The sequence below is a fragment of the Aotus nancymaae genome, unplaced genomic scaffold (assembly GCF_030222135.1).
Source record: "Aotus nancymaae isolate 86718 unplaced genomic scaffold, 86718_ANA_hifiasm-v0.15.2.pri h1tg000041l, whole genome shotgun sequence".
NCBI classification, from domain to species: Eukaryota; Metazoa; Chordata; class Mammalia; order Primates; family Aotidae; genus Aotus; species Aotus nancymaae.
This window is the reverse complement of record NW_026988455.1, coordinates 32,917,757-33,061,935: the sequence shown is the minus strand read 5'-3', so window position 1 is coordinate 33,061,935 and position 144,179 is coordinate 32,917,757.

The window sequence follows — 144,179 nt, the reverse complement described above, 5'->3', positions numbered from 1 at the left end:
ATCATTTAGTGAGTTGGCAACCAACAGAATGGGAATAAATTTTTGCAAGCTACCCATCTGACAAAGGGCTAATATCCAGAATCTACAAAGAACTTAAATTTACAAAAAAAAAAAAAAATCCATCAAAAACTGGGCAAGGATATGAACAGACACTTTTCAAAAAAAAGGCATTTTATGTAGCCAACAAACATGAAAAAAACCACATCATCACTGGTCATTAAAGAAATGCAAATCAAAAGCACATTGAGATACCATCTCATGCCAGTTAGAGTGGCATTCATTAAAAAATCAGGAGACAACAGATGCTGGAGAGGATGTGGAGAAAGGAATGCTTTTACACTGTTGGTAGGAGTGTGAATTAGTTCAACCATTGTAGAAGACAGTATGGCAATTCCTCAACAATCTAGAAATAGAAATACCATTTGACCCAGCAATCCCATTACTGGGTATATACCCAAAGGATTATAAATCATTCTATTATAAAGACACATGCACACATATGTTTATTGTGGTACTATTTACAGTAGCAAAGATTTGGAACCAACCCAAATGCCCATCAATGATAGCCTGGATAAAGAAAATGTTGCACATATACAACATGGAATACTATGCAGCCATAAAAAAAGATGAATTCATGTCCTTTGCAGGGACATGGATGAAGCTGGAAACCATCCATTCTCAGTAAACTGACACAATAACAGAAAACCAAACACTGCATGTTCTCACTAATAAGTGAGTGTTGAACAATGAGAACATGTGGACACAGGGAAGGGAACATCACACACCTGGGTCTGTCGGGGGTTGGGGGGCTAAGGGAGGGATAGCAGGGGGTGGTGAGATTTGGAGGGATAGCATTAGGAGAAATACCTAATGTAGATGATGGAATGATGGATGCAGCAAACCATCATGACATGTGTATACCTATGTAACATGTACCCCAGAACTTAAAGTATAATAAATAAATTACAAAAAAAAAAAAGCCTTTGGTCTACAATAAGGAATTGGTTAAATAAATTATGCAATGTAAATAGAGTGAATACCATTTAGTAAAATTTATTTTAAAAATCATACAATTTTATTACATGAAGAAATGACACAAGATGAACATATAATCTTTTGTATGTGCATATATGCTTTTTATTCTTGTGTGTGTATAGATGAATCTACATGTTGATATGAATATCTGGGAGAAAATGTACCAACATATTAAATATTATTTGATTATGATTTATTTCCATTTTCTTCTTTGCATCTTTACCACATATCTATCAAGAACATACATCACTATTGTATTAACTTCCTTTGCTGATATGATAAATTACTACAAACTTGGTGACTTAGAACAACACACATTTTTTTCTCTTACAGTTCTGGAGATCTAAAACCGACATGTTGGCAGGGCTGGTTTCTTCTGAAGGCTCGTAGGGAAGAATCTGTTTTCTTCCTGTTTAACTTTTAGTAACTGCCTGTATTCCTTGTCTGGCATCTCCTTTGTCCATCTTCAAAGAGTATCCATCCAATCTCTGCTTCTGTCACCAGATCGCCTTCTCTCCTGGATCTTACCCACCTATGCCCCTCACATAAGAATTGTTATAATTACCTCACCCCAGATTATTTAACCCATGAGGTTATCTAGGCTAATCTGCCTATAGCAAGATTCTTAATCACCAGAAAATCCCTTTTGCCATATAAGTTAATATCACAGGTCCAGGAATTTGGATATGGATATATTTGGGAGCCACTATTCAGCCTACTTCAACTATTACTAGAATTAAAGTGTTTATTATTTTAGAAATAAAACCTTCACTGTAGTAATCCTTAAGATAGATTTGATTTTCTTAAAATGTATGCAGATATGGAAGAGGGAAAGCTATAATTTGAAGAGCTCAATGTATATTCTGGAGTTCATGGGGGCATTTACAGGAATAAGGATAGGAATTTATGGTAAGGATTGAGGAGAAAGATTTAGAAAATTTCAACCAGTAACCTCTGAAATATCTGCTATCTCTAGGAAGAAATCTATGGGGACTGTGGCTAGCATCTCATTTACTCATTGGTGTCTAGAACGTTGATACCTGTGAAACACGTGATGATACTTTTTATTTATAGACATATATTTGTTTCCAAGAGAATGATTCTTAGGACAGCTACTGATAATTTATCATATGGAAGTATGTGCACTAACTATATAAAGACAAGCTCTATTTTAAAATATCAAAATACATTGTTTTCTGGCAAAGATTTCTATATAGTGATATCCAGAGCAATACTATATGTAGCCACAAATAACTGGAAATAATCTCATTGCACAACATTGGAATAATTAGCAAGATTTATGGCATCATCATATATAGTAGCCTGTTGTATTGCCCTATAATCATAAAGTATGTTATTTATTATGTGGGATAATTCTTATTTTAATAAAAAAAAGCAAACTAGCTAGTTACAAAAAAACTCATGTTTAGAAAAAGCTAAAGGGAGTAGAAATTATATTAAAATAGCAATAGTGGATGCTGCAGTTAGTGGTTTTGGGTGTGACTATAGTTTTTTCAAATTTTTCATTGAAATACTATGTTTTCATATTTATAAGAAAGAAAACCAACAAAAATTATAGAAACAGCTTCCCATTAATATTGATTCAGTTATTGGGCTAAGAGAGGTTTCTCTGCCCAGGAAGCTTTAATTTTCCCATTCTGGGTGACTCCACAGGAGAGATAATTGTGTCAGCCCTATATCTTAATGGGCACTAGGCAGAAGGGTGTGCTATTAAATCTACTAAGTGGACAGAATGACAGTTATCTGCTAGGTGACCTGGAAAGCAGAAAGATCCAGCAACTCTGGATATATTCTGTTATCCAAATGTTAAAACAAATCCATCTTCATATCCTCAGTGAAAAGTGTGACCCTGAAAAGAGGGTTATAACTAAAGAGAGAGAAATAAATATGCAGTGTATATAAACAAATAACAACAAATAAGTGAAAGGCCTATATGTCAAAAGTTTATTAACCTAAAGAGATACAATACAATATGTTCCCCTCATCTGTGCTATGAAATTGATGGGGTCATTAATACTTGCCATAAACAGTACAAGCAAAACAGTCTTAGTATTTTTCTTCCAGCTTTAATGTAATATAATTCTTCATAAAGATTTCGTTAAAATTGGTAGAATAATTCATTATGCATTTATCTGATTTTATTCCTCTTTGTATTTGATCAAAACAGTATTTATTGCTTAAAAATTCACAATGAAAATTGTGAAACCTCAAGATATGTTGCTTATTTACAATGAAATAAATTAGCTTTTTAATCCTTTAATGTACTCTAGAAGCTAAATAATTGAGCTAGAACTAGGATTGTTCTATCTGATTCAAAATATTTAAGGGTCAGAGTCTCAGAAGAGAGATTTTTCACAACATGTTTCTTTACTCTAATTCACATAATTGGTACATTAAAATGAATAAATTAGAAACAAGCAACAAGAGTGTGCTGGATTAGCAAGAGTCTTAAAAGCTTTGCAGCTTCTTCATATAATTATTGAGGCATGTTTAATTAGGATAACACATATTAGTAACAATTAAACATATTCAAGGTCAGGAAATGAACCCTTTTACAAGTTAAAGTTAGCATTCTAGTTTCATAATACTCTCAGTACAGCAGAAATGTTGATTTATTTCAGTGTGATATTCTGATGCTATTATCACTTTAAAAATCATTCTTTTTGATATCACTATAATACACTAATTTACAGGTAGAAAATTGAGATTTTAGATTGTCTAAGCTGCCTATATAAGACTCTCATAAATGTGACAGTTCAGTACTCAAAAGAATGAAGATGCACATACAATTTCAAGTGACTGTGCTTTGCTAGCTGGACTCTTTGAGCAGAGTGAAAAATAGAATGAAGAGACTTAAATAGTTGCTCCATTTCCTAATCCCACATCTTGTACCTCAATTGAAAGGGGTTAAGAGCCCATTAAATTCTCTTCTTGGTCCATAAGCTTCTTTTCAGTACCTTTCCCAGGTTGCAGAGAAAATTTCCTGAAGGTTAGCTATTGAAGATTACCGTACTCCTGAAAATCCTTGACTTACGTCTTGAAACATGGGGTCACTTTAATTATCTATGGATGAAAGACAGTGGTTTGACTTCAACCGACTTTAGGTGTCTTTTATGATGTATAACATCTTAAGGTTCTAAAATACTCATTACAGTGTGAGGAACTGCTGCATTTTCTCAGCTTTTAGTTTTTATTTCTATCTTGTGCACCTGATTACTACTAATGCCTCAACTCCAACTTCTATGGAAGATGGAATGAGAATTAAAAATACCCCAAAACTACAGATCTGTAAAACAGGAGGCATAGATAATTATCTTTATAGTTTTCATAATAAAGGTACCCTTTCTTTGGTGAAATCTGTCAAAATTATGATCAATAATTTTTACAAGTACCAGGTGATACAGGAGGTGATGGTAATAAAGGGCTTTGTAATCACTATGTGTATAAAAATTTTTCAGATTGAATAGTTGTGTCTTTTATTTTTTCAAAATGTTCTTTAGTTTTCAGAAAGAAGAGAAATTGCAGCCCTGTTGAGTATACTTTTCTATTAATTATATATGTATCATTTAAATTACATGAAATACGTTTATTACAGATTTGCCCTATGTTAATTGTGACATATCATATATATCAACTCTACAATCAACATATCTCATATATACATATGTATATATGTTGATTGTAGAGTTGCCCCATGTTCATTGTGATTAATATTTGGCCCTTGCTAGAAGTTCAAAATCAAAAATCAAAGCAGGATGAATCATGCAGGGGCACATGGACAGAAGGAGGCTGATGGCCCTTCTTACATCGGAGGCTGCTGTCTGTCCCTGGATGAATTTACCAAAGCCCAGAGTCTTTCCCTCAGTCTGCGACCTGGAAATATGAAATGTTTAGGATGCTGAATACAATTTCTCAGGAGGAATCTCACAGTAAACTAGCAAACAAACAATGTCTAAAAAGCAGCATGTTGTTATGAATGTAATGGCAAATAAGGCAGAAATTACTCTGTATCTTTTAAAATTGACTTCCTCTCTCTGTAGGCTAGGCTAACTTGGATATCAAAAGTATTCGTGAACTTTTCTGTATACATGTTGTATCTAAATAAAATTTATGCAAACAAAGGGAAAAGATGAATATGGAATCAGAAAAAAGCAAGTCCGATTTCTACTGAGTACAGACTAATTACACTGTAGCATCATTCATTCATTCAACAAACACTTTTGGGTGTGTGGGTATTAGCTGGGTGCCAGGTTCTGTCCTAGTCTCTGGAGTAACCTGCAGTGAGCCAGAGAGACATCTTCTCTGAGGAAAGCAAAATAAAAGTGAAATCAACTATTGAGAAACATTAAATTTACCCTGCCCCCCATGGCTCCTCTGTGGAGTATATCTTTAGTTTGTAATTAATGGTAGGCATGTAACAGCTGCCTACTTGGTATATTCTTGCGTTATGAGTGAATATAGAACACCAGTGTATTAATAATAATCACCTGTCTAAGAGCAAATAAATACGTGGATGAGAATCTGCTTGGGGCCTTCAGCCTGGAAAGCTGTCAGCCTCTCAGCTCTCAGGCTGTTGGTCTCCCAGATAGATCCACTCTGTTGTTCTATCTGGGTGTCTGCCTCTCAATACTAGCACCGCCTGGGTGGGGGTCTCCTGACTGAGCTGGTACTCGGTAATCAACAACAAAAGTACAAAAGAAAATGCACACTTTGAAAACAAAAAATCCAAAGTTTGAAGGTTAAAAAAAAACACTGGATGATAAGATGAAAAATAATGTGGACTTGGGCACCTGTTTATGAATTCAGGGAAATGTTCAATAAGGAGGTAGCATCCAGCTGAAGCAGGAAGGATACAAAGCAGCCAGACATGTGGAACCGAGGTAGAATCATCACAGACCTGGAAGAAGTGTTAATGTGAGTGGAGTTTGCACTGGTTGAGCAGAACCTGGACCGTGGTTCAGAGTGAATTCCACTTCTTCTTTTAATAAATCGTACGAACCTGTTTCCTACTCTCAATCACAGAAAGGAGCCTGTTTCAAAGGGCCACATATTTCCAATACCATCTCAAGGTCTCTTGTAATGTGGGCTCAGGAAAATCCTGTTGACTTTTTTTCAACCAATCTCCTCGCACTGCCACCACCACCCTTGGTGCTGTGAGTTCTCTCCACTGGGGTAGGCTATCTCTCACCAGCCAATGTCACTGTAACCTCAGATCCTGGCCTTAAGGAAGGGATGCTTTTATTCCCTGCCTTTCTTGGCTCTAAGCAAGGGGAGAGGCTTTTTTATTGTTCCTCTCAATGCAGCTGACACCCGACTAGAAAATGTCAGTGTGGCTTTACTGAAGACCGGGAACAATGGAAGAGATTTCAAACTGTCACATGATATCACCCTGACATCTCTTACCAGGTCAGTTAATGGCCTGGCTCTCAGCTTGTCATCATTTGTCCTGGGACAGATACTCCTCACTAACAGATCTTCTGTAGAAACTCCGAAGTCTTGAAGTTCAAGCCAAATTTTCTCCTACTTCTAGCAAGAACAAATGGTGTGCCCATCATAGCCTAAGGCCTAATTCCTCAAGTCTTAATTCCCTACCCTAGGGTTAATCTCATCAGGATGGTTAATAGTAGAAATATCCATTTCTTAGACATGTGGTCTACTCTGATAGCATTTATGAAACCACACAATCACAGAATAGACTTACACTTAAAAAATTAATATTGATATATAATAGCTGTACATATTTTCATGGTACATGTGATAATGTGATACATAATCAAATCAGGATACTTGAGATATCCGTCACCTAATTATTTATATCTTCTTTACACTAGGAGTATTCAAATTATTCTCTTCTAGCTATTTTTTAACTTATACTTTTATTCAGTTATCAAAGTTTTTATTTTTCAGTATTGTCAATAGTCACATTTTATACTGTGATAGCCAAAATAGTTTGGCCAAAGAAAGAAAACAATTTGAATCCACAGGCAAACTTAACTTTCACCTGGCCAGTGCTTAAATGTATACTGCCAAATTCTGCCTCTGGTACATTACTTTAGCTACATTTTTATAGATTGCTAACTCTATTTTTGACACACACTGTATTTCTTTATATATGATAATAAAATAATTTAAATAATCAGATTATAATCAAAATGTATAGCCCTGAGAGTTCTTCTGTCTCATTCAGGTGACTTTGTCTTTCTATGCTCAATTGAAAAAAAGTGTTGATCTCAAAGTTTAACTCTTAAAGGTGAGTTTAATTTCTTTCTTTTTCAAGTTCTTACAAGATAGCTATTTGTCTCTGCCATGCCCCAACACCATCTTTCCTTCACAGACAAAGGCCAATATCCTACAGAAAGTTTCCTGATTGAACAGTAATCTAAATCTGCTGGCATATTAAAGAAAGAGGCTCAGGAATCAAGAGAATTGGGCAACTAACTAGCTCCAACTGTTTTGCATCTCAGTTTTTAAAAAATTTCTAAAATAAGAACATGGTCCAAATGGATTTAATTAACCATATATCCTGCTCGACAAATCTAAAAAACTGTAGGACAATATTTTAAGTCTCCAAGTATCCAGTGATAATAATTTGGGAAAAATTTAAATGGCAGAACAATCATGTTGTTCATCAGTTTTAATTTAGTAGCCTTAGGTTTTGTGGTTCAGTGTTATAGAAAAGATTAAATTATGCTTATTTTCCTCACTATATATGATGTCATCTATGGAAGATCTATGAAATTGCTAAAACTCAGGGGGCCAGGAATTCACATATTACACAAAACTTTTACTTGGAATTTTTGGTGATAATTCCTAAGGGCAAAAGACAGTAACCACATCAGTTGCTCTTTTCCGTCATGATTTGTAACTTTAATTCCAGAATCATAGTTGCATGTGTTTGGAAGCAACTTTATGAATTTGGATGGATGGTTGGCCAGAGATGATCTTTTGTTTTTGTGTAATAAGGATGACCCTCTAGTGATTTATGCTTTCTCTGGTAGTTGCCTGAGATAACTTTTCTTATTTCAATTGGAAAAACATTTGCTAATTTTTCTTCTAAACCAGAGGTCAAGGTCTAATTCCCATAAAACTTCTCAAATTATTTCAATTTATTCTAAAGCTTGGCCTTATCAACCTCTATTACTTGGAAAACTTCAAAATAATTATAGTTTAAACTTGGAGTTGTAGCTCTCTGAAAATGATTCATGTGTTATTTTACTGGACTTTAAGCTCCTGGAAACACCAAAGTGTTGGTAATTGGTTATTATGTGGTTCTAGGTGTTAAGAGCTGCTCTTTCATTTGTCAGCTCTGAGATCTTGGGCAAATTATGAGAGTCTAGGCTTTAGCTTCCTTATGTGTTAAGTCAGGAAGTTAGCACTCATGTGAGTTGTATTATGATAAGAATTAGGTGAGATAGGTGTATGTGCAGTGACTGTACTAAGTGTTTACTAACATGAACAACAACTTGATCTCTGTCCTTTAGTCTTAATAAGTGCATAATTGATTGGACTGACACCTCTGTGGGATGAAGAAATCCTCAGATTAACAAATAATCAAGTCTCAGCCGGTCAACTGTTATTCCTTTCATAATTCTGGTATGAGACGAGAGGAAAGAATTTTAGAATGAAGCAGGACTAAGCTACAGTAAAATTGTCCTCCAGAATCTTTCCACATTTGACAGGTTTGTCCCATGTCCAAAGAAATGTGGATGAAGAGTCTTGCAACTTTGGTCTAACTATAGTGTTAATATGTTATTTCCAGCTAGCATTCTTTGGAGGACCTATTTTTATTTATGTTCCTGCTGTCCTTTTTACATTTCTCTTCTATTTAATATCTCCTTTTGATGAATAGTCAACCTTTTTCTTTTCTGTCTTGTTTTTTTCCTCTGGATCTTAGTGAATAAAGTATGATTTAAGCATCAGAATAGCTTGATTCAAATTTCAGCCCTGCCACTGACCAGCAGTTATTTCACGTTTCTGCAGATCCATTTATTAATTTCAAAAATGGGATATCAATTATATCCAACTCACTTGGATTTTTCCTTTTCTGTTGTTATTTTTATTTTATTTTATTTATTTATTTATTTTGAGACAAAGTCTCACTCTTTGCCCACACTGTGGTGCAGTGGTGCTATCTCGGCTCACTACAACCTCCACCTTCCAGATTCAAGTGATTCTCTTGCCTCAGCCTCCCGAGTAGCTGGGACTACAGGTGTGTGCTACCATGCCCAGCTAATTTTTGTATTTTTAGTAGAGACGGGGTTTCACTATGTTGGCTAGGGTGGTCTCAAACTCCTGACCTCGTAATCTGCCTGTCTCGGCCTCTCAAAGTGCTGGGATTATAGATGTGAGCCATCTCGCCTAGCTGTTATTTTTATTTTCAAGACAATGTCTGAATCTGTCACTCAGGCTGGAGTGCAGTGGCGTGATCTCGGCTCACTGTGACCTCTGCCTCTGAGGCTGAAGCCATCCTCCCACCTCAGCCTCCCAAATAGCTGGGACTGCTGGTGCAAGCCACTACACCTGGCTAATTTTTGTTTTCTTGGTAGAGACAGGTTTCACTGTGTTGCCCAGGCTGGTCTTGAATTCCTGGCCTCAGGTGATCCATCTGCTTTTGCCTCACAAAGTGCTGGGAATATAGGCATGAGCCACCATGCCTGGCCCTCACTGGGCTTTTCTGAGAATTAGAAATAAGATAATAGATGTGAAGTATTGGTATAATAAAAATAGTTATTGTCTTCACAAATTTTGCAATGCTCAAAATATGAACACTCTATAATCATTCAGTGAATCTAGACCAACCTTGTAAAATTTTCTTTGTGCATCCCGTTTTTCTTCTTCAAACTCCTTTTTTTCTTTTTTATCTTTATTTCTCTCTCTCCCTATGTTTTTTTGTATCATTTTTCTTTTTTCTTTGTTTCCTAAGAATCATCTGCTTTGTAAAAAGTATTCTCTATGAAGAATTTCCTAATCCCAGGGTTTCTCTCTCCTTTTCCTCTCCGAAGTTGTCACATTTTCTACTTTTCCAATTTTTGACTTCTCTTTCAATAACTCCTTACCACCCCATTTTTTAATCCACTGCAAAAAAGAGGATGAATAAGAAACACATTGTCTCAATATCAGTGGGGAAAATGTTCTGGTATTCTACAACAGGTCAGAATGTTTCATCTGAAATACAGATCTGGCAATATCTTATTTATTTACCTTTTATCAATATAAACTATTCAATCTATAGAGGTCTCAATTTTCTTATATGGGATATGAGGTGAATAAATTACCTAATATCTAGAGGCCATTCCAACACTAATATTCCCTATGTATAAGGGCTAAGCCAAACACAATGACTTTTTGAATAATTAACCTGGTTCATCAAAGTATAACCAGCAAGATCTACATGTTGGAGATCAGACATGTGTATCCATATATATTGTAGTGCACTGCCTTTTACAGCATTCCAAGTAACAAAATATGTTCATACTTACAGAATTAAGGTCACTGTGGCATGGTTTTAAAATTTTCTTTTTAGGCAAGGAATGTAGATGAATGGTAATAAAATGTAATAATATAATGCTTTTAGTAATGTAATCCTTTCCTATCCTCTCCTTGTAGAAAGATGGAACAGGTTTTGGCATATGAAGGCTAGAAGAAGCATTACAGATGTCAGAGACGATGTGAGAAAAGGCAGAAGAAGGATGAATCAAATCTGAGAATGGCGTGTAATTTTACAGGCTGAGAACAGCATTTCGCAATCTCTGTCCAGCAGAACACTGGTTTTAGGAGATAGTAATGTAGTTATGAGGCAAAAGCATTTAGGAACAGCCATATGCCATATCTCCTTATTAGAGATTCAACTGACATATTGCTGTACTATAGACTGAGAAGTTTTGGAGAAAAGAATTGATTTGACTTTGTTTAATTCAGTCTTACTCAAATTTACTTGACATCCAAGCCCTTTTCTCAGAACAAATCTTTAATCAGTTGATAGAACTACATTTTGTGGAAGGCCTATTTGAGAGCTGCTGAGATGGAACTAGGATATCTCTGTGCTGGGATATGCATGCAACTATTTTTCTTATAAATCCATTATTTCATGTCCTACCATTTGTCATTTTGAAGGACTCAGTTCTTAGTCCTCTGTTTTTATTTGCTTCCTTCATGGCCTTAAGGAGCTTAACAGCTATAGTGACTTTATCTCTCGTGGTTTCTAGAGCTCCCAAACATGCTTTGTGGCTCCTGGCACTTACTGTGTACTCCCTCTTCATCCCCTTCCTTTCATTTCAAATGTCTTAGACAGATGAGCTCATTGTTTTCCCAACCTTTAGCATCAAAACCAGCTACCCCCCTCATCTTCATGGTCCAAGATAATAGATACAACATTAAATAATTGTATATATGTGAAAAAGAGCTCAGTGATTAACACAAAATATATGCTCAGTGAAACTGCACTTTCTTTCTCTCATTGTTCAGTGGTATCCAAACAATCCCAAAGTTCTTAAACTGAATTTACAGTCATCTAATTTGTTCAGCTTAGCCAACCATCAAAACTAATCTTTTTTCTTACGCACATTGCCACTTATTTCTAATAGGGACATCTGAGTCCACAATGAGGATGTCAGAACTTATTACTGCATTAGTACTTTGGCTATTCCTTGACTAAAACTTTCTTCATGCAACTATCAGCATAATTATCCTAATGGATTTTTTAAAGGTATGCATACAAAAAATAACCATTGCACTGGCCATAAACAAATTTTTACATTTGTATATACCCATGTATTCAACACCAGGTCAAGATATCACGAAACATTTCCAGCATGCTAAAGTGTTTTCTGCTACTTCCTTCCATGCTGTACTCCTTAGAGGTAACTCCTTTGATGACCTCTATCATCATAAATCTTATACACAGTAACACATGGAATGTATTCTCTTGTGTCTGGCAAATTGATATGTATCTAGTTTATTAGAGTTTGTTCTTTTATCGTGTCTCCCTTTTTTCTTAAACTAGACATTTATATAGTGTCCGAGTACTACTGAGCTCCTAATGTTATTATGCTGATCTATATCTTCAGGGGCTTTCCACAGTCTTCTGCCTGTCTTTCCACCCACATTATCTGATCAATCTAATTCTATTTTATTTAACCAACCTTAGCCAGCATTACTCCCACTGTTCCTCAGCACTCACGACTCCTCTTTGCAGACAGGTTCGCTTTCTATTCCATAAGCCTCCTGTGTTCATTCCTGATGCTGTGCCTTCTCTCTGCCTTAAAGGTTCTTTGTTCTCCTTCCTACATAGCTGTTCAAGGCCCAACCCAAATCCTATTTCTTCAAAGAAGTTTTCTTTGAAGAAGACAATGATTTTTGGAATCTCTCCTTAATGAACTCCTAGAGCAAGTATAATCTGTGCTCCCTGACCTGGTAATTAGTTTAATGTTTTTTTCTTTATGTTTTATTATTGTTTACCCATGCAAAGGATAATGACTTGAAGAGGAACTATGTGACTTGAAGCAGGAAATATGCATTTTCTTTCTCATTTCAGCACAGGGATCTGTGATACTAAAGTAGATTGAACTGATTCTTCCCAGTTCCTCATTCATCCTCCTCGTTTTTAAAACACAAAGCACAGTGAAACTTGTTGGTTAAGAGCTTTTCTAGTACTTGGTTTTCATTCTTAGGTCTAAGCTCCATTGCTATAGTGCTAATTTGACTGCTTTCTTATGGTCACATAACTCAGAATTTAGCTAAGTCATTATAAGTTTAGAAAAATAGAAGATATAAGAAAACCAAATGAATATCACACACTTAGGCTTAGGAGGAAGGTATTGTGTGAGTCATAGGTTAATGGGGTTCACAATTATTTGACCTTTCAGTTTCCCACTGTGAGAAATAAATTTCTAAATAGTAATATTTAACAATGTTGCTTAAGAAAGGAAGAGGGAGAAGGTACTTTTACTTTGAGAGCTTACTAGAAATTATGAACAAATAGAATTATACAGGGAAGGAGGAAAAACAAGGGCCATCAGCCCACAAATGAGATCAGGATACAGAAAAATTATGTGGGATACCCAATAGAGAGGTATAATAGAATCCCAGAAAACTTCAACAATCTGAGCAGCGTTCATAGGAGACAAAAGGCTTTGCAAACTGCTGTAAAACTCTCACACAAAAAACGAAGCATGGTATTATTCATCATCTAGCTATTCCTGACCTGCAGACCTTCATTGCAGTTCAATCTTTGCCATCATGGGTTTCCTTCTGGGACAGTTGGACAAGATCAATGAGGGGGCCAGTGCCCTGGCTAACTTATGCTTCTAGAGTAAGGGGAGGAAAAATAAAAAGAGCAAGAGACATCACTCATCAGTGATTCCTCCAACCACCAATATACTTAGGATCCCTCATAACATTTTACCCACTTCCCACTGGTAACATAGGAACTAGATTGAACAATCAAGTAAAATGGTCCTTACAGAATGTGAGTTCATATAGTAAAATTTTAAAACTTAACAATTCTAAATATTTCTCCTGGGGAAAATTGTGATGATATTTCAATAATAAATAAAATTAAGTGATGTCTATTAGATCTGCTCGGTCCAGATCTGAGGTCAAGTTCTGGATATCTTTGTTAATTTTCTGTCTTGTTGATCTAATATTGACAGTGGAGTGTTAGAGTCTCCCACTATTATTGTGTGGGAGTCTAAGTCTCTTTGTAGGTCATTAAGAACTTGCCTTATGTATCTGAGTGCTCCTGTATTGGGTGTGTATATATTTAGGATTGTTAGCTCTTCTTGTTGCATTGATCCTTTTACCATTATGTAATTCCCTTTGTTGTCTCTTTTGATCTATGTTGGTTTAAAGTCCATTTTATCAGAGACGAGAATTGCAACTCCTGCTTTTTTTTGCTCTCCATTTGCTTGGTAAATCTTCCTCCATCCCTTTATTTTGAGCCTATGTGTATCCTTGCATGTGAGATGGGTTTCCTGAATACAGCACACTGATGAACCTTGACTTTTTATCCAATTTGCCAGTCTATGTCTTTTGATTTGGGCATTTAGCCCATTTACATTTAAGGTTAATACTGTTATGTGTGAATTTGATTATTTTGATGCTAGCTGATGGTTTTGCTCATTAGTTGGTGCAGTTTCTTCATTGTGTCGATGGTCTTTACCATTTGATACGTTATTGGAGTGGCTGGTACTGTTTTTTTTTCCTTTTCATGTTTAGTGCTTCTTTCAGGAGCTCTTGTAAGGCAGGCCTGGTGGTGATGAAATCTCTCAGCAATTGCTTGTCCATAAAGGATTTTATTTCTCCTTCGCTTATGAAGCTTAGCAGCACTGTTTACAATAGCAAAGACCTGGAACCAATCCAGTGCCCATCGATGATAGACTTGACAAGGAAAATGTGGCACATATACACCATGGAATACTATGCAGCCATAAAAAATGATGAGTTCATGTCCTTTGTAGGGACATGGATGAATCTGGAAACCATCATTCTCAGCAAACTGACACAAGAACAGAAAATCAAACACTGCATGTTGTCACTCATAAGTGGGTGTTGAATAATGAGAACACATGGTCACAGGGAGGGGAGCATCACACACTGGAGTCTGTTGGTGGGGGACTAGGGGAGGGCGGGGCGGGTGGGGAGGTTGGGGAGGGATAACATGGGGAGAAATGCCAGAGACAGCAAACCACCTTGCCATGTAGGTACCTATGCAACAATCCTGCATGATCTGCACATGTACCCCAGAACCTAAAATACAATAATAATAATAAAAGATTAAGTGAGGGCTGGGAAATATTAGAAATGCTGGATAAGGTAAGAAAAACATCTGCTTAAAGCCATCAGAATGTTAAAAAAAAAAAAAAAAAAAAAGGCAATGCCATGTGGGCCAAGCTTCTGGAGAGGATGGAAACAGGAAGCTTGACATTTGGAACTGCTTTTCTCCTTGCGGCATTTGCTGATTCAAAACATACAGTCTAGGAGCTGAAAAGCCAAGGAATGGAAAAGCCAGGGAGCAGAGAAGCCAATTGGCAAGTGATCAAGCCAAAAGCAGCAACTAAAAGGCCCACAAGCCAAGTACATCCTTAGGTAGTCTCATAGGGCTGAGAGAACAAGTAAGCTTAGAGTTCAATGAGGAACCTGAGGGCACAGGTAAATCCAGCCTTTCACATGGCAATTCCAAGTGGCAACATCCTTAGAAGAAGGGCAAACCAAAATTAGACCATCCTTTACGAATGCTGAAGACCAATTTTAAATTATCTCCAACTTAGAATGGGCTAAGATTATCTATCCCTGCAATAACTATCTGCCATAAGAAAAAGCAAATCTTCAGAGAAAAATAAGAACATCTATGAGGTACAATTCCCTCTCTGTTTTAAATATGCCCAGTATTCAAAACATCACTTGATATACCTAGAAATAAGATGAAATAATCAAAAACTAAGAAAAAGACAGACAGGACGAGATATTATAGTTAGCAGTCATTGGTGTTTTAGAAAAACTATGATTTGACAACCATGAAAATAAACTGATAGAGCATATGAGAGATGCTCAACCTTACATCATCAGGGAATTGAAAATTATGACAGTGAGATATTACTATATACCTATTAGAATGGCTAAAATCCCAAAACTGAAATACCAAAGCTGATAAGAATATAGAGCAATAGGAACTTTATTCAGGGCTTGTGGTAATGCAAAATGGTACAACCACTTTGGAAGATACTTTGGCATTTTTTTTTTTTAACAAAACTAAACCCACTCTTATGATCTAGGAATTTTACTTCTTGATATTTACCCAAATGAGTTAAAAACTTACAGAATTCCAGTCTTTTCCAGTCATCCTGTCCCACCTAAGGTGGGGGAAATCCTGAGATGCACTTGTGAAGCTCACAGCTGAAGGGCACAGGCTTTTAAAAGACTAAGAACTATCACCAAAGTATAGAACTCTTCCCTTCCCCCATACTTTACCACCCAACACATTACTAAAGGCCTATTTATTGCCAGTACATTATGTCCATATTTTAAAAAATGAAAAGTCATACTAAAAGGCAAAAAAAAAAAAAAGAAAGAAAAAAGCAGAAAAGACAGAGCAAGCATCAGAACCAGATTCACACATAGCAGAAATGTTGGAATTATCAGAGTTAAAATTTTAAAACAATGATTAATATTCCAAGACCTCTAATGGAAAAGATAAAGAACAGGCAAAAACAGATGTATAATATAAGTAGAGAGGGAGAAATTCTAAGCAGTAATCAATGAGAAATGCTAGAGATCAAAAACACTGCAATGAAAATGAAGACTGTCTTTGATAGACTTGTTAGTAAAGTAGATATGGCTGAGGAAAAAAAAATCTTTGAGCTTGAGGATATGTCAGTAGCAATGTTGAAGATATGTCCATAGCAACACCCTAAACTGAAAAGTAAAGAGAAAAATAACTGAAGAAACTCAACAAAAAATCTAAGAATTGTTAGACACCTACAAAATGTATCACATGTATAGAACGAGAAGTACATAAGGAGAACAAAAGGATAAAATAGAAGTAATATTTGAAGCAGTAATGACTGAGAGTTTTTTGAAGTGAATGTTAGATGCTGAACCACATATCTGTGGAACCTGAGAACATCACGTAAGATAAATGCCAGAACACAGGAGAATTGCCTGAACCCAGGAGGCAGAGGTTGCAGTGAGCCGAGGTCGCGCCATTGCACTCCAGCCTGGGTAACAAGAGCGAAACTCCGTCTCAAAAAAAAAAAAAAAAAAAAAAAAACAACAACAAACAAAAATTAAAATAACAAAAAGCTGCAGATTAAAAAGGACACACATACACGCTTTGAAATAAGCCAGAAGAAATAAACATCTTGCCTACAGAGGAAAAATGCTAAGGATTACATCTTTCTTCTTAGAAATAATGTAAGCACCACATGTTCTCACTCATAGGCAGGTGTTAAACAATGAGAACACATGGACACAGGGAGGGGAGCACTATACACTGGGGTCTGTTGGGGGGAAATAGGGGAGGGACAGTGGGGGGTCGGGAGTTCGGGAGAGATAGCATGGGGAGAAATGCCACATATAGGTGAAGGGGAGGAAGGCAGCAAATCACACTGCCACATATGCACCTATGCAACAATCTTGCATGTTCTTCACATGTACCCCAAAACCTAAAACGCAATAAAAATAAATTAAAAAAAGAAAAAAAGAAAGAAATAATGTAAGCAAAAAGTTAAGTGAAGTGAAATATTTAAAGTCTTAAGACAAAAATAATCAACCCAGAATTGCATGTTCTATAAAATTATGCTTTAAAAGTGAAAGATAAAGACTTTCTGAAACACTGAAAGAATTTTTGCCAGTAGTCTGCCTTGCCCGAAATGTTTAAAAAAGATGTTCAGAGATAAAGGAAATTCATATATGTCTGAAATTTGGATCTACATAAAGAAAGGAAGAGGATTAGAGAAGGAATAAGTGAAGCTAAATGGAAACATTTATTTTTAAATCCTCCAAGAATCTAATAGATAATAGTTTATTCAAAATAATAGAAGCCATATATATGTGCATATATATATATTTATATATAAATTATATGAATGTCAAATGAAACAGAAGACAAAATGAGAAATTAAAATATTGTAATATAAGGTACTTGCACTATCTATGAAACAGTAGAGTGTTATTTAAGTATGGACTTAGATTAGTTGTAAATATGTATTACAAACTCCAAATAACTAAAAAAGTTATTTTAATTTATAAAAATTAAAAATTGTTATTCAAATTATTAAAATAATTATTTAATTTTAGTTATTGAAATAACTAAAAATGTTATTTTAAAGAGCCCCAAAACAAAAAACCAAAAGGAAAAAAATTAATATATTAAGAAATAAAAGAATATAGAATCATATAACATGCTCAAATGAAACCACAAATGCCAGGAAAAAATGACAAAAATATGAACAAAGGTCAAAAGCAATAAATAGAAAGCAGTAACAAATATCATAGATATTAATATGACTATACAAATAATAACTCTGAATTCTGTGGTATAAATACACAAAAGAGAGCATTGTAGCAAACCAAAAACAAAGCTGATTTATTTCTGACCTGTAAGAAATCAACCTTAAATATAAAGGTACATGTAAATTAAATGTACAGATGCAGAAACATATACACAATCTGCCAAAACTCACACAAGAAAAATACACAATCTAAATAGGACTGTATCTACTAAGGAAATTGGATAATTACCTTCCCAAACAGAAAACATCAGGCCTAGATGTGTTCACTAGTAAGTTCTACCATATGTTTAAGAAGGAAATTATAAAATCTTTTTCAAAATAAGAATTAGTAGAAATATTTTCTAACTTATTCTATGAGGCCAGCATTACCTTAGTAATAAAACCAGACCAAGAGGCTGTGTGCGGTGGCTCACACCTGTAATCCCTGCACTTTGGGAGGCTGAGGCGGTGGATCACCTAAGGTCAGGAGTTCAAGACTAGCCTGGCCAACATGATGAAACCCCGTCTCTACTAAAAGTACAAAAAATTAGCTGGACGTGGTGGTGTGCGCCTGTAATTCCAGCTACTCAGGAGGCTGTGGCAGGAGAATTGCTGGAACCGGGGAAGAACAGGTTGCACTGAGCCAAGATCTGCCACTGCACTCCAGCCTGGGCAGCAAGAGCAAAGCTCTGTCAAAAAAGAAAAACAGACAAAGATATCACAAGAATAAAAAACTACAGACAAATACCTTTCAAGAACATAGATTCAACATTTCTCCACAAAATATTAACAAATAGAAAGCCAACAATATGTAAAAAGAATTATGTAACATGGCCAAGTGGAATTTATCCCAGGTATGCAAGGCTGGTTCAACACTGGAAAATCAATTAATGTAATTTATTACATCCTCAGGCTAAAGAAAAGTATTATTTGTTATATTTATAGAGGCACAACAAACATTTGATAAAATCCAACATTTATTGATTATGAAAGACTCCCAGCAAACTAGGATACAGGAGAACATTCTCAACTGGATAGCAAACATTCAAGTAAAAGCTAAACCTAGCACCATAATTAATGGTGAGGAACTGGAAGCTTTCCCCCTACGATCAGGAACAAAGTAAAAATATCCCCTCTCAACAATCCTTTTTAATATGTACTGGAAATTCTAGAAAATACATAAGATCAGAAAGAAAACAAAAGGTACACAGATTGTAAAAGATAAAATTGTCTTTGTTTACAGATGACATGATTGTCTATGTAGAAAACCTAAAAGAATGGACAAAAATATTTTTGAAACTATAAACAATTTTATTAAGTTTGCAGAATACATGATAAATATACAAAAGTCAGTTGCTTTTCCATATACCAGCAAAGAATACGTGGAATTTGAAATTTAAAATATAATACCACTTAAATTAGCATCCCCCAAAAATGAAATACATAGGTATAAATCTAGCAACATATGTGCAAGGTCTATATGATAAAAATCAGAAAAGTTAGGTGATAGAAATTTTAAAAGAATTAAATAAATGGAGAACTATTCCATGTTCATGAATGAGAAGACAATATTTTTAAGATGTCGGTGCTTTTCAACTTGATCTACAGATTCAGTGCAAGCTCAATCAAAATCCCAGCAAGTTATTTTGTGGATATTGACAAACTAATTACAAAGCTTACATAAAGAGGCCAAAGACCAAGAACAGAAAACACAATATTAAAAGAGAAGAAAAAAAATAGGACTGACACTACTCAACTTGAAGAATTAGTATAAAACTACAGTAATCAAGACAGTATAATATTGGCAAAGAATAGACAAGTAGATCAGTGGAGCAGAATACAGAGCCCAAAAATAGACACACAATAATATAGTCAACTATCTTTCTCAAAGGAGAGAGACAATACAACATGAAAAAGACAATCTTTCAATGAATATTACTAGAACAACTGAATTTCTATATGCGAAAGGATAAATCTAGACACAGGCCTTACATCTTTCACAAATATTACCTTGAAATTGATCATAGACTTAAAAGCAGTACACAAACATAAAACTCAAAATAGATAATGTAGAATATCTAGATGACTTCACAAATGGTGATGACTTTTAAGATACACCATTAAAAGCACAAGCCATGAAAATGAAAGCTGATAATCTTTATTAAAGTTAAAAAAAAAAAAAACCCACTTCTGTTCTATGAAAGAGACTGTCAAAAAATAAGAATACAAACTGCAAATTGGCAGAAAATACTTGCAAAAGCCCTATCTGATAAATGACTATTATCCAAAACATATAAAGAACTCAAAAACTCAATAATGACAAAAAGCAGCCCAATTAAAAAGTGAGCAAAAGACTTGAACAGAAATCTCACTCAAGGACATATAATAAGCATATCAGAAGATGTTTCACACCATATGTTATTCAAGAAATGCAAATTAAAGCAACAATGAGGTATCATTGCCATGCCTGTTAGAACGGCCAATGTTCAGAACACTGATAACACTAACTGTTGGCAAAGATGTGAAGCAACAAGTGGTGAGAATGCCAAATGGTATAACCACTTTGTAAGTCAGTTTGTCAGTTTATAGTAAAACTAATCATACTCTTAGCATACATTTCAGTGATCACAGTTCTTGGTATTTGCTCAAATGTGTTGAAAACTTATTTACACAAAAACTTCCACAAGGTGGTTTATAGCAGCTTTATTCATAGTTGCGAAAACTTGGAAGCAACTAAGATATCCTTCAGTAGGTAAATAGATAAACAGTGGTACATTTAGATAATAGATTATTAAATAGTGTTAAAAATAAATGACCTATCAAGCCATGAAAAGACATGGAAAAACCTTAAATGTGTATTTCTAAGTTAAAGAAACTAGTCTGAAAACGCTGTGTAAAGCGTGATTCCAACTATATGACTTTCAGGAAAAAGCAAAACTATGAGGAAAGCAAAAATATCAGTGGTTGTCAGGGGTTAGGGATAAGGGAGAAATGAATAGGCAAATTACAGAAAATTTTCAGGGCAGTGAAACTATTCTGTGTGATATTGTAATGGTGGATGCATGTTGTTGTACATTAGTCAAAATCCATGGAATATACAACAAAAGTAAACCCTAATGTAAACTATTGACTTTAGGTAACAATCACATGTCACCTAAAGTCAATATATGAATGTATGTTCAGTTGTAAAAAATGTACAACTCTAGTGGAGAATATTGATAAGGGGGGAAGCAGTGCATATATGGGGACATGTGGTATATGCAAAATCTCTGTATCTTCCACTTAATGTTTTTAAGTGAATCTAGAACCTCTCAAAAAAAAAAGTATTTTAAAAGGAGAAATTAAAAAAATCTTATCCATAGTAGTTTACACTGCTTGTCCTACTATTCTCATATACCTTACAAGGAGTAGGACACTTTTCTATGCCCTGGCAAATTGTCTCTCTCCATTCTAACACTTACTCCTGAATTTTCAACATTTCACACTTCAGTTATCAAAATTTCATCCTTTGTTTTCCATGGTATAAAATATATCTGAGGATTCTTTAATGTGAAGTTTTTTTTGTTGATGTCACTTACTGTAGGACATCATCATTCTTTCATCACAACTGCTTCCCTCATTTACGTTGATTTTGCCTTTATTGGATTTCCTCGGCTGCAAATTTACTCTCAACATCTATAGAGTCAACATTCCCATGGTCAGCTATTTCTTCTACAACCCATTTAACATTCCAGTAGAATTGTACTTCCAGTGTAGTCACTATTTGTTTCTTTGCTTTATTTTTGCCTTAGTTGCCTTGCTTTCTCTCCTTCAATTATCCAGTTTTATAAAATGCCATGTAGATGTATGACTAGGAAACAAGGAGGCAGCACAATGACACACTTTGATGTGCATTAGTTGAATAACATGCACTGTGACCAATCACCAGCAGACTAAGAAGTGACTTGATTGGCCACTGATTGGGATTCCTATCTGTTATGTATATAGTGATTTGTGGACTGTACAGCTAGCTGTGAAATTTGTATGTTATGCTGTTTCTCACAGTATATGTTAGTAACTAAAATTTGTCGATGGAGGATGATTATTTAACTAAAAGATGGTGACTAAAATTCATGTACATGTGAACTTTAATAGCAAGGACTGCCTATATAGCATACATTTGGTAATGTTCTATTGTAAGAAAAAATTACCTAGAAAAAAATACTTGGTATACTGTAGAATAAGATGAGATACCATATTCTTTGTATGAAGAAATCTTTCTCTAAACAGAACATGAAACTGAGATACTATAAAAGAAAAGATAGTGGATATGTTGTCCTAAAAATTGACAAATTCTATATGGCAAAAGGCAGTCTAAACAGAGTTAAAGACAAATGAAAAACTAGGAAACATATTAACATATGACCAAGTATTTAAACAACACTATCTTTTCTCCACAACAGTTATCAAGATGGGAAAATACCAGAAAGTAAACTTTATAAATCAATAGATGAGATACTAAATCAAATTTATCATTAACTATGGACTTCATTTTATGGAATGCAAAGTGACTTCAACAGGTGGAGAACTGGCTGTCTAACCCAAATACTCTGCAATGCGTTTAAAGAAACCTTGAGTAGCTGTTTGCTAGATTAACCTCTTTTGAGTTCTATAAGAAAGGGAAAACAATTAACAGAATGTCAATGTCTTCAGGGCAGAATTCCAATATTATATCTGCACCACTGAAATTTGCAAAAAATCAAAACACATAGTATCCAGCAAATCACTCTTAGACAATCAAGTGGGAAAGAAACTAAAAAGCTGACAAACTTACTAGTTGCATTTGTAGCTTTGATTCCTGATTATAGTGATGATGGGAAATATCTGTGCTGTATGTGAATTTTAAAGGACACAGAGTTTCAAGTAAAGTGGAGTGGGAACATATGCACCTGATAGCCCACCTATGTGGAATTATTTATAGACTGAACTGACAAATGTTGTTTAAGAAATGAGAGGAGGAGACATGCAGATCAAGATGGCTGAATAGAAGCCTCCAGGAATTGTCTCCTCTGCAGGAACACCATATTGAAAAACTATCCACACAAAAAATCACCTTCATAAGAATAAAACAGCAGGGAGTAATCCCAGTACCTAGTTTTAACATCATATTAAGGAAAGAAATACTGAAGAGGGAAAGAAAGACAGTCTTGAATTGCCTACCCCATCCCTCCCCAATTCCTTGGCAGGAGCTGCATGGCATGGGGAGATAATCTGTGTGCATGGGGAAGGGAGAGCACAATGATGTGGGACTTTGCATTGGAACTCAGTGATGCCCTGTCATATTGGAGAGCATCACAGGGCAGAACTCAATTGGCATCTACAGAGGGAGCATTTAGACCAGCCTTAAAGGTGCATCATCCTTTGCAGTGGTTAGAATCTGAGTTCCAGCAAGCCTTACCATTGAGTGATAAAGTGCTCTGGGGGTCAAAATAAACTTGAAAGGCAGTCTAGGCCACAAGGATTGCAATTCCTGGGTAAGTCCTGGTTCTGTACTGGGCTTGAAGTCAGTGGACTAAGGGTGCATGTGACTTAGTAAGATACCAGCTGGGGCAGCCAAGGGAGTGCTTGCATTACCCGTCTCCCAGCCCCAGGCAGCATAGCTCACAGCTCTGGAAGAGACTTCTTCCCTCTGAGAAGAGAAGAAAGGAAAAAGGACTATGTCTTGCAACTTGGACACTGGCTCAGCCACAGTAAAAGAACATCAGGCAGAGTCCTAAGGCACCTATTTCAGGCACTAGCTTCCAGACATTTATAGACACATCCTGTGCCAGGAGGGAACCTGCTGCCTTGAAGGGAAGGAGCCAGTCCTGGCAGAATTCACCACCTGCTGAGTAAAGAGCCTTTAGGCCCTGAATAATCAGAAGTGGTAATCAGACAGTACTTACTATAAGCCTTAGGTGAGAGTTAAAGCCATGCTTGCTTCAGAAGTCACCAAACACATTCTCAGTAGTGGTGGCTATGGGGGGAGGGGGTGAGAAGAGACTCACTCTTCGTCTTGCAGCTTGAGTATCAGCTTAACCACAGTGGAGTAAAGCACCAAGTGGGCTCCTGAGGTTCCTAATTGTAGGCATTGGCTCCTGAGTGACATTTCTGGACCTTTCCTAAACCAGAGGGATGTTCACCACCCTCAAGGGTGAGATTCAGTTCTGGAAGTATTCATTACCAGCTGACAGAAGAGACCTTGGGCCTTGAGTTGACACTGGTCTAGCCAGGTGGTATTCACTGTGGGCCAGGGCTAGTGGGTGGCCATGGGTAGAAACTCCTCTGCTTGAGGAAAGGGGAAGAAATGGTGAGAAGATCTTTGTCTTGCAGCATGGGTGCCAGTTCGTTGCAGTAGAAAAGAGCACCAGGTAGATTCCTAAGTTTCCTGACTCTAGGCCCTGGCTCACAGATGGTATCTCTGGACTCACCCAGGCCCAGAGGAACCTTACCACCCTCAACCAGTACGCAAGCCTGGTTGAATTTGCTGCTTGCTGATTGCAAAGCTCTTGGGTCTTGAGTGAACATAAGTGGTAGGCAGGCAGTGGATAACTTGGATGAGACCCAGTGCTGTGCTGGCTTTGGGTCTGACCCAGTGTAGTCCCAGTTATAGTAACTACAGGGCTACTTGTGTCACCCCTCCCCCGGTTCCAGGCAGCTCAGCACAGAAAAAGACTAATTTGTTGAGGGAAAGTAAGAAAAGTGAACAAGAGTCTCCACCTGGTAATCCAGAGAGCTTACCCAAGATGACAAAAGCAGTACTTCTATGAGTCTGCAAGAGTCAGAGCATTACTGAGCTTGGGGAGCTTTCTAATGTATATATGGCTACAGTGACCAAATACTTAGATCACAGCCCCCAAGTCCCTTCAAATACTTGGAAAGACTTCTTAAGAAGGATAGGTACAAACATGCCCAGACTACAAAGGCTACAATAAATACCCAACTCTTCAATGGCCATACAGCAATGCACGCCGACAAACATTAAGACCATCCAGGAAAACATGACATTACTGAATGAACTAATTTAGGCACCAGTGACCAATCCCAGAGAAAGAGAAATAGGTGACTTTTCAGACAGAGAATTCAAAGTAGGTATTTTGAGGAAGCTCAACAAAATTCAAGATAACAGAAAAATTCAGAATCCTGTCAGATAAATTTAACAGAGACTGAAATACTAAAAAATAGTCAAACAAATTCTGGACCTGAAAAATGCAATTGACATATTGAAGAATACATCAGAGTCTCTTGTCAGAATTGATCAAACAGAAGAAAAAACTAGTTAGCTTGTCTATTTAATCAGTGTTGTCATCAGTTTAAAATCATTGCTTATAAGATATTATTTGAAAGCCTCATAGTAACCTCAAATAAAAAATACAACAGATATAAAAAAATAAAAAGCAAGAAATACAAATGTATTACCAGAGACAATCACCTTCACTAAAAGGAAGACAAGAAGGAAGAAAAGAATGAATAGAAGATGACAAAACAACCAGAAAACAAATACAAAATGACAAGAATAAATCTTTACTTAATAATAATAACATTAAATGTAAATAGATTAAACTCTCCAATTAAAAGACATAGAGTGGCTCAATGGATTTTGTATTAAGAAAGACTTAATAATCTGTTGTTTATAAGAAACACCCTTCACCTATAATGATACACACAGACTAAAAATAAATGCATCAGAAAAGATATTCTATGCAAATGGAAACCAGAAAAGAGCAGAAGCAGCTATACTTATATCAGACAAAATAGATTTTAAGACAGAAACTATATAAAAAGACAAAGAAGGTTATTATGTGGTGATAAATGGGCCAGTTCAGCAAGAGGATATAACAATTGTAAATATATATGCACCTATCATTGGAGCAACTAGATATTTAAAGCAAATATTATTACAGCTAAAGAGAGAGATAGACCACAGTAAAGTAATAGCTAGAGACCTACTCTCAGCATTGGTCAGATCTTCCAGACAGAAAATTAACAAAGAAACATCATACTTAGTTTCCTGTTTAAAACAAATGGATCTAATAAATATTTACAAAACATTTCATTCAACAGCCGCAGACTACCCATTCTTCTCCTCGGCACATGATTAATTCTCAAGGACAGATCATATGTAAGGACATAAAATAAGAGTTTAAAATTTAAAAATGAATTTATAGAAATATCTTCTCTAACCACAATAAAATAAAACTAGAGATGAATAACAGGAGAAATTGTGAAAACTGTATGAACATGTAAAAACTAAACAATATGCTCCTGAAAGACCAGTGGATCAATGGAGAAATTAAGAAGGAAATTAAATAATTTCTTATAGCAAATGAAAAGAAAATAAGACATATGAAAAGCTATATGATACAGTAAAAACAGTACTAAGAGGAAAGTTTATTGTAATAAGTGTGTATGTCAAAAAATAGAAAACTTATAATAACCTAATAATGTATCTTAAAGAATTTGGAAAGCAAAAGTAAACCAAACTAAAAATTAATAGGAGCAAATAAATAATAAACATTAGGGAAAGAATGAAATTGGAGCAAAAATATATATAAAAAGATCAACAAAACAAAAAGCGTTTTTTGTAAAGATAAACAAAATCAACAAATCTTTAGTCACACTAAGGAAAGAGAGAAGCTCCAAAAAGATAAAATCAGAGATAAAAAAATACGTTAAAACTGATACTAGAGAAATTCAAAGAATCATTAGAGGCTACTATAAATGACTATATGCTAATAAATAAGAAAATCTAGAAGAAATGGATAAATTTCTAGAAGAAATTTATCTTCTAAGATAAATTTATCTTAAATTCTAAGATAAATTCCTACTAAGATTGAACCATGATGAAATCCAAAACCTGAACAGACCAATAACAAGTAATGAGATAGAAACTGTAATAAAGTGTTTCATCAACGAAAAGTCTAGGACCTGAGTGTTTCACTGCTGAATTTTACCACACATTTAAAGAAGAAATAATACCAATCCTACTAAAATTGTTCCAAAAAATAGAGGAGGAGGCAATACATCTAAATTTATTCAAGGCCGGTATTACCCTGATACCAAAGCCAGACAAAGACATCAGAAAAAAGTAAACTACAGGCCAGTATCCCTAATGAACACGGGTGCAAAAATCATCAATAAAATACAAGCAAACTGAATTCAACAACACATTAAAAAGATAAATGTTATGACCAAGTAGAATTTAGCCCAGGGATACACCATATTATAGGATGGAGGACAAAAACTATATAATTATTTCAATTGATACTGAAAAATGTGATAAAATTCAACATCCTTTCATAATAACAACTCTCAGAAAACTGGGTAAAGAAGGAATAACTCAACATACTAAAACCCATATATGAGAGAACCACAGCTAATATCACACTGAATGGCAAAAAACTTAAAGCCTTTCATCTGAGATCTGAAAGCCTTTCCTCTAAGATCTGAAACACAACAAAGATGCCCACTTTCACCACTGTCATTCAATATAATACTAGACATCCTAGAGACAGCAATTAGAGAAGATAAAGAAATAAAAGGCATTGAAACTGGAAAGGAAGATGTAAAATTATCCTTGTTTGGAGATAGTATGGTTTTATATTTGGAAAAACAATGACTCCCTCATAACACCATAAAACTGGTAACTGCAGTAAAGTTTTAGGATACAAAATCACCATATAAAAATCAGTAGTATTTCTATATACCAACAGCAAACAATGTGAAAAAAATAAATAGTCCTATTTACAATGCTATAAATGAAATAGAATACCTAAGAATTTACCAAAGAAGTGAAAGATCACTGCAAGGAAAACTATAAAACATTGATGTAAGAAAATTAATATAAGAAATTGAAGAGGATGCAAAAACTGGAAAGGTATTCCATGTTCATGGATTGGAAGAATCAATATTGTTGAAATGTCCACATTACCCAAAGCAATCTACAGATTCCATGCAATCCCTATCAAAATATCAATGACATTCTTCATAGAAATTATTTTTAAAAACTATCTTAAAATTTATATTAAGATAGTAAAGGCCCAGAATAGCCAAAGCTATCTTGTGCAAAAAGAACAAAACTCTTTTTGAGAAAGGAATCACATTATCTGACTTCAAATGATACTACAGAGCTATAGTAATCAAAACAGTATAGTACTGGCATAAAAACAGACATGTAAACCAGTGAAACAGAATAGAGAACCCAGAAATAGATCCACACATTTTCAGCAAACTCATTTTTGACAAAGTGGCCAATAACATACATTGGAGAAAGCACAGTCTCCTCAATAAACTGTGCTGAGAAAACGGGATATTCATAAGCAGAGAATGAAACTAGACCCCAGTCTCTCACCATATAAACAAATCAAATCAAAATGGATTAAAAACTTGAATCTAAGACTTCAATCTGTAAAACTACTCAAAACATTGGGGACACTCTTCCAGATATTGGAGTGGGCAAAGATCTCTTGAATAATACCACAAAAGCACAGGCAACCAAAACAAATATGGACAAATGAGATTATACCAATTTTAAAAGCTTCTGCACATCAAGGAAGGCAATCAACAAAGTGAAGAGACAGCTCATATAAATGAAGAAAATATTTACAAACTATGCATTTGACAAAGTATTCATAACCAGAATATATAAGGAGCTCAAATAACTCTATAGGAAAAAATTGAATAATCTAATTTAAAAATGAGAAAAAGATTTGAATAGACATTTCTCAAAAGAATATAAATGGCAAGTAGGCATATGAAAATATAGTTAACATCATTGATCATCAAAGCAATGCAAAGAAAACTACAATGAGGTATCATTCCACCTCAGTTAAAATGACTTTTATCCAAAAGACATGCAATAATAAACGTTGGTGAGGATCTGAAGAAAAGGGAATCTTTGTGTACTGTTACTGCAGATGTAAATAATACAACCACTATGAAGAACAGTTTGGACTTTCTTCAAAACATAAAAACAGAACTAAAATATGATCCAAGCGCTATTCACAATAGCCAAGATGTGAAAGAAACCTGTGTGTCTATCAACAGACTAATGTATAAAGAAAATATGATACATATACACAGTGGAGCACTACTTAGTCATAAAAAAGACAATATGTTGAGTGAAACAACCCAGGCACAGAAAGACACACTTTGCATGTTCTTACTTATTTTTGGGAGCTAAATGAAAACAATTGACTTTATGCATAAAAAGAGTAGAACTATGGTTACCAGAGGTTAGGAAGGGTAGTGGTAGTGGTGGGGGAATAGGATTGGTTAATAGGTACAAATACATAGCTAGATAAAATGAATAAGATCGAGTATTTGAAAGCACAACACTGTTACTATAGTCAACAATAATTTACATTTAAAAATAATTAAGAGTGCAATTGAACTGTTTGTAACAAAAAAGATGATAAATGCTTGAGGTGCTGGATATCCCATTTACCCTGATGTAATTATTATGCATTGTATGCCTGTATCAAAATATGTCATGTACCCCATAAATATATACACCTACTGTGTACCAAAATTTTTTTTAAAAGGAAATGAGAGGATGCAGGGAGGAAGCTTCTGAAATAGTGTCTAAATACTTCATATATTCCAAAGGAATTCCAAAGACTACCGTGTCAGAAAGGAACTGACAAATGTTGTATAATAAGTGCAGAGATCGTGCCCTTGTCAGCCAGCATGTGGAAAGTATTACTGATCCTCAGCAAATCATTACTGATCCTCAGCAAAATGTACTGTGACTGGGCCTAAAACCTGACTGGAATTTTCCATTGATGTGTGATATTGGAGATAAGTTTGCAGCTTCACTTGGCAAATCACCTTTGAAAAGTGCAGTAGGTCACAGGTAGTGGGGCATAGGCTGCTTTGCTCTTTCTGAAGCAGAAAATAATTTTAGAAGTCCCAAGTTGTCACTCACAAAGGATGGGAATAGCAGATTATAGATTAATGATTAATACAAATATATGTGACCCCTCAGCTAGTTTCCATCTTTAATCCAAGGTATAAGGTCTCAGGTACTGGCTGATCAGCCACAATCCCTCTAAACAGATACTTAATCAGGACTGGATAGGATTAATCCAGGCCTGGGTATCTGGCATCTGGCATCTGGGACCAGCTTTTTCTCTGCTCTCCAGGATGGCTTTAGACAAGTACTTGACACCTTTACATCTATAGTTTTTGATAGTGTGTTTAAATATATGAAGTGATGATAACACTACTTGCCAGCATATTCTATTAGAAAACTCTATTACCAAGAGTAAACCAAACAGTAAATGCTTTCTCTTAGCAACCCTGCATAACAGTTTTCTGAACTCTTGTACTCCGACAAGATTGATAAACACCACAGGCAAAGTGAAAGGAGTCAGGGCACAGCATTTTACCCAATGAAGTCTTGGTACTTTTTTTTTTTCTTCTTCTTCTTCTTCTTTTTTTGAAATGGAGTTTCGGTTCTGTCACCCAGGCTGGAGTGCAGTGGTGCATTCTTGGCTCACTGCCATCTTCATCTCCTGGGTTCAAGTGATTCTCCTGCCTCAGCCTCCTGAATAGCTGGGATTACAGGTTGTGCCGCCACACCCAGCTAATTTTTGTATTTTTAGTAGAGACGGGGTTTCACTATGTTGTCCAGGATGGTCTCTAACTTCTGACCTCAAGTGATCCACCCACATTGGCCTCCCAAAGGGCTGGGATTACAGGTGTGAGACACCAGCACTTTGGGAGGCTGAGATAGGTGGATCATGAGGTCAGGAGATTGAGACCATCCTGGCTAAAATGGTGAAACCCTGTCTATATTAAAAGTGCAGAAAAATTAGTCAGGCGGTGGCACGCACCTGTAGTCTGAGCTACTCGGGAGGCTGAGGCAGGAGAATCACTTGAACCTGGGAGGCAGAGGTTGCAGTGATTTGAGATCACGCCACTGCACTCCAGCCTGAGTGACAGAGCAAGCCTCCATCTCAAAAAAAAAAAAAAAAAGGAATACTGGTTAACAGTGGTTCAGAGTGTGTCCTAAAGTCAGACTGCCAGAATTTAAATCTCTGCTCTGAAGCATTGTATTACCTGAGACAAATTACTTCCACAAGCTTCATTTTCTGCACCTGTGAAAAATAATATTTACCTGTGGCAGACTGAATAATGCCACTGTCCAAGATGTCCACATCCTAATTCCCAGGACCTGTGAATGTTATTTTACATGTCAAATGGGATCTTGCAGGGGAATTAATTAATGGAGCTTGAGATGGAGAGATTATCCTGGATTATTTAGGTGGGTCCTAAATGTACTCACAAGTGCCCTTATAAGAGCAAGTCAGAAGGAGATTTTACTATAGATAAAAAGAATGTAATAAAGCTGGAATTGGGTTGATGAAGCCAAAAGCCAAGGAATGCTGGAAAGGCAATGGATTCTGTTCTTGAGTCTCCAGAGGGAGCACAGTCCTGCCAACTCTGGAGTTCAGCCCAGTGAAAGTGGTTTCAGATTTCAGACCTCCAGAACTGTAAAAGAATACCTGTATTTTGTTTCACACCACTAAGTTTGTAGTAATTTAGGAGTTTGTAGTAATTTATTCATAGAAGACTTAATGCATACCTATCAGGAACTGTTACTCCAATGAAAACATGTGACTGCATACACAGTGGTGAGCCTGCCATACAGTTGTTAATGCTGTTTGGGAAAGTGAAGCTTTGGTTTTAAGGGATTTCTGAAACCAATACATGGACTGCCAATTTCCCAATGATCATCCAGGGAATAAAAATACCTAGACACCTGGCAACAAGAGGTCTTTCCTTCCCCAGAGACCCTCTCTTCTATTATTTAAAGGAAAAATGTTAACTGCTCATCACTGAAGTCACATTATTCTTTTCCTTTCTACCTTGTTTTTCATTATGTTTCATTCAACCTGTCTTTCTGAACGTTAAGGAGAACAGAGTCCTGTCTCAGGTGATTTAGGTGCCACCCCAAGTTAATATTCCAACCACATCTCATGCTCCTTCCCAGGTCTCATCACTGAGAACTTCTGAACTTAAATACTCCTCCAGGATTCAGCATCACTCACTTTCTCACTTCTTCCTTCTGCTTTTAGTTCAGATTCTTGTCAATTTAGTCCTTTCCCTACACATGGCTTATAATGAGGTGGTACAGCCAAGTTCAGATAGTCTGGTTTTAACTCCTGGGTTTTTACCACCTATTAATTGTGTGAAATTGAACAAGGTATTTAACTGCTTTGGGTCTCAGTTTCCAAAAAAAAAAAAAGTGAAATTATGAACAATACCTACCAATAGTGTTTTTATTTCAAAGATTAAATGAGCTTGTATTTATTAATTTTTTAGAATAGTGCTTGTCATAAGGTAAACAAATGTGCTTGTAAATAATATATGCAAATTCCAGGCTTACAACTTACTCAACTTTCTTTCATAAGTTTTTATGTTCATCAAGATTAGGCTTACAGATATTTTAACATTTTCAAGGCTTACATTTTCAGTGCATATATGAGATATGTATTTGGCGAAATCAATAAAACCGTAAGGGAAACAGAAAAATACTTTCTAGTGATAATGAATGTGGCTAACTTTAATATTTTATCAGTCAGTACTTCTCAATTTCTATACAGTAGCCTCTGCTAGTTCAATGGCAAATTATAAACTGACTTAGGTTGTATTTTGAACCCTTAACTTCAATGCACTCTCCCCAGAAACCTCAATCTATTTGCCCATAAACTTTCATTTGCATTGCATTCTATAAAACCTATTTCTAAGAAAGTCTCTGATACCAGCCATTAACAAAATAGTATGAATTTAAAGAAAATGTGCTATTTACCTAAAACAGACTGTTTCTTATCAGAGGTTCTCAGGAACTAGAAAGTGGCTTGTGGGAAATTTGAGAATTTCTTATTAGAGGTTCTGTTTGATTTTGTCTTTCTGGTCCCTTTCACATCCTGCTTTCTGCCTTAGACAAATCCAGGATCTAGATCATTGCTCTAACACTTAGCAACTGTTTGATTCTGGGAGACTCGGTTTTCCTGTCCAGAAGGCACAACTGAATGACACTTCTGTCTTGAGACTTCTGACAGAGTCACCCCCAGCTCTATTGTGTGGAAAGAATGAGCTGTTGTTAAAAAAAGGTCCTCACTGCATCACATCGCTCTGGTCACAGCAGTGACTGGTTCAGGGAAGGCCTGAGCAGGCTTCTTACAGCCAGGGACAGTTTCTAAATCTCTAAAATGAAAATATTTAGAACCAGAAAGACGTGCATCTACATCTCTAAAATTCTCAAATTTCCCACAAGCCGCTTTCTAGTTCCTGGGAAACAGATTTAGCGAGAATACTCTGTTTATTACTAACTAGGGTTTTAACCCCAATTCCTATATATAATTATTTATCTGATGAGATGAATGGGCCTTTGGTGAGTCTTCACCTAAGGCTTAAAGCAGCATTTGGAGGAATATGAAATGTGGACTGTCTGCGTCATACGTAGGAGGAGTGCTGGTCAAATTCTAGATTCCTTTTTCTACCACAGATCTGAGAATTTAGGATGATGAATTCAGAATTAGACTATTTAAAAAAACAGTTTGTTGATAGTGAACATTTTTGACCTCACCTAAAAGCAATTTTAGTAGGCCTTTGACCCTCTTCTAAGACCATGTTCTTACTTTAGTCTTAAAGTTTCCAATGGAGTTGGAGAGGCACAAGCTTTCAGGAAAAGAAAGTGTTCTAGTCACATAAACAATGTTGAGTTTGAAAATACAAAATATGTTTTATGGGCAAAGAATACAAGGAGAAAAAAGAAAAAGGCAATTCAAGTAGAAAGAAAAGCAATGAAATCTGTATAACAAAATAGTAGTTGAAGTAAAAAGCAAACTAAAATATAGCACAATTTTAAACAATTGATGGAAAAGACACAAGATGGGGTCTTCTACCTACAGAGAAGAAAATATAGTCCTATCCCACTCTTTACCCCAGAACTGAGCAATACATAGTCAATACAATTTATTCATTTTCAACTCTTTGGGGGCAACCTTTGGATTAAACGTCGTATACTTCGTTTGCTGCCAGTGCATGACAAAATGAAAGTGTTCACAGCACAAACAAAAGCAAAGGTCATTCACAGAGGTGAGTTGGGCAAGGGGAAAGGAAAAGACAGGAGCTGTGCAAAAACAGTTTTGTGCATACAGAACATCATGAGATTAAAGTGAACACTGATAAAACAAGAAATTGTTAATAGTAGAAAATACTTCCTGAGAGCATCTGTGTGTTGGACACTAAAGATTGGAAATTCGTTGTTCCACTTAAGTAAGATGAGCAACCCCATATGGTGGGAACTAGCCTTTTCCCTGATTTATAGATAAGGAAACAACGGCATAGGAAGGCTCTATAAATTACTCAGGGTTGCAGAGCTGAAGAGCAAGCATTCCAAATCAAGTGGTCTATTTCTAGAACCAATATTTTTAACCATTTTCCCTCATCAATAAACTAGTAAAATTATATGAAACTATAAAACAAGCAGCAAAAATAATGAACATGACATATTGGAAAGGAAGAGATAGAGAATATGAGTGGGAGTGGAAGTTTATCCTCCTCTTATGTTAGGGTCGTAGAAATATTTTCTAAAACAGATATGTCACAATACAGCAGAATAAGCATAAAGTTTAGAACTATGGGAGTAATAGCAAAGTAGCTAAAAACTGTCTTTGGAGAGGGAAACTGGAGTAAGAAGGGTTGAATTTCTGTATGATTCAAATTGGTATCATGCTCATATATTATTTTAATAAGTATATTTGTTTGTTTATAAATAGTTTCAGCTGGGTAAGTAAAACGAAACATAAAAATTAAATTTGTCTTTATATCTCTCACATATTTTTTTAAAAGTTTGTCTTATCAGAATCATAATTGAAAGCCTTTTTAAAAAATGTCATAAATATAAACTTTTTAATTTTTTTTCTGGTAATATTGCCAGTCATAGTAATGATGGTGTAGGACTATTAAAAGCAAATGGATTTTAACCCTGCTTCTGAGAGGCAGTTCTGACCTTAAAAGGCAGATGATTCTTTGCAGCCAGTGTGCAGGAACTCTGACCCTCTGGAACTGTTCTGAGCAACTGAGAGTAAAGGAATCAGGCAGCAGTGTGCCAGGAGGAGTCCACCAGTCTCTTTGTGATGGTTTTGCTTTTACAGAGCTAATCTCATAAATATTGCACTAGGCACAATGCTGTGCATTTTCAGTCCCAGTTTTCATACTTTTACAGGTGTGTACTTCATAAAAGTAAGCATTTTTATGCTCTTTTAAAAATAGGATTTCTTCTATTTGAATTGCCTAGTAAAGGCAATCAGAAGACCACTGCCTACATGTATAAGTATACGCTTTATATCTATCTATCATTATCTATCTGTCTGTCTGTGTGTCTATCTTTAAGATGGCTTAAGGATGGCCACCTTCTTGCTATGTCCTCACATAGCAGTGAGAAGAAATTCTGGCATTTCTTGCTTTTCTTATATAGGCACAAATCCCATCACAGGGTTTCCATCCTCATGACATCATCAAAACCTAGACACCTCCCAGAGGCCTCACCTCCTAATAACAGCACATTGAGGGTTAGGGTTCCAAAATATGAATTTTTGAGGGGACACCAAATTTCAGTCTATAACTCTATCTCTTTATCTAATCTATCATCTATCTATCTATTCATTTGTATAGAACAGTAACAACAATGGCTTATAAGTCACTTCATTATTTTATTTTATCTTTTTAGATATTTTGTCAGGTAAACAGTCCATAGTAGAAGAATTGACTTCATTGAGATTCTTGAAGAACTGAATAGTAGAAGAACTGACTTCACTGAGATTCTTCACTGTTTGTCATTATACAACCAATAAATGGTGGTACATATCTTTTCTGTCCTCCTCTCCTCCCTCCCTCCTTCCCTCCCACATGCTGACTCCATTCTAGCCACATTAGCTCACTAGCTGCTCCCTGAGGACCCCAGGCATCTTTCCCCTGAGCATCTGCAGAAACGAATCCTGTTATTTGGGAGGCTCTTTGCTCAGATATCTGGCCCAATTGCCTATGATGTTCACATTTCACTTTCCCAGTGAGGCTTTCTTCTCCACAGTTTAAATAAAAACCCCTGCCCCTCTCTATCCACAATCTTAATCCTCCACATACTTCTTTATTCTCCACAGCATTTGTTATTGGCTACCCTACCAGGTAATTTGCATGTTCATTGATAGATATTCTTTCTCCCCTTCAACAAGAATGTAGGGTCCACAAAGTGAAGAATTTTTTCTGTCTTGCAATTGACACTACTACCTACAATAGTCCACAGCACAGCCCAGATGCTCAACAGATATGTTATAATTGATAGAGTGAATGAACTACTTTCCAAATAGAATCTGGATTTTCCATCATTATCTCACACTATGAAAAGTAGAACTTATATTTTTTCCAAAATCACTCATGTTCGTTTACTCAAGCCAGCAGATGAGGATGGGCCTGGGGTCATTGCTGTCGCCAATTTCACTTCCCTCTTCTCTGACCTCCTCACCATCCCTGCTCTCAGCTCCTTTACACCAGGAGCTCATTGCTTCATCTTTGCTTGGCTCACTGCAGTGTCACTAAACCTCCTTGCCTCTGCCCTGGCATCATTTACTTCTTCTTTTTCACATAGTCACAGGGAAGTTTCTGCAATCTACGTATAGTCTTGTCATTTTTTTTACTTAGAATCTTTTCATGATTTCTCATACTTTCAGAAAAAATGACAGGTGCCCCATTGTGGTGTTTAAGTTTGTGTTCATTCCACCCTTGTTGAACCCTGCAGGTGCACCTCCCAGCTTTGGTTTCACTCCTCAGCCACAGCTGACCACCTGTCTGATGTTCTACTGACCAGTCATCTCTATCCCTTTCCTAACTTTTCAGTGCTATTGCTTTGACCTGGAAGTAGTCCTTCTCCACTTAACTGTTTTCTTCTCTTCCTTGAAGGTGCAATTCATGTTTCATTCACCCCATAAGTAGTTAATGTTCTTCTTACCTGCTCCCATTTATCTCAGCACCTACCTATCCAGTTAAATGTTTGGTCTGGTCATTGTCTCCCTGACTACATTGTAGATTTTCTGGGGTGAGAGATGTCTTGAACTCTAAATCTCCAGGGCCTAGCACAAAGTTTAGTATAGAGCTGAGGGGAAATGCTTATACTTTTCTCTTTTCCCCATCTTGAGATGATTCTCCTGGGTTGTGAAATACCTTAGAAGATATTAGATTTTCAGCAATTCAGTCTAGTGGAGACCTAGCAGAATGCTGGGGTCAGCCAGATCTTGGTGATTTAGACTATAGCCAGAGCAGTTATTAAAGATAATCTTTTCTGATCATTTTAAGCAGCATGATAAATTCTAAGTAAACATAAATTTTCAATAATTACAGAGTAGGCATGAGTGCTTCCTTTCTTTGTTCCTCTACACACAAGAAACTGGATGCCAAGCCCAATCTCACTGAATAAATGTTTAATGTGCTAGAAGTTGAGGGGGGAGTGCTTGTACTTTTCTCTTTTCTCCCTCTTGGGATGGTTCTTCTGGGATGTGAAATACCTTAGAAAAGATTGTATTTTCAGCAATTCAGTCTAGTGGAGACCTAGCAGAATGCTAGGGTCAGCCAGATCTGGGTGTAATTGTAACTCTTGTGATTTGATGTCTTGGTGGTTTAGCCTAGAGCCAGAGCAGTTATTAAAGAGAAGATTTTCTGATCATTTTAAGCAGCATGATAAATTCTAAGTAAGTATAAAGTTTAAATAATTATAGAGTGGGCATGAGTTCTTCCTTTCTTTGTTTCTCTACATGCAAGAAGCTGGAAGCAAAGCCCAACCTCTCTGAGTGAAGTGGGAATCCATAAGGATGATGTACCTAAGTCTAAATTAAACAAAAAGACACACACAAAAGACATTTAAATATTTTTAAAAACTAAAATTAAAAAATGCAGTTTCCTAACACACATCAGAAGCTATATTGCCTCCAATGAGGTAGGAGTGATTGAGAACATCAGATGGAAGAGGCAAGGATGGGCCACCTGGTCTCTCCCTGGTCCGAACCTCATGTCTCACTAGGTTGTCATCCTTGATGCTCAGACTTTACACAGAGGCTTCAGGACTCAGCATGTGAAGTCAGAAAAAGTGGCTGCTTCCACATCCTATTCCCTGAAACATAGAAAGTTTTGCACATAAAGTCTGCCTCAACACATCACCCCTCATGCATTTCAAGTCTTCCTCCACAGTTGAATCAAAGAGCAAAGACACATGAGCAGAGGCACATTAGCAAGAACAGGGTTTTCATACACACAATCAGGAAAGATAAAGGCCCATTGAGGAAAATAGGCAAGGGGAAAGTAGTACCTGTAAATAGCAGTGGGTATCCATCCTGTCAGTTCAAAGATTGGAGAACTGGCTGAGGACTTGGGGCAGCCAGGTTGACAGTCAAGCCAGGGAGAGCACAGCTGGACACATGCTGGTTTCTTCTACCCTCTACAGGGGAGTGTGTCAAATATACTCTGGTTCCACCTGGGCTTATCAGCCTACTCATGCCCTCCAAAACACATGGACACACACGTGTCCTCCAGCTTCTAATGGGAGAGAGCAGCTTAAGTTTAACTTAAAGGGACTGAGCCCCTTCCTCCAGGGGCAAAGTTTATTCATGGAGATCACATGTGGAAAGAGACTTGCTCTTATTTGTCCCATATTGCACCACTGTGTGTACCAGGTGGACCTCAGATGCTCTTTTTAAATGAGGAATCATAGATGTGTCCACTCACAGCATTTGTGGGGCTGTCCCCCATTGCACAGTCTGTTCTTTGTCCAGGTGGCCTTGGGTGCTTGGTTGCTGTGCCAGCACATGAAGGCCTCTCATTATAGCTATGGCGGCATTTACTGTAGATGCACTATCTGTGTTTTGTCCAAGTGGGCCAACCAAGGACTGATGGAAAAAGGAAGCACAAGGGCGTCTGACAATGGGAATGTGGTTACCTCCTCTTGGTGCAACACCTGGGTTCTGGAGCAGTGCATGTCAGGTACTTGGCATGAAAATGGAACAAGTAGGGATATTGCTGGCGTTTGTGGTCACAACCAATGTGGTGTGAGCAGGTGAGCCCCAGGATACCTGACCAAATGGGGGAACAGACTGGCGCTGGCTGTTCCCCTCCATCCTGGTACAGCTTTCATTTTTCTTCATGTGGAACTGGAGCCTGAAGCAGACATGCTAACCCCAGTGTTCTCACAATCTGTAGGAGCTCCAGGTCTCATGCCCCATGGGTCTAGAGTAGAATTGCCAACGAATGCAGTGCTAACCCCAGTGGCAGGCATCCTGGTGGCAACTCTAAATATAGAAGACTTGGCTGTAGCAATGAGGAAAACACTTGGGTTTTAACCATATGTGGCAGCACATTGAGAGACAGGCCAAATGTGGAATATGGTGATGTCACATCAGTAAGATCTACTGCCATGATGCTGCCACTGGGTAGCTGGGCTGCAGGAGACCTTAGGCCTATAACTAGTGTTGGGTTGCTATGTTTCCCAGAATAAAAGAATGGTCTGACTTATCCTGCCCATGAGAAGCCCCAAATGTAGGCTGGGAGGTGGCTTCTGGACTTACAGCATGGGGGGAAGTTGCCATTGGTCCCATGACTGACCAAAGGCAAACTGGTAGAGACATGGGCTGAGGCAATGTTGCCACTCGGTTGTTTGTGAGTTCCCAGAACCAAGGAGCCCTAGGTAAGACAGGTTACACTTCTTCCATGAGATAGTGGCAGACTGGAAGATGACAGCTTTTGAATAAGGGGTGGTATCCACACCACTGCTGTCAACAGTAGGAATGGATGATGATGTTGCAGTGGTGGGGCTCCCTAAACTGGAGATGTCTGGAGGAGTCATAATGGGATGGCTTAGGATAACGGGTATTAGGGATTCAGGCTTTTCCTGCTGCCCACTGGGGTCCCTGAATGTGAGCGGAGCAGTGGTTCCTGGATTTACAGTGTGGTTAGAGGTTGCCATTGTTCTCATGACTGACTATGCAGGCAAAGTGGTGGAGACTTGGGCTGAAGCAATTCCCAAGTCAGGGGTGGGAAGGGGAGTTGGGACCTGGGAAGTGTAGGTGGCCAGGCACAGGGAGTATGAAGTCTCTGCAGGTGAGGAGGCAGCAGGGGCAGGCTAGGGGGTGCTGTAGTTTGCTTTGGCCAAATCAGGGGCCCCAAATTTGGGCTGAGGGGTGGAGCTGGGGAATATAAATATAGCTGGGTGGATGTAGGTTGAGTCTTACGAGGGGCCCCTACTGTGCACTTCCATCAACTTGGAAAAATGGGAGAGCTCTCATCCTGAAGCTTGAGGAAGTTTTGAAAATAACAGCCTTAGGAGGGAAAGTGGTGACCCTGTTGATGGCCTGATGGTCTGAAAGAGGCTGCAAGGTCTGGTGGGCAGATGTGTTTGCTGTGATGGTGGAGATGACTGCTGTGGAATTCATCTCTTTGGTGATAACAGAGATCCTGTGGAAGGGCCTGAAAGAAGGGTGAGAGGAAAGGGGGAGGAGAATGCACACATATTGATGTAGGGGTCTCCCTTCTGAAGGGAGGCTGGAAGGAGAAAGGTGTGGGGCCAGAAGGTATTGGGAGGTCAGAAGTGGGAGGTGCTGAGGCTACTCCAGAATGAGAAGAACCTCCTTTCTCATTAGGTAGAACCCCCAATATAGGGACAAAGTCAGTGGATAAAGATAGTGGAGAGTTAGGGTTTTTGGATATTTTTGATGAAGGGTCAGGTGGATGGACAGGCAGGATGGGGTATCTGGCACCTCAGCCAAGTCAAGGATGGACAGAGGAGCTGGGACCTGTGAAGTGTAGGTGGCCAGAGACAGGGAGGCTGAAGTCTCTGCAGGTGGGGAGACAGCAAGGGCAGGCTGAGTGGTGTGGCAGTTAGCCTTGGCCTCTATTTTTGTCCTCCAAAGCCTCCATTTTCTCCTTGAACGTGTTTTCTCTTCTGTTGATACCCCATGCTGTTGTCCAAGTTGCCCAGATATCCCTCAACAGACAGGCAAGGAAGCTCCCCTCTATCCCACATCAGCCACAGGGTGGGGCCAGTGGTAGAAGCGGTGAAATCCACATTTTCTTTTGCCCTGCCTGTTGCTGGCAGCTCTGGGCAGAAAAGAGCTCCATGATGAAAGAACGGAAGGCTTCTTGCCCTGCATCTCCTTCCCCGACATCAGCAAGCCTGGAGAACTGGGTGGGTAGTCTTCATCCAATACCTCCAGGGCCGCCTTCTCTGGAAGCAGGGAGCATCCCCCGGCCAGGTCAGGGAGCACTGCTGGAGCCAGGTCAGGCTTCTCAAGGGGAAGGCCACCTCCAGTAGGGCTGTGTGAGCTGGGGACGTCATGGTCCTCCCAGAAGGAGCCACTCACTGGAGATACCTGTGCCTTCCGACCCAGGTACCTGGGTTTTCTGAGAACTAGCAGTGGGCATTTCCCTGCAGAGGCCTGGGGCTGCACCCGAAGAAGGTGAGGTCTCCCTGGATCTCCAAGGCCCTGAATGCAGATGACGCTTCCCTATGGCTACGGGGGCCCTTTTCTTGTCATCATGTCACTGGGTCTCTACGTGATGCTCCTGCATCACTGTTCTGGGCTCTTCTTCGGCCCTCCCCTCGGTCTCCTTCGGGAGCCTGGCTGGGACCTGCTCAGGTGGCGAAGGCAGTGGGAGGGCGACCTTGTGTCCGGGAGAAGGGTCCTTAGGGAGTCTGGGTGCAGCAGCCTCCGGGAGTTCCCAACATACGGCTCGGAGGCCACAGCCTGCAGGAACCTGAGAGGGTCGCCCTTGTCGTATGGGACAGGACACGGGCGCCACACAAACTGCCTGGAGAGGAGGGCCTAGGAGGCGGCCCCTGATTGAACAGGAATCAGAAAGGGCCCGGATGTCCTGGACAGGTGCGGAGGCCTTGAGGGCGAGGGGTGGGCACTGACCCGGGGGCCTGTAGCGAGACCAGGAAAGAAGTCTGTGAAGTAAATTACGAGTTGAACGCCTGTGATACGGAAGCGGATGTGATGCTCTTGCATCAACCGCATCTCCGTGGCCAGGCGCCCCCTGGCAGCTGAGACTCGTGATGTCACCATGCAGCTCCTAAGAGAGGAGGGCGCCAGTGAGGCCCAGCGAGGGCACCTAAAACAGGGTCAGCTGACGAAGGGCGAAGCCCCCTGCTGGGCCCATCGGGACTCTCTAGCCCCGGGGACCTGGGGACGTCCTGCGGCTGGGGTGGGTGGCTGGCCCAGATGGGACTCTCCGTGGGACTTGTGAGGGGATGCGGGGCCTGATCCGCCAGAGTCCTCTCCTGGCACTTGGCCTCGGTGCTGGCTTGATACCCAGTGGTCCTGTCTTGGCTGGCCCTGTACCCTGGGTCACAGGGGCAGAGCCTGCTGGAAGCTGAGCGCGGGGCCACCCAGATCCTGCCAGACTCCTGTGGAGCCTCTCCAATGCCTCTGTGCTGCCTGGAGCCAGACCCACCTTTGTCATAGCCGCCCTGGCCCCGAAGTCCGCCAGCCCCGCTATGCAGGTGTCCAAGGAGAGGACGCAGTACCCTTACCCGACTGGATACAGCCCCTACCACCTCCCTTCCTGGCAGGATGTAATCATTTCTTTTTGCAAATTTCCTAAAACAACACTTAAGCCTGAGACCGTTCCTCAGGTGATTCAGGTGGCAGTACTTCAGCCAGGATGTGACCCAGGCTGTGTGATTCCACAGCTCATGCCCTGGCCTGTGTGCCTCCTTATCATGGAGACATCGTGTTTTCTCATTCTTTCCTGTAGCCTATAGGGTACTTAGCACGGTGGCATATGTGTGATAAACACATGCACTCCTAGGAGGTCTTTACTTCAACTCACAAGTTGTGGCCCACACTAGGCTCCAGTCCTCTAAGATATAGGGCAGGGACCAGCAATTGTCACACATGCCACATTTCTCTTCTAATGGAGCCTTGCAGCCCAGATGTTCCTTTTGGTCCCGTGAAGGATCTAATATGTGAAGATTATATTCTAGATCCATTTTGGTCTAACCTTAAATTCACCAGTGGATTATTCCATATGGATAAGAATATAGTTTCTTTGGCCTTCCTGGAATGTGTCTAGAAAGCAAATACATCATTTATTTGCCAGTTAATAGTGGAGCAATGTATTGTATTAAAATATCAATACAATTTGGTCATGTGAACATGCCTGCTGGGACTACTCTTCACCACACATTATTGTCAGCTAAATATCACTCTAGACCTTCTTACACCCAAGAAAAGAGACATGCTCTTTACTGACAGGGCAAGCTAAATGTGTGTTACTGTCCTAGGATCTGGAAGCTTCAGCATGGCAAGAAAGATTTGGAAAATCCTACACAACTTTCTCTAGTTTGAACCTTGTTTCTCAGACTTATTTCATTGGTGTGTTTTTCTTTCTTGGGGTTGATGTTGTATATCAGACATGTAACATGCAGAAGTTTCAGAACCAAGAACAAAATTCTGTAAAAATATTTTTATATATTTTTTTCATTTTAAAACATCTATTTAAAATGACATTGGACATAATTAACATACCACAAAACTGGTTTTAGCCCTCTGCTCATAAGATTCCTTTTATAGCATGTCAGAGCAAATTTGAAGTTACATCTTCAAAAAAGGTTAACATCAATAGAGTGCAAAAAGTTTTGCTAAGACCCAAATTCTGTTTGAAAAAAGGAGAAATATTATAAGCTCTTACTAACATCTCCATGCCAGAAATCATTTACAAATATGACATTAACTAGAATTTCTTGTAATGATTTGGGGAGAGTTCAAATCAATCTGTTGATTTTATTTGTTGGAATAAAAATTACAAGCTGGTGCAAATTTTGGACAAAGATTTCCTACAGGAACTCTGAAAAAATCATGATTATATGTCAGACTCATTTGAAAATCATAAATTACAGTCATGTTATTTCCATTTTTCCCAAAGAGGAAAAATTCATTAAACATATAATACACACTGGGGCTTCAGGACATTACAAGGAAATGTGGGCAAGGATATTCCACAAAAAAATTACCTCTTTATTTTTCTTGTCCAATGAGAATAGAGGCAAAATATATATTTTTTGAGATATAGAATATTCTTGTCCTTGTCCTTGTAAGGTCAAATAGTATTAAATGGCAAGTGGTTAATCTGAGATAATTTAGCTTTGCAGAAATAAACAGGTTGATATAAAATTAGTCAAAGTAATATATTTTCTTAAAAAAGATTTAGTAATTAATATATTTTAATAACAGCAATTTATAGTTGCCAGGTGAGATTATTTTTAATTTGACAATTTTTAAAGCACCCATCTTCAGTCACATTAAATGAACCTGTGGGCAGCTTTGGATGAGAGTGTTATAGTGACAGTAAACCATAGCTGGCAACCTGAGGTCGAACACTCTCACTCTTCTTTTCTTATCTTGATCACTGAAAATGTATTGTAAGTTATAGAGAGTTAATGTGGAGACATAGAGAGTCCTCTGGATGATACTGACTCATGGAGTGCATTAAATGAACTTTTTTTCCCTAAAATACATTTTGTCTCCTTGCTTTCAGTAACTATACGTTACTCTCTTGTGAACAAAAGTGATCTGAAAAAGGAATTTGAAGGAAAGAGAGTTTATTTCAGTGAACAGTTTGAAAACTGCAGCCTCTGGTGTAAAATGGAGTAGAAATCAAAGGAAGAACTTCAGTTTTTTTCTTATAATTTTTATTTTAGATTCAGGAGGAACAAATGCAGGTTTGTTATGTGGTTATATTGTGAGATGTTGAGGTTTAGGGTACAAATGACCCCATCACCAATGTATGGATCTTGGTACCCAACAGTTAGATTTTCAACCCTTCCCCTCCCTCTCCTTTCTAGTAGTCTCCATTGTCTATCTGTTGCCATCTTTATATCCAAGAGTACCCAATGTTTGGCTCCCACTTACAAGTGAAAAATGCATTATTTGTTTTTCTGTTCCTGGGTTAATTTGCTTAAGATAATGACCTCCAGCTGCACCCATGTTACTGCAAAGGGCATGATTTTGTTCTTTTTTATGGCTGTGTAGTATTCCATGGTATATATGTAACACATTTTCATTATCCAATTCACCATTCATCAGCACCTAGGTTGATTTCATGACTTTGCTATTGTGAACATGTGATGAAAATGTGGGTGACTTTTTAGCAGAACCATTATTTTCTTTTAAATGTATACCCAGTAATGAGATTTCTGGGTTAATGGTAGTTCTAAATTCTTTGAGAAATCTCCAAACTGTTTTCCACAGTGGCTAAACTAAGTTACATTCCTATCAATAGTATGTAAGTGTTTCATTTTCTCTGCAGCCTTGCCAACATCTGTTGTTTGTGGACTTTACAATAATGGCCATTCTTACTAGTGTGATTCATTGTAGTTTTGACTTGCATGTTATGTGAGCCAATTCTTTCTAATAATCTCCCTTCACCTATCTGTCGACATACACACAAACACACCCGCTATTGGTTCCATCCTTCTGGAGAACACTGACTAATATAAAAGGCATCAAAGAAATAGGAAAACATGACTTATTTAGAAGAACAAAATAAATTAATAGAAAGCAGCCCTCAGATTCTAGACAAAAAGAATGAAGAAAGTGAATAGAACTTAAGGTACCTGTGGGACCTTAGCAAAGAGAGAATAAAGAACAAAGGGATTATTTGAAGAAATAATGTCTAAAAATCTCCAAATTTGATGAAAGATATGAATCTATAAATTCTGAAACCTTACTATACCCAAAGATATCTACTTGGAACATATTATTACCTAACTTCGGAAAGACAAAATCAAAGAGAGAATCTTGAAAGCACCAATAATGAAGTGACTATTCATGTACAAGTCATCATCAGTAATATTAACAATTCATTTATCAGGCAGAATATTTGGATCCAGAGTTGGTAGAATGATATATTTGAAATGCTAAAAGAAAAAAAAAACAGTCAACTGAGAATCCTATGTCCAGCAAAACTGTCTACCACAATGGGGGAAGCTAAATATGTTTTCAGATAAGCAAAAGCTGAGGGGTTTATTACCACTACCTTCTTTACAGGAAATGATAAGGGGATCTTTAAGATGGAAATGGAAGGATGCTACACAGTAACTCAAAGCCAGTCTTTCTCAATCCCTTCTAAAAACTTTAACAGGAAAAATTAACTTTATTGCTTATCCCAGAAGGACAGCATTACCCTGATGCTAAAGCCAAAGATGATATAAGAGAAAGAAAATTACAGGTTAAAATCTCTTATGAAAATTGATGTAAACAATTTAAAAAGCTCCAAGAAAATATGAACAAATTGAATTCAGCAGCATATTGGAATATATACCATGTTCACATGGTATTTATTTCTGGAATGCAAGGACGGTTCAACATATGAACATCCATGTAATACATCATATAATTTAGCAATTACAATTTATATATCCAATAGAAGTGACATCAGGGACTTGAACAGATATTTGTACATCAGTGTTCATAGCAGCATCATTCACAGTAATTAAAACCTGGAAACACATGTTCATAGATGGAAGAATGAAAAAATAAAATGTGGTGTAAACAAGCATGACTTCTTCTATTGTACTTTATTGTGCTTCATATAGATTGCATTTTTTTGTCAAATTGAAGGTTTATGGCAACCCTGTGTCAAACAAGTCTATCAGTACCATTTTTCCAATAGCATGTGCTCACTTGGTGTTTCTATGTCACATTTCAGTAATTATCACAATATTTTCAGCTTATTATCATTATATCTCTTATGGTAATCTGTGATCTATGATCAGTGATATTTGATGTTACTATTGTAATTATTTTGAGGTGCCAAGAACCTTACACCTATAAGATGGCTAAGTTAATTGATAAATGTTGTATGTGTTCTGACTCCTCTATTTCCCTGTCTTTCTCCCTCTATTTTGTCCCTCTCATTCTCTGAGAGACAACAATATTCAAATTAGGTCAGTTAATAACCATACAATGATCTCTAAGTAGTCAAGTGAATTAAAGAGTCCCACATCTCTCATTTTACATCAAAAGTTAGAAATGATTTACCTTAGTGATGCTGGCATGCCAAATGCTGAGAGGCTGAAAGCTAGGCTGCTTGCACCAATCAGTTTGCCAAATTGTAGATGCAAAAGGAAACTTCTTGAGGAAAATTAAAAGTGATACTTCAGTGAATACACACATGATAAGAAAGCCAAACAGCCTTATTGGTAATATGAAGAAAGTTTTAGTGTTCTGGGTAGAAGATCAAATCAGTAACAACATTTCCTTAAGCCAAAACTTAACACAGAGAAAGGCCCTAATTCTGTTCAACTCTGTGAAGGTTAAGAGAGGCAAGGCAGCAGCGGAAGAAAAGTTCTAAGCTAGTAGAGGCTGGTTCCTGAGGTCAAGGAAGGAAGCCATCTTCATAACATAGAACTACAAGGTAAAGCAGAAAGTTATCCAGAAGACCTAGCTGAGATAATGGATGACACACAGGCTCCTGACTAGCTATTAGTGTACCGCGAATAACTTGGCATTGCTGTGATTAAGTTGGCATAAAGTTGTTTCTAATTTGTTTCACATTTCAAATGTGAGGTTTTTTGAGAGGAGGATAGAGACTTGAATGCTCCTACTCTGCTCCTTATCAATATAGCCTCTTAGACTTCATACCTTTACCTACATCTGTCCCTTGTTGGGTAAGTAACTTCTTTGTAAAGTTTGAGGAAGAAAATAACTGGCATCATTAACTTCACTAATTCTCTTCTCTCCTTTGAGAGTGTAAATGGGATTCTTCTGTTTCTACAATTCTGTGTATTACTAGTTGGTAACTGCCAATTTCTGGAGTTCAGATTTGGGCCATTTGGCTCATTCAAACTGGAGTTCTTAGGCCAGGATTATCAATAATAAAATGAGTATTTTGAACTACATATTTATTCTTTTCTAATACAGTCCTTGATGAAATAAGGGTGTTGTACTTACTGAAGGGTCATTAAAAGACCCTAATATTTGGTGCATTATCTGGCTGCAACATTAAAAAAGTTAAAAATTTATAACTTTATTTTATTTTTTTAACTTTTACATTCTGGGATACATGTGCAGATTTGTTACATAGGTAAACTTGTGTCATGGGGGTTCGTTGTATAGATTATTCTATCACTCAGGTATTTATCCTAGTACTCATTAGTTATTTTTCCTGATCCTCTCTTTCCTCCCACCCTCCACCATCTGATAATCCCCAGTGTGTGTTGTTCCCCTTGATGTGTCCATGTGTTCTCATCATTTAGCTTCCACTTATAAGTAAGAACATGCAATATCTGGTTTTCTGTTCCTGCATTAGTTTGCTAAGGATAATGACCTCCAGCTGCATCCGTGTTTCTGCAAAAGACGTAATACCATTCTTTATGGCTACATGGTTTTCCATGGTATATATGTACCATATTTTCAATATCTAGTCTATCATTCATGGACATTTAGATTGATTTCATGTCTTTGCTATTGTGAATAGTGCTGCAATGAACATCCATGTGCATGTGTCTTTATAATAGAAAAATTTATATTCCTTTGGGTACATACCCAGTGATGAGATTGCTGGGTTGAATGGTATTTCTGTCTTTAGGTCTTTGAGGAATCACCACACTGTCTTCAACAATGGTTGAACTAATTTACACCCCACCAACAGTGTATAAGCATTCCTTTCTCTCCACAACCTCATCATGATCTGTTTGGTTTTCATTGTTGTTGTTGTTTTTTGACTGTTTAATACTACGCATTCTGACTGGTGTGAGATGGTATCTCATTGTGGTTTTGATTTGCACTTCTCTAATGATCAGTGATGTTTAGCTTTTCTTCATGTGCTTGTTGGCTGTACATATGTCTTCTTTTGAAAAGTATCTGTTCATATACTTTGCCCACTTTTTAATTTTTTTTCTTGTAACTTTCACTTTCTTATAGATACTGGATATTAAACCCTTTTTGGATATATAGTTTGCAAAATTATTCTCTCAGTCTGTAGGTTGTCTGTTTACTCTGCTGATAGTTTCTTATGCTAGGCAGAAGCTCTTTAGTTTAATTAGATCCCATTTGTCAGTTTTTGCTTTTGTTGCAATTGCTTTTGGCATCTTTGTCATGAAATCTTTGCTCATTCCTATGTCCTCAATAGTATTGTCTAGGTTGTTTTCCAAGATTTTTAGAGTTTTGTATTTTACATTTATGTCTTTAATCCATCTTGAGTTAATTTTTATATATGGTATAAGGAAGGGGTCAAGTTTTAGTCTTCTTCATATGGCTGGCAAGTTATCCTAACACCATTTATTGTGTGGGCAGTCCTTTATTTATTGTTTGTTTTTGTTCCAAAATATTGAGGTAGGGACTCCTTCCTATCTTATTCTGTGAGGTCAGCATCATGCTGATACTAAAAACAGGCAGAGGCATAACAAAAAAGGAAAACTTCTGGCCAATATCCTTGATGAACATTGATGCAAAAATCCTTAACAAAATACTGGCAAGCTGAATCCAGCAGCACATCAAAAAGCTTATCCACCATGGTCAAGTAGGCTTTATCTCTGGGATGGAAGGTTGGTTCAACATATACAAATTAATAAACATGATTCATCACATAAACCCAGAACTAAAGACAAAAAACACATGATTATCTCAATAGATGCAGAAAAAGCTTTCAATAAAGTTCAATAATCTTCACATTAAAAAAACTCTCAATAAAATAGATATTAGAGGGACATACCTCAAATAATAAGAGCCATCTGTGACAAACCCACAGCCCACATCATACTGAATGGGCAAAAGCTGGAAGCTTTTCCCTTGAAAACTGGCACAAGACAAGGATGACCTCTGTCACTTCTCTTCAACATAGTATTAGATGTCCTAGTCAGAGCAATAAGGCAAGAGAAAGAAATAAAAGGCATCCAAATAGGAAGAGAGGAATTTAGACCATCCCTGTTTGCAGAGAACATGATCCTATATCTAGAAAACTCCATTGTCTCAACCCAAAAGCTCCTTTAGCTGATAAAAACTTCACAAAGTCTCAGGATACAAAATGTGCAGAAATGACTAGCATTCCTATACTCCAACCACAGTCAAGTTGAGAGCCCAGTCAGGAACAAATTTCCATTCACAGTTGCCACAAAAGGAATAAAATACCTAGGAATACAACTAACTAGGGAGATGAAAGATCTCTACAAGGAAAACTAGAAACCACTGCTCAAAGAAATCAGAGATGACACAAGCAAATGGAAAAACATTCCATGCTCATGGATAGGAAGAATCAATGTTCTTAAAATGGCCATCCTGCCCAAAGCAATTCATAGATTCAATGCTATTCTTATTAAACTATCATTGAGATTCTTCACAGAACTTGGAAAAACTGTTTTAAAATTCATATAGAATCAAAAAAAAAAAAAAGCTTGAATAACCAAAGGAATTCTAAGCAAAAGAACAAAGCTGGAGGTATCACACAACCCTAACTTCAAACTATACTACAAGGCTATGGTAACCAAAACAGCATGGTATTGGAACATATTTTTTAAGAGTAAACTGTCCATGTGGAAAATGTTTAGGTACTGCCATGGAAATTTGTTTTGTGCCTTGGTCTTTAGTGTGTGGTGGAGTGTTTTTACCTTGATGGTTTGAAAATAGATTAGTCCCGGCAGGTTTGTGAAATAAACTGATGAAGGCTGGGGAAAGATTTAATACTTGCTGTATTAGTTTCCTGTGCATGCTGTAACAAATTACCACCAACTTGTTAACCTAAAACAAATGAAATTTTTTATCTTACTGTTCTGGAGGTCCAAAGACAAAAATCAAAGTGTCAGCAGGGCCATATGCTCTGCAGATGGTGTAGGAGATTCCTTGCCTCTTTTACCTTCTGGTAGTTGTGGTGTCCTTGGCTTGTTGCCACATTATTTCCACCTCTGTCTTCATATCACCTTCCCCTCTGCATATTTGTAACTTTTCTCTCAGTCTATCTCAAATTTTTGTCTCTGCCTCCCTCTAAGGACACTTGTCATTTAGGGCCCTTCCAGATAATACAGGATGGAAAACTCATCTCAAGATCCTTAACTTAATCATATCTATGAAAACACTTTTTTTCCAAATGAGGTCACAGTCACAGGTTCTAGGAATTAGGACATGGACATATATTATTGGCAGGCCACCATTCAAATCATTTCATCAGCCATAGATAGCTTTGATTTTGGCTGATGACTGTAGTCTACAGCATAGGAGAGTGGCTGTTTCTGAAGAAGTACAGGTAGCTGAGAGAATGAGTGAAGCAGAATGAAGAAGAGACCAGGAGGATCTTTACTGTACAGAGAGACTTGGCACTAGACTTTAGGGTGTTTAAGAGTCTACTGGACAGGAAAATCTTGGGCAGCTGCCTCCCTTAGCTTACTTTTCAGGCACAGCTCTTCTTAAGTAGACTTGACCGAGACTCAGTTGTAGGGAAATCAGGACTTGTTGGAATTGACACATGTGGCTTGCTGTAGGCTTGAGTGACTCCCTTTACCAAGTAGACTCAAGCTAATTCTGGACCTGTTCGTTACATGAGAGAAAAGTGTTCTCTAAAAGGCACCTTTATTTGTTCCACACAATTCAATAACAGGAGGCAGTGAAAACATCTATTTTGGCATAGGACCATAAACTTGATGCACCAGAGGCTGCAGGTTCAATAGAACCCATAATCAGTGCAGTACTAAAGTGTAAGCAAAAGAGTGATCAAAAAGGAAGTATAATCGAAATCCGAATGACAAATTCATAGTGTTAAATAACCTCATGCTAAAACAATCCTCCAACTTCTACATTCATAAGTCAAAAATTTCAAATAATTGACATAGACTAATGGACCTGCTAGTGAGGCCAAAAACAAATAGACTTTATCTTTCTCTCAAATGCCATTGAATGTCTGCTATGTTCTTTGACCACATTCTGTACTGCATTCGTGGAACAAAATCTTGCCTAGTTTAATTGTTCCAAGGGAAGAGAGCTGGCTTACTTTCTAAATTTCTTGGTACTGGGGCTAATGCTGTTAAATATTGTTAACTCTTTGGACCCTTTAAAAACATAACTTCATATATATTTCATCTTAATTTGTCATTTAACTTCTGTCAAATTTATGTAGTGAGGTATATGTTATGATGGCTAATAGAATAGGAAGTTGATTTTAAACAGTGGATATTAATAGCCTTGGAGTTGGTTTAATTAATGCATCTTCTCAACCATTTCGGAGACTACTGGGACAAAAATCTAGGTTGACTATCAGTAGTCCCAGGAAGTTACCCACATGAGTAGCCTCATGAAAATGGGAGTAGGGATATTCTGATAAACTTCTGATTGTTTTTCATGAAGAGGTTAGCCACACTCTATTGATTACAAGCTTAAAGAAATCGTTTAATGGATTAAAAGAATTAAAAGCAGTGGAGTATTAATGACAACTTTTTAATTTTTATTCCTAATGTTGTTTTCATGAGAAGTGAATCTGATTAGTATACTTCTGACCTCTGAAACTAGGTAGGTGAAATGCCCTGTTTAACTGAATAGTTGGAAAGAATAGCTGGCCATGTTTTGTTTACCCCTTTTTTTTCTTAATCTTGGGAGGGAGCCTGCCAGTAGACACAAATGCTATAGGCATTTATCCTTCATGCCACATAGGCATGGGTCTTATATGGGCATGCTTCTCTCAAATGGGCTTGCCTAGAACTAACCAGCTGCAAGAATGGGCAAGTCTGTATAATTTTGGAGTTCAGTTAGCCACTCACTTGGCTGGATCATTAAATCACATTTCCAACATGAGCTTGATCAATAAAAAGGTGACAGCAGGACTAGTTATAAGGTGTGTGGTGTAATGAAAAATGAAAATGTAGGGTGCCTTGTCCAAAATACAAGGAAAAAGTACTGTAAAAGGTATTTTTCCCTGGGTAGAATAGTGTCCCATGAAATTCATATTCACCTGGAACTTGTGAGTATAACTTTATTTGGAAATAGGATTTTTTTTTTCAGATGTAATCAACTTAAGATGAGGGCATACTGGATTAGGGTACTTCAAAGCCTATGACCAGTATTTTTATCAGGAGAAAGATTTGAAGATACACATAGAAACAAAGAGAAGATAGTTGTGGTGATGGAGACAGAGACTGAAGTAACACAGATACACTACCAAGGAATGCCAAGGATTGCTGACAACCACCGGAAACTAAAAGAGGCAAGGGATGGTTATTCCTTAGAGCCTTTGAAGAGACCATGCCCCTGCAAAAACCTTGATTTTTAGACCTCTAGCCTCCAGAACTATAAAATAATAATTTTCTATTGTTTTAAGTCCACAATATACAGTTTGTGGTACGATCAGCCCTCTGTATCCACACATAATGCATCTGGGGATCCAATCAACATCAAATCTAAAATAACACAACAATAAAAAATAATACACATCAGAAAACAATACAGTATAACAGCTATTTACATCACATTTACATTATATTAGGTATTAGAATTAATCTAGAGATGACTTTAAACTATAAGGGAAAATGAATGTTGGTTACATAGATACTATGTGACTTTGTATAAGAGACTTGAGTATTCCTGCATTTTGGTTTTTGTGAGGGTGCTAGAACCAATTTCTCACAGATATGGAGAAGCAACTGAGTTTTTCCATGGCAGACTGAGAAAAGTAATAGCATTAAAAGATAAAGGGTCAGGCATGGTGGCTTGCACCTGTAATCACAGCTATTTGAAAAGCTAAGGCAGGAAGATTGCTTGAACCCAGGAGTTCTAGACCAGCCAGGGTGATATATTGAGACTCCATTTCTAAAAAACCTTTTAAAAAAGTAGCCAGGTATTATGGCATGTGCCTCCAGTCCTGGCTACTCAGGAGTCTGAGGAGATTGCTTGAGCCCAGAAATTTGAGACTGCAGTGAGCCATGATCATGCCACTGCACTCCAGCCTGGTTGGCAGAGTGAGAAGCTGTCTCAATCAGTCAATCAATCAATCAATCAGTCAATAAAAGCTTTTTCCTTCTGTGGTCTTTTAACTTCCATGGGCCTTTTTATTGACTATGTAATATGTTTCTAAGTAAATACAAATGAACATTTAAAATTATTAGCCTGGATTTTACCATTTCTCTTTATATTAAGCAATGTTAGTTTTACATGTAAATATAAGAATAGTTATCTGATGTACAAAATTACCAAGAAATCCCTACTTTGTTGCTTGTGTGTGTGTATATATATCATATATATATATATGATATATATACACACATATACAAGTTTCTTTTATTTTTAACCATAGCAGTAAAAATGCTGTACAAATAACTCAACTGTTTTCATCTTGTTTCTTGATATGTACATGTTCTACCAAAACTGTCTATCTCAACTTACTGATGAGTAAGGAATGACAAAAAGAAAAAGCAACTATGTGTTGCTCTCTCTTTCCCTTTCTCTCTGTCATCAATTTCAGCATAATTGGTTGGCTAATGCTGGAAAATAACACGAGTAAGAAAGAATATGATAGAGAATGTGGCCTCTTGGAGCTGTCAACACCTTCACTTAGTCATAGATGACTGGTTGACCCTTAACTCCCCTGAGAAATTTTTTACAGTAGATTTTGAGCCTTAGATTCACTACAGTTAAGGGTTTTAGATGATATAATTAAGTATTTTAATAGAAGAGTAATCTGATCTGTTCTAAAGCAAAGTTTAGACTCATGCAACTGTATCAGTTTCATCCTCTTTGAGCCATTGAATGCCCTGCCCCAACTAAATTATAAACTTCTTGGAGTCATGATTAGGTTTTTTGGTTTTTTTTTGAGACGGAGTTTAGCTCTTGTTACCCAGGCTGGAGCGATCTCGGCTCACCGCAACCTCCACTTCCTCGGTTCAGGCAATTCTCTTTCCTCAGCCTCCTGAGTAGCTGGGATTACAGGCACGTGCCACCATGCCCAGCTAATTTTTTTTTGTATTTTTAGTAGAGACAGGGTTTCACCATGTTGACCAGGATGGTCTCGATCTCTTGACCTCGTGATCCACCCGCCTCGGCCTCCCAAAGTGCTGGGATTACAGGCGTGAGCCACCGCGCCCGGCCATGATTAGGTTTTATAGCTCTTACTTTTCTCTTAATACCTAACTCAGCCCAGAATAGAAGATGCCTTCTATGAACATGTGTTGATTTAATTTTAAATAACATAAGTACATGCATGCTCTCATTTCTCTTTAGGAAATGAGGATAAATTCCACAACATTCCAACAGAAAGCCCTTACATTCTCTGAACCTAAAGATCTACAAATAGTTAGCATACCTTTCCTCTCACTGCACCACACTCTAAGATGGTTCTGTCGAAATATGGTCATTAATTGTTTTTAAGTACAAGGAAATAATGAGCAAAAGAAATAAATTACTTATCAGAATAACTTCTTTCACCAAATAAAGACTAAAAGTCAAAGTCAAATTAATGCAGGATTTATGACTATTATATATTATAAAGAATATTGATGAGAAACATCACAGTGCTGATTGCTATTATCATCTTTTCACTTTCCATTACAGTTGTTTATATTATTTTTATTGGATTTTATTAAAGTTATTAAGGTTTTTATTATAGTCAAATTTAAAAAATCTCTTGAAATGTTAACACAAAGGAAAATGAGTCAGAACATGAAAAATGTTTTAGACAAGTTGACAACATATATTCTTTGTTCATTTCTCTTTTTTAGAAAAATTCCATCTTCTTCACACCTACATGTACACGACAGTGAATAATAATATAAAAAATCACCCTATAGAGATGAAAAGTAAAAGACAAGTTGGTTCTAGAAACTCTTCTATATTATACGTAGTATCTCAGTGTATTTGGCAAATTAAAGCATCTTTAAATATTCTTTAAATTTTTCTGTTTTATGATTTGCTTGATTATCTCATAATACAAAGTCACTTTTGAAACACTTGGAGAAATATTTTATTTTATTTTAACAGTTGGTGTTTGAGTATTCCTATCTGTTTTCTCTATTTTTTTCATTGCCCTTTAGTGATCTTTTAGGATAACCTCCCACTCCTCCCACCTACATACTCGCTATACTCTACATGCCCACACATATGACAAACAGTTTTTTTTTCTTTTTTTCTTTTTCTTTTTTTTTTTTTTAGATGGAGTCTCTCTCTGTCACCCAGGCTGGAGTGCAGTGGCACAGTCTAGGCTCACTGCAACCTCTGCTTCCTGAGTTCAAGTGATTCTTCTGTCTCAGCCTCTCAAGTAGCTGAGATTACAGGCATGCACCACCACGCCTGGCTATTATTATTTTTTTTTTTTGTATTTTTAGTAGAGACAGGGTTTTGCCATATTGGCCAGGCTGGTCTTGAGCTTCAGACCTCATGATCCGTCTGCCTCAGCCTTCCAAAGTGCTAGGATTACAGGCGTCAGCCACCGTGCCAGGCCTCCAAACAGTTTCTTGGTTACAGATTAACATGAATTTGGTTGAGTTTGAAAGGCTATAAAATATATAGTTTTCACACCTCAATATTTTTAAGGTGCTTTTGGAAGTAATCCTAGTTTGAGCCCAAGTGCGACTAGCTATAAAGTGCATTTCAAATATGCCTGTTGGTATGTGTGAGTGGGGAGGCCATATTACTGGGAGTCTATTTTCATGGGCAACTGGAAAGCAATCGGGGAAAGAATTTATTATAAATAATAAATAATTTATAGAGATCCTATAAATAGACCCACACATGTAGAAACAACGGATTTTCCAAAAAGGTACAAAAATAATTCAGTAGAGTAGTCTTTTGGACAAATCCTGCTGGACACATGTAGTGTATGGATAAGTTGCATAATGAATTTTGTTCAATACCTCTTACTACATAAAGATTAACTCAGTAGATCAAATACCAAAATGTAAAACATAAATCTATAATTTTTTTTTTGAGACAGAGTCTTGCTCTATCATCCAGGCTGGACTGCAGTGACACGATCTTAGCTCGCTGCAAGCTTTGCCTCCTGGGTTCAAGCAATTCTCCCACCTCAGCTTCCTGAGTAGCTGGGACAACAGGTGTGTGCCACCACACCTGGCTAATTGTGTGTGTGTGTATGTGTGTATATATATGTGTGTATTTTTAGTAGAGATGGGGTTTCACCATGTTGGCCAGGCTGGTCTTGAACCCCTGGCCTCAAGTGATCTGCCTAACTCGGCCTCCCAAAGTGCTGGGATTACAGGCATGAGCTACCATGCCTGTAATAGATTTGGCCTGGCCAAATCTATAAAATTTCTGTATGAACACATATAGAAACTCTTTGTGATCTTGAGTTAGCCAAATATTTCCAAGAGACAACATCAAAAATAAGATCTATACAAGAAAAAAATTGGATTTCATCAAAAATTTTTAAGTGACTGCTCTTTGAAAGATGTTAGTAAAAGAATGAAAGGACAAGGCACAGATTGGGAGAAAAATATTTGAAAATCATGTATCTGAAAAAATGTATATCTATACCATATAAAGACCTCTGAAAACTCAATAATGTAAAAAAAAAAAAATTAAAAATGTAGGAAAAAAGTTTGAAGAGACCTTACCAGGGAAGACATGTAAATGGCAGATAAGCACATGAAAATTTGCTAATCATAGTCAACCATTAATTAAATCAAGATTAAAACCATAAGGGGATAGCACCACATACCTTAAAAAGTCTGGCTATACCAAGTATTTGTGAGGAATTACAATAACTGGAACTCCTCTACACTGCTAATGGTACAATCACTTCAGAAATCCATCTGGCAGTTTATTTAAAAGTTAAACATCTATTGATCATGTGATCTCACCCTTCTATTATTCCTTTTATGTTTGTACAAAGCCTTGTACATGAATATACGTAGCAGCTTTGTTTTTAATAGCTTAAAACTATAACCCAAACGTTCATCAACAGGAAAATCAATAAATCGTCATGGACACATACAGTGGAATACTATTGGCCAACACATAGGAATAGACTATTGATGTGCACAAACATATACATTATTCTCAAAATAATTATGCTTTGTGAAAATAGCCAGACAGAGTCTGTACTGTATGAATGCATTTAGATACATTCTGGAAAAGGACAGCACATCCATAGTGATGGAAAGCAGATTGGCGCTGCCCTTGGGATGTGGAGGAACATGAGAGGACACATGAAGGATGTAAGAAAACTTTCATGGGTGACAGATTGCGCATTTTCTTGATTGTGTTAATGATTTCATGGGTATATACATATGTCAAAAGTTACTGAATTGTAAGCTTTAAGCATGTGGAATTTATTGTGTTTCAATTATATTTTAATAAATTACATATTTTTAAGTTGGGCATAGAAGTTTGTTTCAACAAAAACATACCAGTTGAGAATGGAAAAGTCAAGTCCACTGTGGTGTCTGTTAGTTGAATTTTCCTGTACTTTATTTCCCTACAAATGCATACCCAGGTTCTTTTGAGAGATGGGGCTGTTAATAAAGTGGAATAAAGCAATATTCATTGATGATATCTCAGCAACAGTTTTTTATGACCCTCTAACAACATGTCACCAAAAAATGGGAAAATTAAATGTATTCCATCCACATCAACTCAGAATATCTTACAACTTCCTTGCATTGGGCACTTAAAGATCATAGCCCCACTGTAACCTATCAAAGGCTCTAGTGCAAGCTTGTCGACCTTGTGGCCCAGGACAACTTTGAATATGGCCCAACACAAATTTGTAAGCTTTCTTAAAACATTTTGGATTTTTTTGTGATTTTTTTAAAGTTCATCAGCTATTGTTAGTGTTAGTGTATTTTATGAGCAGACTAAGACAATTCTTCCAGTGTGGCCCAGGGAAGACAAAAGGTTGAACACTCCTGCTCAAGTACATGTCTCTGGGAGCAGGGATACCCAGTAGCAGTAGTGGCATATGATGATATATGATTTAACTGTTCCTGCTGATGACTGGTGAGATGTCTTACAGCTTTGTGCACATGGATACTGTGCAACTATACCTGGAGAAGAGGAGCAAGAAAACTGGAAGCTTCCTATGGAAATTGAGAGAATTTTGTTGGTATTACTTTAGCAAACATGGCTTATACACATAAATCATCATTTTCACAGATGAGTGCATTTCTAATGATTGTAGGATACAAGTGATTAAATGAGCCCTGAATGATTGCCACCAAATTTCTTGGACATGTGACACTTCACTGGATTGAGTGAAGATGAATAATTAACCACTAGCAGAAGGGCAACAGGTATAATGTGCTCCTGTATTTTTTATTTATCAAGAGACATTTTCTTAATTTGTTATGTTGAACTGAAATTTCCAGTTATTCCAAAAAGACAGAAATGTAAAAGTGCTTTCATTCTCAAATAATTAGGAGATTAGGAAACCATACTGGTAATCCTAAACCTCATATTTGAAGTGTTTCCAAATTTAAGCCTTTTGAAGTGGAATGTTTTCTCAATTGCTTTTAAAACAAATTATTGTTATTTAATCTTCTTTGAATCACAGTGCTCCTACAGGGGATGAATATGCCAAAACAGATAAGAACAGCTATTTTCAAAGGGCTTTCTATTTCAAGTTTAATAGTCTCCCAAAGTTTATATAACAGAGTCCCAAGCTGTTGTGAAGGTTTGACAGGCATGTTTCTCTGCAGTTCTGGGATTTATGTTAGGTAGCTTTGCAGATAAAGCAAATAAATCATACTGAATTCCTAAATAACCAATGATGCCAGTTTTTATTAATATTCTTAGTGGTGGCAAATACTCTTTCTTGGTGTTATGGCTTTAGCATTCCTTACTTCATTTTTTTCTTTCTTCTTTGGGGAATACCTGACCAACTGTAAGACAAATCAAGTTTGTTTTTAGTCATTAGAATTTGGATTATTGCTTTCCTCTTTTTTGATTCCACAATAACACTTGATTCACTTTGGAATATTTAAGATATGTTCATTTGGTAATCTCAGACTGTGTCTTAAAGAAGTGCATGTAATTTAAGGACAATTATGTGTGCAATAAGCTTGGGCTAGACACTTGCATCCAACAATTTTACATATTTTTATTGGTGACTCCTCAAAGATTTGCTAACATAATTAACTGTCACTCAGTAGGATGGTTGGCTGCCTAAATCATTCACCTCATAATCCTGATTCTCATCAACGTAGAGAAGATATTTAGAGACCCAGCACCAGGTTGACCCCACCTCCCTGAGGGCCTCCAAGCTTGACTGCATGAAGCCTGTATTGAGTAAGCACCTAGAGAATGACATGCATAGATTCCCAGTGGACAATGTGGTGGCAGGGAGTGTTGTGGCTGCAAAGTACTATTCTCCTCACTGAAGCATGTCTTAATGTTCAGTGTCAGATATCAGTTATTCTGACCATTCACACCACATGATTCCTCATTCATGTGTTAAGTGATTTGCCTGTGAACAGGCCCCAAATCTTCCAGAACTCTTTCCTAAAGTAAGCATATACAGTAGTGGTGTTATCTCCTAGAAAATAATATTAAATGAGGGGCAGGCAAATAAATAGTTGACATAAAACCTGCAGCTAAGACTGTAAAATACGGATAAAGAACTGCTGGACAATTCTTTACAGAATGCTTTCAAACTGGCTCAAGGAATTTGATGCTCTTACTTACTTAAATTTGAATTATTTTTAGGTAAATGTCAAATTGTATGATATCTTGCAGATTCAATTTTTGAAATTACTTACACTCAGTCCCCTGCCCCTCCCATTGACACTTTTTTACTAAGCCCTAAAATTATTGTTTGGTCTCTAATAATCCTCATGCAACAATAGCTTACCTGCAAATAGCTTACCGTGAGAGTTCTGGGGATCCATTCTTGGCTCATTAGTGTTGTTTATTATCTTTTTCACTAATGTATAGGGAGGAGCTTAAAGTAGCAGTTGGAGAACCTGATTCTCTGATTTCTTAGCTGTGTGAATCACTACATGTTTCTGGAATTTAGTTTTCTCATTTATAAAATCAGATAAGGATATCAGGCCTGCTTACTACATAGGATTGTTTTGAAAGTCAAATGAAAAAATGCACTTACTGTAGGGTAAATGCACCTGATAGTGATAAATTAAGCATAGCCTTAGAATGACTCTGCTTGGCAGATGCACCTGAATTGTGTTCTGAGCTAGATAATTCGAGATTGGCCAACCTGGAGAGGCCAATCCAGAGATATGTTCCTTTTCTATGAGGAATGAATATCTAAGCTCCTGTCCCATCCTATCCCGTCCAGTGAAACATAGGCTGTACAGGGGAGTGTGTTTTGGGTTAAATGAAGGTTACCAGGTGGGGGTTAAGGGGAGGGTGTTAAGTGATAATGCTATAAAAACTGCATGCAGTTTGCTAGCAGTTGTGGTTCTTCTGCCCAGCTCGCTGTCACTGGGCTGTGCAGTTATCTTGTCCAGCCCACCACCACTGAACTCTCTTCCTGTATATAAGCCCTTGATAAAACCCTTTGTCTTGTTGCTGGCTCTGGGTCTCCTCCTCTGCATCTTGAACCTGGTGCCTCCCTATTGAGGTTGATAATGGTTCAGTACAACACTTAAAAATCTTGAAAATTGTTATGTGCTATAGGAATACATAGCATCAGTATCACTACTATTTATTACTATTGTTCTTACTCCTATTTCTACCACATTGTCAATAATAACATTGGATGAGATACTATCCAGTAAATGCTCATCATCGTCAGTGAGTCTGATCCACATTGCACAAAATAATAGTTTATATGGCTATTTTCTGTCTTGAGGCCAGTTTTCACTTGAATATTTATTAATGTCAAGAAATAACTATAGCATAAACCCTCATTAGAGAATGAAAGAGGAAAATATTTCAAATGAAGGCACAAAGAAGCAAAAATTTTTAAATATATAAATTGTGTGTTCCTGATGGAGAAATTATACATTTAGATTCTCTATATCAAACAATAGTCTTATAAGAGATTAAGTCACTTGATATATTTATTGTGATTTCAAAACTCAAAGGGATTGACTGCTTATTAGAGGAAGATGAAGTACACACTGGTTAGAACCCTTTGTGAGGCTTTATCTGTGAGAATCAAAGCATTGCTCAAACCCTGTGGACACTCAAAATCTCTGTTAACAGTTTTTGTTAGAAGTAACTTAGATTACCAGTTTTCTGGTAATTCTGTGCCTGAAATTTCTGAGCAGCTTGATAAACTAGTTTATCCCTGGAGGACATTATTAGTGACTCCATTATAAAAAAATGCAGAGATAATATAGGTGTCTCTGTAGTCTGCATGCTGAGTAATGACCAGGGGAGGGAATATGTCCACAGGCTGGAAATGGGGAAGCTTTGCTTCCTTGTAAGTCCACATCAGCCACACCTATTCCTGTCTTGACACTGTAGCATCGTATTATGTGGCCTAGAGAGAAAACTCTGATTCTGCACATAGCATTTGTTTCCCCAGCAACAGAGGGTAAAAGAGAGAGTTAAGCCTCAGCAGGTGGGTCTTAAGCCATACAGACACAAGGTTGATGATCAAATAAGCTTTTAACAACTGAATTTAAGGAAGACCAGTTAGCTGAGGAGCTGGCAGGGGAAGAGGTAGCTAACTCAGTGTTAAACTGCTGTCAGGGGCTCGAGTCCACTGAGACCACAGCTAGGCCTGTTGAAGGCCATTGCTCAGCCATGACAAAAAGTGAAGACCTTCCTTTAAGAATTAATTAGTGGTTTGTCCCTATGAGAACATACAGGTGATTCAAAGCTCTGGGCATAACTGTTCACCTGGTATCTGTGACTAATGTATTGTAACGTAAAGGAACATTTCCTTTTATATTGTTGTGCAATAACATAATCTGAGGATCTGTGGTTTTTCTTGTAAAACTTAAAAAATATTTCACAAAAGCATTTGACTTTACAGAAAATGAAGGAAGTATTGCTTACTCTGTATCATGACTTGCTTGAGAATCAAGGAATAAGAATTTTGCTGTGTGAGAAGCTAACCTCAGCAACAGCCTCCCACTCTTCCATCCACATCCCAACATATACCACCTCCAGCTAGTCCAGAGCTCCTCTGGCACTCTCATACAGGAGCTTTTTCATTACCGAATCCCAGACACCCCATTCAATTATTAAAGAATGCCCTGTTATATTTATTACAGAGGTGGCTGATATTGCTGCCAATTGTCGAATTTCGGTTTCCTGTGGTTGATTTTCATGCATGAGGAACACACGGCTGCTGGGTGGGTGCCAGCACTCCATCAATCTCTCCAGGCTGCCTCGACCTCAGGATATGTAAGAGTAGTGGATAAATTGGAAGATCAATGACTTGTCCCTCCTGCCGCACCAGCTGCTATTGAGAAATTAATATGAGGATCACTATAAATAAAAGATAAAAGATGATATGGCTTACAGTGTAAAATATTAAGGCTGGATACAATGTGCTGGAGGAATCTAAACCAAAGCCAAGCAAATTAACCCTGTAAGGGCCTTCCACCACCTTTCTGGAAATCAAGTTTGAGAGAGATCATGCTGTAATATGATAAGGGTCTCTTTACATCCCTTGATAGAGAAAAAGTCAGGAACATTAATGAAGTGGTGTCCCTTCTCTTTTATATGTCATGGAGTTTTGGGACTTGAAGAGATTACAGAAATTATTTATTCCAGTCACCTCATTTTACATGAGAAAACTGCAGACCGGAGAATTAAGTGGTTTGCTCAAGTTTTTGCAGCTAGCTGGTGACAGAGCTGCTAATGGGCCTCCGTTCTAATGTTCAATTCTTTTTTTTATCAAGCCACCTCCTATCACAAAGGCTCTTAATAAAACTCTCATTTTAATGCTCTCTAGGGCTTTCCTATGAAGAGCACTAATTTGTAATCATGCCAGTAGCAGTAAAAGATGGCAATATTTCTAATATGTACTCAAGACCAAAGATCTATGTGTGGCATATAATAATGTTTGACAGATATCATTTGCAGAGCACATTTGTTTCTGAGCATTGCAGAGGGCGTTATCCATGTTTCTCCTGGGGGCTTAAGAAATGAAACAGATGATCAGACTCAAAAACATATGCAGAGCCCAAGAGGGAATTGGAGGAAGAAAAAAAAATACCAGAGATAATAGGAGAACACTAGTTGTGGAAAAAATAAGGCCTTAAGGGGCAAAAACTTGACATCAGAATAGAAGCTGAAAGCTGAAGTTGAAGAGTCATAGGTTAATTTTGTTCGAATCTTGAAAAGTCTAAATTCAGTTTTTGGCTCTGGTGCACCATGTGCCTGTGTTAATTTGGGTGGCTGAATGCCAAAGCAGCTCTGAACCCCAGAGTGGCTCCTCTGAATTCCCAGTTTCAAGTTCCACCCTGCCCCTGCAGGAATCTTGAGATACAAGAAACAGGGCTGTTATGGTTGCCAGACAGATGAGTTCTATACATACATTGATTTGCAAATTTTTTTTTGACTGGTTCTCAGGACAACTGGCGGAGATTTAAATTCCTTAAAATGCAGTTATGGATCTATTGCCCTCGACTCTAGGTTCTGCCCATGAATTCATTTGTACTTGGCAAAGAGAATTTAATTTCTCATTTGTTATGTCATTTAAACCTCTCTTTAGAGCCTCTCCTGACTCTCACGTGTTAATCAGAAGTCAGTTACATTAAATGTTCAATTCAGTTTCCATCCCCTCTGAAGAAAAGTACACTTAAAAAAAATAAGAGGATGATGATTTTATTTAAAAGCAAATCATCTGCTGAGTGACAGAGGCTGATTCTGTCTTTAGTAGGTTAAAAAGATCCCCAATCTCAAACTCTTACTTTTTCTTAAAAGAAAAAAGTCTCCTATCAGTGCTGTTTCTTATGGATCCAAAAGTGTGCATTACAAAAAAAAGAAAAAAAATTAGAGATCCATGCCTGATATCCCTGAACTACCTGCTCCAATTGAGAAATGAATATGAGGATCATTATAAATAAAAGATAAAAGGTGATATAGCTCTTGGAGTAAAATATTAAGCCAGTCACAGTGTGATGTATCAAGTTTAACCAAATTAACCCCTGGGATAAACAGGGATGTAGTTTTTGTTGCACTTGCAAAATGAACTATTATGAAAAAAAAAAACTTATATATGAAAAAGAGTTATCCAGGGGCTCAAAATTGAGAATGCAGTTCCTCTCCTTTTAGGTAGTCTCTCTTAGACACCTGCACAAGGTTTGGAAAATGCTTTTCCCTGAGCAACAAAGGCAGAGTAATCACTCAACCTTCCGCAAAGGTGCACTAACTTATCTTATTGGTTGATATGGTAGCTGCAAGCTATATTTACGGGATGGAGTTATTTTTTTGCATTTCCATCCAAAAGCTTTCCTCAGAAAATATACTTTCCATTGGAATGTACACAAATCATTTTTCTAATATACCATTCATTAGATTAATGTTACTGTTAGAGCTGCATAGAGCACATATGTGTCTTGGGCATTTTTCCAGAAATGCATTATGTAACATGGATTTTTTTAGTTCACAATCGCAAAGGATTCAAAACCTGAGCTCCAGAGGAGACTTTAGAAACAGGCTAGCAACAATGAATTTTTTACTCTTTTGCCTAAATACTCTCCCCAAATTGTCTCTTTTCCAGGAAATGAGATACAAATAAAATCTTGGTCCAGTTGAAGCAATGATTTTGATCTGTGGAGATAGATGGCCAGAGTTTTTCTCTAAGTCTGTTGGGTATAGTCTCCTTTTCCTGTATTTTTTGACCTTCTCTCTAACCCTGAAAGAATATAGATGGGTTGGGTGACTCACATCCACTTTTGGAATAGTGCACTGAATTATTTAGCATAAGCAATGGAGAAAAGTGGAGGAGTAAGTGGGGAGAAATAATTTTAAAATATCTTTAGCCGGAGGAAAATTGGCCTACCTACACAAGAGTAAATATGGCATGTGTAGTGATTCAAATATTCAAAGATGTCTGTTTTAGCAATAAAGACCAGATCTGGACACAGTCCCTGGCACAGCCAGACTTACACCTGCACCTTCACTATATCAAAAGAACCACAGAAGTGTGCTGAAAACTGCTTAAGTGAGGACATAAACACAAGTACAGATGAACGGACAGGAATTCAAGGCTTTATATGCTGGACTGCTGGCAAAGCAGTCAGCAGGATAAGCTCCAGCCAATTTTCAATTGTGAGACACTAAGTTCACATTGCAGACATGCGAGAATGTTTGTTCTTCCCTTCCTGATGTTTTAGGGAGGATATTAAACACCCCTGTTAAATGTCTGCCAGTGATTGCCAGAATTAAGCTTTTGAAAATGATGGCTGTGATCTTTAATAGGGTTGTGCCCTTGTCAAGAGTCTCAGGCAGAATTTCCAGTGTAATTTCAAACCAGATATTTCTTTTGGATGATGTACATGTCTGACTTGCTACAAGAAAACATCCATGTGTAGTTGAAGTTAGGAATGAGCTGTTATAAATTTGTATGTTATCTCATGACCTAACTTTTTGTCTACTTTTTGTTCTTATATTGTGACTAAGTTTGATCTTGTCTCAGGGCCTTTGCACTTACTGCGTAAACATAATACTGTTATTCTTTTTCTAGAATAATATTTTAGAATATTTTTTCTGGAATAAAATTTCCAGAAAAATTTCTATAAATTATTCCTTTCTGTTCCTTGGCATGTAACTTAAATGTCACCTCCTAAAAAGCCATTTTCTTGATGATCCAGTATCTCAGCTTAGTGGCAGTTATATTACTTTAAGTTATTTCCTTTGAACCACTTACCAGTTTTTCAGGAACAGTAACAGAATATTCATAAAAATAACAGCTATCTTTGTTTATTTGTGTTTAGATAGACTTCTCAAAGAATGCAAACTCCATGATGGCAGAGATTGAATTTCCTTTCTATTCCCTGTTCTATGCCAGCCTTGGAATAGTGTCTGGTCTAGTGTAGTCACTCAAGGTTTGTTGATTGAGTGTATAAAAATATATAAGTAGACAAATGGATTTGGAATGATTTGAGGTCACTCTCAATGATGGCTTGGGGTTAATGTTTAGATTTAAAGTGTAGGCATTAGAGCTGGAAGGGATCTTGTTCACATCCTTGTAGCTAGGGCAAGATTCCCTTCTGTTGCATCCCTATTAGATAATCAGTTATTCTGTGCTTGAATAACAGTATGTGAAAGGCTAGCCATTGGCACTCTCTTAGCTATTTAAAACCAATCACAGCCTTCTATGGGAGTTTGTTTCCTGTTACACAGCTATACTTGAGAAGCCTCTGATTACCCAGGATCTTTTCACTCAGTCCTTTCAGCTTTTGTTCTTTTTCTAGCTCCTGGAGAATAGACAGGAGAGAATTTCTCCTCTAAATTGTATCTTTTAGGTTTACATGCCTGCTTGTAACAAATTTAGTGCACTGTTACAGAAAGATTCAGGTGGATGGTCTGCCATGTATTACTACATTTCTTGATAGTATTGAGAAATAGTTTGTCTTCAGGTTCTATGTTATATTTGAGAAAGTATAGAAGTAGAAAGGATTTAGGGGTTATGTCAAAAGGATCAGATTGGTATTTGAATTTATCCCCTTTAATGTATCTAATGCTGATGGTATGAGGAATTGAACAGTGTAGTCACCACATATTGCCATTGCTTAAAAAATGTATATATGGTAAAAAACATGCTAACTCTGGAACCCCTCTATGATGGAAAACATTTCAACTACATCTTAGACCTCTGAGTATTTCTCAAAACGTTGTGATACATAGCATCTCTCCTTTTCTTGTTTTTGGTATGCACAATTATTTAACAGAAATCATACTTTATATTCCAGAAATAATGATGGTTTAGTTGACTTTTGGCAGGGGAGGGAGATGTGTTTAAAGGTCCATCATTTGTGCATAGAAGTTTAGAGTTACACAAAGCCTGGATATTTGGACCCCAGTGAAAGCCACATGGAGTCATGTTCATATATCTGTTCACCACTGTGTATAAATGGGAGAAAATCAAAACCCTGGTTTGTGGATTATGGTAAGCCAGAAGTTCTTTCAATTTTGCTGTGACAAACAGATACAAAGGCATTAAATATCTGCAGAATAGCCTTGCAGGATTTGACAGAAATCTCAAGTGGGATGTAGAAAATATATAACAAAAAGAAAGTCAAGTAAAGACTGCTGGGAAGCTTTTTCAAGGACAACTGAGTACTAATGGTAACAACAACAATAAGAAGACCCATTATAAAAGGCTTAGAATGGCACAAAGTTCTTAGCACTTTACATCTATTAATTCCTTGCACACTACAATCCTAGAAGATAGGTACAGTTATAACCCTTATTTTTCAAATGAGGAAATGAAACACACAGAGATGAAGTAAGCCTCCTGAGATCCCACCACTGGTAAGTGACAGAGTTGGGAAAAAGTCGTAGGCTCTCTAACTTGGAGTCAGTGCTCTTAACCAGTGGGTTGTAAACTATAGGTAATATTTGTACAATTTGAAATAGCTTTACAAATATTATCTTTTACTCCCAAAGTACATAGGGAATACCCAGAGAAATTGGCATTATAATTATTTTGATTTTCTTTACCAGCAATCTGTTGACTTTCTGCAGTTCAGTATTCTTCCCCAACTTGTTAAAAATTCAAGCTACAATCCAATACAGAAGGGTTAACAAAGCAAATTTCATGGAGATCCCGTTCTAGAAAATAACTAAAAGAATATGGTCCATAAGTATGTAGAAAGAAACTAAAACAGAGGAGACAAGAATCCCAAACCTTTTGATTAAGCTGAACATTCTTAGGTAAAGCAACACTTAATCTCCATTAATACCCTGCCCACAGAGGCATCCCTCTACAGAAGACAAGCACTCTCTCCTCAACTGCAAACTCACTGATCCTGGAACGGTCACTTTTCTTGGTAAGCCTCCAACTTTCCCTCATCATTATGGGAGGAAGTTGGAATTAGATTAGTTCTCACAACCCAGCTCTAACGTTCTGTGCATTTGTGAGCCTAAGTAAGTGTTGAATATATTTAATGCAGCCAGATATTTTCTTCATAACTGCTACTGTTCCCCTTCTTTTTGTGTAATTTTTATACATTATAGACAAGAAAAAGATATCAAACAGCCTTCTGCAGAATTCTGATGCGGACTGTGAAAACTCACTGCGAGAGTTCCAGGGTCTTTCCAATATTTGGTCATCTTGTGTTTTCCACTGGCAGCCACCACAAAGAAATAAAGTAACAGGAACTCATATCAACACTAATGGGAAAGAAATCCTTAAACATTTTTTCCCTTACTATATGAAACTTCATCTATATACAAAAGCAACATTAAAGGTTAAACCCTAAAGGCAACATATTCCTGTGAACAAGAAAACATAACACAAATAATATAGAATGCCATCATTATAGACATGCACAAACACATATGGTTTTAAAATATATTCAGAGATATTGACTGGATTAAATTTGAGGTCAATAAAACATGTTTTTAAGAGACATACTCAACATACATATCTGTCCTCCTCCTGCCCCACATATTTACTTCACTCCAGTCACTTCCCCAATTAGTTTCCCCCTATGTTTATTTTAGAATTAGGGATTTTTGGATAGGAGTTAATCTTTATACAGACACCTATTTCATGTCCCCAAAGTACTCAGTCTTGTTTTTGGCAGCGTGTGTGGCATTGGCTAGGGAAAGTGAGAAGTCACATGAGAGGAGAATAAAAAGAATGAAACTTGAAATAGGACCTTTTGTATAGTTCTTAATTCCAAAAGTTGAAGGGAAGAATGAAGGACCTGACAGATCGATCAGTGATGGGTTAACTCATTGGTTACTGGCTGTCCTCACTTTACTAGTGTTTTAGACTATAAAGTATGCTTGAATAGCTCCCATCACTCTCTGGTTGGACACACATAAGCAAAGCTTTACCTTCTTGGAATTGGTTTCATATGGTGATAATGGGCATAAAGAATGGAAACTATAAACCCATGTCTCCTCCAACTCGAAGACATTTATTAAGGCACAGGTTTAACCAAAACCAAAAATGATTTATTCATTCATGACAACTGAAACTGTATCTTACCACTCCTGTTTGCTAAAGAAAAAAACGAGGCTGACTCTGAGTAGAGTGATAGCATATCTACAGAGTCCTTTCAGGTTAAGTCTTGTCAACAGACTTTAGTGTTCACTAAATAAAAGCAAATCAACTCATTTAGTGTTTCAGGAAACAGCTCACTATTTCATTACCATTAAAGAAATTGTAACACTTGTTGGATACATTACTTTTTAGAATGCCATTCTTAACACTTATTTATAATAGGATCTGTTATTTTAAATGAAAACTTATGACAAACCTCAGAACAAATACTTAATGTTTTTTTTAAGAAATCACATGGTTTAGTGTTTTCAGATTTGAACTCAGACTTGCATTTCAAACATTGCAATTTAGGCTTATTAAATGATTTCCTTGCAACCAAGAAAAAGATGCTCATCTGAATTTAGAATCCAATTAAATTAATATGATAGTGATTGATAAAGCAAAGTAGCATAGAAGCTAAGTTCATGTACTCTGGAGCTGGTCAGTCAGAGTTTGAATTTTATTTCTACCCTTTGTAGCTGTGCAATCATGGGCAAGTTACTTCACCTCTCTGTGCCTCAATTTCTTCATCTGCACAATGGTGATGAATAGTAGTACCAACATCATAAAGTGACTGTAAGGAAGAAATGTTAGTAATATTTTTATGCTTATAGCAATCAATGCTTGGCTTATAAAATAATTTTTAAATGCTAGTAATAGTATTAGTAAAATAATATTCTTATAGTATTTATTAAATTATCTCAAAATAATATGAGCCTGTTATTTCAGTAGTTCTATTTGTTATTTACGTAGATTAGGCAAGCTCATCTTGTTTAATCATAAAGAGAAAAAAAAACAATTGTTTTAACCTTGTTAGGGAACCCGAGTCACATAATTCAGAAATGTTTCTAACTGGTGGCATCTGCTTTGGCTCTGTCATGGCAAGAGAATGTTTATTATTCTAGAAACTGAAAGCCTCATATTTGTGTAGCATAAAAGAAAAGTGCTTAATAAGATATATTTCCATAGGCACAGTTGCACCATATATAGTGGAAAATTAGCTCTTCTAGGTTCAAATGCCCTGATTCAGAGCTGTCATTGCCTATTATCAGGCAGTAGGAAGGCATAAGTAAGAGCCATGCATGTTTGTCATTAGATCCATCTACAACATTGGCACTGTCAAGCAGCCTCTGACAGCACCTTCCTCATGAACAGTTCCCTGTGCCCCTTTGATCATGCTGAGATGGAGTCTACCATCAGTGTGGCGAGAGTTAACTGTGTTTATGAGTGTGCAAACAAATTGGAGAGTGAAATTAATAAATGTTGACTAAGTTTGTGACTGTGAATACTAGGAAAATAGATAAATATATGGATACAAGGAGCCAGGAAAATATTCACTTGGCATGAAGCCAGTAAAAATGTTTCTTGATAAAGAAAAAGTTCATCTTGTAAACAAAAAGAAAAGTTTGCCAAAAACAAAGTCCAATGTAGTGCTACTATAGCCTGACCACAATATTAAATAAACACACACACATGCACATACAAAAGGAAGTCCTCTTCACACTAATGCACCAAAGCACTTTAATGGGTCTTTAGATTGGATAGACAAAGTAGAGTGACAATTGCCCTCTATGAGCTGGGTCCATCAAGCTAGCCTGACACTGAGTAAGAAACGAGGAGCTCTGACAACATGGGCAATTGCATGCTCAACGGAGTCCTCAGACAACAAGTAGGTTAGTAGATACAAACAGAAACTAAATCTGTTAAGTTTTTGATTTTGTTTACTGTAGCAACAAAACAGATGTAGAAATGCAGAGGCACAGACTTCTCAAACTCTGGGAAGAGCATGCTCTTACTCTCATTTAGAACTTCAGCTGCCAAAGTTATTGAGTTATCTTCATTGATTGTTCTACAGGATAGAGTCCTTTCGACTATTCAGGGAGAATATTTCTGCAAATATCTCTGGACTGAAGTTCCAAGTTTCATATTTTGAAAATATGACAGTTTTTAATGTAATAAAGTAATTTTCTTTTCTCATTATAATCCAGTTATTCACAGGAACAGAAAACCAAATACCGCATGTTCTCACTTATAAATGGAAGCTAAAGATTGAGTAGACATAGACACAGACACAAAGAAGGGAACAATATCCCAGCACTTTGGGAGGCCGAGGCGGGTGGATCACGAGGTCAAGAGACCGAGACCATCCTGGTCAACATGGTGAAACCCCGTCTCTACTAATACAAAAAATCAGCTGGGCATGGTGGCGCGTGCCTGTAATCCCAGCTACTCAGGAGGCTGAGGCAGGAGAATTGCCTGAACCCAGGAGGCGGAGGTTGCAGTGAGCCGAGATCGCGCCATTGCACTCCAGCCTGGGTAACAAGAGCGAAACTCCGTCTCAAAAAAAAAAAAAAAAAAGAGATCAAGACCATCCTGGTCAACATGGTGAAACCCCGTCTCTACTAAAAGTACAAAAAATTAGCTGGGCATGGTGGGGCGTGCCTGTAATCCCAGCTACTCAGGAGGCTGAGGCAGGAGAATTGCCTGAACCCAGGAGGCGGAGGTTGCGGTCAGCCAATCAACCGCGCCATTGCACTCCAGCCTGGGTAACGAGCGAAACTCCGTCTCAAAAAAAAAAAAAAGAAAAAAAGGTGGGGGGGGCAGAAAAGAAGGGAACAATAGACACTGGAGCCTACTTGAGGGTAGAAGCATTGGAGGAGGATGAGGATTGAAAAACTATCTTTCAGGTACAATGTTCATTACCTGAGTGACAAAATATTCTGTACACCAAATCCCCGTGAAGTGCTACGCATGTAAGAAACCTGCATGTGTACACCTGAACCTAAAATAAAAGTTGGAAAGGAAAATAAATAAGGTAATTAAATCTACTTATTTATAATCCTTGTCAAAAAAGCCATATAAACAAAATGAAGTAACATCTGTTAAAATAATTTTTCCAATGAAAAATATGTCTTTAAAGATTTCATTGTCATTTGAATCATATATCCTAAGAAATCGAAATAGTTTCATGGTCCTTGAAAAGATTAACCAAGACACTAGAATCATACATAAATACACAAACACACAGAAAGAATGGGAGGACAACTAAGAGACCACCCCAAATAACCTTGTATAAAAAGGCATACAACACTCTCATTCACAATAGTGGTTTGTTGGGAGAAAAGCATCCTCACAAAGGCAGAGAAAGCCTATAGTAGATACCAGTTCCATTAAACCTAATTCAATAAATAAATAAATTACTTCTTAATAGGTAGATAATAAGTATCAATAAAACTGAGGAAACAGAAAAATTATATCAAAACAAGTATACAAAAAGCAAAGCAAATTCCAAAGGAAACAGGAATAATTCAGAAGACTAAATATCATTAGGTCAAAACCAAAATAAAGCAAAGATTAATGTTAGCAACCTTAGTTAAAATTAACAGGAAATTATAGGCAAATATAGGCTTTTCTGATAGTCTTATGGCAGAGAAATGCTAACTTATATATATATGTATGTATATATATGTGAGTGTAAACATACAAAACATGTATTTTAAATATACTATATATATATACACTAATATGTGTGTGTGTATGAAGGATGGATAATACAGGAAATATAATATTGTAAAGGCATTCTAGGAACAGAGGAGAGAGATAATGAGATTATTGTATTATCTCCCTGTTGCTGTTTAATCAAGTTAACTCAAACTCAGTGAGTTTAAAGCAACACCAATTTATATCTATCTTACAATTCTGTAAATTAGAAGTCCAACATGTATCTTACTGGGCTAAAATCCAGGTGTTAACAGGGCTGCATTCCCTTTTGGATGTTCTAGAGGAAAAATCTATTTCTTTTCCTGTTTCAGCTTCTAGACTTCCCTTGTTAATCTACTCAATCTGTTTATCTTCAAGTCTGTCAATGGCAGGTTGAGTCCTTCCTTCATTGCATCATTGACCTTGCTTTCCTTGTCACCTTTTATTCCTTGACTCTTCTTCCTCTGTCTTTTAAGGAGTTTTGCAATTACATTAGGCCCACTTGGGTGATCCATGATAATCTTCTAATCTTAAAGTCAGCTGATTAGCAACCATAGTTCCATCTGGATCTTAATTTCCCTTTGCCAGGTAGCAACATTCTCACATCTTCTAGGGATTAGGCTCTCTCTCTCTTTTTTTTTTGGTGGGGGGTGCTATTATTTAGACTACCACAGGTAGATCCAGAATCTACAGAGAACTTAAACAAATTTACAAGAAGAAAATAAACAACCCTATCAAAAAGTGGGTGAAAAATATGAACAGACACTTCTCAAAAGAAAACATAATTATGTGGCCAACAAACATATGAAAAAAAGCTCATCATCACTGGTCATTAGAGAAATGCACATCAAAACCACAATGAGATACCATCTCACACCAGTTAGAATGGTTATCATTAAAAAGTCAGGAGACAACAGATGCTGGAGAGGATGTGGAGAAATAGGAAGACTTTTACACTGTGAGTGGGAGTGTTAATTAGTTCAACCATTGTGGAAGACAGTGTGGCAATACCTCAAGGATTTGGAACCAGAAATACCATTTGACTTCACAATCCCTGGGTGTATATCCAAAGGATTATACATCATTCTACTACAAAGACAGATGCACACATATGTTTATTGCAGCACTGTTCACAACAGTAAAGACTTAGAACCAACCCGAATGCCCATCAATAATAGACTGGATAAAGAAAATGTGGCACATATACACCATGGAATACTATGCAGCCATAAAAAATATGAGTTAATATCCTTTGCTGGGACATGAATGAAGCTGGAAACCATAATTCTCAGCAAACTAACACCTAACACTAGTTAGCAAACTAACAAGAACAGAAAACCAAACACTGCATGTTCTCATTCATAAGTGGGTGTTGAACAATGAGAATACATGGACATGGGGGAGCAGAACATCACACACTGCGGCCTGTCGGGGTGGAGACCTAGGGGAGGGATAGCACTAGGAAAAATACTTAATGCAAATGACAGGTTGATGGGTGCAGTAAACCACCATGGCATGTGTATACCTATGTAACAAATCTGCACATTCTGTACATGTAACTCAGAGATTTTAAAATAATGCAAGCAGAAGGATAAATACAAATCCTTATAATAATATCTGTGATTTTTTTTAAAAAGCAAAATTAGGAGCAAGTAGAAAGACCAGTATGGATGGTTTACAGCTTACAAGATTGACTTTACAATGGTGCAAAACTGTCTCATTTTTATATAATATACTGTATTCAAAAAATTACATATGCTATTCACCATAATTATAAAATAGCCTTTGAATTAGATGATTTTAAGCTAACTGTTGTGAGCAAATTTAAGTAAGGTTAGGCAAAGCTGTGAAGTTTACTAGGTAAGGTATATTAAATGCATTTTTTCAATTTACAATATTTTCAACTTGATGGATTTATTGAGATGTAATGCTATCAATCATAAGTCAAGCAGCATTTGTACAAAATTTTAATGTCTAGAAACACTTGAAAGTTTGTTATAAATACTTTTCCATCTTGTCATTGGCCCATGTTGTTTGTCAGGCTTAATTTTTAGTACTGTTAATTTTCATCTTTTTTTTATAAGTATTTACGCACAAAGTTGGGAAAAGTCATGCAAGCCAGATGTCATGTTCAACTATAAAAGTTTCAGTCAAATTTTTGGTGGAAATTAAGGACAAAGTAACAATGAACTCAACAATCCAACTCATTTATGTTACTGGTTACAGAATCAAATGCTGTGGCAGTCATTTGACTTATGACTTAATTCATTTTTTGAGACATTTAGGAGCCTAATGATTTCACAATTTCTGGGCCAGTATGATCAGTCACCCTTGGTTATGTCTATACCCTCCAGGTTTCTTCCTCCACTCCTCACGTGGGGCTTGTATATAGAACTGAATTTAATTTGAATCTATTGAGCTTATATGCTGTGATATGGCTAAATTTATTCATATTCAGTATTTTGGGAGGTAGATTTCTTAGGATTTTCTATACACATAGCCATAATCCACCTCTTATTTATTTCCTTGCCTTATCACATTGGTGAGGACCTGGAGTACCACGGTAATTAAAAGTAGCAGAAACAGTTTGACTTCCTCAGTTTCCTGATTTTAGGAGGGAAATGTTTACTCCTTTACCATTAAGGTATAGGGTTTTCTTAGACACCTTCCTTCTTGTTCCCAGAAAGTGGTCCCCATCCAGACCTCAAGAGAGAGTTATTGGATCTCACACAAGAAAGAATTCAGACTGAGTCCAGAGTTCAAAAGAAAGCAAGTTTATTAGGATAGTAAAGGAATGGCTACTCCATAGACAGAGCAGCCCCGTGGGCTGCTGGTTGCCCTTTTTAATGTTTATTTATTGATTATATGCTAAAGAAAAGGTGGATTATTCATGCTTCCACTTTTTAGACCATATATGGTAATTTCCTGATGTTGCCATGGCATTTGTGAACTGTCATGGCACTGGTGGGAGTGTAGCAGTGAGGATGACCAGAGGTTGCTCTTGTCACCATCTTAGTTTTGGTGTGTTTTGGCCAGCTTCTTTACTGCAGTCTGTTTTATTAGCAAGGTCTTCATGACCTGTATCTTGTGCTGACCTCCTATCTCATCCTGTGACTTAAAATGCCTAACCATCTGGAAATGCCACCCAGTAGGTCTCAGCCTCATTTTATCCAGCTTCTACTCAAGAGGAGTTGCTCTGGTTCAAATGCCTCTGACACTCTGGCTGTGAAAATTTTGTGTGTTAAAGGAACTTTTCATTTTAGGAGCTAACTTTACTCCCATGTGGTCATATACACTGTTCATTTTATATATCGGTGAATTAAATTCACCAATATTGTCCTAAGGTATTTTGACTCAATATTCATGAGGGTTATTTCTTTGCAGTTTTATTTTTTTATTTTCTTACAAGGTCTTTCTCAGAATTTGGTTTTGAAGTATTGTTAACCTCATAAAAAGAATTTATAATGTTTTTTACTTCATCTTTTTTTCTAAAAGAGTGAAGTCTTCTTAGTCTGTAGTCTTATTTGTGGGAAGCTTTTAAGTAAGAATACACTTTTTATAATGAGAATAAAACTATTAACATTCTATTACTTCTGATGTAAATTTTGATAATTTTTGTCTTTTAAAATTTATCCTAAGTTATTGAACTTGTTGAGAAAGTTAGTCACAAATTTCTTTTATTACCTTTTTGAAAGTCAGTAAGAACTGCAGTGATGTTTTCTCTTTCATTCCTGATATTAGAAATTTGTGTCTCATTGATTACTGAATCTCTATTATTAGGACAGTACAGAAAATATCATGAAAAGATGTTAATATTGCTTAAAAATATCACATTCTTACCTCAACTATAATATATAGCCCCTTCATTTGTTGCTAATCTTCATGTTGAAATGGCATTTATTGCTTTAATTTGCATTTCACTGACTACTAGTGTTATTCTGCATCTTTTCACAGGTTTATGAATTATTTGCCTTTTTCCATGATGTCTATGTACATATTTTAAGGCTATTTTTATGCTATGATGTTTATGTTTTTCTTATTAATTTGTAAGCATGGTTTATATTTAGAGGTATTCATCCTTTGTCTGTTATGTATGCTACAAATATTGTCTCCAAGTCCATCATTTTACTTTCATTTTGTATATATCACCTTTTATCGCATAGACTCTTTTACATTTTATAATTTAAATATGTAAATCTTTATAGCTTTGGGTTTACTGAAAATATTTTTCTGTTTTTATAATGACATAATTTTAATCCATCTGTAATTTATTTTTTAATTTAGTCTGTGGTTTTAAAAAAACCTAACATTATTTCTTTCTAAGTGGGTATATGGTTTTCTCAGCATCAATTTTGAATGATTAACTTGAATCCTTTTTTTTGTTTTCATTTTTGTTTTTGAGATGGAGTCTCACTCTTATTGCCCAGGCTGGAGTGCAGTGGAGCGATCTCAGCTCTCTGCAACCTCCACCTCCTGGGTCAAGCCATTCTCCTGCCTCAGCCTCCCGAGTAGCTGGGATTACAGGCATGTGCCACCATGTGCAGCTGATTTTTGTATTTTTAGTAGAGATGGGGTTTCTCCACGTTTGTCAGGCTGCTCTCGAACTTCCAGACCTCAGGTAATCAGCTTACCTTGGCTTCCCAAAGTGCTGGGATTACAGGTGTGAGCCATATTGCCCGGCAGTGATTAACCTGAATCTTTAGATTGTGATTTTAGTTTATCATGATCAAACTTTCTACATTTAGATCTGTTTGTATTTTCTGCCTAATTTGTGTATGTATTTATAAATGTAGTACTGCCATAACATTTTAATTGTAGTAAATTTTAACTAAATGTTATAGCCGTCTCTGCATACATGGACTCACCTTCTAATAAGTTTTATTACTTGTATCTGAATGCTTCCAAATTATATTCATTACTCAAGTTTTTAACTATTTATCCTTAATATAAATCCAGAGCTACTATACATTAAAACTGGACTAAAATAGCTAAGTAATGTTTTTTAGCTTTCATTTATATTCCTAGATTTTTAAAATGAGAGAGTAATAGAATGTAATATTTTTTAGAAGCTCATAGTTTCTATCTCTAATTAAAACAAAATACTCTGTGGAATACTGTTGTGTCATTTTCCCCGGTTTCATTAATACTGGCTACTGAAGTTAATTTAAATTCATTCTTGTAAAGTTGGATTTCAGTATCAGCATTTTTTTTCTCTGTTAGCATACTCAGTGAGACTTATAAATAGTTATCTGCTGGGCAATAAACACTAAGCAAGCTTGTCTATTGCAAATAACCTCAGCCAATAAATGTTATTTGTGTTCTATTTAGGAATAAAGATATTAATCTGAGATCACAAAAGGACATTTGTGTTAAAGCCAAAAGCAATTCTGCTTTGATTAGTTGCATATGCAAATACTACTCACTCTCTTTCATCTCCTCCTTTGACAGTTGTATAGATAGAAAACTAAATGCACAAATGCAGTCAAATCTATTAATACAAATGAAACTGTGAGAATCGAATAACTAATGCATGTAGAATTGCCTCTCATTCTGATTGGATAGTTTTAAAATGTTGACTAAAATTTAAATAAATACGAAAAGAGGCTACCTGAAATGACCTATTATTTTATTACCCAGATAAAACCTGAGGTTCCACTGATATGAGAAGGAGCTTCTCTCTTTAAGGAGGTTTGGGGTTTTTCGGCCCTGTTTTCTGCACATTCCCTCAATCTAGTTTTGGAGTTTTTACTCAAATCCTTTATCCCTTGATTTTGGGGAAAAAAATAGGTACTGTGCTAGACTCTGCTAAATCAGACAGAATTTTGTTGTCTTCTTTCTCTCTCCTGCAGAGCTACTGTCAATTGGTATGTTATAGGCCTTTGGTTTGTCTGTGTAGTTAGTGTGTTTCTTTGCTGGTTCATATTTTTAGTATTTTTTTTTTAGATTGAGAAGGTTGGGAGTTATTCTTTCAAAGGTTATCCCTTCATTTTGGAAGGTCTTTTAAATTGTGATATTGCGTCCAAAATAATTTAAACCTGAACTGCATATTTCCTTTTTTAAAAAAAGCTTTTTCTCTGAGATGCCGGACCCACATTAATGACTAAGAATGAAAAGAATTCAGACCCGGATGTCTTTCCCTTGTAAAGCACAGACAATATAGAAAACAATGAAACTTGGGCTCCCTACCTCTCTTCCTTCTCCTTTTCCTCTTCCTCCTCCACTTTCTTCTTGTTTGCCAGTCACTTCAGTTCCTCACTGCGTTTTGTGTTCCTAGCATGGCCTTGAAAAGTTCCTCACTTAATTGACTCCACAGTGATGGAGTAGTGGATTGCTAGGAGGGACCAATATCTAGAAACACTTACATAAAGGCTACTCAAGAGGGGATGGTCCAGCCTATCTTCTCACTTCAATTATGAGATGAATTTCCTATTTCAAAGAAAACTGCCTGTAAACCAAAAATAAAATTCTGAGTCCTCTAACTAATTGAATGGACCCTCTCTTCTTAACAAAAGGGAATCAAACAAACCTGACAAACTAGTTCAGGCCATGACAGAAGGAATGAGGGGTCCGAATATGCATCATTGTACTCCCTTCCCTTTGGAGTTCAGGCACAACTGACCAGTATTAACATTAAAATAACCATCCAAAGACTGACAGAACAGATGGTTTGTAGCCATAATATACCAATGCCAGCCTGACTCTTGTGTAACATCACAAGACAGATGACAGGTTCTCAAAGGAAATCAAAGTATTTCACCCCAAAATATATTTATTTGACACATTTTGAAATGGTCCTGCAAAACTGTCTCTTGTGGGGGAAATTTGCATTCTGTAGAGAATTTCTTTTCTTTACTAGGTCTCTTAGAAGAGTCTGACACTTGATAAGAGGCATTCCCATCTATTCTCTCTGAATCCTGCTTCATGGAGGCTTCATCTGTAAGACAAGAACCTTAGCTTTCACAACCACCTCCATCACACATCCTGTCTCTTACATTAACCCAAGCTTATTTCAACTCCTCAGACAGAGCTTAACCTCTTCAACCAATTGCCAATCAGGAAATCTTTAAATCTACCTGTGACTTGGAAGCTCACCTTTCGAGATGTCCCATCTCTCTGGGCTGAACCAATGTACACCTTACCTGTATTAATGTGTCTTTACCTGTAACTTCTGTCTCTCTGAAATGTATAAAATCAAGCTGTAATTCAATCACCTGGGGCATATTCTCCCAAGACCTCCTCAGGCTGTGTCACAGGTAATGATTCTTAACCTTAGCAAAACAAACTTCTAAATTGATTGAGTTCTGTCTTAGATACTTTTTGGTTTATAAGACCTATATTCAGTTGAAATAGAAGATGGCCATTTATCTCAGAGCATCTATCTAGAATATCTTGGATGTTATTATGCTTCTTCCTTAATTTTACTTATGAAATTGTAACCATTTTAGTGAATAGAGGAGAGCTTTAAAAATTAATGATAAAGACATTCTCAGCAGTGTAGGGTTCAGGGTGAGTTGGCAGTGAAAGCTGCTGAATGTTAAAAGAGTAATGCTAGTATGCTAGACTATTGTAACACTTTCTGTTTGAGTTTTTCCTACACAAAATTACAAGATTCTATATGTCTCAGGAAAAAGACTGATAATTCGTAACATTTTGCTTCTACTTATATTGTCCACTGAAGATCATTTTGCTTCATTACTTGGTCAGTAGAAAAGAAGCTCCATGATCTGTTGAACAAGTACATTCCAGTGTGAATGTATGACAAAATTAAAAAGGAAGTTTGAAATGACTTCTTTCTTCTGGCATCCCAATATAGGTGTCTTTTGGTAAAAAGAGTTGCTTTTAAGTCAAATGGCTGGTTGGCAATGTAATTTTTTAAAGACAGGAAGCTGAAAGACACTATTCCCAAACAAAGCATCTGTAGTGTTAACATCTATATTTGAGCATCTTTCATTTTCCCAAGGGGTGCAAGTGATAAGAGAGGCAGAGAAATCCACTCAAATAAAGCTTTTCAAAATGGATGAAGCAGAAAGCATTCCCAGATACAGGTCAAGTTCAACCCAAGAACAATTATTTCAGTGCTTTCACAACTAGTTAAAATATAAGACCAATAATACCTCAGTTCTCAAATCAGTGCTGAAATCCAGCAGAAGGTTGTTAATATTGATATGGTTAATATACATCAAACAGGATTCCTTTAATTTTCTGAATCGAAAAATTCTCCACAGTGTTGACATTTCCTTACTGAACTCTCAGGATTGTTTGGCTTCAAAGGCTGTTGGGCCCAAGACGCATTTTGTTTTAAATAATCCTTCATAAAAAATTCAGCTTTCAGTCTAATATGATTGAAACTCAGCTTGAGTGTGTTTTATAATGCATTGAACTGGAAAGACTATGAGCACTGAATTATTCAAAACATGGTAGGCAAACGAGTGATGTGTGTTCTCATGTGGGGAGGGGGCGATCAAAGAAATCAGTGAGACTTGATATGTCTTGTTATCTCATTTTATTTACCTTTTAGAACTCCTCCAAATATTAGAGGAAAGAAATCAATATCAATTTTCACCTCTGTCACGTTCCACACTTCAATTATTAATGAATGTCAAATTTGACCACAGTTCTCTGTACCACCTGCACTGCAATAATATTTCTGAGCCTTTATTAAAAATGTAAAATTGTCATTGAATTTCCAAATATGATTCTCCAGTGGCTAATTTGGCTTGTTTTATTAATAAGCAGGTTCTGATGAGTAATACTAATTTAATATGCCTGCATGTAAGATTAAACTATAAATTATTCGTGCTGAAGGTGATGAGATATGACTGCTGTGTGGTTCTTGGGCAATAACCTTCCTGAATTAACCCGGCAAGCACAAAATTCCTGGAAGAAACCATTACTTCATATAGCAAAAAAGCTGATATCACTTTGTATGTTTTCTTTAGCAGAAGAATGTGCACAAACACATGCAAAACACATGATGGGTGACAAAATACACATGCACACCATACATGGCTTACTTGAATTTCCAAATTTCTCCAAAGGAAATGACTTTACTAGTGATTTTTATAGTTTATTAACTTTGCCCATATTAAAATACCTCATGAAATCACTTACCATTCTGCTGTCAATCTGATGTTTTCAATTCTGAGATGCCAAATATAAATTAAAGCAATAATTAGAGTCCTGGACCATGCAAAACTCTTTAGTTACAGGAAACCTGGTGACTGGAGGCCAAAATTGCCACCAAATACTGTACTCCAAGAGAAAATTAGAATATCAATATGTATCCACTTAAGGATGGAATGTTTCTAGGAAGAAACTAGTTATATGTTATTTTATGCTAGAAGGAGACAACAGCCAGGGCTGTAGAGAGGTGAGTAGATGAGACTTTCATTGCTTTGTACAATAAGCCATAAACAATACATAAAGTAGCCTCCAGCTTTTTGTCTTTTGTACTAAGCTTACTTTAGTATATTACTCCTGATCAATTCTACTTAAATCAACAGGAGTTGCTTGAACACTGGACAGTTGTGTTCCCATGCCCTAAAGCATTTTTGAGAGTTACTGAGATAGAACTAATTAAAAAAATACTCCCTCCAAATTTTCTTTAGTGTGGCATCAATGAACATAGCTTAGAGGAAAAGAATTCCACCTTGATTTCCTGGTCTGCCACTCTAAGGCCAGGCAAGAATAACCTTCAGAGCAAAATACTTCTAAATTTGCCCTAAGTTGAGAATTTGGTTTCCACATTCTTACATAAAAGGTAAATGGAGACTTAATTTTTCTATAATCATTTTCCAAAGAGTAAATATAGTCATTCATAAGTGACAATGAAAACTATGATTTTCAAATATCTAACATTTCACCAATTGTTTAGCATATTTTTATTGAATAATTTGTTAGTTATATCTTTAAAACCCACTATTCACAGTCATAAACTTTTGTATTCACTTTAACTACCAAGACAGAACAGTTGCTTGACCTATAAATACAATAAAGCATCAGGTCACAGCAGAATCAGAACAAATATTTTATTTCATATCAGAGTGAATTGATTGTTCAGGTGCAAAACTAGAATACCTTCATTTTTACTCTTTTTTCTTGCTTTAGATTATTGCATTCCAAACAGAAGGGTTTTACTTGAGAAATGTAAAGGAGAAATGTTCACTTTTGTTAACATGGAAATTGATAACCTCAGTAGACAGAAACAAGAAATGTTTTTATTCAGCTGAATTCATGTTTTCAGTGATGATTCAAGGTTTAATAGGATTTTCTTCCACCATTCCAAAATCTAAGCATGATAAACTTCTCACCAAAGTTCACGACAGGCCATTACCTATTCTGTAGACAGAGAAATCAAAATACCATGGTTCTCTAACATCTTATTTGACTTATTAACCAATGGGCAACTGTTGAATGAAGACATCATTGCTTTTAAAGAACTAATAGGGTGACACTTAATGTATCCCTGTGTTGTGGCCTGATTTGGAAGCCTAGTTTCCAAGTATTTTATGATGTACCAAGGAGAATGGACACAGGGACATCTTATGTCCATAGGTCCACAGCAAATATTTGTTCAATGTGGAAAAAATGAAGATATAGTTCAGGAGAGACATCTGATGGGTAATTGACATTTCTGAGTGATAAGACTCAAACTCATCTGTGATCAGACACTGTGAAGTATTCTTCTGAAATGAACTTTTTATAAATAAGAAATAAAAATTCAATTATGGAAGGACTTCTAGTTTCATCTCTGATATGTAAAATGCTTGGCAGTTGTCACTCCATCTTTACAAGATAAAGCTAAACAAACTGAAAATCAATGACTTTTCTTAGACCCATAAGAGAACTGAAGTTGCAGGATAAACTACCATAGCCCAGAATGTGGAGAGATAGGTGATTCCCGAGAGTCACAGTAGAAGTCAGATTTGCTTACCTGGAGCAGAAGTGGCTAGAGTCATAACTGCTAGGTAAGGTTGTAATTGTCTGATGAATTATTCCTGCCCATTACACAGACAACATCAATTCACTGAGAGTAGGGCATTTCAGTAAAGAAAGTTTAACTGATGCAAGGCTAGTCACATTATGTGAGAGATAGAGTTATTATATTATTATTATCAATCTCCCCATAAATTTGGAGGCTAGGCTTTTCAAAAATAATTCTGAGGGCAGGGGGCTAGCACATGGGTGCTGCTGATTGGTTGGCAATACAATCATAGACATTTGGAAAATGGTCCTTGTGCACTGAATTTACTTCTAGGTGGGGGCCACAGGACAAGTTGAGTCATGGATCTGGGTGGGGCCATCCAGTTATCAGAAATGCAGAAACCTGAAAAGACATCTCAAAAGGTTAATAGTAGGTTCTACAATAATGATATTAATTACAGGAGTAATTGGGGAAGTTGCACATCTTGTGACCTTCAGAACAATGACTGATAATCATTTGACTATGCCTCTATTTTAGCAGAATTTAGGCTCCTCTTATCCTCCTAATCTGGTGGTCTTTCATTAGCTTTACAAAGGTGGTTTAATTTTGGGGAAGGGCTATTATCATTTAAACTATAAACTAAATTTCTCCCAAAGTTAGCTTGGCCCAAATGACTGAGGGCAATTTAGAGGTTAAAGGCAAGAGGGAGAGTTGGTTAGATAGATCAGATCTCTTTCACTCTCACAATTTTCGTACTGTTATAATTTTTGCAAAGGTAGTTTCATACTTAAATGGTAATTTTGATAAAACTGGGGGCTGATTGTGGACCAGCATGAGAGTGAGAAACTCTGGTGGCTGCAGTTTTGGGGAACCTCATACTTTTGTGGGATTGACCTTCAGTAATCACATCAGGTTTTCACACTGAATAAAGATCATAAGATGCACTCATGAAGATCAGAGGAAGATTCACTCACGGCTTTGCCAGTAGACAAACCATTTACCATTTTAACCATTGTGAGATACATGCAGAGAGTTTTCCATAAAAAAGTCCCACTCTTCCAGAGAAAGATTTTACCAGAACTTTAAAACAGCTGGAATAAGGACATTCTTCCCCCTTCAGCCCCCTCTATTTCTTTTTTTTTTTTTTAATCTTACCTAAGAGCAGTGGGATATAGTAAACGTGGGTCAGAACTTTAAGGAAATAGATTAGAAACACTGCAGCCCAGAGACACAGGCCCACCAGAAAACTGAGATTTAATTATAAAGTTATAAAACACTCTTTCTTCCCCACATCTTAACACCACACCCACAGGGCTCCAGTATAATAACATTAGATTATAGCTGAAACAACTCCAAAACTAACTCTCTCTTAGGAAGTCTAAAGTTTCTAACAGGAAAGATAAGAACGCTAGAGTTGACGTCTCTGGTACCTTTAGCTATAAAAAACACTAAACACAACTCAACTTCTAGTAAGATAACATTAATCCTCACTCTAAATGCCTATTTAACTCAGTTTCTATTACCTGATATAGTATGGCCAGCTTCCAGTTAAAGAATTACAAGTCATGACAAAAGTCAAGAAGAACACAATATGGGAAGACAAAGCAAGGATCAGAACCTGTAACAATATTAGAATTCTCCAAGAGAGAATTTAAAATAAGTATGATTAATGTGATAAGGAGTTTAATGGAAAAAGTAAACAACACATAAGAATTGATGGAAAAAGAGAGAGGTGGAAACCCTGAGAAAGAATCAAAGGAAATTCTAGAAACAAAAAACACAGCAACGGAAAGGAAGAATGAATGCCTTTGATCGGCTCATTTTTAGACTCAACATAGCCAAGGAAAGAATCAGTAAGTTTGAAGGTATTTCCCAAACTGAAATATAATATTACTGTACTATACTGTGGGACACCAAATATGCCACCCAAAATATACTTCTTTGGCATATTTCAAGATGGCTTTTAAGAGAAACTGCAGACACAGGAATAGCTCTATAAAGCTGTCCTTTTGCAAAAGACAGCTTTATAAAAAAGCTGTCCTTTTACATCTATATACATCAGTGAAGTAAATAGCAAATGCAAGCAGAGGCTTTCTCTGAGGCCCCATATCAGCCTAAATGCAGATCTTGGAAAGGTCATATTGAAACCCTAACCAGAAATCACCACAGGCTACAATCTCTTCTGAGGACTTCTGCATGAGAGACTTTATCTACATATTAAGACAAACTTTGTTTGCAGTGCAGTTCCTCCTATCACCCTCCCATAGCTTGCCTATTCCGTCCTCCAGGAACCCCCTGATCCCTATTCCATTATGTATTGTATAAAACTCTAGTCATCTTACCTTTCAAGTCTTAATTTTGTAAGGCTTCCATGTATATGCACACAATCTGTATGTCTTTTCTCCTTTTTATCTGCCAAGTGTCAGTTTACTCTAGAAATTCAAATTTTTCCATCTTCAAAGGGTGGAAGAAAAAAGTTCCTTTCATGCCTACAATACTCATAATAGAATACCAGAATGAGAAGAAAGAGAGAAAGAAGCAGAAGAAATATTTAAAGTAATAATGGCTGAAAACATTTTAAAATTATGAAGACACCAAACCTGAGGTTAGTGAAAGATACCAATCCACAGCTCAGAGAACACCAAGGAGGATAAATGCAAACAACAAAAACAAAAACACTTCACACACCTAGGAATATCATGTTCAAACTGCTTACATCCAAAGACAAGGAGACAATCTTTAAAGAAGGCTGGGGGCAAAAAACAAACCACATTATCTATATATATTTCTTTTTTATTTTTTTTTTGAGGCGGAGTTTCGCTGTTGTTACCCAGACTGGAGTGCAATGGCACGATCTCGGCTCACCGCAACATCTGCCTCCTGGGTTCAAGCAATTCTCCTGCCTCAGCCTCCCGAGTAGCTGGGATTACAGGCACGCACCACCATGCCCAGCTAATTTTTTGTATTTTTAGTAGAGACAGGGTTTCACCATGTTGACCAGGATGGTCTCTTGACCTCGTGATCCACGCGCCTCGGCCTCCCAAAGTGCTGGTATTATAGGCGTGAGCCACCACGCCCGGCCTATATTTTTATAAAGGAGAAAAATTACAGGAGATTTCTTATCAAAAACTTTGCAATGAAGAAGAGAATGGAGTGAAATATTTAAAGTTCCGGGAGAAAGAAACCACCAATCTTGAATTCTGTATCGAGATATTATTCTTCAAAAATGAAGGAGAAATGAAGACTCTCTCAAACAAAAAGTGAAGACATTCATGGCTAGCAGACCTGCTCTGCAAGAAATGTTAAAAGAAGTTCTGCAGGGAGAAGGAAGATAATGTAAGTCAGAAATGAAGATCTACATTTTAAAAAAGCATTGTAAAAGACATAAATGAAGGTAAAATAAATTATATTTGTATTGATCTAAAAATACCTCTTCAAAGTACTAGTAACAATGTATTGTGTGATAAAAAAGAGTCAGGCATAGTCTTTTGTAAGGTACACAGAAGACTAAAATATACTACCTCAAAATATGCCTCTTTGGCTTAAGGAATATTTTGAGTTGATTACTTTGAGAAACTGCAGACACAGGAGAAGCTCTGAAAACAGAGAGATTATCCTTTAGTAAGGGAAACTTTTATCAATAAAGAGAATGTCCATTTGTAAGGGTAGCCCCCTCTTTGTATTACGCAGAGGATGACTTGGTCTTTGCTGATGCCGAAGGCACTGATTTAAGTCTACGTGACAAACCATATTCTCATTTATTGTGCTTTTCCTGGTTACCTTGCCATTACGGCCTCCCCATTACTCTTCTTTTAAGTTTAAGATGCTATTTAAACTTGAACTCAAAGCCACCTGTTTTGATGCTATGTAAAAAATTATGTTGCAAACTCAAAGCCTAAAACTTTTAAAGAAGTATAACTGATGCAGTAAGAGATCAGATAATTGGAATCGTATAAAATGCTCAGAGAAGGTAGGAAAAGCAGGAGAAATTTCAATTGTGCGAAAGAGATTGGAAAAAGAAATTGTCTTAAGGAAAATGCAAGTCTAAAACGGAAGATGAATTAGACTTGAAAAATGTATTTCTTTTTTATATTTTTCTTTGAGATTCTTTTAGGTTTTATGATATAAGCATATTCCTCTTTTATTCTTTCCTTGCCTCACAGGATGGAGTATAAGACTTAATCATCCACAAAGTGATTTGTGATCTTTTGATTAAAGACCTTATGAAAGCAAAGTAGCATTATTATTTTGAAACAATTACTGGCCCTGGGGGTGGGGGTGGAGAGGATGTGTAACAGAGAGAGAAAAATTGAAAAAGTTGAAAGAATAGAGGTCATATATATCTAATGCTAGAAAGAACAAAAACTATGGCCACTTAAAACACATGCATACTTTGTTAGAAAGTGAGAATCCACTCAGTCAACCTGGTCACACCATCTTTGCCAGGGCCGACTTCAAATATGACTTTTCCCATTCATTTGCCTGCCTGGTAGACTGAATAGAATCCTAGGCTAGCTCATTCAATTGAAACAGCTGAACTGGTTGTTCATGTGGACACAAGCACAATTTAAGTTGCTCGAGCACTTATGCAAGTCTCATAAGGTGGGCGTTGAAGGAAGAGGAAAGTGAAGGGCAATGAGGAGGAGAGGGAATCCCACAGTGTTGCTGGAGCTGAGGGCCAGAATAAACAGTGCTCTGTGACCTATTTAGCAAATGGAAACGTACACCAGAGAAAGCAGCCAAGGTCAGGGACGCACATCCTCTCCTGCTGAGATGATTTAGGATGCTCAGAAAATGTATAGCTCACATGAGGGAGTTTCCTTGAATTCCCCTGAGTAATAAATCACTGACTGTAGTGAAGTTTCTGCTTTTGTAAAACTCCGTTAAATAAATGGCAGCAACGAGCTGGGGTCTGGTTTATATACATGTTCCTTCTTTAGCTTAAAGGCAACATCCGATTAAGAATTCTTTTTGGTCTGGCCTGTTTATATTAAAGCCTGGATTGCCTTCCTCTCCACCTGTCCCCCAGAGTTACCAGAGAAGCCCCTGAAAGCAGACTCACTTTAGACATATCTTGATGAAATCCTTGGATCAAATGCTTATTTCACCGTATACATTTTTTAGGTAATTTGGTGTCCCAAAGTCACTTTATTTCATTCAAAGCTTTGTGTTCATCAGGAGGAAGAAAGAGGTCAAACTGTATCCTAATACCATAGAAAGCATCAGAATAAAGTAAAGAAAGATGATGTTGGTTGATTTCTGTCTATACTTATATTATCTATCTATATATCTATCTATTGATATTGTGATCATAATTCTGATAAGATATGCATAGAAGAATAACTACCAGAAAATGCACTGAAAGGTTCAAAACAAGTGTTGTTAGATGATAGTATTATAAGTGACAGTTTTCCTCTTTATATTTTGTTGGTATTTTCTAACTTTCTAACAATTTATATTAATGCTGTCTAGTGGAAATAAAAAGATAATCAGTCACAAGTGTAGCCATTTATGTTATTGGAAATTTTATAGAAGAAAAAAGGGTAAATTAATTTTAATTACATATATTACATAATTTGGTACATCTAAAATATCATTTCAACATAAAATTAATATAAAATTATTGAGATATTTTCAATTTTTGTCTATCAACTCTTAAAAATCTGATGTATGCTTTACACTAATAGTACATCTCAGTTTATAATTGCCATATGTCTAGAGATCTGTCGCCACTGTATTGAACAGTGCAGTTCTACAGGAAAAATAACTGTGTGTGTGTGTGTGTGTGTGTATGTGTGTGTGTGAGAGAGAGAGAGAGAGAGAGAGAGAGAATAATAAGAGAGAATGACAGAAATAATATAGAGAAGTGTTTCCTAAACTATTCTGTGGAACCCTAATACTTTCATGTCTCATGAGATTTTACTGGATAGCAAAATAGAAAAATATTTGTTGCAAAGAAATAGAAAAATGCATTTTGCAAAGTCAAATAACTTTGGAAACCCCATGATAAGCAAAATTAAATCACTTTCTGTGTTGTAGGATTCCTCAAAGTCTTTAATGTGCTAATACACTTTATAAAGCTTTAAGAGAAGTACATGATTTACTACTATTTTCATTAACTTTTCAGCGAAAGCCTTGATATATTGTGGATCTGTGTCCTCACCAAATCTCATGCTGAATTGTAATCCCCAGTGTTGGAGGTGGGGCCTGGTGAAAGGTGACTGGATCATGGGAGTAGATTTCTCATAAATGGTTTAACACTAACCCTTTTATGCTGTTCTTTTGACAGTGAGTTCTAATGAGATCTGGTTATTTAAATGTGTGTGGCATCTTGCCTCTCTGTCTCTCTTGCACTTGCTCAGGCCATGTGATGTGCCTTCTCCCCCTTTGCCTTCCATTATGATTGTAAATTTCTTGAGGCCTCCCCAGAAGCTAGGCAGCATCATGCTCAGCCTAACACAAGCCCTTTTCTTTTTTGTGGAATATCTTACAGGATATATGGAACAGTTTTAGAAACTTTGATGTAGAAAAATGAGCAAATGAAATAAACAAAAATGTGCACAGGAAGTTAATATTGAAATGTTATGCCTTATTGGAGGTATCGTGATCGTGTGTGTGTGTGTGTGTGTGTTTGTGTGTGTGTATGTGAGAGAGAGAGACAAAGAGAAAGAATGAGAGACACAGAGAGACTGATACAGAGTATATAGTACATTAATAATACCTCCTCTTCCACATATAGTCACATGTGCTATTTTAACATCACAATAATTCTGGGAAGCAATGCAAAGTAAATGTAGCAGGGATTATTGTTTCTATTTTACATAAGATAGAAAAAGGGCCTCTGCATATTAAATGTTTATTGCTACACTATTAATTTTTTGCAGATTTATGAATTTTTGAGTTTAGAACTGCTGCATCCCAGCTGTAAAGATTTTCTTTTAAACTGTACTATTTTTCTTCAGATTCTCATTTTAATGTTTGTATTGATGCAAATTCAATTTATTCCCTTAGTAGTATAATGGGATATTGCTGTCACTCTCTTACCCAAATGATGCCTTAATTAGATAATAAAGCTTCTGAGAAAACCACAAGCTGCTTGTCATTAATTTCATCTAGAATTTCTTGTGTCATTAGTAATTCCTCCTCTCTTCCTGTTTTTTTCCTACAAATATTCTTGATCTCTGAAACTTTTGTTCTCAGAGAGGGTAAGCAAAAATAAAGTCAGATGCTTAAAGAAGGTCAGCATTTGAGCTGAGTATATATTAGCACTAGAAAAGTCAGCATAAATAAAAAGGAATACTTATGTTTTCAAACAATAATTTTACAGAATGATATTGTGTTGGAGGGTTTGATTATCCTAAGCCCAATAAGGACAACCAAGACAGTATACATGTTCTTGTTTGCCAGCAATGTTATTTGAGCCAAATCAAAAAGTTATCCTACCATAAATATGTAGAAATGAAATCTGAAATGATAACTTTACATGCAAGTGAACATTAATTTTCATTTAGCAAAAGCTGCACCTGAAATACTTCAGGAATGAGAGAATTAGAGCTAAACGAAGTTTTTAAGCTTGTATTTTAAGTTTATGGGCACATTTGCAGGTTTTTTTTACGGAGGTAAACCCATGTCATGAGGATTTGTTGGAGAGATTATTTCAGCACCCAGGTATTAAGCCTGTTACGCATTAGCTATTTTTCCTCACCCTCCTTCCACCCTTCACACTCAAGTAGGTCCCAGTATCTGTTGTTCCCCTGTATGTGTCCATATGTTCTCATAATTTAGTTCCCATGTGGTATTTGAGTTTTTGTTCCTGCATTTGCTAAGGATAATGGCCTCCAGTTCCATCTATGCTCCTGCAAAAGATGTGATCTCATTTTTTATGGCTTCATTGTATCCCATGGTGCATATATGCCACAGTTTCTTTATTCAGTCTACCATTGGTGGGAAGTTGGGTGGATTCCACATCTTTGCTATTGTGAATAGTTCTTCAATGAGCATACACGTGCATGTCTCTTTATAGTAGAATGATGTACATTCCTTTGGGTATATACCCAGTAATGAGATTACTGGGTTGAATAGTAGTATTGTATTTAGCTCTCTGAGGAATCACCACACTGCTTTCCACAATGGTTAAACTAATTTGCACTCACACCAACAATATATAAGTGTTCCCTGTTCTCCACAACCTCACCAAATGCTATTTTTTGAGTTTTTTTTTTAATAACACCACAATATTGTGGTGAGTTATTTTTTGACTTTTTAATAACAGCCATTCTGACTGGTATGAGATGTTATTGTGGTTTTGATTTGCATTTCACTAATTATCAGTGATGTTGAGGTTTTTTTCATATGCTTGTTGGCTGCATGTATGTCTTCTTTTGCAAAGTGTTTGTTCATGTCCTTTGCCCACTTTCTAATGTTTTTTTCCTTGTAAATTTGCTTAAGTTCCTTAGAAATGCTAGATATTAGAGTTCTGTTGGATGCATAGTTTGCAAATATTTTCTCTCACTCTGCAGGTTGTCTATTTACTCTATTGACAGTTTCTTTTGCTGTGCAAAAGCTCTTTAGTTAAATCTCATTGGTCAACTTTTGCTTTTGTTGCCATTGCTTTTGGGGTCATCATCATGACATCTTTGCCCATTCTCATATCCGGAATGGTATTGCCTAGGTTGTCTTCCAGGGTTTTTATAGTTTTGGGTTTTACATTTCAGTCTTTAACCCATCTTGAATTTCTTTTTGTGTATGATGTAAGAAAGGGATCCAGTTTTAATCTTCTGCATATGGCTAGCTAGCCAGTTATCCCAGCACCATTTATTGGATAGGGAGTACTTTCCCCTTTGCTTGTTTTTGTCAGCTGTGTCAAAGATCAGATGATTGTAGGTGTGAGGCCTTATTTCTGGGCTGTCTATTCTGTTCCATTGGTCCATGTGTCTGTTCTTGTACCAGTATCCTGCTGTTTGGGTTACTGTAGCCCTGTAGTACAGTTTGAAGTCAGGTAGCATGATGTCTCTTTCCAGCTTTGTTCTTTTATATTAGAATTGTCTCAGCTATTCAGACTCTTTTTGGTTCCATAGGAATTTTTAAATAGTTTTTTTTTTCTAGTACTGTGAGGAATGTCATTGATAGTTTGATAGAATAGCATTGAATGTATGAATTGCTTTGGGCAGTATGAGCATTTAAATGATATTACTTCTGCCTACTCATGAGCATGGAATATTTTTCCATTTGTTTGTGTCATCTCTGATTTTTTGTAGTTTTCATTGTCAATATCTTTCACCTCTGGTTATCTGTATTCATAGGTATTTTATTTTTCTGTGATAATTCTGAATGGGATTACATTCCTGACTTGGTTCTCAGCTTGACTGTTGTAGATATAAGGAAATGATAGTTATTGTTGTACATTGATTTTGTTTCCTGACACTTTGCTGAAGTTGTCTGTCAGCTAAAGGAGCTGTTGGGCTGAGACTGTGGGATTTTCTAGGTATAGTTATTTCTATTGCCTGATTGTTCTAGCCAGGACTTTTATTTCTTTCTTTTTTTTTTTTTTTTTTTGAGATGGACTTTCATTCTGTTGCCCAGGCTGGAGTGCAGTGGCAAAATCTCAGCTCACTGCAACCTCCACCTCCCAGGTTCAAGCAATTCTCCTTCCTTGGCCTCCTACTGAGATTACAGGTACACACCACCACTCCCTGCTAATTTTTGTATTTTTAATAGAGACAGGGTTTCACCATGTTGGTCAGGATGGTCTTGAACTCCTGACCTCATGATTTGCCCACCTTGGCCTCCCAAAGTGCTGAGATTACAGGTGTGAGGCACTGCACCCAGCCCAGGACTTCTAATATTATGTTGAATAGGAGTGATGAGAGAGGGCATCCTTGTCTTGTGTCAGTTTTAAAGAGGAAAGCATCTAGCTTTTGCCCATTCAGTAGATGTTGGCTGTGGGTTTGTCATACATGACTCTTATTATTTTGAGATATGTTCCTTCAATAACTAGTTTATCAAAAGTTTGTAATGTGAATGGATATTGAATGTTATTGAAAGCTTTTTCTGCATCTATTGAGATAATCATGTGACCTTCATCCTTAGTTCTGGGTTTTTATGATGAATCATGTTTAGTGATTTGTGTATGTTGAATCAACCTTGCGTACCAGGAATAAAGCATACTTGATTGGGGTGGATGAGCTTTTTGGTGTGCTGCTGGACTTGGTTTGCCAGTATTGTACCAGGAGATTTTACCTCGATAGTCATCAAATACATTAGCCTGAAGTTTTCTTTTTTTCTCCATATCTCTGCCAGGTTTTAATATCAGGATGATATTGGCCTCATAGAATGAGTTGAGAAGAGTCCCTTCTTCTCAATTTTTTGGGGACTAGTAACAGGAAAGGTACCAGCTTCTCCTGTACATTTGTTAGAATCTGGCTGTGAGTCCCTCTTGTCCTAGACTTGTTTTTTGTTTTTTTTTTTTTTGGTTGGTAGGTTATATATTGCAGATTCAATTTTGGACCTCAATTATTGGTCTGTTCAGGGATTTAGTTTTTTCCTGGTTCAGTCTTGGGAGGATGCTTGCATCCAGGAATTTATCTGTTTTTTCTAGATTTTCTAGTTTGTGTGCATAGAGGTGTTCATAATGTTTGCTGATGGTTATTTGTATTTTTGTGGGGTTAATACTAATATCCCCTTTATCATTTCTAATTGTTTTTCTTTGGATCTGCTCTTTTTTCTTTTATGCTCTTCTTCTATATTAGTCTAGCTAGCAGTCTATTTATGTTATTAAGTTTTTCAACAGACCATCTTCCAGATTTGTTGATTTTTTGTGTCTCAATTTCCTTCAGTTCAGCTCTGATTTTGGTTATTTCTTGTCTTCTGCTAGGTTTGCAGTTGGTTTGCTCTTGGTTCTCTAGTTCTTTTAGTTGTGATGTTAGGTTGGTAAATTGAAATATTTCCAGTTATATTTTATGAATGTTTAGTGCTATAAGTTTCCCTTTTAACACTGCCTTAGTTGTGTCACAGAGATTCTGGTATGTTTTTATCTTTATTCTCATTAGTTTCAAAAAACTTCTGGATTTAGGCCTTAATTTTATTATTTACCCAAAAGTCATTCAGAAGCAGGTTATTTAATTTACATGAAAATATATGGTTTTGAGCAATTTTCTTTGTCTTGATTTCTAATTTGATTGTGCTGTGGTTCAATATGATTGGTATTGATTTCAGTTCTTTTGTATTTGCTAAGGATTATTTTATATTCCATTGTGTGGTCTATTTTAGAGTATGTTCCATGTGGCATTGAGAAGAATGTATATTCTTTTGTTTTGGGGTGGAGAGTTCTGTAGATGTCTGTCAGATCCATTTGATCCAGTACTGACTTCAGGTCCTGAATATCTTTGTTAATTCTCTGCCTAGATCTAATACTGTCAGTGAAGTATTGATGTTTTCCACAATTATTGTATGAGAGTCTTAAGTGTCTTTGAAGGTCTCTAAGAACTTGCTTAATGAATCTTAGTGCACTTGTGTTATGTGTGTATATAATTAGGGTAATTAGATCTTCTTGTTGAATTGAACACTTTACCATTATGCAGTGCTCTTCTTTGTCTTTTTTGATCTTTGTTGGTTTAAAGTCCATTTTGTCTGAAATTAGGAGTACAACCTCTGCTTTTTGCTCTTTTATCTTTGTTTGGTAGAGTTTTCTTCATCACTTTATTTTGAGCCTATGAGTGTCATTGCATTTATGATGGGTCTCTTGAAGACAGCATAGCGTTGGGTTTTGGTTCTTTGACCAACTTGCCACTCCATGCCTTTTAATTGAGGTATTTAGCCCATTTACATTCAATGTTAGTAGTGATTTGTGTGAATTTTATCTGTCATCAGGATGTTAGCTGGTTATTATGCATACTTTTTTGTGTGGTTGCTTTATAGTGTTGCTGATCTGTATACTTCAGCATGTTTTTGTACTGGCTGGTAACACTCTGCTTTTCATATTTACTGCTTGTAAGGAGCTCTTGTAAGGCAGGAGTGGTAGTTACAAATTTTCTCAGCATTTGCTTGTCTGAAAAAAAAGATCTTATTTCTCATTTGCTTATGAAGTTTAGTTGGGCTGGATAAAAAATCTTGCTTGTAATTTCTTTTCTTAAAAATGTTGAATATAGGCTCCCAATTTTTTCTGGCTTGTAGTGTTTCTACTGAAAGTCTGCTGTTAGCCTGATGATCTTTTCTTTGTAGATGACCTGACATTTCTCTCTGGCTGCCTTTAACTTTTTTCTTTCATTTCAACCTTAAAGAATCTAGTGATTATGTGTCTTAGGGATAATCTTGTGTAGGATCTTGCAAGGGTTCTCTGTATTTCCTGAATTTGATTGTTGGCCTCTTTAGTGAGGTTGGAGAAGTTTTCATGGGTGATAACCTGAAATATGTTTTCTAACTTGTTTTCTCTGTCCTTTTCAGGAATACCAATGATTTGTAGATTTGGCCTCTTTACATAATCCCATATTTCTTACAGGTTTCATTTGTTCCTTTTCATTCTCTTTCTTTATTTTTGTCTGTCTTATTTCAGAGAGCCAGTCTTCAAGTTCCAAGATTCTTTCCTCAACTTGGTCTGTTCCAGTGTTATTACTTCCAACTGCACTGTCAAATTTTTGTAGTGTATTTTTTAGATCTATCATATCTAAAACCATATATATACTGGCTATTTTGTCTGTCAGCTCCCATATCATTTTATTGTGATTCTTAGTTTTCTTGGATTGGGTTTTGCTATTCTCCTGAATCTCTATGATCTTTGTTCTTATCTATATTCTGAATTCTATTTATGTCATTTCAGCCATTTTAGTCAACTCAGCCTGGTTAAGAACACTTGTTGGAGAACTAGTGTAGTTTTTTGGAGGACATAAGACACTCTGGCCATTTCAGTTTCCTGAGTTCTTGCATTGGTTTTTCATCATCTCTACATATGAATAGATTTAACTGCAATATAGATTGAGTACAGTCAATAAACTTCTTTCCTGGATGTTTTCACAGGGCTGAGGATTTGTGCAGGGTCTTTATTAGTAGCTGAATTCTTATATTTGTTTTCACATAGTGGTATGTTAAAGAGGTATTTTTGATGTTGCAGCTTTGGGATGTGATCGAGTAGGTGGCATTTTGGCATAGTGGTGAGTTGGTAGGTCCTTGCTCAGTTGTGCACCTCTCCTATATTTCCTCACAGTTGCAGCTGTGCTCTCTGTGAATTCTCTGAAAGTGTGGGCTTCTCTCCCACTTGAGTGCTGGTTGTAGATCATGGCTAGGCTCTCCTGGAATGCCCACCACATCTCTGGAGTGATAAGGGTTTATGTTTCCTCACCACTTTGAGACCACAGAAGGGACCTCAGCAGTGATTGTGGCCAAGGGTGTTTTACTTGTCTCCTGTAGTTTCTACCCCAGAGAGATACAAGTCAGCAATTGCTCAGTGCAATCAGCCTGGGATGGGAGATCTGTACTGTGAACCCAAGCTGGGGGTTCTCTGCCTTGTGAAGAGGTTGGTAAGTGGGTGGGACTTGTGGGAGACAGACTAGCCTTCTCTCTTTGGATCAACTACAGCTTGTTTGAAATGTGGATAAGGCACTTACTTACTGTCTTTGAATGTTCATTAGTCTGAAGGTATCAGGGGTAGCATCACTGCAAAGATGGTGGCAGAAGGACTTTCATATGCTTCTGTGGGCTCCATTTACAGCAAACACAGAGTTGCTGTTACTTGGAGTGTTCAGCCAGTAGGGTTGGACAGCTTCATTGCTGGTATGAACTTGGGCCTCTGCTTGTTGGAGAGCAGGGGATCGAGGGCTCACCAGGGGGAGAGACTGGTCTCCTTTCCATATGGTGACTGTGGCATGCTGGAAGCTTGGGTGTAGCCGTCAGACTCTTTGTTTCTTCCCCTGACTGAGGGCAGCAGGAATAGAAACACTCCTGTGGCAATGGCAGAGGGGCTGTTGGATGTTTTTGAGAACCTCTCCACAGGGAGACCCTGGGCCACTACCAGTGACCATAGTCAGCCATGAGTGGGGATGACTGTTCTGTGATCATGAGCCAAAGACTCTGCTTAATGAGGAGTGGGAGCTGAGGGTTCCAAGGGAAGAGGGGTTAAACTCCTCTCCATATGGTGGCTGCAATATGCTGAAGGGCCAGTGTAGTGATTAGGCTCTTTGTTCCTTTCCCAATCCTAGAGCTGTTAGGGTGGTACCACTGCAACTACAGTGACAGAGGGGTTGTGGGTTGACTCTGGGATTCCCTCCTTGGAGAAATGCTGAGTTGCCTCTGATTGAAGTGGTCATCTATGGGCATGGTGGTTGTGCTGGAGTTCCAGATTGGGTAGCCCTTCCCAGTGAGAAGTATGGACTGACATCTGTGTGAAGAACTGCCTGGCTGCCATAGACAGTAACTCCTGCTTTTACCAAATAAAACCTGCCTTGCATCTCACCATTCCAGTTAGCAGAGGAGTTGCTGTTTCACCTGTTGAAGGCTCTGGCTTATGCCATAAATCCTATCTCCTTCCATATCTTGCCTTTTCTTACTTATCCTTGCTCTCAGTTGAGTACTCAAATTCTCTCTCTTAAATTTCCCTTCCCACTGATGTTAAATGTATACTTAAAATCTCTATTATAAATAAATACAAAACAAAAACTAAAAATTCTCACTTGAATCCCTAATGCCTCTCCAGCTACTAAGTGGCACTAGCTCTGTCTCTCTCTTATGGCCTCTATCTTCTGAATTCCACTGAAATAGCTAATGAGAAATTTACGACTGATGTGTATTTTTCTTTTTGTTTTTTTTTCTTTTTTTTGGTCTATAAATCGTTTTTAGGCTTTGTCAGGCCCCTTTCTTCCTTTGTCACCCAGAAAATGTACTTCTGCTTTACCTCCCATCTCTGTAACTATAATCTCTCTGTCCCACAAGCAGAATTATCTCCTTCTGACAAAACTTTAAATGCAGGAGCTCAGGTTTAGACTTTTTCCTCATTTTATAGTCTTTCTCATAATCTCTCACTCAAACTTATGCCTTCAATTACCACCTGTATACTGATAACTCACATTTCTTTCTAGGCCAGGGCTCTTTTGTGAATACATGACTGTCCATTTGATATCAGCTTTTCAATGACTCAAATCAATCTTCAACAGTCAAAATGACTTATAAGTAGCCCCCTACACACACACTCACCCACAGACACTCTAGCCTTATAAGCATTCTGTATCTCACTGACTGGTACTACCATGCATCCAGTTAGATGATAATTAAAAAATTAGAATATTATTATCCCTATAATGGCCTACCTAGAGACTGTTATTGACACTATACCCTAAATATCTCTAAAATCTATCCATTTCCTGTCCCTGCACACATCCTGGTTTAGGTCCTTGTCCCCTCACATCTTTAGTCTTACACATCACTGTCTTATTCTAATTCATTCTCCATACTAAACTCAGAGTGATCTGTAAGAAACACAGATATTGGTGGCTCACACCTGTAATCCAAGCACTTTGGAGGCCAAGGCAGGTGGATCACCTGAGGTAGGGAGTTCAAGACCAGCCTAATCAACATGGTGAAACCCCATCTTTAAAGAAAAAAAAAAAAGAAAAAAGAAACACAAATATGACCATGTCATCACCTTGCTTAAAAACCTCCAAAGACTTCTCAGTTCTCTTAGACTAAAATCAAGCCCTTAACAATGCATCCTTTTGAACTGTTTCTCTTGCCCCATTTAATGCCCCATTCCCCTCATCTTCTCTGTGATCCAGTCCCTCTGGCCTTCTGTCAGGGTCTTGTACTCCTCATGCCTCTCCACTTCTAGGCCTTTGAACTTGCTGGCTTTTCACCAGGCATTTCATATACTTTACCACTGTCCTTCAGACAGTTATTCAAGTATCACTTCTTCAGGGACATCTCCTCTGACACCTTGAGCTAAGTCAAATCTTTACTTTGTTTTTTCATAGCAGCAGAGCATCTACTTTCATAGAACCAATCAGAGCTGGAATTATCTTAGTTGTTATTATGATTATTTGATTAATTGTTTTTACCTCAAAACAAACTACGTGTGGGTGAAAATCCTGTCTGACATGTTTTCTTCATTTGGTTAAACCTAGCAAAGAGCACAGTGGCTCATATGTGGTTGGTACATGATAAGTATTTGAAGTGTGCATGAATAAAAATTTTCAGAAGTGGGGTTACTAAACCAAATGGTAGGAATGTGTTAGGACTTATGATATGCTAGCAACTCTTTTCCATAATGTTTGTAGCAATTTACTGATTTGATTTTTTAGCGATTTTAGTAAGCTTGTTCTATGAAATAAAACAAATCACGTAAAGTGTTAATAGAGCAAACAGCCATTCTCGCAGGTAGGTACACAGGTGATAGTCATGCTTGTGATGGTACGAGGTGAAATATTTTTATTTGTTTTATTTTTACAATAAAAGATGTCTGGGAAGTCACATCATTATACAAAAGAAAGATCTGGTGAATTCTAGGCAAGTCAGAAGTTTGTGTATTACTGTTTCCAATATGGATCAAACACTTTATAGGCACATAAAGAAAAAACAATTAGAAAAATACTTAATTTTCTGTGTCCAGCTAAAAACATTGTAGGCTTCGATCAAAAGTGGTAGCATGTGAAAGTGATAACTTTCTGGTGAGAAATACAAGGTTTTCTAAACAGATTTACTGGTGAACACTAATATTAGTTTATTTGAAATGACCCACAAATGGTTACTATAATCAAAGCTATACTTTCTAGTTAATAAAACTATTAATTAGAAAAATAAAGTTTAAGCATAAGAATATTACTTCCATCTTAATGCATCTTATAAAGATTAATGCATCATCTTTGGCTTTGACATTTTTAAATAAAGATAGTTAAATATGATAAAATGGGAGCTTTAGGGGTTATTGCCACTCATTGGGATTCATTTTTGCATTATACTGGTGTTGTCCAGATACCAATAATACAGTCTAGACACCCAGGAACAAAGTTTGGGGTCTTAAGTTTCTATATAATTCAAGAACCTACACATCTTCCCTAGAGAAAAGATTCTTTGATAAACCAAGTCTGACCAGCACACTGAACTTGAAAGTTGATATGGGTATTCGCTCAGCCATCAATTGTGAGCACATTCACTATTTCTCTGAAGTAATTTTTTCCTTCTATTCATATTTCTCAGTAGATTTCTCATATCTACTTTCCATGGATTTATTAGTCAATGGCAAATAAACCTGCAGGGAAATGAAAGTTCCCTTTCCTCATGAGAGAATTGTTGACTGTGCTTGCATATCCACTCATTTTTTCCAGTAGTTATTTTTTCTTCTGATTTTTAAGGCATCGAAGAGTAGCGCCTGTGCTATAAATTTGGTGCAAAAGTAATTACTCTTTTTGTATCATGATATATAGTTTGATCCACATTTTCTCTTGCTTTTCTACTGCTATCACTTTTGAACCAATCATCATCTGTTAGTCTGTTTCACCATGGCTGTATTATCGGTTCATATAGATACTTGTAATGTGTCTCTCAAGAGGAGTCACATGATGCCATTATAAGTAGATATGTAATTATTGCTTGGTCCTTTGATTTTTGTAAGCTGCATGACCCTGCTAGAAATGACCATTAAATAATAAATTGAAGAAGAACAGTCACAGCATCCCAAAATACATGATTATTCATAATACATTTTCCCAAAGCAACCTTATTTTGATAGATCTGAAAAATACTGTAAGATTGAAACATGTTCATTGAAACTGATGACTGGTTGAACTCCAGCAAGGCTGATGGGCTCATTGCTCCTCTCTTTCCAGCAATAATAATAGTAATTGAATCAGTCCTGAAGTCCTCTGCCTTGGGCATCAGGGCAGCTGAAATAATTAGAGAGTATTCCAATTACTTCTGTGTGTCATGTGTGTGGGTGGGTGGATGTGTATTGGAGAGATGTTAATGGCTAAGTAAGCAGAGCCTGTTGGTGAATGAAACAGATTGCATTAGGTTTCATATAACTGGGAAAATCTGACTGTAGGAACTATAACAAAAAATTGTTTGAGGGTTCAGTAAAATAGATGGGCTTTGGAAGTCAAGAATATGTCTATCTGCCCATCTAGATTCCCTTCATGTGGCATGTAGATGTGAGTTCCATGCTTCTCTATGAATTCTTTTTCCTTGTAAACATGAGGGTAATATTGGTTTGTTGTCAGATACACACAACAGTGTTAGGAATGGCATTTTGAAAAAACATCAGCTCTCTAGAGCTACACAATTTTTATTCCCTTGCCTGTGACTAAATTTTATTATCTTTCACTGTAAATTATTACTGATAATCAAAGACAGAACAAATTTTTATCTCAAAATAAACTACTTACTGTGTACAGGAGCTTACATTTTGCTTATTATCTCTTAGATGTGTTAACCAGAATAATTTCAGCAATGTATGGATATCCATTATTATCTTTCTTGCCCTCATCACCATTTCCTCATCCTCACTTCATTTGAAAAGGGCACCTTTGGGCTAATATGAGAGGAAAAAAAGATTTGAGCAACTCTTTCTCAATCTTTTGGTTAATTCTCAGACTGTGAAACTCAGTGGTGCTTGAAATACAGCTGGGGGTGGGGGTATGGTTGAGAGTGGGGGTGTCCTTTCTCCATAATAAATGTAAGTGCAGTTACTCTGGGGAATTAGATTTTCACATGACTTCAAGGACTTTAAACTGTTGGGCTGAGACCTCACTTAATGTATTGTTAGCAGAAAAGTTTCATGCCAGGGTCTCCTACACAAATACCAATCAAGCTCTGTTGAAATTGGCCACAAGTATATTTCATTCCATTATACGTATAATAGGAACAATGAAAAATCTTTCTCCTTGTTAGGCTTTTCTATGGCTGATCTAAAATACCTGAGAAAAAACCCATCTAAATCTAACCATCTAATCTAAGAAAAGATTGGTCTCTTTTGCTAGTTTAATAAGGGCAGTTTCAGTGTTCACTGATGCTGAGCCACTATAATTATGCTAAAGGAGGGGGGTGATATCAACAGGAAAGCTACACATAATGGATACACTTGCAGACACATATATGAATGCATATGCATCTCAGCAAATTAGCTAGGTAGAAAAATAGATATGGCTGATATAGCTTTTCATAATAACCGTGTGTCAGGCCATGCAATGTGTGTGTATACCTATATGCATAAATATTTATTATTTTTGAATGAAATAGACTTTCCCACCCTTAGCTATGTAGAATATATTATGAGGCAACAATGAGATTCATAGTGAGAGAATGACCTGAAGGCTGAGAAAAAGAGAGTGTTGCTTTAGTGACATTGCCCTTGCACACCTGTGAATCAATGTGTTTACCTTTCAGTATTTATCTTCTTGATGAAAAGTATGTGCAAAGAACTTCACTGTTTGGTACGTGCTCATACTCGTAACTTGGACAAAAATCATTCCTCCTTTATCAAGACTGCAATTTGCATGTCTGCTGGAATTGTCTTAGGCAACATTTGTTTTAAAAGTCCCACCCCATCACCACAGTCTGCTAACTGCCTCCCACCAGGTTGAATGGTGTGCTGGGTCCTTCAGTCCAAGCTTCTCTCCATTTCCTTTCAGAGCTCAAGTAAAAGCTAACTTTTTTTCTTCTTTCTGTACTTTTTTAAGCCTAAATGTGTAAATGTTTTTGAGTCTGTTATTTCTTAATTCTCTATTGATCCAAAGGAATAATTGCACGTCAAGAATCTCTTGACGGTGATTATGGGAAACTGTAGACAAATCACGTGTCTGTTACTGTCATGAATGGGATATATATCATAATGGGATATAAGAACAAAACTATAAAGAAAATCATTTAGCATTTTCTTATTGCTATTTTTTTCTTACTTGACAACACAAATATTATCTCATAAAAAAAAGAACAAACATGATTTATATATTCCCTTTAGAGAGGCCGCCTCAAAACACAGAAACGGCATTGTGATATCACCTTTTTTCAAAGCCAATGCAGCACAAAAATGATTCTTTATCAAGAGCAGAGGGAATGATTTCTTTTGATACCTCAAAAATTATTTGATGAGGAATTATTAAAACCAAACAGTTAGTTAAATTCCTCAGAGTGAACTTTAGATCCCTTTGACTTGTGAACCTCTCCTCCGGATCAGAAAATTCCTCTAATGTGGATAATTACACTGATGGCTGGCCTGAGAAAATAGGCCACTGAAATGGGCTTTGTGTGATTCTGTTAATTGCTGCTGTAGACAAGCAGCCTGGCCCTTTATTCATGCCTCGCAAACCTTTTATCAAATGAGTAGATTATTTCTAATGCATATTAGATAGGATGAACTCATCTTCCAAGAAGGGCATTAATATATCTGGTGTTTTTTTTTGTTTTTTTTTTTTTTTTTAATAACTGAGAGAACTTGCTTTAAATGCAACTTCAGCTTCAGGTTGGTTTTGCTAGATATGTGCCTTAGCATCCTTAGCATTCTTCTAATAGCCAAGTAGCAAAACAACTTACTGGTTTATGGGTTCTGATTTGATGCTGGCTGTGATTATACTATGTCAAATAAAAAATACTTGCTAATATGGCAGCATATGTATTTTGCCACAGTCATTCTCTAGGTATTAGACATGTAGCTTCTGGTTTAAGATCTAGAGAAGCACTAATGGTTAAAGCAGTGGACTCTGAAGTCAAGAGGTCAAGGTTGAAATCATAAAAGGAAAAAAATAATATATTAAAGCTTGGACACACATATTATACCACTTCCTGCTCTAGGGAGGACTGAACAAGCGTGACAATGAAATGATCTTTCTAACTCAGAGGAACTGTGACTCTTTGGAAGATAGCTTCTGACTAACAAAACGGAACTGATGGCAATAGGGATAGTAGAGGTTATAAGATCTGCAGGTCCTAATGCTTTTGCTATTTTCTAAATTGAAGCTACTGCTTATTTTTCTGAGTGGGACTTCTCGTGATCAGACAGAGTTATACATTTCTTTGTTTGTTAACCCATATGCCTTTGACCCAGTGGTACACTAAACAGCTGTGAAGAGCCGCTAGAATTAGATTCCAGTCTTCATTCTACACAGAAGTAGGCAGCTGCTGAAGGTACACAAGGCAAGGAGGAATCAAGAATGTCCCACCTTTCTAATATTTTATTAGAAATATTAAGGCTCAGAAACATCTACCGTCTTGTTTACATCTTTATATTTTTTGCACCATAATTTTGTCAAACATACAGAAGCTTTACATTTTTTTCTCCAGAGCTGGAATTTTGAAAAGGGGGTGGTGAAAGAGAATCTTGTAGAGAGAGTCAAGGAGAGAGGGAGGGGAGTAAAAAGAGGAAAAGTAGCAGGGAATAATCTCGTTAGCAAACTTTGGAGTACTGATGCCAATATGTATAGGTTTCAAGGTCATTTAAGGCCTTAGATCATATTCAATAAGAGATGAAAAAAAGACAAGTCAAGTTATGTTATGTGCGTACATTTATGTTAACATTGTGTGTGCGTATAATGATAGCACTGAAGCACAGCATTATAGAAAAATGTGCAGATTTCATATGCCATAGGTAGCTGAATACATCTCTCATTTGTAAGTGATATTTGTTTCTTGTCACCAGCAGCAGAGCTCATATACATTTCAAAAAATATTTGAATACAGAAATGTCATGTATATGATTTGCAACACAATTACTATAAAATGATATTATCAGAATGATTATAAATAAGCCTTTGTGTATTTGCTGAAAAGATAGGGAAATATAGCTTTGATTTTATACTTCACAACTAATACACCATGAAGATTTTAGGCAGAAGCTGAGTAAGTCTTGTAGTTGCAAATGCTTTGAGAACAAGGAGCTTAAAAGTCAAAGTTGTAGAATACGGAGAGGGTGCAGTTCCATGGAACACCTTAAAATTCTCAGGGACCTTATGGGTTGGGTGGAATTATTTCCTATGAATAAGTGGCAATGAGATTTGTGAGTTACTGTTACGCTCAGACTGATACTTCAGGACATATGTCAATAACCATTGTTCTGCCTTCTTTCTCAGTCAGCTATAATCTAGACCATTTTGTCTTTAGTCTCATAAGAGCTTCAGAATTAATTTGAGAAACATGAAGCAACATGTAATCCTTTATTAAATTATAGAATCTAAAAAAGCAATACATCCAGGCACAGTGGCTCATACCTATAATCCCAGCACTTTGGGAAACCGAGGTGGGAGGATCCCTTGATCCCAGGAGTTTGAGACCAGTCTGTGAAACATAGGAAGACTGTGTATCTACCAAAAAATAAAAATAAAATAAATTAGCTGTGTGTGATGGTGTGTACCTGTGGTACAGCTACTCTGGAGGATGAATTGAAAAGATTGCTTGGGCCTGGGAGATTGAGGCTTCAATGAGCCACGATTATGCCACTGTGCTCTAGCCTGGATGAGAGAATGAGATCTTGTCTCAAAAGAAAAAAAAATTTTTAAAAATGATACAAATTATTTTAAAGCTAATTGTAAAACACAATGGAACAGAATAGATAGCTCAGGAATAGACCTAAATACAAATGAGGGCTTAGTAAAATCAATAAAAAGGTAGTCTTTGAAATCAGTAATAGGATGAATTATTCACAAAACATTGTTGGAACTGACTATACACTTCTTAGGAGAGGAGGATCCATGTCTCACGCCTTATAATACAAAATATTCTAGCTAATTAAAAAACTGCAAAGGTAAAAAGTAATGGCTGAATATACTAGAAAAAAATGGGAGATTAAAAAGTCTTGTGTTTTGAACCTTTCTCACGCTATACATGACATAAAATCTAAAAATCATTAAGAAAAGGCTTGCAAATTACCTGTGAGAAATGCACAGAATATGTACATTTACTAGGAACTTTATTATTATAGATAAGTATGTCTATTGAGATTGAATTAGCCTGAAAGGTGAAGAGAGGCACAGGCTTAAATTATATTACATTTAAATATCACTCACATTCTAAGTTTCTGCATTCCATAATGTCTGTGTGTGTGTTTGTACATATATGTGTAGATAATGTATTGAGTTTGTGCATATGTAAATGTACAAATGTGTGAATACAGTATTTCTGTTTTCCCAATCTTCATCTGTCTTCCACTGCTAAGGCAGTCATACTTACTAATTCAATGCATATTTATTGGAAACTTTTTATGTGCCAGACACTATTTTAGATACGTGAATATGTAGAACAAACAACAACAAAACAAAACAAAACAAAAAAACAAGCCCTGCTTTCATTGTCCTTTTATTCTGACAATAATTATTATTGCCACTGAGAGGTGCTCTAACTGCATAGCATAGGTAAGCCTTGTTTCCTCTTAATTTTCCTTCCTAGTTTTCTGAAACTGACTAAAAATGGGGTTCATATGTGCTCTTGAGTTAAAAAGTTTCCCAACAGTACATCTCCCATAGATACCAACTCCCCACCATTGTCATTGCCATCATGCCCTGTCCATGTGCCAAGGGCTGCCTTCTGAGGCCTTACAGAGTTCTCTTAAGGCAACAACTCTTTTATATTGGATTCCTTTAAAAGATCCATGAGAATGAAAATGAATGCAGGGTGTTTATTATTTTGGAACTGAATTCAGAGAGTACAATGGGAAAGTGAAGAAGTGAGATGGGCAAGGGAGGCAAAATGCACCACTAAGGGGGCCTTAATGTAGTAAGTGTGCATGAGTATGTCACACAGCTGGATGCTGTGATAAGTGGGCAACTGGGGTGCACTCCCCTCAAGGGCCCTTTGAAATCTAAACACCACAAATTTACCCAAAAAAGGGCAAGGAAGCATGCTCTAGGAGAAATATCTTGACGTTAGGGAGGGAGATGCAGTCTTCCTGCAGGGAGCCATCATGTTGACAGAAGACATTTGGGGTGAGCCAAGGGAAATTGGGTGGAACACCCATAGAACAGAGCAGTGGCAGAGTCTTATCTTCAGGCCTCATTGCCCTGTGACCATATTGAAGCAGGGGATATCCTCTTTACAATCCTGTGGGTCCTCCATTATCTCTTCCATGCCACAGCAATGTAGACTGGTCTTGTGCCCCAGACAGCCTTAGGTGAAAACAAGGTTATCTCTCATTAAGATCTCTCCTTAGGGTGCAGAGAGCAGTCCCCTGGGCTGGACATAGGGACTGGTATCATGCATTTTTCCCCTCACAGTTTCTTTCCAACCTAATAATGAAGAAGCTAAATATTTTTCAGCTAAACAAACAAAAATCCTCATTTAATTATACTTCCTATGGTTCTACTGTTGTGTTTGATGAATATAGCCAGACAACAAACCTACATTCAAGTTTAGGATTGAAATGTGACTCTGATGTGTGTGAATGTATGCGTGTGGGCATGCGCGTGTGCATCCTATGCAGGATGCAAAAAAGTAATACACGAGGTGAATAAAATCCTATTTAATTTTGTCATTGAAGACTGAAAAAGCAAGACTAATCCAGAACAGATGCCATCTCTCCAAAGTTAATGCACTGTAAACGATTTCTTTCTTGGAGAATTTTTGACACTGAGAAGAGTATTAAAAAGAGACCCTTAATAGTTGGCTGCTGCATAATAATTTGACTTGAGACCCTCATATAATTTATGATCTTTGGTGAAATTTTTGAATTTCTGCTCTTGTTGAAGGATGCAGCATGAATAGCTTTCTGGAAATTTGAGTGTGAGTTTTCCTGAACACCTACTGAATTTGACATTGGTTCTCAATGCAGGATGAAAACTAATTCCTCAGTAGAAGATAACTTTTTCCCAAAAGAATAGGCTTTGCCAATGGCTCAACAAGCCCTCAGAGAGATCTAGAGTGCACAAGACTTTCTTCCAGGCAGACTCCAGGAGTGCAAAGGGGGAAAATAAAGATATTGTACTTATTATTAGCATGATGCCCTCACGAGAGGAGGACCGAGAGGTTTGCAGGTCAGTGAGATGCCAGTCTGTGCATTTGGCCTCTGTGTTTCACTGTCATTCTTGTGGTCTCAAAGAGAGAATGCATTTCTTGTTCTTTGACAAAATCAGCTCCAACAGAAGAAGCTGAACACAACAAGGAATACATAGCCACTCAGTATTACTGGAGCATCTCATTTGTCTGTCTCTCTTTTGGAAGCAATTAACCCAACAGACATTCAAAATTTCCAGCTGAAGTAGAATGTGTTGTTAAAAATGACATCTCTGTGACCCCGAATTCTGAATTTGTTTCAGAAGCAAAGATGCCAACTGAATGTCTTTCTCAGAGAGAGAAATTTGGAGTAAAAAAAGTGACTAAGGCTACTAAATTAGACCAATTTGAAAGTTTTGGAGGTGAATGAGGGGCACATAAGTTTTGTTTTGGAGCGCATAAGCCATTATACAAATAAAAAATATAATATTTCCATAGACTACTATATAGTTAGAGTTTATACATCATGTAATGGATTCCATTAAATACTCTGAACTCCTGCAACTCTCTCAAGTAAAGTTCCCAAACAGCCTCACATCAATTTGGTATATTATTGTAAATTATATTTTGGCTTTTATTGCACAGTCTAATTGTTTCTGTGATTGTCAATCTCATTGCTGTAGATACCTGGATGTTCCCTATCTATCCAACCTTATCTTAACCACTATACCTCTGGCTCACCATTCTGCAGATGAGTGACCATCAGCATTTATAGGCATATATTGTTACGTGTGCCTGTTTATGGTCGGTACCCCCAATACACTGCATTTTCCATGAGACCGGGGTCTATGTTTAACTTGTTTTGCACAAGAGTCCAGCTCAGTGCTTGGTGTATATAGATGCTCACCTATTTTCAAAAATAATCGAGTGGATCAATCTTTTAAAAATTTTATATAATGTGTGTTTGAATTATTTGCACTCAGCTCTGGGCTGTAGTCACAATGTCTTCAGTCCCTTTTGTCCTTTATGTGTAACTATCACTTCACAGATTCACATTACAGCCCAGCCCAGCATATACCCTATCATCAGCTCAGTTCCTGCCAATAAAATAAATATAAAAGCAAATGCCCGAAGGAAAACCTTACTTTCTGGTCAGGTTTTTCTCTATGATTCTTCCTTCTGCCTTGTGTTGTATTTTGGCACCATCACAATCCAGAGAGTTTCAGAAAGTAATATTACATGTAATTACTACTAAGGGTGCCAAAATAAATGAAAATACTACTCACTTTAAGAAATGTATAGTATTCAAGGATCAATATTTTAATAAAAAAGAGAATGATAAAATATAGATAGATAGATAGATATAGAGAAACTGATTTAGACATAAATAACCCAAGGTGTGCAAATACATAGTTATATTAACACAAAATTAAAAAAAAAAGATAATAACATGTAATACTTTATTGGGAAGGAAAGTATTTCTGACTCACAAAATCAAGTAAAACTACAATGGAAAATTAGCATCTCTTCTGGTCTTTTTAGGATAATTCATTAATATGTTCTGTGGGAATAACACTTTACAGAGAGAGGAAAATATGAGTTCAGCCCTAAATGCAAAAGATATAGAATATAAAATATATGAGTAACTTGTTGACATCATATTGCCTTGAATAAAGAGAAATAACTTTGAATTTGTCTGAAGAATTTAGCAGGCTGGACTCCATATAGTAGGTAAAATGAGAAGTGGAGAGGAGAATACTGAACCTTTTCAGTAAGAGTGTATTACTAAGTTGTGTTCCAGGCATAGTATCTGAAAGAGATGTTCCTGAAATATGGTGTAAGAAAAGACAGTGCTTGTGACAAAAGAACTGATGGATTTTGGCAACCAGAAGGGTAAAAAGTCTTCAATTACAGGTGGCTGGGATGATGATAATCCAATTGTCAGAAATGAGAAAGTGAGTGGAAAGCTGGTCTGTAGTGTAGAGGGCAAGTTTGCTTCTAGACCGTTGAGTTTAAGGCTGTTATTTAGTTCAAAAGTAACATTCCATCACCATCGGTAGAGAGTTTATAATTGTGGGTCCAAAAATACAAGAGCATGGGTTAGAGGGCAGGATCGTAAGGAACAAAGACAGAGAATTTGTCAAAGAAAATATTAATGAGAAAGAAAGAATAAACAGGAATGTTAAAAGATAATGGGAAGGCCAAGAGAGATGAGGACCAAGACAACAGGTTTGATTGTGTTAATTTGAAGGTCACCAACGATTCTTGAAATTCAATAGAATGGTGGTGGTAGAAATGATAATAGGGAGATAGTTGGAAAGAGAGTGGATAATATAAAAATGGAGGCAGATGGTGCGAATACTCACTTGATGTGTGTAGTAAGAGGTAAGAGGCAAGTAGGATGAACAGGGTTTAGTAAGGGTATTGAAAGAATCTTTTTCACTGTCCAAGCCTTATATGTGCATATAAATATGAAAATGACCTGCATTTCCTTTAGAAGCATGTACTACTGTCCCAAGTATCAAATAAAAATATTAACATGCTAATTGACATTAATGTTGGTCTAATTTAAATTGAGTATGTATGAATTTATTGACCAAATTAAGTTAAAGTGTATTGGAGTAACCTCAGGGAGATTTTTCTTAGAGACGCTTCTGAGCAAAGAAGATGGTTCACATAATCATTCTGCTGTTTGCAGCACAGTTTTTTGGTGAAAAGCATGCTGAATCTCAGATTCCTAGAAAAAAATAGTACCCAAGTTATGAAGTCAATGAAATGTATTAATACATCTTAAAAGTGCTTTGTAAGTGGCAGAATACTGTAACAATTACTACTAATAAAATACTAGTAAGAAAATATGCCTAGACGTGGCATTATGTTTTCAGAAGTAATTTTTGAACTCCAAATATTTCCCAGATGCATTTACTTACTATTTACAGACCACCCCAAATCATGCTAGGTACGATGTAGGACACAGAGGTCAGCCTATCCTCTACCCAGTGGATTTACTATCTGCCCTGGTGTCAGCCAAGTTTTGTAATTTTATGCTCAATTAACATCTGGTTAGAACTTGTTCAGTTAATAAAATGCTTCCCTCTGAAGATAAATCATGGGACTCTTCCACTGCAGCTTGGAATCTTTCTGATTTGGGATGCTTTCTGAACATAAAGGCTTTTTTTAAATTCTAGTTTGCATCATCCAACTGAGTTCCTGCTGCGAAGTGTCATTATGATGGCAGCTCCCACTGAGAGGAACACCAGTCCCACTCACTGAATGGTGTGATTGAAGCAGACAGACATTTCTGAGCACTGCTTTTAAAATATGCCTTTTACAAAATCCAAGAGTGTATTTTTATGTAATTAATATTTGTTTAACCACAATGATTTTTTTAATGAAAGTCATCTTTAATGATTATTTGCTTGCAAGTACCAAAAATAACTTAAACATTGTCATTATTTTCTCAGGGTATACCTATTCAACACTATTGAACAGCTCATTTTAGTGAAAATAGAAAAGCAAGACAAGCAAACATTATTTGCATTCTATAATAAAAAGCAATTGATGGTTTTAAGTACCTTTCAACTGGGTTTATTGTGGCATCAAAGTAATGAAGTTTCTATTGTTCTTAAATATTGATGAAATTGGTTTAAGACCTGATGATTTGCTTCAAAGACTGCACAGTTATCCTCTCCTGGATCATGACAACTTTAGGTAAAGTTTACAATCAGCTGTAATAGAAGAACTTTTAAGGCCCAATAAATATTCTTTGATCATAATAATATCCAAAATTATTATTTTCAAAACTTGGAGTAAAGGAGGAAAGAGGTTAACAAAATGTAAAGCATATTAATATGATCTTATTAATAATTTTATTACCCTTGAATTTTGGAAAAGGTGATACTGTTAATTTAAGGAGACACTTGAACTAATTTTTTTCTTTATTAGCATTGGCAACATTTGTTCTTTCTGGTTCTTTTTGTTCATGGAAATATCATGGGATTCATTACTGAGGCATGTTCTGCCTTTGGTATTAACTGTTACAGCCAGTCTTTTCTGTGAGAATATGTAACCTATGGTGATAGTCTTTTTAAAAATATACATACTACTTTGGGAATTTCTTCCATGAAATGATCTTCTTATCATAATGGATGGTTTGTTCTTTTTGATGCTCTATAACTTCTACATTTTTATTTATCATGTTCTTGATAATACCTCAGAAACTAGCACAATGTCAAGAAACGAGCAATTGTGTCATAGGTTTCTGGACATATTCTTTCTTCTATTCCTCTTATTTTGCCTTGTAACTCAATGAAATTTTCCGAGCTAATAGATGCAACCTTTAAAAAAGCATTTATATTAATAGCCTTGACATACTTATAAAAGTAAGATTATGGTTTTCATATTTCCCTGTTTTCTACTTTCTGATAAGTTGCCTCACGTAAGTTATAGAAGAGACAACTATTGCCAACCAAATTGTGTTATTTGCTCCCAAATATATGTACTTTTTCCTGTATCTATTGCTTGGCTCCATGTGGAGTGCAATAAAATGGAGCAGAGAGAGGAAGGTAAAAATAAGATTGGGTGTTATCATGACCAGATGGGAAGGGCAGGGACCTGGTCTAGTTTTCAAGTACACTTGTCTTTGCTTTGTCACTTTGTTCAGCACTTGCATGTGGCATGAGTGAAGACAGGGTCATCTCAATTCATTGTTAATTAAATGTTTTGGCTGGAAATCATATCTCCATATGGTAGAATGCACCAGTTTGAAGTAAGTGCTTCAAATTTGGCCACAAAAAAACAGCTGCCCACAAACATATGTCCTGACTCACAAACAGTCTCAAAGAAGTTCAACTTAATGCAGAATCTTTGTTTTTTCTGAAGCTCAAAGATAAACTTAAATACCCATCTGCCCAAACCATTGCTGGTATGGAACTCAAGGGAAAAATGGGCAAATGATAAAAGGCATCCAGAATAGGTCATGGAGTGTATTTGGTTCAAATACAGAAATGTAAAAGTGATACCAGAGCAATACATTTGGTACCCTGCATTATAATTATATATCTCATAAGCCACAACTTTGTAATTTTAAGTTTTAGGTGTTACAGTCAAAACTGTAAGTCAGAACAGTGGCTTTCAAGAGATACTACTGGACATGTAAAAAATTTATTAAAAATTCCTGTAAAGCAGAGGATTACACATGAGTCACAGACCATATTCATTTTCCCAGCTGTTTTGTGAGGAAGGAGTGAAGGCCAATCCCTTATAATGAATCATTAAAGCCAGTGATTGGTTAAAGACAACTACTTTGTACTCTTTTATAATTTCTTTCCATATGGTACATCCTGGGCACATGGCCTCTGCTTCTGGCCTTTTCACCTACCATATCACCCAGCTGTACAAGGTCACCTGGTACAAGCTTTACCAACAGCCACTATGGCCCCTACTACACCACTGGTGTTCACACAGAGGAATAATCCACCTTTGAACATTGACTTCAGCTGGGCTTTGCTTTAATGCTCCCATATGGGAAGGGCCATCTTAAACTACTCCTCAGTCCTGCTAGAGCAATACTATTTGGGATTATCAAGTATGGACACATAAGCTACATCTCCTTACTCATTTGTATTTTCCACAATTGCTTTTGAACTCTTAGCTTTTATATTCACATTTCAGAATCTCTTAAATGTCTGATTACATGCCTATGCTCATTTCTATTTTGATATAAAGGGTAGGGTTTTCTTGCCAATGGTGCAACTCTTTGCTTAGATGATAAAGTTAATATTCAACTTTCATTATATGAAACAATGATCTTTCTCTTGTAAATTTCCTAGTAGCAATTTCCTAAAAATATATCTTATTTGGTTCATTTTTAGAAATATAGAGTTATTTTTCTGCTACAATCTCCATTCATTATCTTTCTTTCTCAAAAACAAATAGAAAAAGAAATCCTTAAAAACATCATTATGAAAGCCACTAAAATATAAGTACAATGAACAATACTATAATCTCTTTGAAGGAAATTTGTTCTAAAATTACCAAGGGATTATATGTTTTAAGAATAGCCATGGCATGTATGTGTGTGTGTGTGTGTGTGTGTGTGTGTATGCTTATATGTGTACGTATATATATATATATATACACGCACACATATATGTGTGTGCGTATATACGTATATATGTGTATATATCTACACACATGTGTGTGTAGATATATACACATATGTGTGTGTAGCTATATATAAACACACATATATACACACAGACACATATGTGTATATATATATTTAATATATATATAAAATGACCAACTTTGGAGTGATTTGAACTGTTAGGCTACAGATATTTAAGCAGATGCATAGGAATTATATTTTTGACATTTAATTATCCCCATTTGCAAGTGAGAAATCACAGTTACTAGCATATAGTTGGCTTTACATAATAAACATTCCTCAAAATATTTGGAAGAATTTTAATAAAGAACTCAGGCTATATCTATAGTTTATTTAATACTTTTCTTATAAACTTTTATAATGTTGCAGCAAATGTCATGTAAGTAAAGCTTTATCAATTACATGGTCCTATCATCTCATTATTTGAAATATTTAATTAAGGAATATTTCTGTGTCAAGGATTGATTATGGGAGTTTTAATCAGAGGTTAAGCTATTAAAGTGTTTAAAGCTGATTCATCTACTGGCATGGTTATCAATAAAACATTTTAGCAATTAATTTTATCAGAGAATTGACAAATATGGAAGGCATGTAAATCAAATATATACTTTGTAAGTAATTTGCAGTTTAAGTATGGTTTAATAATTACATTGCTAGCATTAATAGGCTTGGGCAGAGTAAGTTTTTAAAGCTACCCTAAAACATAAGAATATAATTTCTGATATGTTTCTAATTTATTATTTAAATTGAATTTTCTGCCCTTGAGCTAATTTATTTATAGCTTATTTTGGAACATTTTACTCAGTGCAACCTTCTAAAAAGAATGTTTACCATGCTTTTCTCTTCTTTTTTACCAGAAATGAATATTAAAATATGTTAGAATATGAAATGTTATAGAATTTGATGAAAATATTGAGCCATATTAAAAAATTAAATATAACAGATATATGGATTTCTTATCTATATAGTTTTAATATATGTATTTTTTACTTTCAGTGTAAGACAATTTATTTTTTATCATCATTTATATGAAAATAGCCACAAATAATTCACAGTTGATTATAGTCAAGCCCATTTATCTACTCTTAAATTTTTACCAATATATTTTACTCAATTTCTTTTGAGGACATTTTTCTTCTTGCAATGAATATAGTATTTTTGAAGCTGCCAGATTGATAGCTCTGTTGAATGAAAGCCTCTATTTAACCATAGATGAGCAATGATACGGGATACAGCAATGCATAATCATCAAATTTCTATACTGGAGGATGCATATTTGCTTCTCTACACATGTAATGTGGGAAATCCAATTATAACCACTGAAAATTACATAGCTGTACGGAGAAAATTGACTCGTTAAAATATTGCAAACACTGGTCACTATTAACTACCCAAGTTAGGAGCCAAGGGCAGAACACTGGAAGCAGGAGCCGTAGGTTGGTTTGTACTTTCTACATGGCAGCTAAATTACTCATATCACTGCTTTGGGTTTGTTGATAATATTCATTTAGGGCTGAAATTCAAGCACTACAACAAGCAATACTTTAAACATGGCCAATCTATCATTTTATTGAAAGAGTAAGTTTTCCAGAAAAATTACTGAAATTAAGAATTAATCTTCTCTCCTAATGCAATTTCCATGTATTTTTAAAAGTTGGATTAGAAAGAAAAAATGTATTTGTTGTAAACTAGGATTCCAATTGAGTTATTCATGAGGCAAGTGCAGTAATATCTGTTAGATTCAATAGCTACTAAAGACATTGAAAGACCCTCTGAACAAATAAAATAGGTCTCCATTCTTGACTTTAAAATTCAAACAACCCAACCCTCATGTACTAAGGACCTAGTGTAGACATGCACTGTACTTTGTGACATAATCTTCCTGTACTCAGGGAGCAAAGGATTAAGATAAGCAAGCAAAAATCCAAAATGCATTGTAAAGCAAGATAATTTAGTGGAAAGTACAATGCACCTACATATCTATCTATGGGATTATCTCTGCATATGTCCATTTGCAGTTGCCCAGAATGGAAAGTTCCTGATCGGAGAACTCAGGACAGGCTGTTAGGATGAAATTATATTCATGATCTGCCTTAAAAGTCAACTGAATTTCATTAGCCATTTCTATGTGATAGTAAACACACATTTGAGGGAGTCATTCTCTACTACTTATTAAGATGTGGGTGATTTTGTTTCTGTGCCTGAAATAGGTCTGTAAGAACAGACTATTTCAACAGAATATTGAGTTATAAACTACTGGCATCTCTGGAATTATTACAATATATCTTCATTATCTTTTATTACCTGTGACAAAACTCATTGAGTAGTACATCTAAGATTTGCATATTGTATTGAATATTAATTTTAACTGAAAAGATAAGAAGTAAAGAAGTATGGAACCTGCTGAAGTATTTGGGAGGAGGAGAAGGTATACGAATGTCTGAAACTTTGAAATGCATAGTAAATAAGATGTATGGCTAGAGAGATAGATGTATATATAAAGTAAGTATGCTAAAATGTTAGTGGAAGCATCTAGATGATGAGCGTATTACCCATAAAATTGTTATTTCAATTTTTCTCTTTATAATTTTCATAAAATGTAGCAACTGAGGTAACTTTAAATATTTTGCACATGGTATCCCAGTAGCTTGGTCTAGCTAGGGTCTAGAAAACAGTATTTTTATTTTAAGCCCCCACTGAATCACATGTGAAGTCAGGTTCTAGAACCATGATCCTAAGATGTATTTCAACTTTTAAAAGTTCTTAATCGTTTTTAATCTTCATATTGAATTTTAATATTGCCAAATGTGATATACTGTTCACTTGGTATTTTCCCATAAACCCAAAGTCAATGCTAGACCAGAATAAGCCCTTCTTAGTTCTTTGTTCTTTGTTCTTATACTCAATTAAATCTAATATGTATGATATTTATATTTTCATACATTAGTAGGCTTCCCTGAGTAACTGCTTTTCTACATGATGTATCTCAAAATATTTCCTGAAAGGTCAGGAGTTTGAGACCAGACTGGCTAACATGATAAAACCCCATCTCTACTAAAAATACAAAAAACTACCTGGGGATGGTAGCATGCACCTGTAGAGGCTGAGGCAGAAGGATCACTTAAACCTGGAAGGTGGAGTTTGCAGTGAGCCAAGATCTCACCACCGTACTCCATCCTGGGTGACAAAGTAAGACTCTGTCTCAAAAAAAAAAAAAAAGTCCTTTTTTTTTTTTTTAAAAATGTGAGAGAATGTAAAGATTCTATTGATTTTCATTAGAAACTAAACAAAAACCTTATTGAAACATTTATTTTCAATGTAGATCCCCTAAACAAAACTTGTGTTTCCTAGCAATTCATTTTGGCAAGGGTTTTTAAAAATTGAATAAATTATTTTGGAGCAATATTTGACTTTCTCTAAGCCATGACACTCAACCTTAGGTACAGATTTAAGTAAAAATAATAATAAAAAAATCAATCTAGGAAAATAATAAAGCATTTCAGAAAAACAAACAACAAGCTTTTAATTCTGATGGTGAAATGTGAAACAGAGTTGGAACAGGGAGACTTCCAGTGAGGTTGGGCTGATGTAAAGAGGGTTGGGACCTAGGTGAACCCCTCTTGCTCCAGTCGTGGTTGGCAGCATTGACTAGAGTGGACGTTCAGTGCTCCCCAGATCTCTGCAGTGGGACAGACTAAAAAGCAAAAGTCATTGAGGTAGGGCTGCGCAGCTTCTGTGAACACTGAATACTTTGCTCTCAGGAACTCTCAGGGGTCTCTGCAGTGAAACTAGGGATTTGTCAACATATATGAAAGTTTAGTTTACTGCCAAGGGGTGAAATTTTTTTTTTATTGTTATTATTGTATTTCTGGTGCATAGATTGACTTTACTCCTCAATTAAATGAAGCTACCACCATTGATGTATGTAAACCTATCTTTATAAAAATTTTTCTTATTCCAATTCATTTCTCAAACTTTTCCTCTTCTTTTTGTTTTGTATCTGCTCTGCCCTTCCTATATGTAACTCAAATATATTTATTAGAACAGCTGCATATACATATAGCTTTGAAAAAAATACATAGTGTGTTTTGTGTGTATTAATTGATCACATTTTATCTTACATATAATTGTTATTTTTCATACTCAACCCCTTTTTGCTCCATATAATACCATAACCTTTAATCATCACAGAGTATTCTGTCCTAGACATCTTCCCTAGAGATGAACAATCTGGTCATTAGCAAGTTATTGAAACCAGGTTCCTTTATGGACCCATATTAGACCCTCCCCATTATTTGAGTATTTCACTGGAATTTCATTGAATTTATAGATTAGTTTGGAGATCATTGGCAGTTTTCCAATGTTAAGTTTCTCATCCATGAACTAGAGCCATTAATTAATTTGATTTTCTTTTAATGCCCTTTACTGGAGTTTCTGGGTAATCTGTAGTTTATAGAATTTTCATAAATGTGTTCAATGTTATAAACTTCCTTCCAAGAAATGCTTTGACTACCCCCATAGGAAAGATGATTTTTCTTTTAAGGCAAGAGCTATTTAATATGCATCTTAGTTTCTATATACATAGATTTTTATAGTTATATTTTAGTTATCAATTTACAATTACATAGCAGTGCAGAAAGAACAGAGTCTCCATAATGTTGAATCTTTGAGAATTATTATGTAAATGACTTTCTGAAGGTATGTGCTAGAAAATAATGTGTATTTTCTCTGAAGTATAAGGAAATGATCTCTTGCTGAGATTGTATATGTAGGTAACTATTAAATATAATTTTCATTATGAAACTTTTCTATTGATGTCTTATAAAGTTTTTGTTAATTTTTCTGCTTTCATCTCTATTTTGCCAATGTAAAATTCTACTCTTGTTTTACATGAGCTTATTATTTCCAGTACATCTTTTTTCATCCTCTGTTTTTAATCTTTCTATATTTCTTTGATTTAAATTTTTCTCCTGTAGGCAATTTATTCATGAATTTTTTAATCTAATGTGCAGGCCTTATTTATTGATGAGTTAAATTAATATAGATTTATCATCATTACTTTTATATTAGAACTTATTTCTCCTATCTTATATCATGTATCTTTTTTAATATCAATTTTTATTTCTTCCTACTAATTTTTTGTTTGCTTGCACTGAATGCTATTTTGCTTGTCTGACAACTATGTTGCATTTATATTCTATCATTAATTACTCCTCTAATAATAGGACTCATGTTATGCTTACTTTCCCCTCTCAGTTTTTAAAACTTACTAAAATATGTGCCTTTGTCTCAGATTAGAGAATGCCTTGGTCTGTTTTCATCTCAGTCTGGTCTTTTTCTCTCATGTGGAATTTTAGTTTTGAATTTTTGCGGATATGCTACTTTCACACAACTTTTAGTCATTGCTCATTTACGTAATCATAAATTTACTTTTTTTTCTCAACTAAACTTTCTATAAAGAAGTAAACTCAAAGGTTCATGCTACCTTTTGTGAGTGCAGTTCTTCTAAAAGTGCTTTACAGTGTAAAGTTATCCTTTTTAAATCATATTATTCATAATTATACAAATACATATTCAATGATATACTTATTTCCCTTTTCCTTTAACTGATAGTGTAACTAGGAATGTAATTGTAGGCTTCATGTTCTTTTTTATTTATTGTCAGAAGTTTGCAGATATTATTCCATGCCTTTTTCTATCTACTGTCTTTTGTTTTGTATGTAAAATGTTTATCCTTCCTAGATATAGAGTTTTCTACTTGTATTTGATATTTTTAAAATTTTACTAAACTATGTATATGTGTGTTTGTGTGTGTGTTTTAACTTATCCTGTGGGCACTTATAAACTCTTTTAAATGGAGGTCTTACAACTTTCTTTAATTCTGAAAAATTCTCTGCCATTATCTTACAAACATTTTAAGACATTTTTATAAGGAGTTTTGAAATTTTATTTCCCTTCTTCCACTTCTTCTGACAGGTCTTTTAAATAGGTATAACAATGGCTATTTCATTTCTATTTATTTTTTTCTTTCTCATTTATTCCTTCTATCTCTTTCCCATGTGTTTAGAGTAATATTTTTGCCATGATTTGTTACTCACTAGTGCATTTCCTAGCTGGACACGTTCTTCTACTCTATACCTCAGCTGACTTCTTTATTTCAACAACTACATGTACTTTTCATATTTAGTAGTTCCAATTGATTCTTCTGTTTAAAACATATAAACATAGACCTTCTTCTTTTTTTTTTTTTTGCTTTATATTTTCAATATCCTATCTCATCTCTGTAAAAGTAATTGGTGATCCTCACCTCTCATCTGGCTTGTTTCCATCTGGACTCCTGATTTCTATCTGTGTCTCCTACAGCCTATGTATTAGTCAGGGTTCTACAGAGGGACAGAACTAATAGGATATATGTATATATGAAAGGGAGTTTATTAGGGAGAATTGGCACATGATCACAAGGCAAAGTCCCATAATAGGCCTTCCACAAGCTGGGAAAGAAAGAAGCCAGTCCAAGCCCAAAAGCTGGGAAGCCAGCAGTACAGCCTTCAGTCTGTGTGTGAAGGCCTGAGAGCCCCATCGAAACACTGATGTAAGTCCAAGAGTCCATAGGCCAAAGAACCTGGAGTCTGATGTCCAAGGACAAGAATTGAAGGAAGCATCCAACATGGGAGAAAGATGAAAGCCAGAAGACTCAGCAAGCCAGCTTAGCCCACCTTGTTCCACCTGCTTTGTTCTAGCAGCCCAAAGACTGAGGGTGGATCTTCTTCTCTCAGTCCAGTGACTCAAATGTCCATCTCCTCTGGCAACACCCTCACAGACACACCCAAACACAATACTTTACCAGCTATCTAGACATCCTTCCATCCAATCAAGTTGACACCTAATATTAACCATCTCAGTAATATTATGCTTATTATATTAATCTACCTAATTCATCAGTTCTGTTTTTTTCTGCTGTAGACTCTTCAGCTTATTTTTCTTTCATAATGATTGAATTTCATCGATGTTTCATTATACAAATATATCACACACACAGAGGCTCATATACAATTGGGAATTTTAGTTATCAGGTATTTTTATTTTTTATTCATTATCAATTATCATCAGTTATAATTACCTTGGCCTGTGCTATTTATTTGAGGCCAGGCAAAAACCCAGGATTCTTACATATTCTTGCAGGTAACTTTAGGGAGCAGATTGGAGGCACAGGTGTAGTTTATGATGTTGCAATCCTGGCTGGTCACTTTATCCTGTTCAATTTATCCACTATTCCTACTCTATGACCTACCTGGAGATATTTTCCTCCAGGAAATAGAGTTTATGAAATGGGATTTGAGTATCTGGGACACTAACAGCCCACATTTTATATATGTATTATTATTATTTTTAATCTGAGCTACTCTTTAGCCATCTCCTAAATTTACTATTTTGTTTTCAGTTGATTCTTTGTTGTTTCTTGCCCTTCTACATGAACAGGATAGACAATTTTATCCCAAGGTAAATTAAGGAAGAGAAAAGGGCACGGCTAAAAAAACTTCTCCCACAAAGTCCCTGCTTATGGTGTCTTGTTATTTTTGTTTCTGGGTTGATAATACCATCTACCTAGAGACCCAATCATCTTGTGTCTTTGTGAATGTTTCTGCTAGACTTTGCATTTAGTTCTGAAAAAAATATATAAGCCTCCCTTTTATCTTTTGTTTCATAACCAAAGTTGACTCAGAAATCTTGTTTGACATTCAGAGATTTTTAAGATTTTGGGAGCTTTTATGATTGCATGCTTTCCATCATTCTTCCTGGCTTGTGATTTATTTTGTTGTTTATACAAATAGATACTGAAACCCAAGATTATATTAAATCAGGTTATAACAAGATTTTTTAAATAATTGATATTTAAAAGGTTATTCAGGATTAAATTTCTTCCTGTCATGGCAGTAAGAATACTTACAGAATACAACATTTAACTCACATGATTAAAATGAAAATTGTTGATTAGAGGTATTGAAAACTTGCAGCTGAGATTTGAACAAATAAAGTACTGGTAGACCTCCCAGAAACAGAAACAGTGGAAGAGTATTGCCACTCCCATGGTCAAAGACACAAGGGAGGAAAGATGTTACCAGAGCTCAGTGAGAATTGGAAACATGGAGGAGCAAATTCTAGAGGGAAGAAGTCCATGGCTCCTTTGCCCTAGATGGAGGGGCCATCTAGAGGGAAGCTACAGTCATGGAGGGACAGAGCTTCTACCAGAACATCTCCATGGAATTAAGAAGAGAGTGAAGAATCAATGCACCTTCTATTATCTCCTCCCACCCTCCTGTCTGCCACCTATGCCAATCTGGTTAAACCAAAATAGAAGCCAAGATAGTAAGGAGGTATGGAGAAGCAGCTGAAAGAAGTAGCTTTCTGGGGAAGAGGACAGGTCAGGTAAGGTATACTAACAGACATGAGGAGAGAAATAATTGAGTATTACCAAAATTCTAGCCTTTCTGTGCTTATGTTCTATCTTGGTGTTTTAGAATACTCAGTTGGAAGATTCTGATAACTTAGTCACAAATGTTCTATTCCCCCGTTTTTCCCTGCAAAATTTTCATTTGTCCAATTCTCCTCTCTGACAGCCATGCCTCTGCAAAAATCTTTTTTGTCTCATTCCTCCCAGTTTGGCAAGTTTTCTGTTGTTTGCCCATAGCACTACTATTTACTTTTTTTTTTTTAATTTATTTATTTAACTTTAGGTACATACTATATCTGGGATTTCTCCCCATGTTATCTGTCCCCACCCCCCTCCCTCCCCACTCCCCGATGTCTCTCCCCTACCCACCCCAACTGCCCCCAGTGTGTGATGCTCCTCTCCTTGAGTACACGTATTCTCATTGTTCAACACCCACCTATGAGTAAGAACATGCAGTGTTTGGCTTTCTGTTCTTGTGTCAGTTTGCTGAGAATGATGGTTTCCAGATTCATCCGAGTCCCTACAAAGGACACAAACTCATCGTTTTTTATGGCTGCATAGTATCCATGGTGTATATGTACCACATTTTCTTTGTCCAGTCTATCATTGATGGGCATTTGGGTTGGTTGTATGTCTTTGCTATTGTACACAGGGCTGCAGTGAACATACATGTGCATGTGTCTTTATAGTAGAACGATTTATAGTTCTTTGGGTATATGCCCAGTAATGGGATTGCTGGGTCAAATGGAATTTCTATTTCTAGATCCTTGAGGAATCGCCACACTGTCTTCCACAGTGGTTGAACTAATTTACACTCCCAACTGTGTAAGAGTGTTCCTATTTCTCCACATCCTCTCCAGCATCTGTTGTCTCCAGATTTTTTAGTGATCGCCATTCTAACTGATGTGAGATGATATCTCAGTGTGGTTTTGATTTGCATTTCTCTAATGGCCAATGATGATGAGCATTTTTTCATATGTTTGTTGGCCTCATATTTATCTTCTTTTGAAAAGTGTCTGTTCATATCCTTCACCCACTTTTGAATGGGTTTGTTTTTTTCTTGTATATCTGTTTTAGTTCTTTGTAGATTCTGGTTATTAGCCCTTTGTCAGATGGGTAGATTGCAAAAATTTTTTCCCATTCTGTTGGTTGCCGATTCGCTCTAATGATGGTTTCTTTTGCTCTACAGAAGCTCTGAATTTTAATTAGATCCCATTTATCTATCTTGGCTTTTATTGCCATTGCTTTTGGTGTACTTTTATTACAACAATTTGACATTTTAACTTAATTGATTAGTGGCTTTTCATTCTCTTTCTCATCTCCTCCAGAACAGAAATTGTCTTGTCATTCTGTATTCCTTAGGACTTCTATTATTACTGGAAGATGGTAAGTGCCCAGAAAAAAATTTCATAAATGAATGAAAGGGAGAATGAATGAAAATCTTCCCCATGAGAAAAGGAAAAAGTGGGCAAATATATCACAAGCAAACAAGGAAAGTAGGAGATGGGAGAATTAAAAAATAAATGATGTTATAAGTGGGAACAATTTATAAGCTTAAAGTAAAAAATAAAACGGAATTAGGCTAAAACTTGAGTGGAAAGAGAAAGTCAACAAAACAAAATGAAAATCCAAAAAACTGAACTACACATTTTAAAAGGTATGCAATCCAAATAAAATGGAGGTCACAAATATTGTCTGTAATTGGTAATTCTAATTTAGAAATGGCTTTTCTTAAGGTGTGAGAAAAGAATTTTAATGCTAATTCACACTTTAGTTCTTTGATTTCAGCAAATTTAGATTATTACATTTTCTAAATCTATGATTATAATTTAATGGGTAAAGTGAGGTTGGCACCATTTTAAAACTCTGTACCCATATTTTGTTTGGTAGTCAATGTTTACATTTAAACTTGGTATTTGTTTATAGTTAATAAAAAGAAAAGAACATGTGCTGTTATTTAAGTGCTATAGTGAATAATTTCCCCTTCTTTCTATAGCTATAACTGATATTTAAAGACTGACCCACTAATCTAAAGTTTAGATAACTCAAGGCAGAGTTTAGAAGTGTTTCTTCACACTTGGGATTATTAAATATGAAAGAACATATGTCCATCCAAAATTTGTTGTACTTATTTTGCTAAAATTTATTTTATATAGCCTAGCCAAGACAGTACAACATTTTGCTAATTGGTAATAGTTCATTTAAATAGCCAGTGGTTTCTACACATTTCTACACATAAAGGGAGGGAGGGAAAGAACGAAGGAAAAAAGGAAGAAAAGAGGGAGGGAGGGAAGAAGGGAGGGAGAGGGGAAGACAGAGAGTGAGAGTTTTAAGAGGTTTCATTATTGTATTATGTTAAGGCCAGCAGATCAGAAGATGACTGCCATTGAAAAGACAGTTTGTGGGCCAGGCACAGTGGCTCACACCTATAATGCTTTGGAGTCCAAGGTGGGAGGATTACTTGAGGCCAGGAGTTCAAGACCAGCCAGAGAAACATAGTGAGTCCCCCATCTCTACAAATAAATAAATGAATTCACTGGATATGATGCCATGTGCCTATAGTTCTAGCTGCTTGGGAGGTTGAGGCCGGGGGATTATTTAAGTTCAGGAGTTGGAGGCTGCAGTGAGCTATAATCATACTAATGCATCCCAGCCTGGGTGACAGAGTAAGACCCTATCTCTAAAAAACAACAACAAAAAGATAGTTTGTTATACTTACAGGTGGAGACACAGGGGCTCACATAGGCCAGCATGAGTTGGGTGAGGTGCAGTCAGGAGGCAAAGAAAGAGGGAAAATCTTGAGCCAAGAGCTTTTATTGTGGTTTCCTTGGGAGGGAATTTCAGCAGGATCAGGGTCAGAGGAGCTGTCTCTAGTTGTCTAGGACCTAGCCCTGAAATGCTAAGGGAAGGTGGATAGTGGCTTAGAGTACAGGGTGTAAACTGTGTATTGGTTTATTTGCATATGAAAGTTGTGCTCACAGGTGAGTTGCTTACTCTCTCTAGTAACTGGCTAATTCCAGAGTGAGCTGACTTCTTCTAGGTTCAGCAAGGCCTCAGATGTCAAAACCTCAAAATAAAGATAGGCATGGTTAATATAAGAAGAAAAGAAAGGATATTTTATGAATAGTTGAAGAGCAAATAAATATTTGATCTTAGAATTCTGATGGAAGACTAACAAAAATGTATATTTTTTCATCTATAAACATTTAATGATAGTATTATCAGATAAAAATAGAATAAACAATCTTGTATGGGAATATTTTGGCAGGAATGACCTCAAATACCATTATATTTGTAATTTAAAATATATGATCCTGTGAGTCATGAATTTATAGAAAATGATTTGCAAAACTTCAATTAATGACCTTGATTGTTTTTCTGTAAGAAGAGAGGGAGAGGTTATGTGAGTGCAAGTAAATTAACCTTTTATTCCATACCCTACCAACTTCTTCTACACTGACAAGTAATCAAGATTGTTTGACAGAAACAGAAGTTGTTTAGCTTCTCAGCTCTCCTGCCATTAAAATATGATGTCAGATAATTTGTTCCTGTTTAGGTCTAGCTTGATTACTTCTGGTTCCCTGAGATTTGAATTGATGAAGTTTTACTTTAGTTACATAGCAGTGTTAATAAATGCTGTCATGTTTATTAATGAGATGCCAAAATTGTATTGTTATATTTAGAGGACAGAGCCAAGTTCATATAACTTAAAGTAGTTGAATGTGATAAAAGGTTAATTAGACTTCATGACCTGTTTGGAATATGTCTTGGGTCTCAATACCAATATAACTTTTAATGCAAAACACCAAAACCCAGATTAATTTATAAGAAAACTATTTAATAGCCTGTCACTTAAATAGTAAATGATTCTAACACCTCCTGAAGAAATGTAAAACTAAAAGAAATATTAAAACCAAAAATTTAAAAGAGCAAAGCAAAAGAAGTTTCAGTCAAGGCAAGCCAAAGTGTTATTTCCCTTGATCCAGTGTGAGTTTATTACATGAACATTTTACTCACGCTGTATACTGAGAATATCAAATAGTCCCCTTTAAAGGAAGAATCCTAGTGAGAGCTTACTATAAATTGTTCAGATGTATAATATAAGGAATTTAAAATACAATGGAATAACTGGGTAGCAGAACATACGCTGCAGAAAATTTATAACTCAACTTTACTTTCTCATTTTTGACTGGGGATAAGTAAAAAATACTAACTTGAACGACCAGGCAAGAACAGTATTCAATGGCTAATGAGAATTTTTGTAGGCGAAAATAAAACTGCACAAATAAAGTTCTAGCCATATTGAAATTACAAAATAAAATTCTCATCTAATAAAAAATTCACTGAGAAATGTAATAATTTATTTTTCACCTTCCAGGGAAATAGAATGCAAAATAAGTCCATATCTAGACAAATCCTGGTGGAATTTTTCAAACTTCTATGACCAAAAAAAAAAAAAATCCAGTGAGTTTCTAGATTTTAAAAAGTACTAAATTACTTTTAAAAAATCAAGTTTGGACACAACATGAAAACAGAATATCTAAGAGGAAAAATTATGTGTAGCTTACAAAAATAATTATATCCCAGTTTCCCTTACTTTACTAGAGTATAGAGAAATTACTTTTACAAAAGGTATGTAAGTTTTATTAAATAAAAGTCAATGTGAGCTTCTTAATATTACAATTCTAGCTTAACAACTATTGTATTTAGAAGAAATAATATATTTAGCTACTAAAGAATAATAGCAAAAAACATGCTTTGAATAAGACATCTCTCTCTTATGTTATATAGTACTCCCGTTTTACTAAAATTAACAGCAACCATAGACAAGCAGAGAGCCAAGTCATGAATGAACTCCCATTCACAATCAGTACAAAGAGAATAAAACAACCAGGAATACAGCTAACAAGGGATGTGAAGGATCTCTTCAAGGAGAACTACAAACCACTGCTCAAGGAAATAAGAGAGGACACAAACAAATGCAAAAACATTCCATCCTCATGGATAGGAGGCATCAGTATTGTGGAAATGGCCATACTGCCGAAAGCAATTTATAGATTCAATGCCATTCCCATTGAACTACCATTGCCATTTTTCACAGAATTAGAAAAACATATTTTAAATTTCATACAGAATCAAGGAAGACCCCCTATAGCCAGATAATCCTAAGCAAAAAGAACAAAGCTGGAGGCATCACACTACCTGACTTCAAACTATACTACAAAGCTACAGTAACCAAAATAGCATGGTGCTAGTACCAAAACAGAAATATAGACCAATGGAGCAGAATAGAGACTTCAGAAATAACACCACACATCTACAACCATCTGATCTTTGACAAACCTGACAAAAACAAGCAATGGAGAAAGGATCTCCTATTTGGTAAATGATGCTGGGAAAACTGGCTAGCCATATGCAGAAAACTGAAAGTAGACTCCTTCATTATACCTTATACAAAATATAACTCAAGATGGATTAAAGACTTAAATGTAAAACCCAAAACTGTAAATACCCTAGAAGAAAACCATAAAAACCCTAGGCACTACCATTTAGGACATAGGCATGGGTAAAGACTTCACAACAAAAACACTAAAGCAATTGCAACAAAAGCCCAGATTGACAAGTGGGATCTAATTAAACTAAAGAGCTTCTACACAGCAAAAGAAACTATCATCAGAGTGAACAGGAAACCTAAAATATGAGAGAAAATTTTTGCAATCTACCCTTCTGACAAAGGTTCAGTATCCAGAGTCTACAAGGAACTTAATTACAAATTTACAGGAAAAAAACAAAAAAATCCATCAAAAAGTGGGCAAAGGATATGAACAGACACTTCTCAAAAGAAAACATTTACATGGCCAACAAACTTACAAAAAAAAAGCTCAACATTACTGATCATCAGAGAAATTGAAATCAAATCCACAATAAGATACCATCTTGCGCCAATCAGAATGGCGATTATTAAAAAGTCAGGAAAAAATAGATGCTGGTGAGACTGTGGAGAAGTAGGAAAGCTTTTACACTTTTGTTTGGAATGTAAATTAGTTCAGCCATTGTGGAAGGTAGTATGGTGATTCCTCAAGGATCTAGAACCAGAAATACCATTCGACCCAGCAATCCAGCAATCCCATTACTGGATATATACCCAAAGGAAAATAAATTATTTTATTATAAAGGTACATGCATACATGTTTATTGCAGCACTATTTACAATAGCAAAGACATAGAACCAACCAAAATGCCCATCAATTGTAGACTGGATAAAGAAAATATGGTACATCTATACCATGGAATACTATGCTGCCATATAAAGGAATGAGATCAAGTCCTTTGGAGGGACATAGATGTAGGTGGAAGCCATCATCCTCAGCAAACTAACACATGAACAGAAAACCAAACATCGCATGTTTTCACTCATAGGTGAGACTTCAGGAATGAGGAAACATGGACACAGGGGAACAACACACACTGGAGCCTGTTGAGGGATGGGAGGTTAGGGGAGGGAACTTAGAGAATGGGTCAGTAGGTATGGCAAACCACCATGGCACATGTATACCCGTGTAACAAACCTGCACATTCTGCACATGTATTCTGTTTTTAATATGTTATTTTTTCATTTTCATTCAATTCAAAACATTTTATGACTTCCCTATGACTTTTGAAACATGGCTTACTGTGACATACGGTGTTTACTTTTCAAGTGTACAGAGATCTTTCCTTATATTCTCTGTAATTGATTTTTAGTATAATTTCATGAGTTCTCATGAGATCTGGTTGCTTAAAAGTGTGTAGCACTTCTTTCATTCTCTTCCTCCTGCTTCAGCCATGTAAGATGTGTTTGCTTTCCCTTAACCCTCTGTCATGATTGTGTTTCCTTAGGCCTCCTTAGCCAGGCTTCCTGTATAGCCATCTGCTCCTGAAAACATAGAGCTACATAATGAATCATCATGGATCTGAGCTTGCTGTTAACTATAGCATAAATACTGTTTTGTAAGTATTGATAATCTCTTTTTCAACATCATTGAGTGTGGCTCTGGTGTCATTGCATTTGTGTGGTGTGGTGAATATGTTGCAGCAGAGCTTTACATATTGGGAATGGATAGGGGAATATTCTGAAGAGGAATCTAAGGTGATGATTTCTCCAATGACTTCAAGAAAAATTCAGAGATAAGCTTCAATTTGGTGTGAGTACCATAGCCTGGAGGGGTGGCATAGTGGGGCAGAACTATAGAAGGAAAGCTGGAGAAAGACAGTGAGATTAACAGGATCCAAAGCAAAGCAAGAGAAAAGGAGGAGCAGCATTGGCCAATGGCAGTAATGAAGTCAGCAATAGAGCCAAAGTCTGGTTTTTATTGGTCGGTTGGGCTGTGGTCATTTTGTGGTCCACTAGGCTATCATAGAGTTGGCTCATGATGAGATTGTGAACCTCACTAGGTTTGCAGTAATCTTGCACTAAATTTAGTATCCTAAGGTATAAAGGGTCATCAGGAAGTCAGAAATGTACTGATGTGGTTGAATAGCAAGGAGAAAAGGGGTAGCTGTCTTGCTAACCTTTTGGGGATATATCCCCTGATGCATTCAACCCCAAATGAGGCTTTAAGTTATCTCTTATGTAATGATCTGACATGTACTTTAAAAGGCAAAATGTGAAGTTAGGAACATTACTTCAAATGTCCTAATAGCAGGGCATACAGCTAGCATATGTGCTACCTTCTATATCTTGCAAATCTTCTCTGAATTTAAAATACCCAATAGAAGCTTTTTTAGTTTTTATAAGAAGGCTTGCTGTCATGGTGGAAATGGACCTATGGTGTCACCTAGGCTGGTTATGGCTGTAGTATTGAAAGCCTGAATAAGTGTGGGTGGCATCATGGTCAGAATACAGCCCAGCAGCTTTGCATTGACAGGTGGAATCTGCACGATGGACTGTTGTATCCCAGACCCAGGTCATTAGTTAAGGTATGCATAGCCAGGCTATGAAAAATCAGAAGACTAGTCATTTTTGCAGTGTGGATGTTACCTCTTGAGGAACCAAAGCATTGCTGACAAGTTTAGGCTTAAGGTAGAACATGGATGTACCAATTTAATCGTGTTCCTAGGTTCTCAGATACCCCATTCTGTTTTTTATTTTGTTTTAATTTTGTTTTCATCTTTTGTATTTTTTGTGTTTCATTGTGGATAATTTCTATTGTCATATCTTCAAGTTCAACTATTTCCTTGGCTTGATTAAATCTACTGATGGATCTATCAATGGCATTCATTATCTTCGTTACTGTGTGTTTCAGCTCAATTATTTCCATTACTTTATATCTTACAGTTTTTTTTTCTGATCTGAAATTCTTCATCTGCTCATGCTTGCTGTCTTCCCCTTTTCAGTTAGATCCTTTAACATATTAATCATAGGTTTTTAAAAATTCCTTAATAGTTTAAAGGTAGGAGTCATATCTGAGTCTGGTTGGTTGTATTGCTTTGTCTCTTGACATTGTGATTATTAAAAATTCTTTATATGTCTTGAAATATTTAGTGGGAATCTGGAAATTTATTGTAAGAGAGTAAACACTGAGGTAATTTATATATATGCCTGATAAACAACACACTGTGTTTTCTTTTTCTTTTCTTTCTTTTTTCTTTTTTTTTTTCATTGTTAGGTTTTTATTGCAAGGAGTTGGGCTAATCTACTTAGGAGTTGAGTTGGGTTTTGTTATACCTTAGTGCACCCCATTTCTCAAATTCCCCTAGTATAATTCTGTGTGTATGACGTGAATTGGTTTGCTAGAGTTTTTGTTTGTTTGTTTTTTACAACTTCCTCCGTCAGCTTTAGGTGTCTCCTTTGTACCTGTACCTTGGGTTTTTCTACCTGCTCTTGAACTTCCCCTAGCAGTATCAGGCTGTTATTTATTAGGGAACAATTGTCAGCATGATGGTGGGGTTGGGGCTAGAAGAGCAGGTTTTTTGTGGCTCTTGTTCAGGCTTAGGCAGATACTGTGCCCTTGGGTCTCATTAATGGGGTCTTCTCAGTAATCCTGCAACTCCCACAACAATCAGAGTTTTACTGTCCAGGCCCCATATATTTTTTGCCCCTTTCCCAACACAGAAGGTTTTTCATCTTAATCCCTTTCCTCAGCTATCATGGCTTTTCACTTCTTTCTTGAGGATGGTAGGGTTTGCCCTCTATGGTTTTTGTTCTGTAGGGGACATAAAGGAGGAGGATTCAGGCTGAACTTTGTGCCTTTATCACAATGGCTGCTGTTTACTCCTCTAGGTCTTCAACAGAAGTAACATTTACTCAGAAATATCTCTCACCTTCTGCCAATCTTTCTTGTGAGCCACTTAGTGAGGTCCATGAAGATGAGCCCATGTGTTAGTACAAATTCTTCTGTGTTCTGTACTTTTACATAAGCCCACATTCAACCTTTAGCAAAGGTTGTCAAGTGTCTGACAACTACCCCATCCAAACAAGAGCTTGCTTCCTATTTTTTTCCTGAATATTCCCATCTTCCTTTGAACTGGAAGTTAGTTGTTTGCCTTACAACTGCACTTTCTAATGGTTTCAATGAGAGTTATAACTTTGCAGGTTATCGAACATTTTATATTCTAAGGGTGAGAATGCTTCTCTTTCCCACATTTTAACAGGAAGCCAGAAGCCAAACATGTTTTTAAAAATTAAAAGTGTTTCCTAAATTCCTAATAAAACCTTGCTCTATTTTTAGCATATAATCAGAATAGTAGTAAAAACCCTTAGATAGTATTCCCTGAGTCATGAATTTATACCAGGACTTCAAATACTGCTTACCTTCACAAGAAAGCTTTCTTAATTACTCTCTTGTCAACTTTTCTTTGGTACCTTACTGAGAGAAGACAATCAGTGTTCTCCCAGAACTTTCCTTTCAATTTAACTTATGGCAAGATTGTAATTTGTGAGTGAATCTATGCTAGGTGGCAGCTTGGGTAAAGAGTTGACATTTGATTATTTTCTAAGTATGATAGAAACTCAAATTGTAACTATGGTATTATTTCCCTCTCTTTGTACGTAAAATCAGAGGTGAATAAGTAGGTTAGTACAGGATTCATGTTATTTAAATTATGTGGTGGGTTAGACTTTAGTGAGATGACTGGTATTTTGGAGTTGATGCACTTTGGGATCTCCTCAGCCTTTAGCAACTTCTTGGAGACCCAAAACCTTGTCTTTCCATAACAATCTCTTCAGTATCCAATCTACATACATATAACACTAATGACATGTACACAGAGGAGGATTCTTGAATCTGTCTTCCTACTGGACAATAGCATTCCTCTAGTCCAAGCTACAGCTGGCACCTGCCCTAACTCAACTAATCATTACCTCAGTCCCTGAAATTTGGAATTGGAATGCTGGGATTCTCCTCAGTTGATAGTAGTCTCTGAATCTGGGAGCACATATATTATCTTTCCATAGAAGAAATGGGCAGTATGGTTCATTAACAGACAGTATTGTTTTTCTTAAGTTCATTTAAAAGAAAATCTTCATATACTTCTAAAAACCAGAAGTGATATTTTTATCTATGCTAATGTCCTCAGTTGTAGCAGACTAGGATTATAAATCAATGCTTCAACAATGAACTATGAGCCTGTGTGTGTGAAAAAAGAAATAGATTTTAACTATTTCTATTGAAATCCTAAGAGGTTATTAAAAATAAGAGAGAGAAAAGTAGAAAGGGAAAAAATCCCTTAAAAGAAAATGTAATAGATAATACACAGAGCTATTATGCCCCACTTTATTTGTCTTGGTCTCCTGACCCTCTTGATTAGCACTTCTATTCTTAAAGCTCTCTGGGAAAAGCACTGAGATTATTTAAGTCTCTTCTTACTCCAGTCACCTCTTCACATTGTAGAAGCTCTAACAATTGGCCGTGATTGAAATCTTTCCAGGCTACATGAACAATAACCAAATACAAGAACAAAATACATAATGGGCATATAAGAAGGATCGTTGTTAACTTTTCATGTGATTTGAATTGAGATGCTAATACTAATCATCTGCTTTAATAAGGGATTTATTTGGATCTCTTTATTTGTTTTTTCTTCTCCCCAGTGAATATTGCTTTCTTTTTATTACTGGGCATGTTTTATGAGTTGTGATTTATCTGTGTGTGTTGGATTTGATTTATTTCTGTGATACTCTACTGTTTTTAAAATCTGATTGAAAATGAGGTTCAGGATATAAAATGTGTGCTCTGTAATGTTGGATTCCCCCACAAATCTTAGAAGACCTTGACCAAAGGGAAGTCTAATGATATTCACTTAAGTCTTGCTATCACATGTAATTTGGTAACACAATATTTTATTCTCAGAAGTAGAACAATTCTCATTCTTTATTGTATACCTTGTATTTTGCAGTTTCTATGCCTTGGCATTAATATTCTACTAAGATGACTAGTTTGAGGCAATTTAAGGACAAAAATGCTTCAGCTTTCTGGATTTACTTATGTAGAGATAAGTTGGAGAGATAAAAGACAAATATGGCAGCCAAAGCACATTTTTGTCTCTCATGATATATCTTTTCATACCTTTAACCCTTATAATAAGTATTCTTTCAACCAGAGGTAAAGGAATCACTTACAGGTAATGGAAGATTCATGAAATATACAGCATCAAGTACTTTTGGTGAAATAATCCAAGATTAGGAGAGAGCAGTCTCAAGGCAATTTGTGAGCCAAAGCAATTTTATTGGAAAGACAGTTATACATCTGTTTGTGAAAGGGTGTGTGTGTGTGTGTGTGTGTGTGTGTATGAGATAATGAATATCCATGGACAGAATTGAAGTAAGAAAGCTGTCTCTGTTTATTTTCATACCCATTTTAGAAAAATACAATCTTCCCAAAATTCTTGGTCATAGAATCAGGATTTGGGAACCTCAGGTATCTGTAGCCCTGTCTTTTTAACTTCAGGAAGAGATTGCAGACAGTTCATACCAAGTGGAAAGAGGATACAGAAAATCAGTGAGAAGTCACATACTATTTTTTTCTATATGTTTCTAGCTGCACTTTACATTTCTAGATTAAAAAATGCATGGGGAGAAATGCCAGATATAGGTGAAGGGGAGGAAGGCAGCAAATCACACTGCCATGTGTGTACCTATGCAACAATCTTGCATGTTCTTCACATGTACCCCAAAACCTAAAATGCAATTTAAAAAAAAGTGCAGGCACCAAAACCAGAGAAAGACATTACAAGAGCGGAAAACTACAGACCAATAGATCTTATGAAGATAAATACAAAAATTATCAATAAAATATTAAAAGTATGAATCAAAAAATGTACAAAAAATAATTACATAACTAAATGGGATTTATTCCAGATATATCAGGCTGGATTACCATTTGAAAATTGAGTAATTTAATCTTTCATGTCAAAATTGATATGATAGATTAAATTTTGATATGATACTTTAAATTACTGAGTTTTAAAAATGTGATCTAGCCTGACATATCTGGAATAAATCCCGTTATACAATCGTATCAATAGATGCAAAAAAATAAAGCATTTGACAAATTTTAAAATTCACTTATGTAAAAAAAAAAAACTCAGCAAACTGGGAATAGAGGTGAATTTAAACAATTTAACAAAGAAGATCTACAAAAAGCCTAAAGTTAAAGCATACTTTATGCTGGAAAACTATGTGCTTTCTTCCTAAGATCTGAAATGAGGCAAGGAAGTTCCATCTCAACATTACTATCCAATATTTTATTAGAAATTGTTGCTAATGCAGTAAGTCAGGAAGAGAAAACAAAGGTATATATACTTAGAAGGAATAAATTAGAAGTCTTTGCTCAAAAATGGCAAGATTTTCTATGTAGTGATCCCAAAGAGTCAACAACAACCACAACAAAAACCTCCTAGAGACCGGGCGTGGTGGCTCAAGCCTGTAATCCCAGCACTTTGGAAGGCCGAGGCGGCCGGATCACGAGGTCAAAAGATCAAGACCATCCTGGTCAACATGGTGAAACCCCGTCTCTACTAAAAATACAAAAAATTAGCTGGGCATGGTGGCGCGTGCCTGTAATCCCAGCTACTCAGGAGGCTGAGGCAGGAGAATTGCCTGAACCCAGGAGGCAGAGATTGCGGTGAGCCGAGATGGTGCCATTGCACTCCAGCCTGGGAAACAAGAGCGAAACTCCGTCTCAAAAAAAAAAAAAAAAAAACCTCCTGGAACTAATAAACATTTAGAGCAAGATTGCAGAATACATGCTTAGTGTACAGTAGTCAGTTGCTCACACCAACAATGAACAATTAGAATCTGACAAAAAAAAAGCACAATCTCATACATTAGCACCAGAAATAATCAATTTCATGAAAATGCTAATAAAATGTGCCTATGATCTATACAAAGGAAACTACAAATCTCTGATGCAAGAAATCAAATAAAATTTAAATAATTGGAGAACTAGTCCATGATTATGAATAGAAAGAGCCAATATAGTTAGGGTGTTGGCTTTTCCTCATTTGATCTACCAATTCAAAATAATCACAATCAAAAAGCTCAGAAAGTTACATCGTGGATGTCAACAAACTGATTTTAAAGCTTATGTGGAAGGATAAAAGATTCAAAATAGCCAACACAGGGCTAATGAGGAAGAACAAAGTTAGAAGACTGACTCTACCCAACTTCAGGGCTTCTTATGAAACTACAATAAGAAATATAGTGTGGCAAAGAATAAGCAGCTCAATGGAACAGAATGGTGGTCAGAGGGATTTTTAGGGCAGTGAAATTATTCTGTATTAAATCATAATTGTTTATAGGTGACATTCTGCATTATTTAATGTCCATAGAATATAAGAAGAGTGAATCTTAATATAAACTATGCACTTTAATTAATGATAATGAATTAATATTGTTTCATGAACTACAAATGCACCATACTAATATGTTAATAATTAAGGAAACCAGGAGGTGAGGGGAGTATAGGAACTCTGTATTGTCTGTTTAATTTTTCTATTAGTCTAAAACTGTTCTAAATACTGTAATCTATTAATTTTAAAATGTTAGATCATAAGTCAAAAATGTGGGAGAGGTCTGTAAAACCTCATTTTCTCTTTATAACCATCCTCCTGTTAATCAAGTCCAGCCCAAGGATTTGGTGTCCTAAATTACTTTCGTATTTATTGGCTTTTCTTTTTAATTCTATTGCCATTTTCTAGGAGAGATTGTCATTACCTCTCTGGATTTTGCATTAACTTCCTAACTGTTGCTTTCTATCTTTCTGTCTTCCAATCCACAATTCAAAATATTGGCAGAATGATCTTCCTTTAATACAAAATATATCACATCACATCACTCTACTGCTTAAAACCTTTCACTGATTTTCTATTTCCAAGCTTCTTTCTCTATCTTATAGGAGCCTTTATAATTTAGCTGATGTTTATCTTTCATGTTATTTCATTTTACTGCAGTTTTTCTTGCCTGTTGAGCTAGTATTATACTAAACTTTGCATAGTTCCACCAGAGCCACATCCTCAAACCTAATATATGATATTCCTATTGCTTCAATATTTCCCTTGCTATTTTTTCTTCACTTGGTTTTTGCTTTTTCCTTTGAATTTTAGCTTAGATATTACACCATCTAGGAAGATTTCTATTCCCTACAAACTGTAGCTAAGTACTCCTTCTAAGTCACCTTGAATTTTCCTTAACATGGTATATAAACTTCTGATTTTCTTCTCAACATCTGCATTTGATCATAACCTTTGAAAAGGCTAAGTTGTGGCTACCTTATGCACTGAGGTCATCACAGAATCTCCAGTGTAACAAGCTCTCTGTTATATATTTGTCAAAAAAATAAACACTTAGAATCAGCCCTAAAATTGTCTCACACCTAAACTCATGTCAATGAAAAGATACCCACCTGTTTTTTTTTTTTTTTTTTTTTTTTTTTTGATACAGAGTCTTGTTCTGTTGTACACCAGAGTACAGTGGCACAATCTGGGCTCATTGCCACCTCCACCTCCTGGTTTCAGGCTATTCTCCTGCCTCAGCCTCCCGAGTAGCTGGAACTACAGGTGCATGCCACCTTGCCTGGCTAATTTTTGTATTTTTAGTAGAGACAGGGTTTCACCATGTTGGCCAGGATGGAATCCATCTCTTGACCTTGTTATATGCTTGTCTTGGCCTCCCAAAGTGCTAGGATGACAGGTGTGAGCCACCACACCTGGCTGGATACCCTTCTACTTAAAAAAAGGAATTTGGATGGGTGAAATGGAAGAATAGGAATGTGGAATAAACAAACTAAGAATTAGAATATTGAATTCTGATTTGCAAGGACCCTCCTACTAACTCAAGAAACATTTTTGGTAACAGTTTTATTGTGTTATAATTCATATATGGTAAAAGTTACCCTTTTAGTATGTACAATTCATTTTTCAGTATATTTGGAGTTACATAATTATCAGTGCAATCAGTATTAGAAGATGTTCATTACCACAAAAGGAAATTCTGCCCCCTTTCGCCACCCCCTGAATCTTTTCATGTCCCCACCCCCTAGGTGACTACTAATCAACTTTCAGTTCCCATCGAATCTCTTATTCTAGACATTCAATGTAAATAGAACCATAAAATATATAATCTTTAATGCCAGGCTTTTTAAAATGTTTTTTCTGGTTTGTAATTTCATCTATGTTATTCAAGTAACTTTGACAGATTTAGCTATATGTTTTGGAAGTTTTCAACAATAGAGTTTGTCAAAACATAGCCAAATGTAACCTAATTTATTAGTCAAAACAATTAAAAATACCATAATTGACATTCATTCTATTAGCCAATATACATTATACCAAATATATTTTATATAAGAAAGCTTCAGATTCATCACTGGTTATGAAAACTTTTATTCTTTAGATTAGCCTGGTATTTGGGGCTTTTCACACACACAGACACACATATGACTGTCTTCCTAATAAAACTGCCTCTACTCTACTCACAAACAAATTATCTTGGAATTGCTCTCTCCTAATCTTTGTTTCACCAAAGGACTTGATGCTGCATATTTCATGAATCTTCTGTTACCCGTAAATGATTCCTTTACCTATAGTTGGAAGAATATTTATTATAAGGGTTAAAGCTGTGAAAAGATGACACTGGATCATTAGAGACAAATAATGTACTTTGGCTGCCATATTTGTCTTTTATCTCTTCAGCTTCTCTCTACATAAGTAAATTCAGAAAGCTGATGTATTTTTGTTCTTAAATTGTCTCAAACTAGTCATCTTAGTAGAATATTAATGCCAAGGAATAGAAGCTGCAAAATACAAGGAATACAATAAAGAGTGAGAGTTTGTTCTACTCCATAAACAGGATGTACACTTTTCTTCAGAAGAGTTTACTTCAGTACATCATGGAATAGAATAGTACCAATGGGTTGTATTCAGTCTGCAAATATATCTACAAGTTATTGAAACTAACTATTTACATGTATGTCTCAGAAATATTATTTGACTAAATCTTGTTCCTAAGAGAAACAGTTCAGCATGCTCTTGAAAGCATAAAGGCTGCCTTTGTTTGACACAATTTAGTAGTATCTTTTTCCAAAAGTTGATGAGGAAAACATAGGGAATGATTCTTAAATTCTGATAAAATATACATTTATACTTCAGAACATTTGGGAACAGTTGATTTACTGCTGAGAAAAAAATATTAACAGCAAAGTTTGTTTCATTATGTGTGTAATGAAGCAGCTAATGTTCTCTTTCTCCCTTTGTAGAAATGGTAAATGAAGATTTGCATTCTGGGTAGAACTTCCTCTTGGGGAAGCAATAGAAGCCTAGACTGACATTCCCTAGACCCCAAACCTTGTTAAAAGTGGTTTCAGTCCTGGGGACCTAATGCACTGATTGCTTCCCTAGAAGGAGTCTCATTGCTTGCTCCGTTCGGTCCTATTACTGAAGGTCTAATTATATCTATTATGCTGTTCAGTTTCACAGAAGGTGGGGGAAGAAAATTAGACATATTAGGGGATAAGATTAGGGGCATGTGACACACACACACACACACACACAAACACCCACACACACTCATATTGTAGATTTTAAGAAATGCAATGGTGACCAAACTAGAGTATTTGTGAGATTATATCTAAACTATCATGTACGTTACTGTAACAAGACAAAATGGAGATGGTTCCAATTCTGTGTGATTGCCCAGGCAACAGGGATCCAATTACACTGTCAAAATCTGAGGTGCTGGAGCTTAAAAGCCCCACAGGACCTCTTTGCAACCAAACACATTTTTCTCCATCAGTAAAAAGGCAAGTAAAGGATTTTTGATGCCATTGTAAACGATGTCTTACATTCAGAGCTCCCCAAAACATTTCCTAGCCCACTCTTTCCCTGTATGGTGTAAATATTATATGCGTATGCTATGCTTTTGTGGAGGCTTCATGTAGACTATTATCATGGCCTAATAGAGCTCAAAATGGAAAGGAAGAGGGGACAGAAGGGAGACTCATTATTTTTTAAATGGCTTCACTTTTCCCGTAGGAATCCTATATATCCCACTTAGCAGAAGCTCATTCCAGCACTGATTAAGTGGGAAATACACAGAATCTCAAAAGGTCAGATCTATAATCAGCTGTCCTCAGGGGTTGACATGGAAAACTTTTTAATCCAACTTGAATTTATTGCCATCTGATAACAAAGTGCAGAAAACTATGAGAAATTTCAGTATAGTTACATATATGTTACGTGTGTGTGTGTATGTGTGTGTGTGTGTGTTAATGGAGATGCACTGCCTTCCTAAACTCAGAGTAACTTGGCTTACCTAAAGCATTTGTTAGGCAATCTTTCCTATAGCATTTATGCTGTTGATTTGTTTTGTATTTTGAAGACTTTCAAACTAACAATTTAAGTTTTTGTGGGAATGGTTCTGTACTGTTCAGCTACAGTACAGAGAAAGTTTGTGAGAAACAATTCACAATTTGGGGTCTAAAAGTGTATGACTGAAAACAAAATTTGTAAAAGAAATAGGATAATAGGAAAAAAGGGAAAAACAAACAGAAGTCTTAATAAGTTGCAAAGTGTGTAACTGCAAACCTGTGATAAACACTTCTTGGTGGGAAGAATATACTTGTGGAGCCGGATGGCTAAGCTGGACAAAGCCTAGTTTCTTGTCTTCTTAAATGCAGTTTTACTTATTTTAGTAAGGAATTATTAGTCATTATTTCATTAAAAATGACTTTGGTCAAAAGCTGAAGGTTTTTTACTCATCACGCCTTAAAATGCCATCTCTATTTATGTCCTCCCATAAATTTGTAGTCATTTCTATCACCTTTATGCGGAGAGCAGCACCCAAATACAAAATGTTAAATCAGTCATGAACCTGCACACTTGCTTATCTGAATGGAAGAAAATAGATTGTTCCTTTCTTCCCTCCTTATTCCAAGTAGTTATTAAGTTAAGCCTGGAAGAAAATTGACCTTGGAGTTGTCTTGAGCTGTGAGATTGAGAAAAGATGTGAAGGCTTCTCATTTAAACATTATTCCACTCCTCTACTCCCTGGGAGAAAACAGTCTTACAAGAGTGATGGAAAGAAAATGATATAAGTGGTAAGGTGACTTTTTTTTCACTATATGAGTGGTTTTTCCTTATCAGTATTTATAGAAGTCACTGTTGTGCCTATGTTTTTACACTTCCTGAAGAAGAATAAGAAAGAAAAGAAGGCAGAGTAGCCTCAAGACTTGTATTCATGGGAAAGCTGAGAGAAAGTACACAGCAAGCAGACATTGGGGGAATGACCGTTTGTCTTTTTGTAGTTCTGAGTATGTCACAATGAGTAACAGCATGGCTCTTCTGTTTGTGAGAGACAATTATAGCACAGAAACCAGGCAGTAGGAAGGCCAGTGATGAGAAGGGTCTTTTCCGGGAAAACAAACCACCCCCACTGGTTCCACACAGTGGAAATACATGAATGGACTGGCTAGGAACACAAGCCATGATTCACTTAGGGCTTGAAACTCAGACATATGACCCCAGGGAAAACTAGTTAAGTTCTCTGGCCCTCATTTTTCTCATCTGCAACATGGGGATAGTATTTATAGCTGTTTCAATGGTTTTGAGAGATAATTAAATGAAATAATAAAGAATGACAAGCACAAAGACTAGTAAGTGCTCATGCTCATGAGAAGTCAGCTGCTGATAGTGTTAATGTTGAGAAGCAACAAAATTCTAAAGCTGAGAAAAATATTTTCTGTCCTATCAACTCTGATGGTGGTAAGGAAGTATAACTTAAAGTATTTGCCAAGAAACACAAGTGTTTTGGCTAATTGGCTTGAATGGGTCAAGTGTTTCAATATATTTGGGAATATACCTACTGGGAAATAATGAACTGATGAAGAAATATTTTCAATGTAGATCGCATGGAGTCCTAACCAAGTAAGGGCTGGCTGCTAATGGAAAGCTTATCTTGAGCTGAAAAGAATGTTTTTTGTTTGTTTTATTTTGTTCACAGTCCCTCCATTTAAAAAAACATAAATTTTAGTGTGTATATTTGAGGTTTACAACATAATGTTATAGGATACACATAGATAGTAAAATGGTTGCTATAGTGAAGCAAATTAACATTTTTCATCTCAGTTGCTTTTTTTTTAGTGAAAAGAACAGCTAACGTCTACTTACTTAACAAAAATACCCAGTACAATATAATTTTATTCACTATAGTCATTACATTGCTCATTAGATCTCTAGACTTGTTCATCCTACATACCTGCTACTTTGTATTCTTTGACCTACATCTCCTCATTTCCTCCTCCTGGTAACCCCACTCCTGGTAACCATTGTTTCATTTTCTATCTCCATATATTTGACTCTTTCTTTTTCAAGATTCCACATATAAGTAAGATCATGCAATATATTTTTTTCTTTTCTGACTTATTTTACTTAGTATAATGTCCCCTAGGTCCATCTATGTTGTTGCAAATGGTAAAATCGGGTTCTTTTTCAAGGCTGAATAATATTTTATTATGTCTATTCATACATCCATCTATCTATATATATAGAGATAATATTATCAAACAATTTATCAAATTGTTAATAATCACTTATGTTGTTTCTGCATTTTGGCTA